The sequence below is a fragment of the Acanthopagrus latus genome, chromosome 18, assembly GCF_904848185.1.
Source record: "Acanthopagrus latus isolate v.2019 chromosome 18, fAcaLat1.1, whole genome shotgun sequence".
Classification (NCBI taxonomy): Eukaryota; Metazoa; Chordata; class Actinopteri; order Spariformes; family Sparidae; genus Acanthopagrus; species Acanthopagrus latus.
Window position 1 is genome coordinate 11,161,129 of NC_051056.1, and position 138,450 is coordinate 11,299,578.

Here is a 138,450-nt window from a genome sequence, read left to right on the forward strand (position 1 = left end):
TCTCTTTTTTTTACAAAGACTAAATACTGCAGTTAAAGCTGCAGTGCCTTGAGGGAAAAGTGACTTGACCCACCTTAACTTAACCTTAATAGACTTGGGACTTGGGACCAAATGTCTTGAGACACATTACTACCATTTGTTAAATAATGATGCACTGACTGACTTGTTAATATACCATTATGCTTCTTCAATGTGAGGCTTGACAGCTACACCTGCTAGGTGACAGCAATAGCAGCTGTAGCCCTGTGCATTAATGTAGATAACTGTTTTATCTAGATATGTTTTTAATAACATAAATAGGACATTTAAATCATGAAAAATCACTTCATGAAAAGACTAAACTTATTTACTCACTGTGTCATGTATTTATATCATGTGTATTTTAATAGGGTCTCACAAAATTACAGTGAAATAAGACTTGAAGAAAAAAAAATCTATATACTCTTTTTCACAGGCCAGCCATTCTGAGAGACTACACAGTGAATAAGATAAAGTGTATAAAAAACAAAATCAGAACTCTTGTGGAGCAGCATAAACAATGCTTGCACCAAAACCACAGACAGAAATGAATAAGAATGCTACTCTACAGTGGAATGCTAAAATGTACAGATAAACGTAGCATTTCACAATCTTCTGTTGGGACCATCTTCTATAACACCTTTTAAAATGTAAAAACACAACAGAAAGAAATATGTTTTCACGTGTTTTAACCATTTGAAGCCTGCTTCAAAAAAGTACTTGAAGACATCCTGGACTAATGCAGATCAATCCACTTTTTTTTTTTTTTTTCATCGTTTTCACATTCCCGTGTAACTTTAAATACAGATAGAGTTGTTCCAGTGCAAACAAACAAAATGCATTTAACATATTTAACCGTCATTTAATTTAAAAGTAAAAAAAAGTTTAGTTCAGTTTATCTGCTTAGGGATATAATTTAATACCATCATTTGAACTCTGACTACTTGTAAAGGTACGATGATACCGGTAAGACGTTATGGTATTACATGCTGAAGTAGTCCATATTCAGTAGTGTGAGAACTATTTGTAATAATACCAGTGTTTACATAGTTTTTGGGGTGCATGTGGTTTGATGTTTCAACTACCCACAATACACTGAACACCTGGATTAATACTCGCCTGCAATGCTGGTATGAATCTGAATCATTAGAAATGTATGATTTTCTAGAAGGAGGAACCCATACAATATAACACTCGCCCACCAGGTACTGTTATTACTTTGTTTTTGTTTCCTTCAAGAAGCACTTTGTGACAAATATGACAGATTTTAAGACTAAATTTCTTTGAGTCTTTAGGCCAAGTTTACCTCTCACCTGGTTTGTGAGTCATTTGGTCAGGCTAGTGCAATCTATACAGTATTTTCACACAGTATTTCATTTCCTTTTAAAAAGCACTTCACAACAAACAGGTTGAAGTGCTTCATAGTCAGATATCTCAGGGTCAGCAGAAGGAGCAGTGAATCCCCCCTGTTAGGTCAGTGATTGCACCCTCTCTGGCGAGGCTCTGTAGGAGTTCAGTCTCTCTGTCCACATTGTGCATCGTCTCCTGAAGCATGGCGCTCATGGGCAGGTTGTCATAATAATGTAGTGGCGCCCACTGCTGGGTGAGGTTGTAGCCAAAGCCTGCCAGGCTGACTTCATCACACAGCAGACTGGCTAAATCCAATGCAGAGACACCTATAGTAGGAACATTCTGCAGGCAAGACAACAAAGACACAAAATGTAATGAAGGAGGACAACACTATTGTCATCATCTTTAATTAGCCATTGTTTCTTTCCATTCTTGACTCAAATCTGTTTAGTAAGTACTGTTCCAGAAAACCACCATCAATAATAGTTTTATTTTCTGAAATCCTGTGTGGCTTCTACTTTTTTTTTCACATTCCTTAAAAGTAAACGTTTGTGCAGCTCTAATTACTGCATTTGTAATTATAAAACTACCCAAATAATACATTTTAGAATTCCAATTTGATATTTTCCCATTCTTTAACATAAAGGATATCATAGATCACTGAAACACTTCCCTGTATACAGCCATTGTATGCTGGTTATAATCAGATTTGACATTTCAATGTACTGTTCTGTCACCTACTTGTACATACATAATATCTTTCTTTATTTCTATTTGCCTTTGTTAACATTTGCAGATCTTGTTTTTAGTCGTTTGTCTATTACTATGCCCATCTCTACTGGACCTGTGTCAGTACATCTGTCCTCGCATGTGTGCACATATTTGGCCAATAAAGCTGAGTTTTATTCTGATTAGAACAGATACTTCACAAAAATACTCATGTATACATTATACTGAGTGATTGTTACTGACTTTTTAAGCTCACATCAGCTTTATATCACATGAAAAATTAACTCATTTGAATTAACATATTTCTGGCAGTTTACATTTTAAGGGAAAACTGTTTAAATTGAAGAAAAGGCAATATAACCACACTTAACACTAGACAATGTATAAATGAAGGGCTGTTCAGCAAAAATATGTTCTTCCTGTCTGTACGGCAATATCCAAAACTGAACACAGGAGGGAGCCTCTCCTACACAACAAAATTTGGGCAGAGCCGTGTGTAGGGAGACTCAGCAGAAAGGGAGAGAAATTAAAAGCTTTGTCTGAAACTTGCTCCCTGTCAAAGAGGACCTAGTTTAAAGTAGGTTGCCACTTTGGGCTAAAGTGTGGTTTGAAAACATGACTTGTTTAAAAAAGAAGTAGCGCCACATTGTTCATGATGTAACTACATGAGCATACAGGACCATCAGCAAGCTGATTGACTCTTTTGGAATAATTATAGTTATTCTATAAACAGCCATATCATTGGATCGGATTCCTTGTTATCCAGCTTTGATAGGTCATAAAATTAAAACCACTTGTTATGGAGGAGTGCTGAGGATGAACTGATGAGACACACAGCCTGACAAAAGAAGCTGCTCTGTAGTGTGGTGGTACAGCACTAAAAAAGTTCACTTTGTTTCACCATGGTACATGGGCACAAAGTATATATCACCTCACTGTCAAGTATCTTGCAAACAGCTGCGTTTTGAAGCATTAACAACATGTTGTGTCTTTTCTTCACTGACTTGGAAAACAAGTGCAAGCACTGGCCAGATCAAGATCTTTATGACACAGGGCTTTATGCCCACTTTTGTCCATAGGGGTTGCTGGAATCAACAAAGAAATCGAAGTTAGCTTTTAATCCAAATATTTTCAAAACAAAATGTATTTTAAAAAATTCAGAAGTGTATTTATCTAACTACATGCAGGTGGTAGTAATGATATGGCCAATACATTTAAACAAGCCAGTTAAAGAATTTACATTTTTCCAGAAAGAAAGCAGGTTCATGACTCTGTTTATTCATTTATGAAAATATTGAGGTAAAAGAAGCAGTTAGCAACATGAGCAGCAGCGGCCGGAAGCTGAGACTTTGAATGGTGTCCAAGTAATTTGATTTTATTTATCCATGTGCTAGTGGGAACTACCTGGGTAAAAAGTGTCTATTAAACATAACAGACTGTATTTGACATTGTGTTGATTCAGTAGTCTGCAACGGCTATAAGAACAGACAGACAGATAGCGACAGAAGCATCTATTACCTTGTCCTTGCCCCACAGGCGTCTTCTTGGTGGAGGGTATTTTAGTAGATCCAGTGCGGTCTCTCTGATGACTTTGGGGTTTAGAAGTCTGAACCTGTGGACCTCAAGAGGGATTTGATCTGGAACCTTCTGCCAGAAGAAGAGCCAGTCCCACAGAGGCTGCAACACAAAGGACACGTCCTAACTGATGGTAGAAAGTGAAATCTCTTTCTCAAGTCTACAGAACAGCTTTGAACCTTGATCACACAAGACCTTCTTCTGCAGTGGCATCGTTAAAATTCATTTATATGTTGAAAACAATATGTGGATGATGCAAACTCATTAGATTCATGAAGCTACTCATCATGGATACCAGCTAAGAGAGAGAGTTTGGCCACGCAGTCATTAACAAAAAGTAAACCAAAGACAGGTGGAAGTACAGACTATTTACATTGAGCTGGCTCTGACAAAAACAGAAAAGAGGTACCGGTAATAGTTGCAAATCATTAACCAAATCCACTTGTAGATTTTTGTTACAGTTTAAACTCTACGTAAAGATGTACTTTGTATGTCAGCAAACAGTGGAAGGAAGTAAAATATGTCCATATTTACCACATTCAAATTATTTGCGAGAAGTACTGACTATTGTATCTAGAACTGCATGTGTGGCTGGACAGAATTTCCTATAAAATACATCAAACCCAATAACATATATTTCTTAATGATTCTTCCAGAAGCCATATTTGAATAAACTGCTTTATCATCGGATTGGGGACAAAGTTAACTAAATAAACACAGAAACAAATTACTCACCACAGTGAGCTTGCTGATCATAGCAGAGGTCCAGCTTATGTCTACACCTTTATACACCACAGCTACAAACAAAGTGTGTGGGTCTGTGTCGGCCCAGTGGAGCGGTGTGCCCTCTGGGTAGCTCATCCTGATGCTGGTTCGACTTCCAACGTCAACACTGAACTCTCCAAGAGGGCCACTGTTCAGCCTGAATGAGAGAGAAACCTAGTCAGTGATTTCTAATATAAATGAATGAGTCACATGACTTTGGGGTACACAAGCTGAGAAGTGTTGGTGACAATTACTATCAGAACATCTGACACTACAGTCAAAATGAAACTTACATTTTGATTCTCAGCATACAGGTTTTTAGTCAAGTAGGCTTTAGTCAGTTTCTAACCTGATAATGGTGTCAAAACGGTCGATGAGTGTGCCCAGCTCCAGGCCTTTGAGAATGCCTCCATTTCCAATGATCACACAGCGGCGACATTTATCTGATGCGTTTCCCGGCTGAAATGCGGAGTCAGAGTCTGGCAGCTGTAAAGGACAATTCACGCATATACTCATGAGGTTTTTATTATTTAAGTATGGTACATAGAATTACACAAAGATCTACTTTTGTGTTGCTTTCCGCCCAAAAGGAAAGTAGAGTCAGGATCTTTGTTTTACTGGGTTGCCTCAATGTAGGAATTAGATGTGAATTTCATTATTAAAAATGTTTTTGTCAGCTAAACTACATTCGCATGAGCTAAATGTGCATGTTCCTCTTTTCCTAAGTAAACTTCTGCAACTCCTTGCACAAGGACACCTAAATTGAAAATAAGTGATTTCATTATGAAGTTTCCATTCACTTGTCTTTTTTTAGGTTTGTACGACATTTAGATGGAGACTTTGGAAAATAACCTGAATCAGTCCCATTTCCATGCTGCTAATTACCGCTACTTAATTCTCTATCAAAATGACTTTGTACCATGTAGCTGATTATTGTGATGCTCAATTTGTGTCAAAACAGCAGTGTGTACTTGGGGGTCTTGGACACTGGACCACCAATCGTAGACAGGCAGTCCTTCAGCTTCAAGTGCAGCCAGAAGTGATTTTTTCACAAATCTAAGTTTTGTTTGAAGTTTCAAATCAACACTGTCAAAAGCACTCATACAGACATCCTATATACATGATGCCATCAATAAAGCCGGTGATAGTGTTTCCTTCTTTCTCAATTTTAAAGTTGTACCTCCATGTAATAAATGGAAATTCTTATAGATTCTTAGTATTTTTCCTAAAAAAAATGTGTATTTCAGTTCCTGCTCTGTGTCTACCAATGTTGGTTTGTCTGTTCCTTTTAAGAGAAATGAGCCTACCAGGTTTATCATGTTACGTCGGCTACGTCGGAAATATTAATTCGAAGCTGCAATTTTTCCTTCATTTGAGGGGGTTGTAAACCACTAAGCTTCATTCTGGAAAAATTCTGGAATGCTCATTCCAGACAAAAGGCTTGTTGCAACATAGTGGGGGTTGAAACGTTTAAAGAGGTTGCACTTTATGGCCACATATGAGATGATGTGGTCAGAGAAGGTAACGGGTGACATATTAGAAATGACCATGTAACCAGGGGAAGGGATTCTTAATAGACTGTTCATAAACATTATATCATATTGATTATACCATACTTGAGTGATTGTAGCAAAAACTTGGCAGTTACCAGTATCTTCAATTTGTGTGGGATTTAAAATGTTTTAGACAATGAAATAATACCCTTACCTTTACTGTAATAGCTGCGCCTCATCATGTTCATAAACAGTTCATTCCATCTAGAGATGCAGCTGCCTGATCATTGGTTGAACAGGTTTCTAATATAAAAGGAAACCAGCAGGCCTCTGTAGCCAGCTAGTTCTAGTCATCTATAAGCTACTGATGACTGTTAATGATGGTTACAGTTTACAGTTTATCCAAAACATACGATTAGAGCTGGATTAGATCTTTAACTGTGAGAACTGATGGCACTTTTAATAGAAATATGATCAGTAAAAATCAAATTAAAGATGTGTTTATTTTAAATGTTAAGATTAACTGTATCAAAAGTAAATTGCATGCTATCAGTTAGAATATAATCAGAGATATTATACATTTCCTTTTGATCAGTCATAAATGAATTATCTCTGCATTGTGAATCCAGTCAAAATATCACATCATTGTTTAACATAGCAACCCGCTACAAATTGAACAGATGAAGGGAATAAAACAGAACAACTCATAAGATGTTCCACTGGGAAACCTGTTGGAATTACTGTACATATTATCACTCGCTTATTGAATGTGTTGCAAGATTAACTGTTACTAAATCAGCTTCCTGACTGTGAAAAGAAATAACACATATGTTGTGACCACCCTAAGGAAATAAAAGATAGGAGAACAGAGAGCGCGGCAGAGCAGTTTGGAGCATGAGACATTGCGCACACTCTGTTCTCCTTGCAAGTAAAACTGATCGCTTGATTGTCGTTCTTTCTCTGTCTAGTCTTTGTTTTATGAATGTTTTAGGTGTTTCAACCTGACAAAACCATGGGTCCTGGCATTGATGTGACTTTGATAGGTACCATCCAACTTAACATTATTGTCCTAAAAAGTACCACTCCAAAAAAAAACAAAAAACAAAACAAAACAAAAAGAACTGCTCAGAAATGTTCTCCGGTCCACAACAAGCCAAATCCACAGAGGCCCAAACCCTCAACCCACAGGACTGTCGTCCTGGTGCCAGACACCACATGTACCCATGCCCTGAAGGGTGAGAGCTGTTTTGGTGGCATGAGGGGGGTCTGCATACTGTTAGGCAGGTTGGGGTTAAGATTTTACTGCAGTGGCTGATCTGATTTTACATTAAACAAATATAACAACAGCTGTGGCGTACCTGACTATATCTGCATATGCCGAGGCACCTTTCAATCGAGGTAGGCTTTTCCTATGTCATGCAAAGCTTTTGGTGTGTTTTGGCATTTCCATTTGTCACATTGTTTACTGCTTACTGAATTCCCCATAACTTGATGTCTTCGCGACACCTACTCCTCTCGTGGTCCATCTTCAAATAAAATAAACATATTCAACATTGCACTTAGACACCATAAAGTAAAAGGTTGTATTATTCACCTTTTTAAGAAGCTCCTCTACTTTGCCCTGAAGACCTCTGAACCCAAACGGTGGTGGATACTGGAAGAGATCGTCAGGGAATGGAATGTCTTTCCACAGGAAGGGCAGGGTCTCTTGACTGGAAGCGGGAAGGATTTCTAACAGGCTCTGCCTAGTTCTGTCTGGACGACACTGACCCTCCAAAACCCTGTGGACATACTCGTGCACCTGCTGCAGAGGTTGTGAAAAGAACATGTCAGCTCTAAAGTAGTGACGTTAAAATGTAATTTCTAAGCCACTTTGCTCTGATATCTTTAGATAATTGCCACTTTGGCTTGTAATTTTGTCTTTAAATTGCTTTTGTATGGTTTCTGTGTTTTCTTCCAATTTCAATTTAGTTGTATATATGCCCTTTCTTCATTTTCTCCCTTACTGACCCATAGTTCTGTCAAGAAAGAGTTATCTATATTAAAGTCCCAAAATCAGAACAGTGCTCAGGACAGGTGAACAGCCAATGGTAACATGATGGCTTGTTTCAAAGCACGTCAGGAAACTGACACAAAAACAAGTGGCGGGAGCCAGTCATTGTGTATAATATTACAAAGAGCAGTTTTCAGAACTGTCAAAGACTCAGTTTTTGTGGCTTTTCACAGAAGAGGAAGTTGAGTCAAAAAGTTCTGTGTTTTTTCTCTGAACATCAATCTGTGGCGATACAAAGTATTTTATTTTGGGATTTTCTGTAGTGTTGAGGCAGTTAGAACTATTATATTGATATTAATGTTCCACTGTGGCAACATAGAGTCATAATATAAAAAGGTTATTAGGTTATCCATGTTTATTTGTCATACAGCCTATGAACAAACTGAAACCACGTTGTGCTATATTTAGCAACATGGAAGATTAATACAGATTGTTCTTTGAAAGGTGTCTTTTTATCCAAGTTTCAATACCAGTCAGCATTCTTAATTCCCAATTTGATCAAGCCACTTCATGTTAATTTTAATTATGTAAGAAAAAAACTTTCTTTCTTCTGACAAACAGCCACACAAGTTTGTCAAACACTTTGATGAAGGAAATATGGCAAAAAAAAAATATTGTCTACATTTAGTCATACCATCCTACTCTACAAATGTACCTAAAAAGCCAGAAAGGTATTGGTAAACAATCATCATTCACTCAAATAATTAATAACTTATCTTATCACGCTAAATTCTAATTACAGTGTTTGGATCATTTCATTTGCGCCCTCAGATTAAATCAATTTATTTTCTGCCTACAGACCATTGTGCAACCATCTCTAGCTGTTAACAGCATAAGAAACTTGAGACAGAGTTTGAAGACTACAGAATCCAATCTATTATCCCATAAATGTCCCAAGTCCAGCTAAATCCCAAACATCACTTAGTGTCCTATGGAAACCATGGGTACCAAACAACCAGCCACTTATGTAAGAGCAACTAAACAGGTATCCTGTTGGGCGGAAATTAATCATTTGTTCAAGATGTTACATTGTTTTTTTTCAGCTTCACATATAACTTACATAGTCTCTCTGATGTTGACTGAGTTTGTTTGGCTTTTCTCTAGCTCCATTATGAATTCTCTATTGTTCATGTGTTTTTTTTTTCCCTTCCATTATATTGGAAGCATCGGAGTCAACATGATGGTCTGCACACTGCCAACTTTAGCTTCGGCTCTGAATGCTGAGAACAGTACAGCGCAGAACTTGAAGGCCGGAAAACTGTGCACCACAAAACGCCCACTCTCACCTTTCTATGGACAGGGTTGACATGCCAGTCGACAGGCTTCCTTGTCTCTGTCTCAATCCGTGGTAGAAAGACTGATACCAAACCCAGCAAACCTAAAACCAAACACAGCAGTAACACACGCCTGAACACACACACACACACACACACACACACACACACACACACACACACACACACACACACACACACACACACACACACACACACACACACACACACACAGGGATGGAAGAAAAGAAGCATCCGGTTAGAGTTTGAGGTCACATTGTTAGTGCTATATTAAATGCAATAAAGTGAATTTTTGTTTAGTTCACTGGCTGACATGCAGTAGTTACCCTGTGTCACTAATGACACAAAAATAACTAAGCTGTAAGAGAATACTGAAGTGTGGAATAAAATATCTGCATGACGTCCATGGGTGGGATCCTGTAATCCATGGATACATCACGTATTTGCATAGTGACACAGAGAGTCGCCCTGTTATCACGTCTGTTATCAGTGGTTTGATTGGTCTGATATGCAAACAATGCACTAAGGCCAATGTAAATGCTGTGCAAATTGACAAACATGAACACACACTTGACTTCCACTATTCCAGACTGGATGATGATAGTGATGGTGATGGTGATGATGATGATGATGATGATAATGATGATGATTAAAAAAAAAGGATTTGATTTTACATGCACATCATGTTAATCTTCCTTATGTTTATCTTTATAATTCTATACATTTTATGATAATAATAATAATAATAATAATAATAATAATAATAATAATAACTTTCCGATTCCCAGCACTGTTGCTCATCTGGATGTCATCAGAAGATCCTGACCTTTGACTCATAAGCCTTTCGTCTTAAGAACAAAAAGGCATGCAAGATGATAATTAGGCCATGGCATAAAGAGAGAAAACAGCTAACATGAGTGTGACTACCATAATGTCTTGTGTACCATGCTCTTAGCATGCCATGACAGAAGCAACAAGTTTTGTGTGTCTGAAGTGGTGTGACAAGTTGTAAGAAGAGAAATGCCAACAACCTATAGAGTGATAAACTGATAGTAGAGAAAAATCTTACCTGACCTGGTTGAAGAATCAGACTCTCAGAAGGAATGCAATAATGCATCCAGTGAGTGGCTGTTCTACAACTACTGTTCATGAACATAATTCACAGCATTGTTCTGTATAGAAATCCACATGTTCTGTTTTCATAAAGATACAACGTTTGATAAAGACATTGTACTGCACTGTATCATCTGTAAATTATTAGTCTTTTCAAACTAAAAGCATGGTTATTCAACTAAGCTTCAAGCTATTCAGCTCTAAATCATTCCAGGAGAGACCATGTGCTTGCTGGAAGAATGCTAATGTAACAATGATATGTTGCTGGGAAAATATGGTAATGACAAGTAAAGGTTCCTGGGGCACGGTGGCTCATCTGTCAGCAAATGTCATTAATGGTATAATAGCTATCTCATGGGGGATATGGTCTTTTCAGGCTTTCTCTAACTCAAGTTCTGCTCATGAAAACTGGAGGATGGCAGTATAACTACTTCCTAAACTGTCACAGAAGCATTTAAAGATGTTTTTCTCCACTCAGATCAGCTGTTACTTGATCATAGTTTGACAAACAGGTTTGACTTAGTGTGATAATTAATCTGCAAAACAAACACACAGCTGAGCTTTTCATTGTTGTTGCCTCAGGGAGAAATGGCAGCTTTTGTCTAAAAACAGTCCTTCAGACACATGATACTTGACTGTGCTTTGATTTAAACTCATGGCATTTGTGTTCACTTCCAAGCCTGTATTTTAGCTGTTAAAGTTGCCTTCTAAAGTCATAAATAAATATAAAGGCAAACTGTACTGAGCAAGTAGTCATAAACAAACTGGCAGTGGCCATAAATGATACTGCAGTCCTCCAGCTGTCTGTCTTGTCGGGTGTGTCTATCTATCCTCCACTGTTCAAAGGGAACGTTAGGAGTCTTTGTGCTATGTTATGTTTTGCCATCATCACCTGTTTGCAACCCAGCGTTTAGGAAGCTTCATCTTGATCTCATCCACATTGGATTCTGGGAACTCCTCTGGTTTCACTGCACACCTCTGGAGCCCTCTGGCTCTCAAGGGTCTTGTCCTGGACCAACAGAATATATTTCCCACATCAGTGAACAATGCAAGATGGGATACTAAAACAGCAGCAGCAAACAACTTACTTTTTTTAAATTAAGCTCAGACATCTCACAAACCAGCTGTTTGGTGTAATGCTGGCAGTTATGTTATGCAACGGAGCAATTTCTAATGGTGGGACATGCAAACTGGTGTTATGTTAACAGTTGTTGTTGGCACCTTTCAATACAAAGATTCTTAGGGATCATACTTCAACTGGAATGTAACTTTGTTGTAGCTTATGGCTCTACTTTAATCTTAATCCTATAAAGCCTGACACGTCAAAAAACAGCCAGAAAATTCTATTTTTTTTGGAACTGAGCCCCCCCCCAAATTTTTTGCCTTATCATTTTGTTTATGATATATCTTTTATATCGCATTTGATACATTGGCAACTTTCTGCTCACAACAATGTTAATTTTAGATACAAAGCAAATTATGCCCATAACATTATGAAAATATAGAACATTCCAGGCAGTTTTTCTTCTTGTTTTCTTTTTTACCAAACGCTTTTCACAGCCTTTTTATTTCATATTGTGGTCGGCACAAAAACACCTTCTGTTCTTGTTCAGGCAAAGATGCACCTCACACTTCTCACAGGAGACATGCGAGACGGACTCCTGTCTGATTGTGTCCCGAGTTGTTGCTGTTGGGACCTCAGCTTCCACGCTTGTCTGGGCTGCACTTTCAACTTGATAGTCTTCGCCATCACTGCTTTCTGAACTTCCATCGTCGAGTACTTTCTTTTTTTCTCTTCTTCCTCTATTCTTTTTGACATTACCAAGTAATTATGCACTGATTCAATACAGAACATATATTTAATCTAAAAGTAAAAATATAAAGGTTATTCTTACTGCATCTGTAAAGATTTTCCAAAAGTGTGTGGATGAATTAATGACAGCGGCCATTTTTAAAAAGCAAAACAAAAATTCATATAGACAGTGGAGATTTTAAAAGGTGCACTATATAGTTGGGGGGGGGGAATACATCTAGTCAAAAGATAAAGATCTTCAGTGATTGATCCTTTGTGCCTAAACAAACGCTTGGTTTTCATGCCACCTCTCTAGTTTAAAAATATGTCTATCTATAAAAAGAACTGTACTAGTGGAGTGTGATAGCGTTGTTATCATTGTTAACATGACTGATGAGGGCATCTTAACATGAAAGCAGTCTGTCAATGTCGTAGCTGCATGAGGTGGGGTTCAAAGTCCAGTAAGTGCTCATGTGTACAGTAGTTTTGTAGTAGTTACCTAAACACATCACTATTTACGACTGGTTCATGAAATATTAATCTTTACCTACCTAGTAACTTCATCTTTATCGAAGAATCATCTCTTAAATGTAGCTAGCGGGCTAGCAGCCACACAGTTGTGAAGCAGACACTCGAGCACAGTACTGGTACGTCAGGGCTGCAGTTATTTTATTTAAATAATTTAACCAATGTCTATGGGCCAGTACCCTTGCCTTCACTGTCGTTAGCAAAAACTATGATGTCCGACTTCCATGTCTATATTCAAGGGTATGACTTAACGTTACAATTAGGATACCTGCTACTGCTGAATATTTTGGGTGGTTTCGGCACAAAAGTGGTCGAAGAACTGGCCCTTTTCACGACACTGACGATGCGCATTACGGCCCACAGTGACCGACGCGCTGCTTGAACCAGCTACCTGCTAAGCAAACCGACGTGTTTCTGCCAGATCTGGTGGTTCAGCAAGGCGTCTATTGCATTTTTAAATTACATGGCCTACAAACAACATCCTGCGTTGGGGCTCGGCTGTCGGGATTATCAACTCCACTGGCAGTGAGCAAGGCAGGCCCAAATAGTAGCGTTAACATTGTGTGGCAGTGAAGAGCAAAACATACAAACAAAAAAACAATGCAGCTAAACTTCAGCACTTCTTTCTCCTAGTCGAGCCATTAACCGCTACTCTCACACGGAGGTGGGACCGTTAGCGGGCTCACTGCTCAACACCGAACGGTATCGTTAGGGGCTAACCACAACTTGTCCCCGTGGTACTGTAATCTATAATATCTTTCCTACGTATTGACCGATTGACTCACCCTTCAATGATTCTGTAGTTTATCCATGTCAAATCTCTCCTTTACAGTACAACTGATCAGCTCGTCATCCCGCTGCCCTTTATGCGAGCTACACTCCTTCAGCCTCCTTGTTCGTCGCCAGCCTATCAGCGGCCCGGACGGTCGGCATCATTTCCGCTCCTTCGTCCTTAGAGCCCTCAAGCGTCTGACATGTGAGGAGATCTTAGTACCAATGTGCTCACTTATTTAATTATTGAGCACAGAAATAGAAAACACTCTTAGGAAAAAGCATAACAGGTTTATTTCACCAAACAATAATAACATTTTTTCCTTTATATTTTCACTTTATTTTCATTATTAAATACAAAAGACAAAAAAAAAAAAAAAAAAGTTGTGTGCTAAACACACACAATGCATCCTTTTATGTATGATACAGGGACTTTTCAGGGATTTCATTCATTTCTAAGAGAGGCCATCAGTCACTTTTAAATCAGTTAATTCAGGAACAATCTCCATCAATCAACAAACTTGTCATTTGTCACATCAACCATATAAAATATGACTGAGACTAAACAAGTCATTCTTATCCATTTGTCAGAAATGGTACACATCATGTCCTGTCATGTCATAGAGGTGTAAGTACATCCACTCCAGCTCTGAGATGGTATCAGTTCACGTGAGGCAAGTTTTTACAGTATGCCTCATCCAACCAGTCTACCGACTGCAGTGTTTCCTCTCCTACTGCAGAGGCTGCTTCAGTTCAAACAGTCCTGTTCCACCTTTGACCACCTTCCCCACCACCAGGCAGGCTGAGGGGGAAACCAGCTGGTCATGTGACCCTGAAAAAAGAGGTTAAAAACAGACTTAACCAAAACAAAATGACAAGGGCAGGGGTCACTTATGGGTACAGGAGACAACTTAAAATCCACATCAGCGAGACGTTGTCATGAAACCTCAAGGAATACAAGATGGTTTAAAGCAACTGTAGTTTTTAAATACTATTCAGTGTTTTGCATACTTTGTTTTCTCTGAATTATCACTGTTATCATCTGTTACTCACCCAGCATGGTAGCCTGTTTGAGGAATTTGTAGCTGGTCTCAAATGTCATCTGCTGCAGAGGGGAGGAGTTGGACCGGATGGCGTGTCGGTTCAACGGCTTATACACACCTTCAAAACACATGTAATCTGCTACCAGTGACAGATGTCTGGGGTCCACCTCAATACCTAGAGACAGGCAGAGCACAAATGAAACCTGAGCGTTTTGTGGTCTGGCATCGGATGTGTGTGTGTGTGCTTGCGTGCGTTACCATAGACAGCAAAGACATCTTTGATCTCCTTCTCTATGACTTTCAGAGCCACTTCAATCCCATAGGTCCTTGCCATGGCATGGACCTCGTTGGAGTACAGTCTGTTGATGTCCAAGATCTGGAGGAGAAAATATGCAAGCTATACATCAACTTCTCTTTCAATCTTCTCTTTGTTTGACTCAACCACAAATATTTGCACGAGATTAAAATAGGTAGAAGAGGAAACGATCGGTGAAACTGTATCTGTTCCACCACGTGCTTATGAGGTGAAAATGTGACTTGACAAAATATATTTGTCAGTGTGTTGAATTTTGGTTGGTTGCAAGCGCTGCCCCGGTCATGTAACTTTTCATAACAATTTGCAGAAACAATATCTAAATTATTAATACACATAGTAAATTGAAACTTTAAATTCCTTAAAACCATCAACCATCTATAGTGCTTTCCAGATATTTTGATATAGATTTAATTTGGAATTTATGTCGATAAATGTTTAAAATATATATATGTAGATTAAATACTTGAAAGCAGCAACAATTAACAAACATTGTTATCTGCAGTCAATAAAGCAAACAAGAAGCCACCAGGATATGTTGATAAGATTATGCCACATAATCTTTGGTCACTTCTAAAGTGTGTCGTATGGTTTTTGTGCATTCCAAGATTAAGTTCTACCCACTTCTCAACAATTGATCTATCATCTATCTACATCATAATGCTTCAGAAAATGCACCTTTTTAAAAAAATAAATAAATAAAAAGGTATATAACATTATACTTCTTTGTCCTATCTGTCCTTAAAACCACAGTGCGGTCTCATCTTTAAACAGAGACGTGTGAACTGAAACCAAAATGTGACTGCCCACATACATCACTGTGCTTAAACATTTCATGCATGTTGATGCCCTCTGTGTTGAGAAAGGTCTCTTTCTCTCCAGTCTTTGTTGTGCTTTCACTGAGCAGGCAGCGAGTCAAGCCTTTGGTCTCCATGATGACAGCATTGTGTGCCAGTGTGGACAGGACTGAAGTCAGGTCGAAGTGCACCTTGCTCACCGGCAACACCAGGTCAACCTATGAAGAAGTTAAAGGGATCGAGGTTTTAACAGTAAACCAACGAGGAGGTCTAACAATGAAGACATCTTAAAGCTGCAGTCTGGTTTAAAACCAGCATAATCTTATCTACCCATGAAGAGGATACAAATGAGTTTAATTTTGATTGGCTGGTATGTGGCCATTGACAAATTGTGTAATGTCTGACACACCGACAAACTGATGTACCAGTATGGAGACATCGGTAAGGACAGCAACAGTATGGTTTAAATATGCTCATTGAACTTGTGTAACCAATTAAAAAATGATGAGCCATCATATGAGCACCGCACGCATTTAAAGAAGAGGAGGTGTGAAAAACTTTTACATTAGTTTGTGTATGTCTGAGAGACAGAGAGGGGGAGTGTGAGGTAATTCTCTGCCACAAAGTCAGAGATATGAATTATATGGCACCTTGCAGCACTACATTATCTGTGTTTTGCTGTGCGATTGTGGTCACAAAGGGCAAGTGACTTCCTACTATCAATGGTTTGATGTTTAGTCAGAAGAAAAACCATGCACATTGCAACAACTGCAATACAAAACCAGCTTGAGCTCAGTGACGAGGTTAAATGAACAAAGTCACTCAATATTTTATACAATTTTCTTTGTAATCAGACTACTACTTATATGCATTTTAAATAGCTTTAACTGTGGAGTCCTTATGGCACAGACAAATAAACTTGGTAAGACTGTGGCTACACCTATGGTAGTGGAAGTAGGATGTCAAAAGGGCTCTGAGTGCCCCTACATTAGATGACTGTCTCTATAGAGGACAATGTTACACCAATCTAATGCATACAGTGCACACTGCAACCAATACAGTTGCGTTGCATTGTATGATTCCAGTGCCCTCAGGATACACATACCATACATGGCTCATTGTTGGCTTCGTACCCTTCAGAACTCATCTTTCAAATAATAATAAGATGAATTATAGCCTGCCTTTTTCCATAAGTCCAACCTAAAATCTGAACATTTAAGTTGAAGGAGTCATATGCTTGTGTAACACAGAAAAACTCACCTCACACCAGAGTTCATGCTCGACATCGTAGCAATATCTCTCTATCGCCGAGTTGGACTGCAGAACGGTGTTTACTCTCATCTGATTCAATGTTTCTTCTTCTCCTACTCTCTTAGCTCTTTTGTTCTTCTTCTGCTTTCCCAGCCCTGCAGACTCGGGCTGGGTCTCCTCCAGAGTATCCTCTGCTTTCTCTGACGCCTCCTCCTCTTCCTCCCCCTGATCTTCTTTATCCTCGCCATCATCACCTCCGTCCTCCTCCTCACTCTCATAGTCCACCTGCAGAGTAAAGAGGAGATGGGCATTAATCATTTTTTATTTGCTTCATTTAGGATTTATTTCTTTACATTTATAAAACGTAATGTGATAAACGTCACAAAATACTTCCTGTGGAATTTTTCTGGCTCTACATGGTTTGACCAGCACAGCTACCTGCATGAAGGCATGTCTTTAACTGATGATGTGCTTAGCTTGTGTAGTGGTCAGAGGAGCAGCTGTAAACACTCTTCCTCTCTGTAGCACTATTGAAAAAAGGCTCTAAAAAGCTCTGTTTATTCATTGGCAAACACGTTTCATTCCCTATAAATTCTTCACATTAAAATCCTTCATTATTTAGTTATTTAAATGCTTTTTTATGAGGCAGCAAAATCAGGAATTGTTAGGCTTCTACCTGCAGTAACTAAACATAACTCCCCTAACAGCTGAAAGTAAACATGACGAAAAATGTAAAATACAGCGGATATCCGAACATAAAAACGGGGACACTGGAGATAAACGACACTAGAATGCCGAATGTGTACACAGGCATAAGTTAAGTCTCCAACAACACAGGCTCATTTATGGGAGAGAAGGTGGGCCTCTTCAGGGTGGGGCAGGAGCATTTTGGACCTACTGCACTCCGGGATAAGGTCCATCTTGGGTGTGGCTTGGTTGAACTTGATGCAGTAAACCTCATCATGATCAACAGAATCACACTAAAGAGGTTCTATTCTGCTTTTTGGGGTTTAGTCTATGCTTTATTGTGTTGACACCATCTGAGAAAAAAAATATATATTTTTTAATTTCAAGTATGTAAATCTATTCTACTAGGACCCCCAAATAAAAGAAGAACCGGAAATAAGCACAATATAACCCCTTTCATTTTACAAGATCATACAATGTTCTGATTTCTAGAAAGAAGGAATCTTTCTTGCAGTAAAACAACTGTCTAAAGTAACTTGTCTTGAAGTAACTTGTAATCTGATTCTATAAATCAGAGACAAATAACAGAAACATAGACTTTAATATCTTTGAAACATCCAGGTTTAAAATCCAACAAGGATGATATGAACGTCGCTGTGTTTTAATATTTGTAATGTTTTTAAAATACAAAATGGTCAACGTAGACAAAAAGAATGCATCTGCAGATCTCATATTTGCAGAAATACACAAGCCAGGACAAACTGAAACATGTGAATCATTGCTTAAGTGGGGTATCTACATTTTTCTTGTCCAAACTAGTCAGTTGCTTTAGCTGTCACCGCTTGTATATCAGGTGAAACTGTCAACCCATAAAGAAACAGAAGATGCGTTTTCAGGATAATAGACGGATTCAGCTGAAACACACAAGTCACTGTATTTACTGTAATACAAAGTATTTCATCCAATTTCATACCTCCTCTTCCTGTTTGTCTTTTCTCTTGGCATCTGAAGCATCGGCGTCTCCTTCGTTTGCCTGGTCATCAACAATCTCTCGATCCTCTTCTCCCTCTCCGTCATCCAACTGAGGAACGTCGACATGACAAAGATAATTCACATTTTTTTGGTATTCAAGGAAAGAAAAGTTTAAAAATGAGCAACACTTATCCTAATAATCCTATAAAGAACTACTGAAATGAAAACACAGACCCCTGCTGTGTCAGCTGTCGCATCACCATCATGCTCCCTATCCCGGAGGGTGGCCTTCCTTGTTTCGACGGCGATGGAGGCCAGCTTGGCACTGCGCTTCTTAATGGCTTCAAGGAGGAGACGGAAAAACCTGGGAGAGCAAACAACCAAACAACGTGTAAAACAGATAAGGTGAGAGGTTAAAATCAAGATATGTCTTAATACATTCCTGTACAGGCCTTACATACACACACACACACACACAGACTGACAGATTCACACACCTTGTTTCCATGAAGTGGAGGATCTGGTGTGGTGTTAGCAGCTTATCATCACTGTAACGGTCAGGAGGCAGGAAACTGAAGGTGACTTTGAACGTCCGCATCCTTTGATTTTCGATCCGCAAAGTTTCTACCACTTCCACCTTCTGCAGCACCTGCTCATACCCGAAACACACACGCAGTGTTGTGGTGGGTTCTAGTTTTTAACGAGTTAAGCATATTACAAGCACAGCTGAAACACAACTCCAGGCATGTGCAAACACAAAGTGAAAAGAAAAGAAAAAAGACATAAGATGGGAAAGATATGAACAATTAGGTTTACAAAGGTATAATACCAGTTTCATGTTTGATAATCTTTTCATTTTACAACATCACAGTATATTGAATTAAATAACTAATTTTATCATGATAAGAACAGAAGAAGAAAAAACAAGATATTTATAGACATAAAGACACATCGTTACCTCAGCAAGACAGACTCTGGTGAGTTTCTTACGGAGAATCTTTGCTCTCTTCAAGGCTTTTTTGTTGTGGAGCACTGGAACGCTCATCATGGGAGTTTTAATGTTGGAGCCGGCCACCATCAGGATCTCCCTCAGTCTGCGAGACAGACAGAGTGTGAGACACTGAGGTACAGTCCAGTGGAGGGCAACTCAGGGAAGAGTAAGCAGACAAAAGTAAGACATTCTGATGTAGGTGTTTTAGGGACATGTATCTTTTTTTAAATAACTCTAGTCAGTCATGAATGAGATTTACAGAGAAAAAAGTTAAACTGTCACATGTCAGACTGAGCCTGCATGCGCTCATACCAAAACGTATTTAATTCTCTGGATTGAACAATCCACAGCGAGGCACAAACATCTGGACTATAGTTCTGCCCAACAGCTTTGTTTGCTCTGTTATCTTAACAGGTCACACATGTAATGGATTTCAGTTAAAAAAATACGTATCTGCAAGCCTACAAGCATTAAAGATAAATCATGTGTAACTGGCTGAAATGGGGAAATCACCTTGTAGACATTATACTTTAACACATGCATTTTCTACATTACATATTTGACAAGCCCGTGCCCGTTAGTGCTATGAGCAGCATAAACTTTGTCCTTTTGTTTTGGTTTCAGTTTGTGAGACACTTTTCTGCTGCTGTTGAATCAAACTTTTTCTGGGACGTTTTAATCTGTATAGAGATCATGACAGTGAAGCGGCTGCTTACTCAGGTGCTGATCACTGACAGCAGAATGCAAAGTGGAAAAAAAAGTGTTGCACACACTGGCTCCATATCAGGCCTTCTTAAATATCAAGCCAATAGTGGTTATGACTCATCTGCTGTAACCGCTCATCTCCCAAGGTGCTCGGTGCAGTTGCTCTTTAATTGTGGTAAGAATGCTGCACGCCATTTTCAGCCACATACTTTCTTTACATCATCACTTTCCTGCGGTTGAGGCAGACAGAAATTATAACATGGGAACAAGTTCATTTTTTTTTAATACTTACTTTTACTTTAATTAATTCCTTTACTTGTTGTTTAGATTTGATTGCTAAGGTGCATTGTACAATGTCTATAAAATAGAGAGATTTAATATTTCATATAGAAAAATAGACTTGCATATTGGCATTGGTGAAAACTACTAAGAGACGCAGCAAAATGACCCACACTTCACCTTGAAACCACTTCTTATTTTAACACATTATTTCAACAGAGTCATTGGAAGCTCTTGCCCACTTTGTGCTCTGCAGAGGTCAAAAAGGAAGCAAGGAGGATTTCAAGACAGCAGCGTGGCACAAAGGCGTGTATTACATTTTTTAGTTTTCGTATCTCAGTTCATTGAAATTAACATTTACCAGAATCTTTGGCACACTATAACACTGTGTTGAAGTTCCTTTTCACATGGCGAGCTTATGCTAGCAAAAAAGGCAGACAGTAACTACTGCAAGGTTAAAAAACACGGCCCATGTTTGAGTCAATCCCGACAGTAGCATTGTAAAATACATGAGTTTTGTAAAAGGACACAAAGGCTGAACCATGTTTAAACGAAACACTTGCATGTAGACATTTATAAAACTTTCTAAGGCTGCATATGTTGTGATAATGTGATCATATGCACAGCAAAGGCAAATAATGAGCTACGTGTAGAGGAGACATTACCGAGGGATTCCCAAAGTGACGTTCATCTCTCCTCTGCCAGCAAAGTGGAAGGTGTTGAGGGTCATCTGTGTGGAGGGCTCACCTATGGACTGAGCTGCAAGCAGACCTACTGCCTCACCTGGATCACACAGTGACCGCTGCCACTTATAGTGCAACAGCTGGCGAAGGCTGAAGACAGAGAGAGACATGGGGCTTATTTCAAATCACAAAAAGACAAAACTGAAAAAAAACAAACATTTTGTTGTGTTTAAGTTCATTTCTTAATCAACAATCATTATTCCAATGGGTTTTCATTTAACACCTCGACCATACTCCCTTCCTGAGGACAATATTTGCCATTCACTGTATGCTCTAGATATGATGCGACCGTGTGAATGTGATTCTGACATTCACTACCTGTCGGCGTCCAGGCTGTCCTCTCTCAGACTGCCTCTGTTCTGCAGGTATTTATCTGTGATGCTGTGAAAGTTTTCAGACACAGATCCGAAGCAGACGTCCGGCCTGAACAAGCTCAGAGAGGGCTCGGGGCAGCGCGAGGACTTCTTGCTGTATTTAGATCTGCTGGCCTCATCCAGAGAGTGCCACTGCTGTATGACCTGCGGAAGGCGGAGAGTTTCAAGTTCAGTCCAACTGGGTTAGACTTGAGGAACAGAGTGTGCCAGCAAACCTGACTAATCTTTTTTACATTTAAATGTGTTGGTTGTTGTCTGTATATACCTGCTGTACGGCCGCATTTCTGCCACAAACATCTGGCTCTGTACTTCGTTCAGTCTGGTTCAGTTTGGCCAACTTCTTTTGGGAAAATAGCAAGAACGCTCCTGACAGAGATTAAGACACAAACATTACATGAATCATTTTCACACAAACGCTGAACAAATGTAGCATATACAACACTTCAATTTCTGGGATTCTGGATGAAATTACCGACGTCCTACTGAAAAATACCTATTCTTATAGAGTTACTCCTCCAATTGTCCATGTTGAAGTGTGTTTACAGGTCTTGAGGAGTACTACTGCATACGTTAAAAAAGTAGTAGAAAGCCTGTTGCGGCTCCAGAGCAAGCTGCGTATAGTGATAAAGTGCTACCAGTGGTATCATACAGTGGTTAAGTTGCACTGTGGGTAATGTAGGCAGAGGGTTTTGGAAAGCAGGCCACATGTCGAGCATCAAACTCTTATAACACTGCTGGACCCATCATGAACAGTTTAACAACAAATGATTCAAATCGACACAGCAGAACCTGACATATCCACCGAGCGACATCACTGGAGGCAATTTCTTAGATTACAGCAGCTTCCTCTGAATCCACAATACTACAATACTACAGTAGAATGCAGCAGAACCCACTGGGACTTCATGTGAAGGACTGGGTAAAATTGGTGGCGTAACAGTTGTTAACATGAGAACGTCATGATTACAGCAGTATGGATTCATAGAGCAGTAAGTTTAAAGTCATATTTAGTCAACTTAAATACATATCTAAAAATCTGATTATGAATCAGACAGATGTGCTTGTGCCTTACTACAAGTCAAACTTTGCTATTTACCTCTCCGTGGACATGCCACCTCTCTCTTTGTTTTCCAGCGCTGGATAGCTGCAAAGTGCTGATTGGCGGTCTGAGGGTCCAAACGTGCCAAAATCTCATCCAGACCCTGGGACCTCCTGATCACCTAACAGGAATGTGGACACACACGGCTGTTTTTTTGTTTTTTTTTCTGTTCAGGTTAATTTTCTACCAAAAGTGTTAGAATGTGTGTTGTAATCCATCTCTGACTCAAACAGTGAAGACTTGACAGTCTTTAGACAGAGCTGCTTTGTGCTGATTGAAAAGACTGTGTGAACTAGAGGTGAGCACTATTATCAAAAACAAACAGCACTGCCAGGAAGGAAGTTCGTGTGTGCACCGCTATAAACAAACAGAACCACACAAAGAGAAGCTAAATGGATTCATTTTCGATTCATCTTCTACACGTGGCTCAAAATTAAAAATGGGAAATTGTAAAATATTACAGTACATACAGAACAATATTTTAGTAATCATACCATACTAAAATGTGCCACAACAGAAGGGCAAATTCAGATAAGCCAAATTAGTAATTGAAAATGTACTGTGTCGAACATTTTGGATGATTTTAAAAATTAAAAATCTGTATCACTCTCTTGTCTTTGTGTTTAGCAGGGTGCTAAAGCCAGGATCCTGTTAGCCTAGCGCAACATAAAGACTTGAAGCAGCGGAGAACAGCTAACTCGATTTTGTCCAAAGTTCTAAAATACACTTGCTCACACCTCTAATGCAGGGGGTATTTTTTTAGCGTTGGTAAGAGTAAGTTAATCACTTCCTGCTGCCTCCAGTCTTTATGCTCAATCCTCTGTAACTGACGCACTGCTGTGAGAGTAGCATCAAGATTTTTATCAACGTATACGAAAGGTAGATAACGTGCATATCTTATGAAATGTGATTGAAAATATTACTACAGAGATTAATTATAAGGTTTACATTTACATTACTGAACGTCAGAGTAGCATTAGTCAGTGCAGTAGTGCAGCTCATCCCACTTAATGTTTGTGTGTAGTACATATTTATCCCCAGTGGCCATGTTAGAGCACCACGGGGCCCATGAACTACATCCTCACTGTTGCAACCGTTTTGGCCAGTGGCATCCACTGAAGAGGAAGCACTGAATTTGACAAGGCTGCAGTATTTTTAAATGCTAATGGAGCCAGTAGTTTAGCTGCAGTATAAGATCAGTTCAAGTCAGGTTAAACCTCTGTTGACTGGAACAAAGAAATGTGTTTTGATACACCACATTGCCATCGTCAGGAGCTGTGGTTAAACCTGCGCCCAGTTACTGGGTTGTGTAGGAATCTCCCCAATCAGAATAATGAAAACTGCAGCTGTGGGTTAACCAGAGTTTGTAGTAATAGAACTCAGCGTATACAATTTCTAATCTTTCACAATTCATGAACATTTATGCCAAACCAATGTGCAGTGTATTGAAAATGTGTATCTTTAGTCCTAGTTATAGGATAGAGATTATCTGACTTCAAGAGGTCTATATTTCTTATTTTGTGTTCTTCAGTATCAAAGTAATCAGAGAATTGTTGTCTGAACATCTGTGGTGTTAATTTACCAAAATTCTAAGAGAATATGAGGCTAAAGCTTGTATGTAAACATGTTTGTCCACCAAATCAAATTGAAACTAAAAAGCTACAATCAAATCAAGTGTAAAATAAGAAATGTGGTGATCTTCTCATCATTTGTTTTTATAAGATATGTGCACTCATCAAGGTGTTCTCAACAAAGCAAAAAAACAGACTGAACCATCAGAAAGACATAAACAAATAGACATAAAAACATGTTTATATATGCAAAGTGCATTCAGACCATTTTCTTGTTGTCTAAAATTCCAACAGCCTTCTTTACGTGCATGTGATGATTCATGACACGTTCACGCCATCTTTGTGTTTTGTTCTCCTTTACCTCATAGTTGTCCTCTATGAAGGGGAACTGTCTCGGCTGGAGGAACTGAGTCTTGGGGATATCCAGGCCATCTTCACCGTACAGGAACTGGACCACAGATCCATCGCTGTCCCTCACCGTCAGATCGTACTGCACTACCAACCCCTCCAAATGCTTTATGACACATCTGCAATATAGGTATCAGGAGGGGATAATGCAGTCTAAGATGAGTTCCTTCAGTCTGGAGTGGTTTTGTGTGAGTTCACATCATGGCGATTTTATAAATATGCTCCACTGGTTCAGATATATTTCACACTACAAAATAATGAATACAGTGGCTCCTTTGCAAAAGCCATGTGGGAGCAGCACATCTGTGATCTCAGTTTCTTAAGTGTGAGTTTAGTATTAGTCAGTGCAGTTGCGCAACTCATCCCACTTAATGTTTGTGTGTAGTACATATTTATCCCCAGTGGCCATGTTAGAGCACCACGGGGCCCATGAACTACATCCTCACTGTGGCAGCCGTTTTGGCCAGTGGCATCCACTGAAGAGGAAGCACTGAATTTGACAAGGCTGCAGTCTTCTTAAATGCTAATTTACTGAGGAGTGGTCATCATGGAGTCAGTAGTTTAGCTGCAGTATAAGCTAAGTCAGGCTAAACCTCTGTTGACTGGAACAAAGAGGTGGTCGTGGATGTCCAGATTATGTACAGTTATAAGGTACTCGGGGCAGAACTGTTAGAAGGCAGTGACATACAGTCATAAAGACAGCTCTGAGACACAGCGTCATACTGCTTGCCCCTGCTTCTGCAAACATCAAGCTGTTCTGACCCATGCTCACTTACACAGCGGTAAACAATGTAATCCGTCCTGGCCGTCTGCTCCAAACAGCATAAAAAACACAGAATAGGAGCAACAATCTGGAAACTCGAATAATTTTCTCTTCTTTCTCATCCAGGACTTGAATCAACTAAAATCACATTCATTACTTTTCCACATTGCATAGGAACCCCTTTGAATCATATCAGATGTGAATGCATTGCCTTTGCACACTCATGTGACCACAATTTAAAGGCGGTTTACGTTACCTCTGCAGGTATCCTGATCTCGATGTTTTCACAGCTGTGTCAACCAGTCCCTCTCTGCCAGCCATACAGTGGAAGAAAAACTCCTGAGCACAACAGGATTATAAGAATAGTCACGTATCACGAAGCTGGAATAAAATGTTTGTAGAGCTTAACTCATTAAGTCACAGCAGGGGTACTCATAAAAAGGAGAGTTTTTATGTGAGCCATTTGGCATCCCTGTTGACAAAAATCAGTCCACTACACAACATTTTCACACTCTCTTCATGTACCTGTGGTTTGATGCCTGTGAGGAACCTTCCTGAAACAAAGCCCCCAGCACCGGGTGCAGGGTCGTATGGCTGGAAGCAAGGCAAGGATTTCCCAGAAGGCATCAGTGGAGGCCTACGGCCCTCCAACTCAATCTGACCTAGTAGACATGAAATCTGGAAAACACACAGGCACACATATGATTTCATGACATTTTACTGAATAATAATAATCAGTACAGAATGATGTAAGGATAAATTTAAGGTGAGTGTGTTTGTGTGTGTTTCTGGTGGTGTCTGGGGGGGTACCTGCATGGTGTTTACAGTAGATCCCTTGGCTCCCGATTGGACCATCAGCTGGAGGTTGTTGTCTGGGAAAGAGGTGTGGAGTCCTACAGGCATGCACACCTTTGAACACACATGACACACTCCTTTTAAAAATTGTGCATTTTGGAAAATGTAGTCCACTTATTGGATAAAGTGAAGCAAAAAGCTAAATGAAATTATACACAACAAAACTGCCAGACTCAAACAGGAACTATAAAGTCTATTTTGAACAGTACTCCTTTGCAGCACATCTGAAAATCAGTGAAGAAGAGGCCAAAGTGGAATGATGACAAATGAAAGGACAACACAGCAGGCATGCACACAGACTTGCCTTCAGACTTGACATGTTTCACCTTGGCTAGTGTTAGCTGCATTGGGCTGTTATTGTTATTTTTGACATAATGAGGGAGAGGTGCACTAGCATCAACAAAATAAGTGACACATTCTGACAACACAGCTACTCTGCCAATCCTTGCAATGTTTAATTGTCATTTGACGGGCTCTTACTGCTGTTGGACTTTTTTTCACCTAACCTGAACTTGGCACGGCCTGATGAAGTGGCTCATTTGGCTGTGTTTGTCCTGCATATCAGTGGCTTTGCGCAATTTTGGTACTACTCCAAGTATTCCATGGCTTTCACCATAAGCAGGTTTGAGTGAAAGGAAAAGTCAGGTGTGTTAGTTCCAGCCATGATTTGACGGTTCTGCCCAGGCACACATCTGTCGGGAATGAGATGAATGCCATCTTGAATGTAACGCTTGCTTGTATCACTCAGGTACTGTCTCCTACAGACAGTAGAAATGTTGAAAATATCCAATCAACAATGTTCTTGTATATAGTTCAAACTGACTGAACTGGTCTAAACACAGTACAATGAACACATTTCATGAAAAAGGGAAATTTGTGGTTTCTACTTGTTAAGTGTTTGAACATGGCATAAACACTGCAACATGGAGGTGGGAATATTGGATTTGATGGTGTGAAATGTCTGTGCACATGAGGAAACAACACAGACATGTGGTGTTGTTTTGTTTGAATAGTTTTTGAATTGATGCAATGCATGAATAAAAAGGAGACGAGAATGTTCGATAGTTATTTAAAGTAATACCCCCAGAGCAGAAACATCTTTACACCTGGAACTATCCTACAGGAACTAAGCTGAATACAGATATTCATCCCAATCGTTTTTCATTTGACAATGCTGGTACTGTGCGAGCCAGTGGGAGTAATCAGAGTTAGTGCATCAGTCACTGTTTGATGTGGTACTGCTAACAGTAGTGCCACTTACCTTGTTAATGTCATTGTTCACTTGGTTGGCCACTTCCTTGAACTTGTGGTCAGCCATGCTGAAGTCCCTCTGGTCTGGGTTGAGGTGGGCGTCCTGCCAGCGACTCTGAGCCTCAGCTTGATCCACATTAGAGGGCAGGTTGAAGGCGGCCTGGATCGCCTTACAAACAAAAAAAGGAAAAAATATGCTTTTCATACGAAATAAGAAGATCGCCAATCATTTTAACCGAGATGTATTTCACTGAAAGTAGCTTTGACTGATACTTTTATATGAAGGACAATGTGAAAACAATGTGACAGTTTAAAAAACCTACAGAGAGTTATCACTTAAATCTGCAGCTTCACTTGGATTTTCTGAGATTTACGGTGAGTTTCAGCTCATTGTTTGGCTGTCCTGCCACAATTTCACAGAAAACAGTGGAACATTTAGCAGTTAAACAGCCAGACGCCCTAAGGTTTCCAGTCATAATTAAAGCCACAATGTAAGAATGAGAAAAATTCTGACTCTGGCACCAACCATATGGCTGTTTGATTAAAGACAAACAGCCATGGATACTGCCAAATCCACTTAAAACACTAAGATATAGAGCTATAAAAACAGACTGCACCAGTGAACATGCAGTGTTGACTGAAGAATAGTACTCAAAGCTCATTAAGTGTTTGTGTTTGTGTGTAGTACATATTTATCCCCAGTGGCCATGTTAGAGCACCATGGGGCCCATGAACTACATCGTCACTGTTGCAGCCATTTTGGCCAGTGGCATCCACTGAGGAGGAAGCACTGAATTTGACAAGACTGCAATACATTTAACTGCTTACTGTGGACTAGTATGTTAGATTTTATGAGGAGAGTTTATTTCCCCAGAACAAGCTGGTGTTTTAACTCACTTTGGTGCCAATCTTCAGTGATTCTTGAATGATTTTCTTCCTCTGCCTGTTGGCGCCCGGTTTCACCAGGATGTCTTCCACACCTGGACACAAATATAAGTTAAGGTCACACAATACCCCTTCTTCTAGCTTCTATTATACACTAAAACTGACAAACAGAAACCAGTGACGTTGCAATTAGTCAGAAAGACAACAAATGGCACCGGTGTGTGTGTTTGGTTTACTGTTTACTGTCATCTGTATCTATCTCACCCAGAGTAAAGCCTCTGTACAGCTGCAGGTAAGCAGTGAAGAGTCGAGCCAGACAGCTGAGCAGTTTGCCACTGGTCTGCCCTCCATACAGCTCATAGCAGCAGTGGACCAGACCATAGGCTGAGGAGCCGTAGTGAGCTTTGTCCAGAACCCCCACCAACAGCTCGCCCTCACGAATCACCACCTTAGAGGCAAATACATTTAAAACATCAATCTGTCGGATACTTTATCAACCATTTTTAAATTCTTCAATATGGTGTGTGTGTCTGTCTGTCTGTCTGTCTGTACCTGTGAGTCACACATGCTGTCAGGTTTGTAGCCTGGAGCGGCTCTTGGTGGGACTTGGATCCATGCTTTACTGGGGATTTTTGATTTGCCAACCAGGTTAAGAGGCACAGCATTCGGTGGGATTACATTCAGCAGGAGTGTGGACACCACCTACGGGAAACAAAACACTCATGACACAACTGAGCTTGCAGTGGCATTAAATTATTTTAGATACAGTTGTGTTTTTCTGGAATATAGGACAAGATAAAAGCTGAAGAGTTCCTACTGAAACAGAGAGTTAGAGGTTCAAATACCGACCTGCTTTCCTGTCCACAGTTGCTGTGGTTTTAGGATGGCTGGTGGCAGCAGTTTAACTCTGCCTGGTTTGTCAGTGAGTCCTCTGTACACCAACTCAATGTATTGGACTCTGGTGAAGAAACAGCCTCTTATCGTCATCCTCGTACCCGAAACCATGTGGTCCTGGATGAGACCTGCTAAAGGTTTACCGTCCTGAAGACAGAGAGAGAAAATGTAACATGACATGTAAGTTTGCTTTTTAATAATTATCTAAAACATTTACTCATAGAAAACAGCCTTCAAGAAGACCAGTGTTTGAATAAAAAACTTAAAATATCAAATATTCAACACTCAGTTGTCAAATTTTAGTGGGCGAATAACACCACCTACTGGCCAAAAGTTGCCATATCCCTTACAAACACCTCACCTTTTTTAAATCTCCAGGTAATATATTTTGGACATAGTCACATTATTTATTGCAAACAGATCAAATCGCCAAGGCATACCCTGAAGAGCTGTCTTCATTTTGATAGCAGTTTGTCCTTATTACGTGACCTTTTAGTGCGAGCTAAGTGGCATTGAAAAGGGGGCAGGTGCAGCCCCACTTCCAACGATACTGTTCCTGTTTGCAAGATGCATTACTGGACTGCACCAGGTGTCGGTGAACATTCGCTCAGTGATAACCACTCTCTAGGATTAATCAACATTATCGGTGTCCACTGCAAATTACTGGTACTCTTGACTGGTTCGCTTAATCTTACTAAATGTTTGTGTTTGTGTGTAGTACATATTTATCCCCAGTGACCATGTTAGAGCACCACGGGGCCCATGAACTACATCTTCACTGTGGCAGCCGTTTTGGCCAGTGGCATCCACTGAGGAGGAAGCACTGAATTTGACAAGGCTGCAATATTTCTGACTGGACTAGTGCATTAAAGGTTTTCCCTTTATTTGTTTGAAAAAGGCACTTTATGTCTCGTTTTTGAAGGCGCTCTACACATGTGCACACAGGGCATTCAGTGTATACTAGGGGTGGGAAATAATTTCGACTCTTCGATGCATCGCAATTCTCTCTAGAATGATTATGTGTCGATGCAGATACGTTAATAATCGGAATTTTAAAATTGAAATGAGTTCGCCCGCTGCAACATTCAGTTCAGTTCAGAAAGCGCCTGCTGATTTTCTGCTGTACACACATGCGCAAGCTGTTTGTGTTTGAGCGGCACCAAAATAGCTGCAATGGCTAGCACCAAGCCTATAAGACCAGCACCAACTTCTTTGAAAGCCAAAACTGTATGGCAGCATTTTTTTTTAAAATCATGCATGGAAATGTACACAAAAAAAATTGTTGCATCGAGATGCATCAATAATCGGTTTAGAATTGAATCGTTGACCTCAGAATCGGAATCGAATTGAATCGTGAGGTCCCAAGAGATTCCCACCCCTAGTGTATACCACATTAGATTTAACATCAGTAACGGAAAAAACTAAAGAGAGTTAAGTTTGCCAGAACAAACGAGTGCTTTCACTCAGCCTTGCAGATCACTTTTTAGGAGTTAGCTATGGCTGCTTAACGTGCTTTATAAACAAAGTTTAGTTGAGTTAAAAAGTGATTAAATTAATATAATAAATAGCTCTGTTTTGAGATTTGATCAGTAGTTCAGACCAATTGAATAGGCATGATGTCAATTAGCATACAACAACTCGCCACCACCATTAACTACCACTAGTAATGATAATGTGGCGCAAAACAGTCTTTCTGCTTTATTTGGCCAGCTGAACTCAGAAGAGCACAAGTCGTGTGTGTGTGTGTGTGTGTGTGTGTGTGTGTGAACCCACCTTGGGGACGAGGTACTGCTGGTCAGTGCTGACTAGCGTGTAGGCCTCTGCTCTGGCCAGCTCACTCTGCGGGAAGTGCGCGTTCATTTCGTCCCCGTCGAAGTCAGCATTGTATGCCTTACAGTTTGCATAGTGGAGCCTCAGAACCTGTAACATCCAAATCAGACAGAGGACAACTTGTTGGACACTTTGCTTGTATAATACATCACAATGACAAAAGTTAGCCAGCACAGGTCAGATGGTACCTTCTCTCCTGGTAAGATGCGAGCACAGTGGGCTTGTATTGAGGGTCTGTGCAGAGTTGGCTGTCTGTTCAATAACAAAACATCTCCGTTCTTTATGTGACGATTCACCTGGACAGACAGGAGGACAACAGAGGGTTAATTCACACCGCAGGGGGTACAAGGTTTTGAAACTGTCTAAGTCTGACTTACTATCTTCATGGGCATCTTATGTGGTCCGGGACAGGGCGTCAGCAGTTGCTTAGCAACAGCTTCTCTCTGTGCAAGACTGGTAGGTGATAGGATGGTTCTCCTGCCGTCCTCGTTTATCACCATGGAAGCTCCGGGGTGGACGTTTGGCCCATTGAGAACGGCCTGACGGAGCTCCTTCACGTTCCATGGAGTGACAGGCTGGGGGTAGGTCAGCTTGGTGGCAAACACCTGCAGGAGCATGGAGGAGACATTGATATTATTAACATCTTCCCTTCCTCAATAAGCTTGGCACTCTGTCTTTAAGGAACAAATAAATCTGAAACACTGTTGGATGTACCATAGGTATTCCTATCTCGTTGGTTCCGATGTACATGTCTGGACAGATGACAGATCGCGCAGCGTAGTCCACTCGTTTTCCCATCATATGTTTCCGGAACAGTCCATCCTTCTTCTCCAGGATCTGGAAGGGGAGAGGTGACAGTTAGGACACTGGATTTTTAAAAAAATGTTTTATCTGTGAACAAAAAGCAAAACAAAAACTCATTAGAGTGCAATATCTGTGTATATGATACCTGTCTGATTCCAGGGTATTTCTCCGTCATCATTTTGTCCATGTCACTGTCAAAGACGATGTTAACGTGAGTCTGTAGTCGGATCCAGATGTTGTACAGTTTATCTGTTAATGTCACCCCAGGGATCCCTGACAGAAACGTCTGGTCTACCTGTTCAGAAGCCTGAGAGGAACAAGAGAGGATAGACTGACTTGTCCTGTATCACAAAAATAACCATGTTTTCACTGGATATATTTATTATACATGAATAAAAAAATATAAAAAAGGGGTATGGAGACAGACATGTAAACCGCTGCCGCACACAAATTTCATGTTACCTCTTCCTCCTGAGCAATTTTCTCCCCAGCTATGAGAGCCAGAAGTTTCCTTATGATTCCACAGTCCTTCATGACAGCCTGCATGTTGACTGTCTGACCGTTTGTAAACATCTGGTCACCCAGCCGATTGATTGGGCGATACCTGACAGGGAAAGAAGGAAAGACGTGATAAAGCACTATAAATCACACAACCCAGGCCAAGATAAATATTTCTGATATCTCCCACTGTATACAAACTAGCTATATTTAGGCTGAGATTAATCTGAGTGTGTGTCCTTTATACCTTATACATGCTTGATTTGCCTTTATGTTATCAAAGAAAATTGTGGTAGTGATTGTTGACTAGGTCCTACTAATATTTGTACAGTCATTGTACCAGCAGTTCAGTGATCACTCTGTACCTGCAAGGTGGGACCACCAGCAGGTCCAGGAAAAAGAGGTCTGGGTTGAACACTTCCTCGCCCTCCTCTGACACCGTCGCCTCGTCCAGCCCAGCGAAGAGGCACTTCAAGAAGAAAGCTGGGAGAGAGAGAGGAGGTATTTGTCAGATATTGAAAACACTTCCTCATAACAGCCTGGATTGATTCAGACTTTGGTAGTTTTTGATTTTCTGCTACTTTGTATCCACAAAAAATATAAATTTCAATGCACAACACATTTGATAACAAAAAGAGAAGCATTATTCATATGCTCAAATGTTGGCTGAAATGATTTTAATGTTTCATTATTTCATTCATTTCATTAATGTTTGGATCTATGATTGAATTTAACAATTTGTATAAATAAACTATCTGTTTAATTGCACGAGTTGTATTAGTGTTTGTGTCAATGGGCCCGGGGACTGCAGATGGAAAGTCGTAGCTAAATCTCATACATCACATCTCTTGTCTGTGTATGAAATCAATCACCAGTTAATTTTTACCTTCTTGCTCCCACAGTTTGTTGATGTGTTCCCGAGCGGTACTAGCTGTCAGGTACACTCTCTTACCAGCCATCAGATCATCTACAAGAAGACAAGAGCACAATGAGCAGCATGTTGGTGCAGAGTTACAGGTTACAGACCATTTCCAAGTGCACAAATAACGTCTCCGACAAATCACCTCCTCATTTAGAAGTTAACAATGGTTTTAATCTCTGTCTTCTTTAGCCCACTGTTAGTACAATAGTGAATAACGTGTACAAAACATATCAAAATTCTTAAAATAAAATATTACATACCATCAGTGGTGCCAGTGGTCTGTGCTCCTGATGGCATTGTGACAATCAGCTTACTGTTATGTTCCCGACGCACTGTGAACCTGCCGCTCCTGCGCACACAACATAAAACCACCAGTTGGTATACAGCACCGTATATACACTCAATACCTCTCTAAGCATTTGAATGATAATTCAGTCCAATGCATCATAATTATTACCTGCAGTACGGGCACTTCCTTGTTTTCATGTGGATCCGCCAGAAGTCATTTATCAGACTGCTTTTCTTTTCAACAAGGTGTTTAATCTGAAGAAACACATACAAACGCGTTATTAAGTCAATGTGTGTTAGATAGGATGCATGGTACAGTTGAAATTATTGTATATCATTTGTGCATATGATTGTGATTCAGTGTCACGTGTGGTTTAGTGTGTGCTCACCGGCTTGATGTTTTCTGAACCTTCAGCGTTCTCTCCAACTATCAGATCTGTAAACTCCTGCAGCACCTGCTGGATCTCATCTCCGGTGGCTTTGGGACTCTCCTCTAGGTACTAACACACACACACACACACACACAAACACAGAGACACAAACACGCACACACAGTTCACACAAATCAATAAAGCAGAACTGAAAACGGTTGATCTACAATGACTATAAAACAGCATAAAAGGAATATTAGCTAGAGAGCAATCTACAATTAGTTCAAAGACAAATAAAAAATATGTATTCAACATATCCACATAAAACAAAAAATATGTACATCGCAATTCTCTCCTCCACATCAATCATCATCATGGCTGCTTTCTTTTGCTGTGCTGTAGTCTATGCACTCCTGCCATAATTAGTTTGCACAGCCAGTATAAACCCACCTGGTTGAGGACTTGTTCTATCAGGTAGACCTCCTGCATGGCTCCAAGGTCCAGTAACTTCAGCTGGTTCAGCAGCAGGTGGATGGCAGCTCGGGGACATGTTAACATGTGACACGACAGACAGGAACCGCGCATCAACAGGTAGAGTTTCTGATGAAGGAGAGCCGCAGGAGGAGAAAAGAAAAACAGAATAAAAACTTTAAAAAAAATAAATAAATAAAACCACAGAAGCAGTTTCACTGGACCAAGTTTCAGAATATGGTTTAAATGTTAATACTGATTTACCAATTGGACCCTTAGGCTGATCAATCTACTCCACTATCACAACCAACAGTTTTAGCTGCAACTTTTAATCAGTTTAAGTGTCTACAATTAAATCAAGTGTCAACTATTTTCACAATCGATTAATAGTTCTAGTAAGTCGTACACATGTGCATACTGCATTTATAGTATGTATTGTTTGAGGGATGTATTTGTGGACAGGCTCACATCAAAAAACAGTGGGTTGTACACAGGCAGAGGAAGCTCAACATGTCCCAGGTGTCCCGGACAGTTGTTGAAGTCCTGACAGCAGGTTGAACACGCCTGGTAAAAACAAAAACACACAACAAAATTAAAAACGTGTTTGTTGAAATTTAAAACTTACAACCATAAACTTTATAAACAGAGACTGAAGTCAGCATCAGACTTACTGATGGCTTGTTACAAATGTGTCATTACTGTACTGTACATAACACAGTTTGTATGTTATGTGATCCAGTAGAGATGTACCTCTTTAATATCTGCAGGCCCAAGGGCCAGATCGTACAGGCTGTTCGGGGCCACATTCCCAACAGCATCGAGGAACCTGGAGTTAGTGATCGTTTTCACACTCAACTTCCTGCACAGGAGATGAGAGGAGTGCATTATTATCACTGTTTTTATTACTTCCACCAGCGACTCTGTTATAGTCAGTTATACTGGATTCTTGTCAACCCTGGTCATGCAGTGGATAGCAGCTATATTGGTGTCATCAATATTTAGTATTAGTCTGTTAAGTGTCGCAAGTGAGCCAGATCTCACCCCAGCTCATTAATAGAAAATATCATACAGAAAGTTGAGAATCATTTCTACCAAGTTAAATGGAAATAGAGGACAAAAAGTCAGCAAAGACACTTGATATGCAGGGTAAGTTTATTTTACAGTCACAGTTGCTGATTTTGCACTCAAGACAAAAGTATGAAGCGCACACACTAACTCCTAGCAAGCTGAATGTGAGTAATATAAACGTTATAGCATGCTGCTATTAGCAGGCATGTTGTTTTGAACTCATGTTTAGCATTGAAGCCAAACGCTAACATGATATCGCTCACCTTATCTCTTCGGCAGAGTACATGCCAAACGACATGCCCTCCAGACGCCGCCATGGCACGTCTTTTCCAAACAACATTTTGGAGACTTATCCACACTTTATGCTGTATCTTGCTGTAAATTCATGGCGCACGGTTCAACCACATGCGTAGCAAGTTGCTGCTGGATTACACGTGGGACGGCCAAACTAACTTCAGATCACAGGGGAGACGCAAATACAGATAAGTAAGCTTTTTGCGAATTCAGAGGATATTTTACTTTTAAAATAATGTATTCATCATCAAAATCGAAAGTTTATCGATGTTAAGTAGTATACAGTGCAGTTTTTCCTTGAGATACAAACTATTATTATTTTTCTCTCCCCCTTTCCGGTCTCCAACATGGTTTCTCCCTCCCAGAAGCCTTCAGTGTTAAACAACATGGCGGCGCCCGGACGGCACGTAGGGCATTATATCCAGAGAAACAGCCGAGTTTTGCTAAATAATTTGGAGCCGTTATGGGGTCACAGGTAACAAAAGTTGTACAGCGGTGTTTTTAAGCAGAATAATATTTAGTCGGCTTCTATGTCATCTAGTTTGGTTGGTTACTCTGACAGCTGCAGCTAGCATCATCCGACAGGAGGTCATGCCTTCAAGAAGCTAAATTACGTGACTGCAGCAAATGTTGGCAAAGTGTTTGGTGTTTGAGCAGAGCAGATGTAAGCTGCAGATAAGCATGTAAACGTATTTTATCCCAATGTGGTTTATATTTACCAGTAAAAAGAACATGGTGCTGTTACAAAAGGACAGATGCTGTCCGTCAGTCATCCTCTCTTTATCTTCTTGCTTGTCTGCTGATATTGACCTTATGCACCGTCGAATGTTGTTTGCAGCTATAATATCTTTCCATGATATTGTCTTGGCCACGTCCTCCTTCAGCAGGTTTCATTAGATACTGCATGTGTAACAAGGGAAACTTTAAGTTGATGCAAACTACCAACAGATTGAAGTCGTCCTGAAAATCAGACAAATGCAAAGTTTCTTTTTCCTCCAGGAGTTTTGGTTGGACTTCGGCTTTGCGACAACAAACCGCAGAAGCTGATACAGGTAACTTGAAATAAGATTCATGGCAGAGGCCAAATGTAGTCATCCTTGTTTGAGAGACTCTTTTGATAAATACATTTAGTCCTGAGTGCCAAATCATGTGGAAACTTGTATCAGGTTTACTGGTTATATTTACAGATATACTCAACGTACGGATTTGACTATATTTTTTATATTGTCAATCTACCATTGTTGTCCTACTGTTGCGACTGTTGTCTGTGTAGTCAAATACGTAATGGACATAGTTAAATTCTGTGCAAAAATACCTCAGTGAACTACACTGTTGACTTCATTACCCCATCATCATCATCATCATCATCATCATCATCATAAAACACCATCTTGTAGATGTAATTTACTCCAGTTTGAGAGGCGTTTTTCTTAAAACTACAGTGTCCAGCTGTGTTAGGAAATTAATTGGCAACACAAATTGAATAATATATATCTTCAGTAGGAACCAGTGGTCTTGGGAATGAGACGGGGTTGAAGTAGGAAAGTACTGAATAATGAGCCAAGACATTGTCGGCTGTCATTTTTCATGGGATATGTTGACAATGAAAAACTTGATCCTTCATAAAATTTGATTTTGTTGAGCATTTATTGGAAAATGTCACCTTCTACCCACAGAGGGCATCAATGACATCAAAGGAAATATGTCTTTTCTAATTGATTGTAACTAATTTATCAGTGACAGTAAATTCCACTGTTGTGTCATTGTTTTTGCAGAATCGTCAGAGACTATTGTCGTCCCCAGGAAGAAAACATGGTACGTGTCCATATCAGCTGTCAGATGAAGCGTAGAAGGTTCATACACATCGATCAACACTGTACCTTATAGTCAGAGACCATCTAGTTTTCTATCAAGGCAACCATGTGTTTAAGTTAACATGAGCACGACTATGAATTCATGCTTCTTCTTATTGAACAGGAGCAAGGAGGCAGTGCTGGAGGCTCTGGCTGCAACTGTCAGCAGGGTGAGAGCTCCTTCACACCTTTCTCATGCTAATACGGATGTGGGTCTTTCAGAGTGGATGTTTACGTGATTATCTGTCTGTGTGTGTTATGCTTTTTCCTTTCTTCCTCCAGGATACAACAGCATATCCCTACCAGTTCCAGGATGACCCTTACCTCTCTCCCAGGACCTCTGTGGAGTTTGTACGTCTCAAGCATGCTGAACTTTACACTCACATTAACTTTCTACTTTACTGCATTACTTCTGTTTTCTAATTTTCCTCTGTAAGGATCTCCTGTAGGGACCCCTGGGGTTTGGTGTGTTTTAGACCCAGTAAACGATTTAAACACAATTATGGAATTTTGAAAAAAAAAGCATTTTTTCACAGCAGATTTTTAGATATAGCAGGAAAAGAGTAGGTGTAATTGATAATGTTATGGCTGCATTCATTTATGTTGTTTGTGGTAATAGTTGCACATGTGCTCTTCCATCAAGACGAAGCTAAAACGCACTCTTGTCTTCCCTTTTACTGATGTATTTCTTGTTTATTTACTTTTTAAAAGCAGCGAAATTAAGTTTTGCATAAAATGTGTTGTTGGTAATGAATTTAAACTAATGACAGAATTTTTAACACCCCCCTGTATTTAATTACTTATTTGTAATACGTCAATCATATCAAGCTGTTGTCATGATGAACAGTCCAGATCTCTGCTGTATCAGTAATCAAAGCAGAATAATATTTGCTGTAGTGTGTGTAATAAAACATTGATATACTGTATCACATATTTAGGAACTGACGTGTTGCTGTCCTTCCCTCTCTGCAGAAGCTATACTCTCTCTCTCAGGAGTCGGGCAGATCTGCAGCTAAATACATTGTCAACAACTACCCCAAGTTCTTCACCAAAGACTTTGCTGAACCACATATACCAGTAAGAGTTTCACACAAATACTGAGTGAATACATAGAGTAGATTGCAGAAGATGCAGTCACATGTGTAGGTCATGAACGTGGATACACATCGAGTCAAGTACAGCAGGCTTGGAAGGTTGACCTACAACTTTCTGTGTGTGTGTGTGTAGTGTCTGATGCCAAAGACTGTGTCACTGCGTCTCGAGGAGGTGAGCGAGGAGGCTCTGAAGGAGCGAATCAGCTTGAGAAAAGTTACAGCTGCTGCTGACATGTATGATCAACTAATGCAAGCTGGTGAGACACGCGCACACACACACACACACACACACACACACACACACACACACCGTTTTAGGAAGGTTGCTTCGATCCTTCTACATCACATTTGTCATTTGAATTAAATTCTTCCAGGCACAGAAGTCGCTATGGAAACGACCCATGACCTGTTGGACTTGATCTGTCTCTATGGTGACAGAGACCCTGTCCAGGATGGAGGACCAGAGACGGAGGACATGGTGAGTCATCCCTGATCCAAACCTCAGGGTCACAGTCCGAGACAAAACACAAAAATCCCCCAAATTGCGGAAGACTAAGGAGTCAAAGCGGAGACGCACGGTTAGTAATAAATTATTAAAATAACTGCAGTCAATTGAGCAGTTCATCATCTAAGAATTGCAACTTAGGACACAATAAACCTAAAGTCAGGTTAGTAAAAAAGAGTAGTAAAAGTAAAATAGTCTCCATGTTGATACCACAGTGTATATTTATGTTTAGTTATGTATTTCTTTGTCTTGCGTGTGTGTTCAGGAGGAGTCAGGAGAGGAGCCGAAGAAAAGAAAAGGGAGACTCCGCCGGGCATCAGACATCATCAAGTCCACCTGGAAAGAAAACAACAACGCAGAGAGAATCTTTAACTTGCTGCCAGAGAGAGACACACACTGTTACTCTGCTCTGATCAGAGGCATGGTCCTGGTACGAACACAGTACTGAGCTGCACGTTGGTTAGCAGCTTCAGGCTGCTTGTTGTAGGACCATGATCATTTAAATTAAGTGTTTTTGTTTATCTCTCTCTCCTCAGCATGGAGCCTATGAGAAGGCCTTCGGCTTATACACGGACATGCAGAACAACAGGCTGAGTGGTGAGACAGTAACTCGTCAGTTTTAGGATACAAACACCATTTTAAAGGTGCTATTTGGAGTTGAAGTTGTGGGTGAATGTGATGTCTTTGAAGCATAGTTGCTTTTCAAGTGATAAAAGTCATGTCCTCAGTTTGACAACACTTGCACTGGTTTTGATCTTGTGAATCATTTATTGTTTTCCTTGACATTGCCAGTAGATGGTGCCAAATAATCACATTTTCGCATATCGGTTTTAAAAAGGACCCTCTAAATCCTGTAGATATCCACTCTATCTAAATGATCAACAGCTTGTTGGTGCTCTTTTCATTCACTGTTGAAAGATGACTAATAATTCAGCCTTTTTGTTTCCAGCTGACATCCACATCTTCAATGCTCTGATCGCAGCAGCTCCAGAAGTCAGAGAAAAATATCAGGAGAGATGGGACCTCATCGCCGTAAGATCCCTTTTGACTGTTTCACTCAATGTTCTAGATCTGAAGAACACATTGACACGTTACCTTCTAGAAATGTCTTTTCATCTCATCAACAATGAATATACTTTACACTGTATTCCTGAGTCCATGTAGCCCACTGAAATACTCACTAAATCAATAAATAATTAAGTAAATAACTAAATTAAGATTGATAAAACGACATCTTTCAAAATGAACCTTCTCATCTGAAATTCATCATTCTTGTTATGTTTTCTTTGAGATTGATCATTTTTAAAGGGCTTTTTAACATTTATAATTCAGCAATTTAATGAAATTAAACACTAATAAAACAGTTGAATTACAACAATTTCTGAAATTATTAAAATGTTCATTTATGTATGTATTTTAAATAAGTAACACACGATTATGTGTCTTTATGTATTTATTTATCTAGTATTAAACACTTTGGGTCTCTATTTACTGACAAAAAATATGAAAATTCTTCTTGATGAGACAGACTGACGTCATTAGACAAAACTCAAATGAACAAAATCTGCTCACATTTTGATACTGACGTCTATTTTTAATAAACGGTAGCGTTATATTTGAAGTTCTTTTTACCTTGTGTGGCATTAAAAGTGTGCGATGTTTGTGTTCCTGTCTCTCTGTGCAGGATCTGCTGAAGCAGATGAGTCAGCAGAAAGTTCAGCCCAACCTGATGACCTTCAACTGTGTCCTCAAAGCTCTGAGACGCTGTGGCTCTTTAGGCAAATCACAAGCTCTACAGACTCTGACCGAGATGAAGGCTTTACAAATAGGTGACTACGGACATACACACATACACAGGTGCACAGGTGTGAGATCAGTTTGGTACGATGGGTGATGCCCTCTGTTAAATGTCTGCTCTGTGTGTGTTCAGTTCCCAGCCTGGCCTCTTACAATCACATCCTTTCCATCTTTTACAAACCAGGTAAAAGGAGTTTGGTGTTATATTACACTTAAACATTCCCCGTATATTCTCTGGTGTGGCTGTCTGCATGCTGAGTTGTATTAAGTGTTTTTGTTTCCTCTCCAGCCTCTGCTGGTCAGGGCAACACCGACATTTTACAGGAAGTTGTTGCCGAGCTGGCAGGAACCAGCTTCACCTGCCAGGACCCTGATGACGGTATGCTGTGCTGTATTATTTGAGAGACATATCTTCTTTTATTTAGTTTTAAACTGATAGAAAACACATGAACATTTTTAATCACCATAACAAAGCAGAAGGATTCATAATGATAATGTGTCCTCTCTCTTTTTCTCTCTAGTTCTCTTCTTCATAAATGCGATGAGAATAGTAAGTCTTTTTTTTATTACTTGTTTTGTATAAATATTTATCTTAAATGAGTTTCTGCAGAGTGCTGGTCCTTTTTTAGATCTATGACACAGTCTTAAATGAAGAGTTTCTTACTAGAAGCCTTTTTTCATCAGTCAAGTATCTCTAGTTTCCTTCTTTTACATATATACACACACAGATGTTGCTATTAAATGTCACATCCTACTCAACATCCCATTCAATCAATCCTGAAATCGTTTTTTAATTCCAATTTCTAATTTTATTAAATTCTAATTTTTTTAATTCAAATCCTGTGTGGCTGTTTGTTTAGTACAGTTTAAGTGTAAGATTAAGGGTTTTTACACAGCCTTAAATAAGTTTTAAAACACGCAGACAGACTGATCCTGTGTCTCCACATCAGTTACATTACTTTGGAGCAGGTGTAGATCTGTTTACAGTCCCCCCAACCTCTTTCTCTCTCTGCCTGCTTGTGTCCTATCAGTGTCTGGATAATAAAGATCTGGAGCTGGGTTATAAGATCCAGAGCTTAGTAGAAGTTGGGGAGAACTGGAGGCTTCTGGGAGATTCCTTCCAGCAGAGTATTTACTAGTAAGTAAAAACCTTCAACCAACCTGAAACACAAAGTTACAGAACAAAGTTACAGTATTTATGAGCCTGAACCTGAAGGCATTGTGTAAGTAAACCTCTCCTCTCTCATCTCCAGTGGTCGCTTCTTCAACCTGCTGTGTTTGATGGAGCACATTGGCGTGGTGTTAAAGTGGTACAGACGGCTCATTCCCTCGGTCAGTATCTCTGCATCTCTGTCTCTGCTCTGAAATGCTACTCATATAATGTGTTGCAGGAGGACTACCAGCTGTGGCGAGTATTTTACTGAGTCATCAGTCGCATAGTTGTTAGACACGCTTGCAATGTCCAAATTTAGCTTAAGAAGTAGTAGAATTTTAGTTCAGTTCATCACGGACATTTAAAATCCACACATGTGGAGATCCATGTTTTCACTGGACATGAAAGGTGTGATGTATCGTAACCTGAACAGTAACTAGTCACCAAAGCCATCAGACAAATGGAATGGATTAAAAAAAGTGAGGTGGCTGCTCAACTTTCTGATTTCAACTTGAAATGACTCGTTCCTTGGAGAAATGAACAGTAGAGTTGATGATGCTCTGTGTTTCCAGATGTACTACCCGAACCCTCAGGGCCTGAGGGACCTGCTGCAGGCTCTGGACACAGACAACCATCTGGATTTGATTCCCACTATATGGAAAGGCGAGTGCAGAGATAATGTTACAGTTACAGGAATCTAATATCACTGAGTAGATGTCTTAAGTGGTTGATGACTCATGCAATCTGATGACCAGTTAATGACATACACCATGTTTACAGTCAGAAACCCTGCATGTTTACATTTCACTGTAAAGGCAGTTTAAGACAGAGACGCTGATATAAAGTGGAGGAGTTCTCAGAAAAGTCAGACAGACCCGGACTCTGTTCTTTTGACATCTTATTTTGTAAATCTGTTGTTTTTCACCAGATATCTGCACTCTGGGTCATGATAATAAGAGTGATCTTGTGGAGGAGCTGCTCACCCTGATGGCCAGAGATGGACACAGTCCTGAGGTCAGTCAGATATCACAGTTCTTCCTCTGTTCAACTTTCTACCATTCAGGAACAGTGAATCATTAAAGGTAACTCTGGTGACTGACTTGTGTGTATGTGTCTGTGTCTGCAGGTTCAGGAGTCTTTTGCAGCGTGCGCTCTGGATGTAAAGAGGGTGTACGATGAAAACAGAGGGAAGCCCAGTCTGGAGTGGAGCAACTCGTCCCTCTCGCACGTCGCCTCCCTGCTGCTTCGAGCCAACAAGACCCAGCATGCCTGGTGAGAGAGACAGCTGTATATCTGTCTGTCTGTCTTTCTGTCTGTCCATTTACAGCAGAGCTTTTACTGCCACATGATGTTAAAGTGAAATGCATCTGACTTTCTCCTTCCTCCTGTCTGTGTTTCTCCTCAGGGACGTGCTGCAGCTCTTCAAAGCCAAGAACAGAGTTCCTCAGTGAGTCTCTACTGCAAACATAAAGAAGGAAATCATTGATTTAATCAAACTTTATATTTACCACATCTAATGTCTTCAAATTTAGGACATGTTTACCATTTCATATTAGTGCTGGGAGTGTCACTTAAAACAGGTGCCATCTGGAAAAACGTGTTATAACATCCTGTACGTGGTAATTACAAGTTGTAAAATTGGAATTATTTTTTGTTGGCGCCAGTGTCTCCAACTTGTCATGACAGGAGCTTTCAGAACAAATGATAAACATGTCACTGGTGTGAGGTAATAAAAGTGTTAATCTATGAAACAGAGGAGTGTTAATGCAGGTGAATGTGGATGTAACGGTTCCATCAGATTAAATTTGGCATTCATGCTCATGGAGCTGTTGGTGACCGTGTTTTTCCTGCTCTGTTTACTCTACAGAGAGGAGCTGTTGGACGAATTCCTGTCGGCGTGTCACAGAGATGGCTCTCCTCAGAAAGCAGTGGAGCTGGTTCAGCTGTCCACAGCCTTCTGCCTGCCCACAACACCAAATCTGGCCAAGCGAGCGTTGGCTGAGTTCGATCTGACGGAGGAACAGAGGTGAGGAGGAGAGTGATGGTATGACAGCAGGACATGTTTTTTCATGTGAGGCAATCACTGACAAATTTGTAAACTTTTCCCTTCTCATTTTGTTGTTTGAAAACGGAAAATTTTGAAATTGTCCGACTTGTTTTTGCTCTTTTTTGCCATTTATTCCACGAGTCAGCAGGTGTCACCAGTGTTGAGTCTTGATTCGGAGTCAGGGTTCTGCAGGGTGGCAAACTTTTGGGCTTAAAATAAAAAAAAATGTATATTTTCGAGGAACAGTCTAACTTGCATTGTACTGATCTAACAACACAACAGACAAGTCTAAAAATAATTGTTGTGAAACCAGCCCCCAAGCACATCTCCCCAGATGTTATGAGAAACCCATCTGTGGAGATGACGGGGACAGTTTCCCATATTTTGAAGCCTCCAAGACTAGAATGTTTTTTCTGTTTGAACTAGAAAGGAGGTTTCATCCCTAGCCGCTCCACTGATGCCCTCTTTCCACCACTATGGCTGGTTCACTAGATGGCACCAAGGTTCAGAGAATCTAGATGACTGTTTCAAGAAGCAGGCCAGTTTTCGGGGTCATGTTATCTTAGAGTCAGAGGAGAAGCTTCTTGACCTCAGTAGTCAGATGTGTAACCTCTAGTGTAGTTACACTACTTGGAACACCAGAGGGAAACATTCTGGTAGAATTTCATCTGAATGAATATTATTTTTTAAATATCTTGTTTTTCTGTCTCCTCCAGAGCTGTATTATCTGAACTGGAGTCTGCAGGAGTGCCCTCTACTGATGCGAAGGATAGTGTGTGAACCACTATGATGCTGATCAACTGATACAAGAATCTGACACACCCGTAGAGAGTGTTCTTGTTTTGTTATATGTGTAATAAAAATATATGTCACATGAATAAAATCTAAACCTTCCCCAGTTCTCATTGTGTGTCAGCTAGAGGCTGCTGTTTCTCCTTGTTTTGTCAGGGAATTATTCACTCACTTCATAAGATTTTAACACAGTATGTCATTTTACAGCTCATTTCCAGCTTTTTTTCTTTATCATTCTTGTCAGCTCAGTTTTTGTGTTCATTGCTACAGTGAAGCAAATTTTCTGTCGTCAGGAGAAAAAGGCTCAGTGCTGAAAACATGAATGTGACAGTCACCGTCAGGACCACAGAGTGGGGTTAGTATTTCTGTACAATCCACGGCCATAATGTCTGTGGTTTAGAGGAAAATGACACACATGCAAATGTCTCCTAGTGATTATGACCAACTTCCTCAATTTACTGATAAGCTACTTCCACAGAGCTCTGTCTGTGAGGCCCATTTAAAAGCTCTGGATGTCTGTTTAGACATGTCAGTGTCTTATTTTAGCTTTCTAAAACTCCATCAGGGTCAGAAGAAACAAACCCAGACAGAAGTAGAACTTTATTTACAGGACTGCGCTGAGTGTGGGTTTTTTTTAGAGACTGAGGATTTTATTGACAGCAGGTCTGGACAAGACAGTTACCTGAGCTGTGAGGAATGTTTTTCTTGATTTAACACATAAACACGTATTTGTATTTATTGTTGTAATTAAATGCCGTTCTTGACAGCAATCACACTCAAAGCATACAGATGAAACACTGGCATCACTTTTGTACATAATGTGTACAGCACACATGGGAGATGCTAAGAAAAGAGTAGGTGTGTGTGCAAGCCTGTACAGGTGTGTGTGTGTGTTTCTCAATCAAAATGTTTTATCTTCGACCAATCATCGGTCGAGTTGCCAGCACGACCAAATAAGGACAAGTGGGTTAGAGTGAGTGAGAAGGGAAAAGGAGGGGTTCTTTAAGATGGGTGTGGTCAGGAGACGGAGGGTATTGTCCTGATACGCTCTGCTAAAGTGTCGCATTTCAAACTCAATGCATGACCTCAAGGACTGCGTCTGCTATTCACACCTAGTTCTCCTGATGGGTGTCCCCTATTACGAGATTTGGGTGATGGTAAACAGTCATCCCTTCTGTGAGGAGCACTGAGGGTGTAGTTAAGGATGAGGAACAGCTTGGAATAATGGGAGAAGTGTAACGTTACCGAGAACAATAGGGAGTTTGATTCGCCCGGATGAAAGGCAAACACGTTACACAATACTTTGTGTTCCTCAAGCGTGCAAAAAAAAAAACCAACAACAACGCTGGAAGTGTCTGGTCACCAGCATTCCTCTCTCCCACTCCCCCATGCAACATGACTGTACTGTCCTGGAGCGGAGGTCAGGGGTCAAACCTGTCCACAAACACAGGACATCCTCGGATGTTGTTAAAACCTCTGCGGCGTGTTGCTTTTTAACATCTCTCACTTGATGTGAGGTTAAAAATAAGCTTCCTGGGCTTCTGGAGTAAGAACCTGTTGTTTCCTTGTTCCCCCTGAAAGGAAGAAAAGAAGAGCGGGAGGATGAGGGAAGAGGATAAGCAAGTGCTAGCGCTGGGAGGACGGAGCAGAAAGATTAGACTCACAGCTCTGTTAAACCTCAGCTATTTGAGACAAAAAAAAAGAGGTTTACAACCCAAGTACAACTGTAGATAGAAGCATGATCTACCCACGACATGATTTCATGACTGACAGCTGTAATTGGCAGCCAGCACTGCCTGTCCCCACGCACTGGGAACAGCTAAAGATGAAAATTCCCCAGACCTCAAGTCATATTGGCCTCATCACATTGTTTCTTCTCTAGCAGTTTTCAGGCTCAGCATATCACATTGTTATGAACCTTTAATGTCACCAACCACCAGTTTGGCAGTCAGCAAACAACTATTTCCAAATGAACGCTCATCCGGCGAGCACGGGATGACGTCTGACTATGGCACACATCCCCGTGTCGGCTTGCTGAATCGCAGCTCGGAGTGAAAGCAGGGAGAAGAGTCGCATTTGCCAGAAGTGACATTAGATAGATAAAGTTGGAGCAATCAAACAACAAACCAGCGCCCAGAGCCTCATATGTCACATTTCAGTGTGAGCTGCAAAAACACTCAGTGAGCCACACTATCACACCGGACGCCTTCAGCTACATGAGTGTACACACTGGTTTATTTTGAATCAATTCTACACACACACACACACACACGCACACACACACACACTGTCCTCCTGCCAGGAATTCTCCCTGGAGAACCAAATGTCCATTGTGAAAAAGGTTTAGAAAAGAGTTTTTTAAAATCACGATCCTCGCTGTTAAATCACTGTCCTGCAAGTTTGCTCCAACACACCTGATGCGAACGATCAGCCTGATAACAACCCAGTCATGTGAATCAGGTGTGTTGAGGCAAACAATTATCTGAAACAAGCGGGGCAGGTGGACCCGAGGAACCGGACTGAAGTACACTGATCTTGAAGAAGAGCCAGAAGAAAATGTTAGTTAACTTCACCTAAGTATTTCAGTCAAGAAAGGTTGGACCTTGTACTTGTCTAGTTTCATTATACCATTTCTACAGATCAGGGTTGTGGCAGTGCTCTGCTGAAACAAGTATCTGGTACAGATAATGTATCTTTTTATGAGCATTATCTGCATAGAATGTGTCAGTCTATCTGAAACTCAATTACTGGGCTGTCCTGTAAATAGCTTCCTCATAAAAAACAAATAAAGCAACTTCTGATCAGCCACTGACAATTTCAGGCTCAAAATAACAGCTCGCGACTGGTTAGGTCAGGAGTGTGTTAATGGATACAGATGCAAATGCAGAAAACGGTGCATTCATGGTTTAATGTATACTGCATTATCAGATCAGCGTGTGAGAAGTCATTGTATAGGGAGCGTCGCCTCAGGGAGTCGTGACAGTGTGATGTAGCTTAATAGTTAACGAATGTTTACCTGAGTAAACACGCTCCACAAACAAATGTGTATTTATGCAGTTCTATATATATATATATATAATATTAAAATGGGCATGAGTCACATCTCTCACACAGTGTCAGCCTCTGTTCTGTTTGGTTTATGAGTCACAGCAGCATGTGTTTAAAAGCATTCACTGCATCCTGCCAGAGGTGCACAATGGCCGGCCTTTCAGTGTGTCTGTCAGTCCCGTTTGTGGCCCTCGCTTCCTCCTGTCCACATTGCTGAGGGGCAGAGGAGCAGAGGAGCAGCCAACAATAGTGAATTGGCCAACAGTTCATTTGGCTTGTTGACATACTATCAGTATCATCACATGAGCCGGCTGCAGCTCCCAGCCCCGGCTGAGCACCGGCAGACAGAATCCAAGGTCCTTCTGTGGCTGCGTTCACATGGGAACACAAGTCATCGACTGTGGGCTTTGTTTCTATTTAACATTTGACTTCATCACATCAGACAGTGGATTACAAGAGTGGGTTATTTTTTTTAAATTGTACTCAAAGGAATTTATTGCAATTCACTAACTCAGTACAATATCGGTACTCTCAGGGCAGTTTGCTATTGACTCTTTGAGGACAGGTGACTCTTACAACATAAATGACGGCTACACTTCATTTAGAGCGACCAGCTGCCGGGCGTGACACGGCTCACTTGCAACCATGTCTGCTGTGAAAAGCGTCTCTTGGTCCATGGCCCGAATTCAAGGGATGCAAATGTTGTGAAACAAGATCCAGACTCCAGATTTTAGCCAGTGACGCAGCTAGAGAACCGATCTAACATGTTTCATGGTGGGGGGGGAACTGGACGCCACTGCTCACCAGTGCTGCGCAAGCCCATAAGAAATAAGAGAGCCTGTAGAGCCCGTAAGAGATACAGCGAAAAAAATTGAAAAAAAGCTCAATGTTTGCTGGTTTTAGGTTCAAAGTGAGCATTTTCAGCTTTTCTGGGATTTATGTCGCTGTAAATTTAACAACACTGGCAACTGTTGGCAGGGCAAAACAAGTCATCTGAAGATGTCAATTTTAGCTTTGCGTAACATATTTTAGACGTTTCCCTGCTCCGACACACCTGAGTCAAATGATCAGCTTGTCATCAAGCTGCGGTGATAACGGCCCGTTCATTTGAGTCAGGTGTGCTGGGGCAGGGCAGGGGCCAGCTGGAGCAGGACCGGAAAACGTTAGACAAAGTCGTGAAATAAAAGAGGAGAGAGGGACACGACATGCAACAGATGTCCCTGCAGACTACTTTTATAGTCACGAACGGAGGTGTAGAAGATCTCCGGCCCACCGCTTGCCTGCCTGCACTCAATGCCATTCAATGACATCACTGTCTATTCCTCTTTCTAATAGTTAAAGGCAAATCCACAGTTCGGACAGTCGAAGGATTCTCATTTGTTTAAAGGATTATGTACTCCAGGGCAGGTTTAGCAGAGAAACACTGACATCTCCCATAAAGCTCAACCACGTCCATCCACGCTGTTTGAATTAATGAAGCGCTTCAGGAAGAAAAACAAAAAAGGCCCCCCCACACACTTGAACGTCAGCTTTGCTTGGATAAATAAGGTGTTAAGAAGTCTGGCATTTAAATTGTCATCAAAACTGGAGGCGGTGACACTTTTGAAACACGATGAGCTTTATTTCAGTAAGACATGACTTCCCGTCTAACTGAAGAGTCGCGTGCTGCCTCGCCCTTTTCAGGGCTCAATTTCTTAATTAATTTTCAGCAACTAGTGACAACCTCATTTAAGCTATATTGTACGTATTCACCTTGTAATCACAATACTGTATCATCTTTTTGATTTACTGCTACATCGCTGCAGACGACTAATGTTACAAAGTCAGTTATCAAGCGGCGTGAAAAGTTAAAACAATCGGATGACAGCGAGCAAGTCTGTGCAGGACACCGACCATGCAAATATGTATCCCAGAGGAAAATGGCAAACACAAAAGTCAGGGCCTTCTGGAAAAATCTTCCTTGGTGTTTTTTGCAACGGAGGAGGAATTCACTCTGACAAGATTCAGCACATCACCCCAGACAGAGAGAGCTGTGAGAGGAGAGGGAGGAGAAAATGGGGAGGGATGGGAAGGAAAGGTATGAGAAGAGGGGGAGGAGGAGGGGAGAGAGGAGGAATTCCTGCGTGTAGAGACTGGCAGCAGCAGAGCTCTGACACCAAACCACTAAGTTGCACTCACTGATAAAGCGTGTTTGCAGAATGAATAATCAGTAATCTGCTGCTTTTTGCTATTCAAACACATTCGAAACCTACTTTAACAGGCAGTAACACATTTTTAATCCCTGGTTGACATGTTCATGTTCGACTGCTATTGTAAAGAAAGGTTATCATATAAAATGTACAGGTCATATTGTTTTGAATCTGAAGAGAAACTAGTACCTACAGTGGCCTGTATGACTGCACAGTGAATTCGCAGATGTGTTCCAGACTTGAGTTGGACTTCCTCAGGCTTATTCACAGTTGTGACAGACGGGCGAGGCTCTCAGACGGACAATGAAATACTAAACTGAATGGAACCTTGCTCAAAGAGTGGCTAATCAAGCTAATACTGGAGAGTTCTATCGTGCAAACAAACAACAAATGACCAAAACACATTGACGTTTGACCAATTGCTAGGAAACTGCCAGTTTAACCCTTTGATGCACAGCATGGGTCAAAAGTGACCCGGCTGAGTTTTTATTTTCTATATCTTTGCAATGAATTACTTTCATCATTCAGTATTCAAGGTATTCCTCAATTAGTTTGTTTTTGATCATCATACATCCTTATTTAATTTTTTCCTTTCTTATTTTTTGAATAAAAACACCTTTTGTATCAATACCCCTCTAATGCACAACATGGGTCGAAAATGACCCATATTCATTTTCTATGCTATTTCATCTATTGCTGAGTGTTTCTATGATATATCTTTGAAATAAAAAATAATTTTATCATTTATTATTCAAAGTATGCAGTAAATATCTTGTTTTTGTTTCACAGAAATCATCATTTTTTGTTTTTCTTTCTTACTATACGAACAAGCACAGCTTTTATATTTCTACATCAACTTCACACACATGGGTCAGAAACGACCCACACAAATTTGCTGAATCATTTGGTGTCAACTGCGTCTGTGACATTTGCTCCCTGTGTAAGTACCATAAGTATTTTTCAACTGTTTGAAAATATTTGACAACAATTGTGAAAGATAACTGTACATGATATTTGATTGGGTTTAGGTTACCTTGAGTGAGTACATTACTTCTCAGAAAGTTAAAAGTAATTACTATGAGCTAGTTAGCTAGCTGTTGACATATTCTATGTCAGTTAGCTAATTCTACCATAGTTAGCTAACTGTTGTAGTTAGTCCAGCTAACTACTGTTTTTGTTTGTTTTTTTGTCCAGGTAACTACTTAGCAAAGGAGATTGCTAGGCTACTTATCAACGACGTTAGCTTAGCTAACTACTTAGCTTAGCTAACTACTTGGCTTAGCAGATTACAAGGCTACTTAGCAGAGTAGTTAGCTAAATAATTAGTTAAGATACTTAGCCAAGTCACCAAAATAAAGCTGTGTATTAATGTGTATCTGAAAATATTATGTGTGCTTTTTATTTTCTTTATCCAGAGTATGGCTGTTCGCAGATTTACTGCTGAGATGGTTGCAGCAATGATTCAGGAAGAATTAAATGAGGAAGATGAAGAGGCAATTTGTTCTGAATCCGAGTCAGAAAATTCTGACGATGATGACCCAGAATATGGAGTTGTGGGTGTGTCTGGGGATCCAGCACTCCTACATGAAGACTCCTCTGATAGAAAAGACGACTCATCTGGTGACTCCTCAGAGGAGGAAACTCAGACTCAGTCCAGTAGACTGAGTAAAAATGGGTCTTACTGGAATGAGAACCCCCCCACTCATGGCAGAACAAGAAGCCATAATATCCTGAGGAGCTGCCCAGGACCTACACCTGGATCAACAGCTGTCTCACCTAAAGATGCCTGGGATATGTTCATTACTGACAATATCATTGAAGAGATTTTGAAATGCACCAATTTAGAGGGACGAAGAATAGCCACAGCAAAAGGGAAAGAGTGGAGAAGCATCAATAAAGAGGAATTCATGGCCTTTATTGGTTTGACCCTCCTTGCAGGAGGGGAGAAGAGCTGGGATGTGGCCTTGCGGGAGCTGTTTATGGATCCGCTCCAAAATCCCATTTACAAAGCCACCATGAGCACTGGGAGATATGAAGATATCCGCCGTGTCATACGGTTTGACGACAAGAGGACCAGGGCTCTGCGACAGGAAACAGACCACATGGCGGCATTTAGGTACGTGTGGGGCTGTTTCCTGGACAACTGCAGAAGACGGTTCATCCCCAGTGACTGTGTCACCATAGATGAGCAGCTTGTGCCATTCCGAGGCAGGTGTAAGTTCAGGCAATACATGCCCAGCAAGCCCGCAAAGTACGGGATAAAAATCTTCTGGATGTGCGATGCAAGGGTACCCTATGCAATAGATGGAACTGTCTATACAGGGAGACAGCCAGGACAGGAAGTTCAGAGGAACCTTGGGGAGAGTGTCGTCCAACAATTGTGTAGCGGAATAAGGCAGACAGGTGAATATACAGAGATATACAGATATAATAGATAATATATAGATATAATAGAGAAATTAAGGTATACATTTCATCAAAATACACAATTTTTCCCAATCTCCCAATCCAATTTTTTCTATAAACAAAATAGTAGAACAGAACAGAATGCAATGCAATTCAATGCAACAGATGTTGTTAGAATTTAGAGAAATTTAGAGTAAATTTACAATCTTTCCCCCCTCTCATAGGTCGCAACATCACAATGGACAACTTTTTCACTAGTGTCCCTCTGGCTAAGAAGCTCCTCGAGAAGAACCTGACCATTGTTGGGACTCTTCGCCAGAACAAGCCAGACATACCACCTGTCATGAAGCCATCCAAATCACGGGAGATTCATAGCTCAGAATTTGGATTCAGTGGCAACATGACCATGGTGAGCTATGTGCAGAAGAAGGGAAAGGCTGTTGTCCTCCTGAGCACCATGCATGATGACAAGGCAGTGGATGACAGTCGAAAGAAGAAACCAGAAATGATCCAGTACTACAACAAGACAAAAGGAGGAGTGGACACAATGGATCAGATGGTTAGCAACTATTCATGTAAGCGGAGAACCTCGAGGTGGCCCCTAGTTCTCTGGTACAATATGCTGGATGTTGCCACCCTCAATGCCTACACCAACTTCACCACACAACACCCTGATTACATGGGTGGTGTGAACAATGCACGTCGGCTATTCATCAAGGAGCTGGGCAAAGAGCTTGTTATGCCACATATGAAGAGGCGCATGGAGGGCACACCCAAACTCCAGAGGCATATCGTTGAAGCAATGGAAAGATGTGGGGTAAAAAAAAAAAACCCAGCCACCACCCAGTCACAAGAAGCCATCCGGCAAGAGGGCCAAAGGAAGAGGAAGAGGTGCTCGATCTGCCCTGTCTCCAAGGACAGAAAGGTCAGCAGCTGGTGTTCCCAGTGCACCAGGCCTGTTTGCAAGGAGCACAAACATGTGGTTGTCATTTGTGAGCAATGTAAATATTGAGGTGGCAATTATTGGTCTTGTTATGTGGTCTTGTTAAGTTGTATTGTATTTTGTTAGGTCACATTTCACCAGTTTACAGTTCAGTTCAGTTATCTGTTACCAGAGTTATGTGTCATGGTTGTCATGGTTGATTCCTGCTTCCTAGTTTCCTACCCACCAATCTGTGTTCTCCTCACTCCCCCTCACACCTGTCCCTCCCCCTTTTGGATTTTTCCTGTAATCTTTTTTTGTTTATATAAAAGATGCTTTGGTCAACCCGTCTCAGCCTATATCTTCAAAATTGAATGACTTCATGCTGTAATAATCATAATAATACTTATTATGATTATTATTATTATTATTATTATTAGTAGTAGTAGTAGTAGTAGTAGTAGTATGAAGTAATTTAATTTTAAATCACACCGGGATGAATGGGTCATTTTTGACCCATGTGTGTAAATTTGATGTCGTAATATAAAATCAATTTTTGTTCATTAAGTATGAAAGGAAAAATGGAAGAATGATCAGTGGTAATCAAAAACAAGATATTTAAAGAATATTTGGAATATTAAATCATAAAATGAATGAATTTCAAAAGATGGAGAAAAGAAAAACTCACCCAGCATGAAATAACCTGGGAAATGAATGCGGGTCATATTTGACCCATGTTGTGCATTAGAGGGGGTGTGCATATGTTATGCATCAAAGGGTTAAGAAATGTTTTATAATCAAACTGCATGACATTTTATGGTGTATGTTATGTTGTAGAACAAAACTTGTAAATTTATTAAACCTCTGGTAACCACAGACCTTATGTCAGGCATTTAACCACAAAAAATAATTGGAAAAAAACCCAGTGACATTGAAATGAGGGAACTGGCTAAATGCTACCTGATTTCTGGGTTTTAGGACTACAGACTACTCCACGATATACCTAGCCTGTCATAAACTACACTTATCTTAACCCTAACCTAATACAGTTTTCTCTTCAGTTTTCATATAGCCCCTTTTCATTCTCTTTCTAATTATACCTTATCAAGCAGCAAACCATGGCAGAAAAGTGCCATTTTTAACCAATTAATTGTACTAGCCTACCCTAGCTAATTAAGCTAGTGAGCGTTTGTTTATCATTAGCATAACAATCTGCCTGATGATCACCTGATCAATTAAAAACATAATCAAACAGATTCCCATTATATTAGTGGATACATTTTGGTACATATTACTGAGCAAACATAAGCTGTTGTCCCCTGTTTAGGCAGAGTGATGTTGAATGTCAGCCTCCTCTGAACATACTGTGTTCTTCTCGCTAACTGCTCCGACGTGACGGCTGCTGAGCGCAGCGACGCGGAGGAGGCTCGGTTGTGAAGGGGGTGGCGCGGAGGGGCGGAGCGGCTCTCCCTGCCGGGCGGTGTCAGCCGAAGAAAACGGGACAGAGGAGCAGCGAGGGGCCGACAGAGAGACACATTCCCCGGGTGGTATTACTGAACTGCAGCAGCGGACTTCAGGTAAGAGGAAGGAGCGATTTTAGGGCGTTTTCTCCAGAGTCAGGAGGAGAAGTCATTGTGTCGGGCTGACCGGAGAGCAGAGGACAGGATTTATAAGTCACTGCGGCACGTGTGCTGTTCCCCATTCAGGGAGAAATACACTTCAGTGCTCATCTCAAGGGACGTCAAGAAATGTGATAACAAAGGTTAAAATGCGCACTGTGTTTGTGGGTTAAAGCGTCTAACATGCATTTAAAAACTGCTACTGCCGCTGGAAGCAGGAATGTCCTACATTATGAATTCCACTTAATGATATTTGATGATAGTCACGACCACAAATGCAATTTTCACCATTTTATTAATGCATCTCAGTGTTTTTATGAATGCTATGTGACATTTATTTTTTATTTGCAGTATGCTAGCTAATTTATCATTGAGAAACCCATTTAACTTTAAGCTAGCTCGACCCATCCAAACAAAGGTTACAAGACTAGAAATTAGATTTATATTCATTTGCAGCATATAACATAAAATCCTGCACAGTCAGTTTATTTTGTATGAGACGTTTTGTGATTGTTTCCAGATCAGTATGGCTGAATGTTGCTCTTCTTCCTCAATATGATAAAGGGATAAAACTGTAGTGTGATTGGCAAACAGTGCAGCAGCCATGTGTCAGGATGAATGACATGAACTGCATCGTCATGCCAAACACTGTGTGTGTGTGTGTGTGTGTGTGTGTGTGTGTGTGTGTGTGTGTGTGTGTGTGTGTGTAATCCATCAGGGACACTCCTTCAGTCATGTGCATCACTGGATGAAAATAATCTGGAGGATAAAATTGCATCCAGACACTGCAGGGTCATCGTGTCAATCAACCATATCTTCAACCAGATTTTATCCAGATGCCTGAGTGATGTCGCTGCTTTAATCAGTGCACTCCGGTGCTGTATATACGTCTGATAAAGGACCGAGAAAAACAATTTAAATCTTGAATTCTATTAGCTAACATTTCTTCACCATATAGCTGCAGACAGTTGATCAGAACTTCCCAGAGATGCTACGTATGATCATGTAATGTAGATAACGTACTCCTGGGATTTTATGATTAACAAAAACTTATCCAGAAGTCTGATTTACCTCTATATCTAACCCAGAAAACATAGCAAGGACAAACCTGTAAATCCTCCCACATGAAGGGCTGTTCTTCCTGTATTAGTGACATCTGGTGGCAGTAAAAGTATATTTTCCTCCAGTTTCTCTACTGCATGAACAGTGTTGTTCACACTGAAAGGGATATTTGCAGAAACACCAAACACAAACATGTTCTAAAGATTACAAGCATAACTTTAGATTAATGCATTTCCAATTAACCAAAAATGCCCCCAAAAATGATGATTATTACCACCTATATTGTGTATACAGGATTGTTTTGCATGAAGAAGAATACATCTCCATTCTTTATTCAAAGAGAGCAGATAACAGATGTTCAGTGATATGTCATCAGTGTCACAGGCACACTTTGGAGTGTTTTTGTAGACACATATATGACGGCCCCTGTGATTGCGTGCCTGTATCTGGCCAACCATGCAACCAGCACATTTGCATGTGGAAGCCGCAGGAGCAGAGCTTATTTGTTTTTGGGTTTTTTTGCCAATGCCATAACACGAATGTGTCGCATGTGAGAGATTTTCAAAGACAACCAGAGAGCACTACTGATTGTGGTGTGGAGAGATGATTTCAGTTAATCCAGAAGGTCAAGAGCAGCAACTTTGAAGAGGATCTTTTTTGTTCGCTGACGTCCCTTCGGAGTCACGGATGTAAGACTGACAAACATCATTCATCTCTCCAAGTTGGATCTGGATTTCTCATCAGATCTTTTGATGGATGTCTGAATAGAAAACAATATGATTTAGTTATATTCATCTAACAGCTATGAGATGGTCAGTTTTCCTTTTCCGTATGTTATTTAGAGCTAGAGGCCACATCTCAGGCTCATAATGCCTGACTTATCTGAATGGATTTGGCTGCCCAGGCTTGTATCGATTGTCTGTGGATGTAATACATCAAGTTGACACACTGTCTCAGCTAACAGGGTTGTGCTTTCTGCAGCAGAGAGCTCTCTCCCTCTTGGACTAAATCATATAAAGTCATATACGAGCTAATCTAACTACAGTACTGCTAAGACTGTATTTCTAGGCCAGTATTTCTTGTAACATCATGTGATGTATTGTGTGATGAAGCAACTACAGAGCTCTGCTTTTTGCTACAGAAAGTAACGTCCTGGTCAAGATTTGTTAGGATTTATTTCTTTTTACTGAAGGCATAAACGGATATATTCATCCGCTACCTCATTTCATTAGCGTTGTTGGTGGTATTTGATGGTCAGCTTGCCCAGATCACACAATACATTTCTCAATTAGATGCATTTGGGGAAGTTTCAGATGAAGTCAACCAAAGTACGGACAGAGATAGACAGCTGGTGTTTTGCCTTGGCAGAAAATAATTGTCACAGTGATGTCTGTTGCTTACCTTCTTTGTGATTAATCTTTTGAGTAGCCTGATGCCATTCACCTCCAGTGTATTAGGGTGGTAGAGAGGCAGAGATCTCAGCTGTCTTCATTGCTAGAAGCCACTATGTGGAAGCTGCTTCTATCCATAATGGTTCATAATCATTATGATTGTCATTTGCAAGTGGAAAAGTATTTTTTTCTTTTGGATGGGTGAAGAGATACATTAACATTTCAACAGGGGTGGGCGATCTGTTGATTTCATGTGTGATTGATCTCGAAGGTGTCGACAGGTGTCCTTTTTCAGGCGAACTGTAGAGATCTCGATATTTAATGTCCTCTTACTTTTGTTTCCAAGTTTCACATAGCCTCACTGACTAGCACATCCACACAATTCAAACAGACTGATAGATGGATGTAGCCGACGGGACAAATTACTTCACGTGGCTCTTCCTCGGTCTGGCTTGTGCCAAAAAAGAACTATCCTGAATGCAAAATTGTGTTCAAATGGTATAAATGAAGAAATTAGTAGCCCATAAGATGCCTTATTACAGCAGAGCAAGTGGGTACACCAACATTAACAAGCATTTGGCTTGCACTCATACTCATAGCACTCATACTGTCACTGTAGGCCACTGTGAGTCTCTGCATGCTGCCTTTTATATAGCATCACCACAGGTGGGCAGTGTATGAGGGGGTACAAAGGGATGTAAATATGTGGATCAGGTAATACCTTTTTTATTCTAGACAGATATTTTAAACATCCATACGTCTACATAAGCTATATTAAAACCATTTACCCTCCATTACACGACTCCATTAGTCATGTCAGATTCACATTCTACATAAATCCTTAAGATGTTATAAGAGTCTCCGTGCTGATGTAAGTGGAATGATAAATGGGTTTGTAAAACGCATCAGGCTACTGTCGATACCCAGAGCTGTAGTGTTTTGGAGCTGTAACCCTGCTCCAGGCTGAACCAAGCATTCACCAATAAATACAATGATGAAAACTTTATGCTATCATCTCAGAGACCAAGCTAACAGGGCCTCCAGCAAGCCTTAGTTTATTTTCATGGGAGAGGAAATGGGGGACAGAGAGAGAGGGGAAGACGTGCAGCAGGTTGGAATAAACCTGGCCACTCTATGGGCTGACTGCTGACTTATTTCTCTTAAAAGAACTAACGGTAATTTGAGCTTGCCAACAACAATTGTCTGGTCATAAACTTGTCATTTTAGATGATTTCTGGAGTGCAAGAAATTGACGTTCCCCGCTAAAACTGTATTAAAGTACCTAAATGCTGCCTTGTCTTGTGTTCTGCCGTTCTGTTATAAAGGTGTCAAGATGTCAACAAAGGTCAGCCCTGAGGAGATGGAGGAGATCACAGAAGGCTTCCAGAAAGTGGGTGAGTCGACACAGACCCATCAGTGATAAAGTAGTCGATCGTGTTTGAAGAGAGGTCAAGCAGCTGACAAACACATGTTTTCACACACTGTGCGTGCTCCATCTGACATACAGATGTTTCTCTTTGGGGTTATAGAAAGAAATTTAACCTTTTGATACACCCACAGTTCAGTTATTGGAGTTATATAGGAATATTTTTCCATTTTAGAAAATATTATAATGTTTTTTCTTGCCAACAATGAAAAGTGGTTGGGTGAAAGGAGGTGAAAATGTTGATTCCACTCCTATGAAACATTGCTTTAACTTTTCCCCCTCCCCCTCCTCCCTGTCCCTGCTGCCTGCACCCCACTTCTCAAGATGTCGACGGTAACGGGTACATCTGTGCCAAAGAACTCAGCAATCTCTTTCAAGAGGTGCGCTGTCCAATGGCTGGATACCAGATCAGAGAACTCCTTCATAAGCTGGACAAAGACAACGACAGCCGCATCGACCTGGAAGAGTTCAAGGCTGTAGGTAACATTAACTAACTAACTAACTAACTAACTGACTGACTTAATGACTAATAAATTAAACCACAACTCACATCTTTCCTAACAGCTTTCTAACTGCCTTTTGATGACTAAATGAATAGTGGTTGATTGATATTTAACTGACTGACTATCTGATTGAATAACTGACCAGACTTTAATCAGTTGATTACTGATGTATGGTCAGTGACCAAATAACTAAGAAACAAAGACAAATTAACCGACTGACAGAGTAGTAAACCAAAGGTTATAATTACTATCTTAACAAACATTGGAGCTAAATTGACCCACGTGTGTGTTTTTGTGTGCACATTCAGATCTACCGGGACCTGAAGAATGAGAAGTATGCACAACAATTCAAGAAAGCGCTCAACAAAAAGGAAGGCATCGTAGCCATCGGGGGCACGAGCGAGATCTCTAGTGTTGGAACTCAACATTCAATCTCTGGTTAGTAAACAACGTAACTTGCCTAATTACAGAGTAAAACTAATAACTATATGATTATATGTCAGGATTCCCTGTACAATAGTATCTAAGACAGAAAGAACTTGACATTGGACTTGACTGTATTTCAGAGCAGGAGCGCTTTGCTTTCGCCAACTACATCAACTCATCTTTGGAGGAGGACCCAGACTGTCAGGCAGTCCTGCCTATCAACCCCAGCAACGAAGATCTGTTTAAAGCAGTAGCAAACGGCATCGTGCTCTGGTGAATATTACCAAGGCGAATTTGACAAAAATCTTTCCAGCAACATGAAAGCACGTAAATCATGTTCTTAAATGTACTGATCACTCACTTGGATATCATCTGTACTTTTGCAGTAAACTCATCAACCTCTCTGTTCCTGACACCATTGATGAGAGAACCATCAATAAAAAGAAACTCACACCTTTCACCATACAGGTTAGTCAGTTTCTCAACTAGTGGACAGGTGTGTGTCTGTGTATGCAAACGATATCACAGGGATGGAACTTACAGTTTTATATACGCAGTGTTAAGAAATGCAAAGTAAAAAGCTATAACTACATTTGGCCTCTGTCGTCTCCTGTTTGGTTGTTTCCTCCTGAATTTGTACATCTGTTTCCCCCCAATAGGAGAATCTGAACTTGGCTCTGAACTCAGCCTCTGCCATCGGCTGCCAAGTCGTCAATATCGGAGCTCAAGACCTGAAGGAGGGAAAACCTCACCTGGTGCTCGGCCTCCTCTGGCAGATTATCAAGATAGGACTGTTTGCAGATATTGAGCTGAGCCGCAATGAAGGTATGTACACACACACACACACATGCTCTCACAACGGAATAAAAGATACATATCATGCAGATATAACCTCTCTCCTACAAATATGTTTAGCTTTAATCACTATGCCACATGCTTGTGTTTCTGTATGCAGCTATAGCAGCATTGCTAGAGGAAGGGGAGAGTCTGGAAGAGTTGATGAAACTCAGTCCTGAGGAGCTGCTGCTGCGCTGGGCCAATTTCCATTTAAAGAAAGTTGGAATGTCCATATCAAACTTTTCTGGAGATATTAAGGTAAAGAAGTGTTGGTGGAATGCCTGAACCTCTTTCAATATTACCACTGAAACCATGATTAAAATTAAACAGAATGTCAGACAGTTTAATTCTATAGCTATTTATTATTTAATGCAACAGTTTGACTCCTACTTAAATCCACAACTTAATGCTCATGAAATCTGACTATTGCGGTGGGAATAACTATCAGTGTAGTTCAGTATTTTGTCATATTTCACCAAGTGTCTACCTGTTTATGTGCAGGACTCCAAGGCGTACTTCCACCTGCTCGAGCAGATCGCTCCGGACGGCAGCAAAGAGGACGCTCCACGAGTTGAGGTCGACATGACTGGGCTTTATGTGAGTTCATAGAGTTATGGCTTAAAAATGCAACTTTTTATCTTAGGACTGCAAAGTGTAATGCACTTTCTTGTTGTTAACCTTTCATATTCCATTTATTCTGTATTATTTTAGTCAGATACAACTAAAAGAAGTAACAATGGCCCTTGCATGAAACTGGGCTGTCTATGCAGTACAAAGACAAAACAGATGCGATATCCCTTTTTGCTCAAATGGTAGAAAATCTACAACACCCATTATGCACTTACAAACTGAACTATCAAAGAGGATGAGGTGCAGGGGGAGAGAGGTGGAGAAACACAGGTGAGGGAAATGAGTAGGCAAAAAACAAGAGAGCAGGGATGGAGCTGATACGCTAGGAAGAGTGCATGGAACAGTGCTGGGGGAACAAAGGTGATACAGGGCAGATGTGTGGAGAAAGGCAGGCTGGGAAGGAGCACAGGAACACAAGAGGAAAACAGAGCAAAAGACAACACAAAACCCATAAAACACAAATAAAAGAAAGACCATGTTAGCACTGAGCCACACCAGATCAATAAACACTGACATACTTGGGGCTGGCCAGAGCTTTGTTTTTGTGTTGGTCATGAACTTTGGCTCTTGCAGCTGAAAATGTTCCTGAATGCATTTCAGGCAAGAAATGTCCAGTGTAGTACCAGAATCTTGGTTTATAGTTTATCACCGCTGCCAAGTTTGATCAAAGTTTGCTGAGAGGCGCCTCACTTGGTCCAAGAGAGAAAGAGAGAGCAGCTCTCTTAGTCTTACTCTATACTCCTTGTGTCTGTTGATGCGGGCATGCAAAAATGTGGAACAACTATCTGCAATTGACACAGCAGCCCTAAAATCCCCTAGATGACAGCATTTGGCACTTTTTTTGTAGGCAAGAGAGTGGGTCACTCTGGGTGCAGGCAGTCATGTTTTACCTACAATACAGTGACACAAAACTGATAGAAAATCATCAAGAAAGACATGAATTTGGGCCTCGATGGGGTGATCTCTCTGAGAATTTAGTTAAAGGATTTCAACACACACGCTTTGCATTTCACTATCAGAGGCTGACTTTCTTCCTGTTGACCGTCTTCTTGCTTCCTTTAGGACCATAATAGGATCATGATATTGTCCTGACTCTGAATACTGAGAGCAACAGTCTGTCTCATTATCTTTGCAGAGTTTAAATTCCCTTTTCCTCCTTGTGTTTTTCATATCATTACCAAATGATTACAAAATTGCATTGGGTGACATAACTTAGTGAGCCATTATGATAATGAGTCTACCTATGTAATTGTTTTACATGTCATATCACCATCTTGGTGTTTATTAAAAGTCATTGTTTTCTTCAGCAATGTTTTCCTCACAGTCACTCTCACACCAACATAGTGTTTTTTTCCATATGAAGTTAGATTTACAGTTACACTTCTATTAAAACTGACATCTACTATAATGATGATTATGATGTCTTTGTAAGAAATTCATACATAAACTCAACCTTAATCTGGATCAAGAATGTTTTGCAATGTAATGTAGTGTCTGGGCCCCTTTTTCAAAGGATGTTCTCCATCCCAAATGAAATGAGAGCCTGTTTTCCCTAACAAGTGTAAACCTGTGTGTGTCACCAGGAGAATGATCTTATGAAGAGAGCAGAGTGTATGCTCGTACAGGCCGACCGCCTCGGCTGCCGACAGTTTGTAACTGCTACCGATGTTGTGTCTGGAAATGCAAAGCTCAACATGGCCTTTGTAGCCACGCTGTTCAACAAACACCCGGCACTCACCAAACCAGAGAACGAAGATTGGAACCTGCAAAGTGAGCAACAATGAATATTTACTTTCACATATGTTCAATAAAACCTGTCAGTGTGGTCCTGTATGTGTGTGTGTGTGTGTGTGTGTGTGTGTGTGTGTGTGTGTGTGAAGCTAATCTTCCTCCCTCATTGTCTCCCTCGAGGTGAGACCAGAGAGGAGAGAACGTTCAGGAACTGGATGAACTCTCTCGGAGTGCGTCCAAATGTTCACCATATCTACGGGTCAGTCTCTCGCACTTTATTCATTTCTACTGTTTGCTGCCACACTGAGCCACAATTCGCTCGTTCATTACATGCCCGTGTGTATGTGTGTGTGTCTTAATGCAGAGATCTGCATGACGCCATGGTGATCCTCCAGCTTTATGAAAAGATTAAGGTGCAGGTGGACTGGGACAACAGAGTCAACCTCCCTCCATTCAGAGGAGGAGGAGGACATTTGAAAAAGGTAAATGAACAAACTGCTTAAGCATGTATCATTTATAGATTGGGTTTGCGACCTGACATGAATGAAAAAGAGTCTTTCAAATCGTAGAAAGGTTATTTTCAAAGATGAGGGATGCACAGTGAAGTGTTTTTGCTGATATGCAGATTGTTTTCAACTCATTTGGCCAGTTATCGATGTCAACACTGATATATGCACATAAACTTTTACCCCAGTTCCACAAGGCACATCTCTGTTACCTGGCGAGTGCAACACTGTTTTGTTCCGTGCTCGCTGTGGCTTCATTTCCAACTGGAAGCATTTCAGAAGTGGAGCGTAATGCCTCCCCGATAGTGTTGATATATTTTTGAGACTTGTTGTGCTTTCTACCATGGTTGAGTACTACTACACAGTTAAATTAAATGTTTAATGTTAAGTTTTAAATGTTAAATTTTGAAAATTTAGTCGTTCCACTGTCCGACTTCCTGTCTGGCTCGATCTGCTCTGTGCAGACTGACGTGGTCCACTTCTATCAGAAATACTTGGTGTGTATTCACTGCCGAGCAGATCCACTTCTAGGATGCTACTGAGACGTGCCAGGGTGCACCGTTGTATACCACACCATTGTATAGAAAGTCGCTGGTGGCTTTATTGCAGTTGAGACAGGCCCAGAGGAATCTAGGGGTTATTGTGATGGCACACTAACACACTAGACATACACTGCTTTTAAAAATGGACCCATTCCCTGGGCAAAATGATAAGAGATGACCTGGTCAACAGTTCAGGTCGTGTGCACATAATTAAAGCGTCATCTTATTGTCAGGACATACCAGCAAAAATGGTAATTTCAAGCCAGTATTTTATTTTCAAGCCTCTATTGCGGAGTACTGACTGTGTGCTGACATTATTGTGCATCTCTATCATATATATCATATAAACATAAAATATTTCTATGCATCCACATGTACGCAGGTTTTTTATACCATTCAACAGGAGGCACATTTACTATAATTACAATACCAAGTAGACAGCTGTCATAACATAAACATCAGCACACATGTATGAGTCTCTCACTCAGTCTCACTGATTGTACAATAAACTAACTTTGTGTGTGCTTGACAGATCGAAAACTGTAACTATGCTGTGGAGCTGGGCAAGAAAAAAGCTGGCTTTTCCCTGGTGGGAATTGCTGGACAGGACATCTACGATGGAAATGAAACTCTAACCCTGGCGCTGGTGTGGCAGCTGATGAGGAGGTGAGCTAGGCGCCATAAGTCATTACTTGTAGTCATGAGGTGGTTTTTCAGAGACGTTAAACAAAAATGACCAAAACGAAGAAATCTGGTAGGGAGGTTAGACAGATATTGGGGGTGAGCGAATGGAGAGATTTTGTAAGGGATGCATGATTTAACTGGGAGCCAGTGAAGGCAGATGAGAGTGGGGGTGATATGTTGCCAGGGCTTGGTGCGGGTGAGGACCCTGGCAGCAGAGTTGTGCTCGTACTTGAGCCTGTCCAGGGTTTTGGAAGGGAACCCGGACAGGACTCCATTTCAGTAGTCCAGGCGGGAGGTGATGAGGGCATGGATGAGGGTCTCAGCCACAGGTTCAGAGAGGGAGGGTCGGAGTCTGGAGATGTTTTTCAGATGATAAAAAGCTGTTTTTTGTGATGGATTTTACGTGTGATTGAAAAGATAGCATGGAATCAAGGATGACACCCAGGTTGCGGACCATGAATGGGGAGATGGAGCAGCCGTGCACGTCCAGGAGAAGATCTCTAACCATGAGTTCTGTTTTATTTGTGTTTAGTTTCATCCAGAGTTTTATATCATGCAAGCAGTTGACGAGTGACTGTGGGGGGTAGCCGGGTGGATGGTTTGGTGCAGAGATATAATTGAATGTCATCAGCATAGGAATGGAAGTTGAGACCGTGTTTGCAAATTATCTGACCAAGAGGGAGCATCCAGATGGTGAAGAGGAGGGGTCCAAGCACAGAGCCTGAAGGCTCGCCCTGGTTTACTGGAGCTGAGGTGGAACTGGAGTCTCCAATATAAAATGAAGCTTGTCAATTTAGGGCTTTTGTACACAAACAGCACAACCTTAAAATCAATCATGAACCTTATTGGAAGGCAGTGGAGGGTGACTATAATTGTAGGAGTACGGTCTCTCGTCTTGGAACCATTCAGGAGCCTCGCAGCTGTATTTTACACCAATTTCCGGGGGGCAGAGACACCTGGCTGATCCCAGTGTCAAAGGGAGTTACAATAATCCAGCCAGAAAGAGTTGTAGGGCATAAACAACTTTCTAAATCACAGAACAAGAGGAAAGGTTTTTATTTTTGCAGTGGACCGAAGCCATTAGCCTTCACACTCTAGATGTTTGAACAAGGAGAGGGGGCTGTTCTCACATCACACAGTGAACGCTTTCCCAGTTTCTGTCAGTGTAGAGAAGACAAGCACACCCAGTAACACACCGGCAGGGCAAGATGAGAACATCGCTCCCTGTTTTGAGATTGAAGACAAAGGGTTTCATTAGAAACATAATCATTACATATCATTTGACTAACATTATTGGGAGACAGAGGCTACCTGTCATCATGCATCAGTTATTTACAGTAAATATGGCGAGGTATTCTGTTGCACCTTAAAATAATCTCCTATTCTATTTAACTATCTCATTGTACCTGAGGTTCAATACTGTATTTACAGTATATATGATTCAATTGTTGGTAACCATAAATTTGTCTTATCTTCTATATGCAGGTACACTTTAAATGTTCTGGAGTTCCTTGGAGAAGGAGAAGTTGCAGGAGATGATCTGATCATTTCATGGGTCAACAAGACTTTGTCTGAGAATGGCAAGAGTTCCTCTATCAAAAGCTTTAAGGTGACTTTAACCTCACATATATTTTAGATTAAATTTTGATGAACCCCTCTGTGTTCAGTCTCATTGTGAGTTCAGTGTGAGTTTTAATCTTTCCTAAGCAAAGGCGTGTGTGTGTGTGTGTGTGTGTGTGTGTGTGTGTGTCTGTCTGTCTGTCTGTCTGTCTGTCTGTCTGTCTGTCTGTCTCTCTCTCTCTCTCTCTCTCTCTCTCTCTCTCTCTCTCTCTCTCTCTCTCTCTCTCTCTCTCTCTCTCTCTCTCTCTCTCTCTCTCTCTCTCTCTCTCTCTCTCTCTCTCTCTCTGTGTGTTCAGGACAAATCAATCAGTACCAGTATTCCAGTTCTGGAGCTGATTGATGCTCTTCAACCCAACAGTGTGAACTTTGAGCTGGTTAAAACAGAAGATCTGTCAGATGAAGACAAACTGGACAATGCCAAGTAAGCACCTTCATGCTCTTCTCTGTTTATTAGTTAGCATTATGTTTGTGTCTAAACCCTGAGCATGCAGCAGGAAGTTTACAGCACAGAAGCAATCTTTTGTAAAGACATAAATCGCATTTTGTGGAGACAGACTCTGGCTTCATCTAAGTATTAAAGTTTGCCACACTTCCAGCCAAAATGGTCACTAGGGAAGTTATTATAAAGCTTATTATAACTATACACTTACTGTTTGTGGATAATAGCAAAATTGAAAGGTGATTTATCGAACAAAAATAATTTTTATCTTTGTGATTTTTGATACTCAAAGCAAAGTGAAAAAATTCTATAAAACATTTGATTAATGTGCCTCAAAAAATGTTTTATATGTGTTAAAAATAGTCACTTTGCCATGGAGCATCCTGAGCAAATATAAATCACCACAACTAGAAACAAAAAGTGCTAAATTAATTAAATGTTAGACATCATAGAACAGTCATGAAACGGTTACAAGTAACCTCAGTAATGTGGATAAAAGGGTGATGATAAAACTGAAATAAATTACATTTTGACATTTACATTTAAATGACTATGTCACTGAAAAAAAATATGTAATACATTGTTTAGTGATCCTAACCGAGACCCTTTCCTGCAACAGGTATGCCGTGTCAATGGCGAGGAAGATCGGAGCCAAAGTCTACGCCCTGCCCGAGGACTTGGTGGAGGTTAACCAGAAAATGGTGATGACCATCTTCGCCTGCCTGATGGGAAGAGGCATGAAAAGGGCCTAAAGGAGACACATGTACACTTGTTACACACACACACACGCGCTCACACACATACTGACTTACAGACTGTCTTTTCCTTTGTTTGAATGGATGAAACATGAAGAGAGTGAACATGAATGAATTGTCTGCTATTTTTAAAGTGGTCATTCACTGTTAGCAAAGATAGAAGTGTCACTTTATTAATCTGTTCTGCACAGACATGAAAAAATATCAGTAGTGATGTTAGAGCTTCAGAGAAATGAGTACCTTGGTTTGACAGTTTGCAATGAACGTGCTAAATATTTGGGGTTGTGGGTTTTTTCTCAATCTCAGTTTTGGTTTGGGTCACTTCAAGTGGGTCAACTTTCCATCCTGCACGTAGGTATGAAGACAGCTGTGAATAAGCCTGTTAAAGGAACACAAGGTTTCGTTTCTTCAATTGTAAAGGCTGTGATACATGGGAAACACTTGAAGACAACAACTGTGTAACATCCAAAAATTCAAGGTAGAATTGTTTACCTCTTACATCTCCCCAGCTGCATTGCCTTAAAGTTCCCCATGTGTCACAACCTCATGATATGCCGACTTAGTTCTGCTGTATCTCCCGATGTACCAGCCAATTCACAGTGTGATCATTTATTGTAACTAAGCCATATTCTAATATTCTTTACTGAATACCTTTGGGCCTTTTTTTATATGTGACCAAAGCTGTGCTAGATTACTGGCAGTTTGTGTCTTAACACAAGAAACTGTAAAACTCAATACCTTAATTTGTTTTGTTAAACTTGTGGATTAGTTATAAAGTTTTCTTGCTGCTGATGTCAACATTCCAGTACCGTGTGTTTTTCTTTTTTTTTTTTATCCCAAATGTTTCTCAGTGAAGACTTTTCCAATCAGCTGATTGTCTTTCTCAGCTCTGTGGGATGCAACTGCTACAAAGCTTTAAATGACAGCAATACTTTGAAAATTCAGTGTGTACAATCGGGTCAATAATGTTAAATAAAAGCATTTTTTCTTAAATTGTCTGAGTTTTGTGTTGTTTATCTGTGTTCTTTTATGTACCATATGTCACCTGGATAACGATTTTATCAGTAATTATAATTAATGTAATTTTAAATGAGTCAACTGGAAAAAAAGTAAAAATGCATAATAAAATTTGCTAAGTGAGAATTCTTTTCTAGTATTTTGTCTTGATATTTCAATTTTTTAATACTCAGTATTTTGGAGAAATGGAAAAGTTAAGGTCCAAACCATAACAGATACTGATAAGTGCACTGGTTTATTATGACAGCTTTTTCTTAAGATTTACATGAACAATCCAGCACAGGTTGTAATCAGTGTCGAGAGGCAGCTGTTGAGCCTGCTGGAAGCGCACTTATTCTAATTCAACCAATCATGTGACATTCAGTCCGAAAGGAAATTACTTACAATTACTCTGCATGCGCTTTAATGCACCAGGTAGCCCACAGAGCACATTTCAACACATTCCCCCTCAAACTGGTTATTCCTCTGCTCGGTCTGAACGGTATTTTGGATCAGAATCCTAGTTTGTGACATAAATGCAACGTCTCAATTCTCCCGTGCAGGTGCGTGCATAAAAAACAGCGTCTCTCTCAGTAATCAGGAGACACACTTGTGGTTCAGAGGCCACTTCAAACAAGGTTCTTGAATTCAGATGAGCTCAGTGGTGAAAAGGAACACACACGAGCATGCACACAAACACACACACACACACACACACACACACACACAATTTGCAATTTAAACGATGCTTTTGTCAAGAACCATGTGATCGCGCTTTTGATCGGTTACATTTGCTCACTGCACCTGTCCATCCTTTCCACAGGAGTGTTGGTCTATGCTTCATGATTGGTGTGTTGTGAATCTACCTGCAGACTGAGATGGGATGCAGCTGAACTAAATGTGATGAACTGAACTAACGCTGGATCCAGAAAAATTATCAGGTTCGTTGAGTGAACATTTTTCCGTCTCTGCCTTATGATCTGTTGTCACATAATCCTTGTTGCCATGCCATCTGGTTTCCGTGGTGATGCCTGATACAGGATGACCTCGTACTGGATGACCTTCCTTTTTCTGACTATGGGTCCATCGTTGGTTGTGTGTGTGTGTGTGCACTTGGCAGTCTGCGTGAGTCTCTCTGTGTTTGCATGTCCCTTTAATGTCAGCCTGGGTTGTACCTCACAAGTCAGAGTGTGTGTGTGAGCGTGTTTCATGACTATGTGTGTTTATGTGAAGTTGAGTTTTTTGAGTCTGATTCCTGTGGTGCATATGTGTGGTGATAATATGCTGATGGTGTGTTTTCGTAGCATGACAGGTACAGTGCAGGATTCACACAGGCTGTCTGTGAAAACATGGACAGAGGAGGAGAGTGACCGAGCTGACAGCACACTAAGCAGGTATGTGTGCTACTAGTATCTGTACATAGTCAAAAGTAGAACTTCTAATGATATAGAATTGTGACAATGGCAGCCAGTTAATTTTTAGACTTTTGTATAGTGTTGTAAAAGGTGCACTTTACAGGATTTTACAGAACAATGTAAAGCGTGTGGCAGTGTGTGTTTGTGCAAACACTCTGCCCTCTGCCTGGTATTTTCTTATTTTCTCAGTACTTGGTCGTGTTCAGGATGTTTCCGGGCTAAACATTCATGCAGTGACGGGTAGCCCCCGGCCAATAACAGCGTCCAGGTTACACCACTGTCTCCGTCTCTCTGTTCAGTCTGTGTGAGGAGCTCCAGGTTGGTGTGTCAGAGCTGGACACACTCGCACAGCAGACAGGCAAACAGGCGCTTCAGCTGAATTCACACAAAATATGTAAAAATGTACCAATGGCTCAAACTTTGAGTGAAAACTTTCAAACAGAAATGTTTAACAAATCCCGCATAGTGTGCCTTTAAATGTTGCATTTAAGATCCCTCTCATCTCATCACTCATCTCAGCTAGTAGAAAGGTGCATCGTTTCTTTTCCTTGGAAAAACATCATTATCATGGGTCATAATCTGAACATGTTTGTCAGGTCGTAAATTATTGTTTTGTTCACCTCAGTGTAAGAATGCTGACAGCTGGTTCCAGGTTCTTCTGCGATTTGTGAGCGGTAGTATAACGCTGTCACTATCACGTGATGTCTGTGTGTCATCAGCATCAAGAGTCATGCTGGTTGCAAGTTTATGGAAAACAGAAACGTAAGAAAATGACTGAGTTACAGTCTGTGGACAGCATCTACTGCCTTAATGTTAGCTGGCTAGCATGAGCAACATTGATTTTAGCAACCACTTGAGTGGGCGGATGCTACAAACAACAGTGGTGTTTTAACATGGAGGCAGTAATGGGAAAAATGGGGAATGTAATGCCACATTAGGCGGCTGAATATTATCAACAACATCCAAGCACCAAATGGCAGACTGACAAAGTTGGCCTCTAGCTAATAAATACAGTGGATCATTTAGTAGCTTAAAAGGTACATATTTTTCTTCATAATTGGCGGCAATCAAAGAGCTTGAATAACATTGACTGTTGGGCTTAAATTCATCAGGTGGGCAGAAATACCTACTCTGTGTTTGCCAGATGTGTAAATAGGCCAACAGGTTCACTTCATCAACTTCATGTGATGACAGCTTGTTGCACTGCCCCAAGTGGATAAAACATACATTCATAATGAATATATGTACATAATTGCACTTCTTGACCATTTTTAATACTGCGTACTCCTATGACATCACTGCTCAATCTATAATAAAGGTTATTACCCTCCATTGTGTAGGAGTTTATTGAAATTGTCGTGGTGGTCAGTGAAATATTCTTTTTATGTATTTGTGATGTGTGTGTGTTTAGAGCACAGTCGATGTGTGATGACACTTCCTCTGAGCTTCAGAGAATGGCGGCCATTGACAGAAGGGACATTAATTCCCAGAATTCCTTTCGCGGACGAGGTGCTCTGTCCAGGTAGGACACCTGATAAAATCACTAATCCACAATTAGATGTATTTCTCATTTCTTTTTGACCTCATTTATTTCCACTGTGTGACAAAGTAAATCACTGGCGTCCTGTATTATAAACCTTTCACGTTTATCTGTCTACCTCCCCTCAGGATCGTTAATATGGTGATGACTCTGAGGGAATGGGCACAGAAGAGTTTGAACGAGGAGACGGAGCGACCGGACTCCTTCTTGGAACGTTTCAGGGGCCCCGCCAACACAGACATGCAGGCCCCGCCCAGCAGGTTCAGCCACAGCCGCACTGGCTCTGATGCAGATAACGAAGCAAGGCGCTCCAGACGCTCGTGAGGAAACAAAAAAAAAAGAAAAGAAAAAATGCGCACACATTAAAACATCAACCGACCCTTACATAAAGATCTCTGACTTTCTGTTTGTGTCATTGTCTGTCAGGAGGAGGAAGTGTAACATTGTGGTCTTATCACCATCTGATGATGTGTACTACCACTGGCTGATGGTGATCGGTGTTGCTGTTTTTTATAACTGGACCCTGCTAGTTGTCAGGTGAGGAAACTATAACTGTTATACAACAATACTAGTGGAAGTTCTAATGAATATTGTATGTGTATGTGGGGGGTAGAACCTTCGCAAGGTGTTTTAGCAACTTTCATTTCATTTTTTGTTTGTTTTTCTAACCTACTTTACTGTTTAAGCGCAGCATTAAAGGTGCTCTATGTAAGTGTTACACTTTCCAAAGCTGCTGGTGTGAGCTCACAGTGTGGGCGTTCTCCAGTCAGGTAGTTGGACTGATGCCTACACGTCTAACTCAGCTAACTAGGTAATGGCAGCCATCGTCAGCAGTAACTAAATATGCACAATGTCACACACAATGCCACCGGTTACTCTTGTTTTAACATCAACTGATGTGGAAAAAGTATGAATTTTGATCATCACAGAATTTTGACAGTACCTTCATCATTTGCTCCCCTTGTACTGATACTGCATCACTACCACAACCACTTTTCCAGTTGCCAAAAGGAAGCACTGATACTCCTGTACTAAAGAATAGTTTTCACTAGTGCTTCATCATTTGTTTGGTACAGGAAGATTCTGTGATTTCCTTCTTTTGCTTGTAAGTCAGTTAATCTGTTTCTGTAGAGCCTGCTTTGATGAGCTCCAGATGAGGAACGTGTTGGTGTGGCTGGTACTGGACTACATCTGTGACGGTGTCTATATCCTGGACATAGCTGTTCGTCTCCACACAGGTACTGAAAAAATGAGTGCACGAGTTAAGAGTTGGGCTGTCCTGATTACAAAGCTTCAGTGGATATTTACTGCTAATATTCAAAGAATTGGTTTACTGTTTGTCTAGACTCAAGTTTCTACAACTGTATAACTAGCACTTTTTTCATGTGAAATGAACCTACATTCATTCATTTATTTATGTGTATTATGTATTTGAAGGTTTCTTGGATCAAGGTTTGATGGTGAAAGATGTGCAGCGCCTGAGGGAAACATACGTCCGAACGTTACAGTGCAAACTTGACATTTGCTCCATCCTGCCGACTGACCTCCTGTACCTGACCGTTGGAAGCAGCTACACCCCTCTGCTTCGCTTCAACCGGCTGCTGCGCCTGATGCGGCTGTTTGAGTTTTTCGAACGCACGGAGACACGGACGGGCTACCCCAACGCTTTCCGCATCTGTAAACTGGTGCTGTACATCCTGGTGATCATCCACTGGAACGCCTGCGGATACTACAGCTTCTCCAAGGTCCTGGGACTGGGCTCTGATTCTTGGGTCTATCCCAATGCATCAGATCCTGAGTTTGGCTCCCTGACCAGAAGCTACATATACTGTCTGTACTGGTCCACTCTGACGCTGACCACCATTGGAGAGACACCCCCTCCTGTTAGAGACGAGGAATATTTGTTCCTGATATTTGACTTTCTGGTGAGTGCATAGCAATGGTGTAGTCTTAACTGATACTATGTTACCTTAAATACCCAAAGAAGCCTTAAACCATGTGGTTCCCAGTTGCTCCAGTCTATCAAAGTAGCTCATAATGTCTTTCTCTGTCCCAGGTGGGTGTTCTGATTTTTGCCTCCATTGTGGGTAATGTCGGAGCCATGATCTCCAACATGAATGCCACGAGAGCCACCTTTCAGAGCCGCGTCGACACCCTGAAACACTACATGCACTTCAGACATGTAAGCAAGATGCTCGAGCAGCGCGTCATCCGCTGGTTCGACTACCTCTGGACCAATCAGAAGACGATAGATGAACAGGAGGTGCTGAGGAGCCTGCCCAACAAACTGAGGGCTGAGATTGCCATTAATGTTCACCTGGACACCCTGAAGAAGGTAAAGTCATCTACATCACAACGACTCCTATCATCAAACAGTCAAAACTAATTGGATGTGTTGTGTTTGTTTATGTGGACACAGGTTCGTATTTTCCAGGACTGTGAGGCAGGCCTCCTGGTAGAATTGGTATTAAAACTTCGACCGCAGGTTTTCAGTCCGGGAGACTACATCTGTAGAAAGGTTAGTGTTACCTCCTATGTTGAGGGACATCCCGTATTATCAATTGCTAATGCTACAGTATTGTAACGGATGTAATAACCATACATACCATAACCATACATATGTGTGGACCACTGTAGCTTGATTCAGAGACTTTGTCAACCCGGCTTCGCCTTCTATGTCTCTAATAGGAGTTTCGCAGTATGTGTTGGCAAATTCACCTTCCTATCTAAAATGTTCTAATCTGGTGTGCCCCAAGGTTCAATACTTGGTTCAGTTTTGTTTGCCTATATGCTTTCCCTTTGATGGATAATAAAGTCTTTTAGAGGTATCTTGTGTCACTGCTGATCAGATGACATTCATCTATACATCTTGTGTAAATCGATTTCTTAAACCTACATTACTACCAGTGCTTTACCTAACTACTGACAGTACTGCTGTAAGTAGAAGAAATCGTAACTTTTGACTCTTTTTCCAAGGGAGATGTTGGTAAAGAGATGTACATAATCAAAGATGGCCAGCTGGCAGTGGTGGGGGAGGATGGAGTCACACAGTTCGCTGTTCTGACCTCAGGAAGCTGCTTTGGAGAAATCAGCATCCTGAACATCAGCGGCAGCAAGATGGGAAACAGACGGACGGCCAATATTCGCAGTCTGGGATACTCGGACCTGTTCTGCCTTTCCAAACAAGACCTGATGGAGGCACTTCAAGAGTTCCCCCATGCCAGGGCCCAGCTGGAGCAGAGGGGGCGGGACATCCTGCAGAAGGAGGGGCTTCTGGAGGAAGTGAACGTGTCTGCAGGGGAGGAAATTGAGGAGAAGGTGGAGAGGCTGGAAAGCAGTCTGGACCGGCTACAGGTCAGAACGCTTACTTAACTACTACAGCTGTTGAGACTCTTGCTGCGTCACAGTAATGTTGATAACTAGTGATATCCTTGTTTTCAGACATGTTTGGCCCGTCTGCAGAGCGAGTTCAACTCATCCCAGCTTCGACTGAAACAGCGAATCACCAACCTTGAACACAACATCCCCACAGCCGCCACAGGCAGTGGCTTCCTGTCAGATGCTGATGGCAACGAAAGTGTTTCTGGTGGCGACAGCGTGCGCAGTGAAATCAACATCCGACTGTGAACCATATGTTGCAACTTTTCTTTATGTTCAATTTTCAGTATTGTTGGAGCTATTTAATTATTTATTTGTTATTGATAATGTTTGATTAGTATAGTTCTATTGTGATTCAATTTATGATACTATTTTCTATTATTAGTAACTTAAGGTAAATTTTATTGTTTTGTTTAGCGTATTTAGTTTTTTGTTTTCTTTGTAAATTGGGTAGAGCTGGGCCCCGGAGATTATATAGGTATGAACGCAGGTGGAGGACCAGAATGCACCTGGGTGGGCACATGTTTTTTTTTTTTTTTTTTTACCAGCGCAAGAGAGGCATAGAAGAAACTTGATTTGGTTGTTACATTGTTTTTGCTTGCTTGTTTTGGGAAAAATAAATCATCATGTTGTGACAGTGCTGTGCTTATGGTCTGGTTAGCGTTGGGAGAAGCTCTTGTTTTTGGGTTACTTGGTTCTGTCACTACGAACACAGCTGGGAATTATTCCAATGTCTTGTAAAGATAACTTGTTTTGGTAGCAATAACTTGAACTATCAAGTGGTTTCACATAATTGTTTAAACACCATCTCAAACAGTGTCCTCTGCCGCTGACATCCCCTCCATCTTCACGTGAATGTCAGCTCATATACATTAAATGTGAATGTGATGACATGTATCGTAGAAATGTCACTTTGTTTCATTTTTAATGTATCTGTGGTTTGGAGACACGTACAATACCTACATTTAGTTGAAAACCATCAGACCAATTTCTGCAAAACACACTGCGGGATGAAGAGCAAGCAATTAATTCTCAACTTTTGAGTTCCTCACAGGAAAATAAAAACAAAATCCAATGACTCATTTTAATGTATTTTTGTATTTTTTCTTTATTTATTGCTTTTAGCATTTGCTTTTGTTATCAGTTATTATTAGCATTAGCATAATTATCAAACATATACCATTATATTTGTTGTATTCGCTATCTGAGAAGGCAAGGAAGAGCTCCCACAGTCCCCCACACACTAAAGGAAACGCACCATCCATCCAAACATGTCGCAGATCCAGTACGACCCTTCACAACAATAGCCTTCCTCAGTGGCAAAGTCCCAAACTCCCCAGCAGGACAATGTGCCACACACAGCAAAAACTGCTTAGGAATGGCCTGTGGAATGAAACATAAAGCTCAAGGTGTCCACATGATTTCCAAATCCCACAGATCTGGATCTGATCAAGCACACACAAGATGTGCCGGACCGAGCCCACAGAACTCAGAAGGTTCATCTGCAGTGCCCTGATGTCAGACATGACAGGACACCCCCAGAGGTCCCATGTCCACGCCTCAATGGGTCTCATTATTCTTTCTTCCTCTGTTGCAATATTATTGAATGTTTACATTTACATTAGAAAACAGGAGACAGTAAGACATCAGAAATTATGTACAACAAAGTGTTGACAACACCGGACAAATGGCTTTTTGTGGAGTTGTAGCTACCACGACCTATTTATATTGGCTAGAAGTAGCACCATGAACATTTTGTCTTTTTGTTTGGTTTGTTTACCTTGTATATGAAACATTCTCCCACTGATGAACCACTGCAGTTATTTGCTTAAAAGCCTGCTGTTGTTTCTGATACCTAATGTGTTCTGTAGTGACGGGATTCCTTTTACTGACTCGAGTTTGTATGAGTCACTCACTAAAGTGAATCGGGAGTCACTTGAGTCAGTCACCCAGAGTGTGCGGCACACTCTATAATTCTTCAAATGTCAACTAGAAAAACTGTATTTCCTGCGAAAATACAGTGTGAATGCTGAAGGCTGAAACGCTCTCGGAAATCTGCTGAACGTCCTGGCGAAAAGTTGAAAAAGTCGAAAAGCTGGAAAGTTGAACATATTGATAGTTGAACAGGAAGCGGAATGGTTGAAGGAGTTGAAATGACAGAAAGATGAATATTTTAAGAAGATGAAGAGACAGGAAGGTTGAAGAGGGCTGAACGAGTTTAAAAAGTGTAACATGTAACATTTTCATAGCTGAACATGAAGTTGAATTTTTGAAGGAGTTGAAAAGGAAGGAAGATGAATATCTGAAAAGGTTGAAAAGCTGTAGCTAAAGAGGGCTGAACGAGCTTAAAAATGTGAAAAAAGACTGAAAAGGCCCAAAAGTTGGAGAGTAAGAGGGCAGAAAGAGCTTAAAAAGGTGAGAAAGGGTTGAAAAAGGATAAAGCAGGAGCAGGAGCCGAGCCAAAGATGAAAATGTCCCCATAAGGATGAATGGGAAAACGCCTGACAAACTCCTGCGATCTCTGAAAAAACTGTAATGGTTATGGCCAAAATATGTACACATTATAAAGCTGGAATGGTGTCTCTAGCTCAAAGTATGAAGGACAAGAAGAGGTGCAAAGTTGGTGACTTTGGAAGAGGATTTGAAGATTTTCCCATTTACTTCAGTGTTAAATTTTGTTTAGAAAAATCCAAATGTCTAAAGAAGTTAAAAAGCAAAAAAGTATAGGGTTGGAATAGCTTAAAAAGTTGAACATTTTAATAGTTGAATGTTTTCTAAAGCTTATGGTATGCTGAAGTTATAGCAGAATGAAATTTGAAAAAATCCCCATAAGGATGAATGGGAAAACTCCTCCCAAACCCCTGCGATTTTAGAAAAAAACGTAACTGTTAGGGCAAAAATATCTATATGGTGAGTGAGGGGAGACATTGCCGAACTCTGATGTTATTTTTATTTCTGGAAAGTGAGAAATGAGGGCACAAACGCGAGAGACAAATCAGGTACCATCTGCTCTTCAGCAGAAATTTCGGCTCAAAATTAACATTGCAGCTTATGGAGGAGCTGTTGGACTTCTTGTCACTCTCGGGCTTCTAAATCCAAAACCATAAGTCCCACATCTGAAATGAGACCATCAGCTGAAAGCCAACAAGATTTCCTACATTTCTATTCTACTTCTATTGTCTATGTCAAGTAAAAGATGTGGGAACCAAATCGAGCTGAAGAGAATTTTTCTCCCTTTTTTCCCAGCTGCTCTACACTCTGGGCTGCGGCAGTTGGTGCGCGCTCACTCTAGCTGACGCAATACACACCCATTATAAAATCAGAAGAGGAGCTAAAACAGCTCAAATCTAAAACTGTGATGATTTCAAAACTGTACAATATTTTTAAAAACTGAATACACCGGTAATAGCTCAAGGTTTTGTGTCACTTTTAAAGTTGGAATGGTGTCTCTAGCTGAAAGTATGAGGGAGAAGAAGAGGTTGAAAGTCGAGGAGTTTTGAAGAGGATTTGAAGCTTTTCCCATTTGCGGCAATGTTAAATTTTTTTGGGAAAAATCTAAATTTCTGAAAAACTTGAAAATTACAAGGCTGAAAGAGCTTAAAAAGCTGAACGTTTTAATAGTTGAACGGTTTCAATAGCTGAACGTATGCTGAAGTTATAGCAGAATGAAATTTGAAAAAATCGCCATAAGGATGAATGGGCAAAATTTTGCAGATAAAGCTGAATATTTCCAAAAGTATAAAAAGGTAGAAAAAAGAAAAATACAAGCAGTAATGTACTTAAAAAGCTGCACATTTTGATACTGGAATGGTTTCTATAGCACAAAATTTGTAGGAGGAGAAAGGTGCTGAAAAACGTACGGAATCAGGAATAACTAGAAAAATTTGTATTTCCTGCGAAAATACAGTGTGAATGCTGAAGGCCGAAGGGAAATCTGCTGAATGTACTGCTGAAAAGATGAAAAAGCTGAAAAGCTGGAAAAGTTGAAAAGTTAAAGGCAGAAAGAGCTTAAAAAGTTGAACCAATTGATAGCTGAACAGTTTCTGTAGCGGAACATGAAGCAGAATGTATAAAAAAGCTGCAAAGGCACAAAGATGAATATTTTTAAAAGATGAAAAGGCAGAAAAGCTGAGGACGGCGGAAAGAGTTTAAAAAGTGGAACATTTTCATATCTGAACATGAAGCAGAATGGTTGAAGGAGTTGAAAAGGCAGAAAGATGAATATCAGAAAAAGCTAAAAAGCTGTAGAATAAGAGATCTGAAAGAGTTTAAAAAGGTGAGAAAAGACTGAAAAGGCTAACAAGTTGCAGAGTAAGAGGGGAACAAGAGCATAAATAGGTGAGAAAAGACTTCAAAGACAGAAAGAGCTTAAAATGGCTGCATCGTCTATGTAAAGTAAAAGATGTGGGATCCAAATCCAGCTGAAGAGAATTCTCTCTCCAGTGTTCCAGCTGCTCTCCAATCAAGTGATTGTGTCACTCACTCTAGCTGACGCAATACACACGCATTCTACAGATACACACGCTGTCCCCATAAGAATGAATGGGAAAATGCCTCCCAAACCCCTGCGATTTTACAAAAAACCATAACTGTTAGGGCCAAAATATCTATATGGTGAGTGAGGGGAGACATAGCCGAACTCGGTGATCTTGTTTTTATTTCTGGAAAGTGAGAAATGAGGGCACAAACGCAAGAGACAAATCAGGTACCGTCTGCTGTCTTCCAGAAATTTAGGCTCAAAATTAACATTGCGGCTTATGGGGCGGCTTAGTGACTTCTTGTCGCTCCAAAAGTTCTTCAAACTAAAACTGTGATTAGTCCAAAATCGTACAATATCTTTAAAAACTGAATACAAGCCCAGTAGTTCAAGGTTTTGTGACTCTTTTAAAGTTGGAATGGTGTCTCTAGCTCAAAGAGGATTTGAAGCTTTTCCCATTTGCGGCAATGTTAATTTTTTTTGGGAAAAATCTAAATTTCTGAAAAAGTTGAAAAGTTGAAAAGTTACAAGGCTGATAGAGGTTAAAAAGCTGAATGTTTTAATAGTTGAACGGTTTCAATAGCTGAACGTATGCTGAAGTTATAGCAGAATGAAATTTGAAAAAATCCCCATAAGGATGAATGGGGAAAATTTCGCATAAAAAGCTGAATATTTCCAAAAGTATAAAAGGTAGAAACAAGAAAAATAGACGCCATCATGTTCTAAAAAAGCTGCACATTTTGATATTTGAATGGTTTTAATAGCTTAAGATTTGTAGGAGAAGAAGCGAGCCAAAAAACGTACGGAAGAAGAATAATATTACTAGAAAAATTGTATTTCCTGCGAAAATACAGTGTGAATGCTGAAGGCTGAAACGCTCTCGGAAACGCTCTCTGCAGAACGTCCTGGCGAAAAGTTGGAAAAAAAAAGTTGAACATATTGATAGTTGAACAGTTCCATAGCTGAACAGGAAGCAGAATGGTTGAAGGAGTTGAAATGGCAGAAAAATTAATATTTTAAGAAGATGAAGAGACAGAAAAGTTGAAGAGGGCTGAAAGAGTTTAAAAAGTGTAACATTTTCATAGCCGAATATGAAGTTGAAAATGAAGGAGTTGAAAAGGCCAGAAGATGAATATCTGAAAAGGTTAAAAACCTGTAGCTTAAGAGGGCTGAACGGTGAAAAAATACTGGAAAGGCAGAAAAGTTGTAGAGTAAGAGGGCAGAAAGAGCTTAAAATGGCTGCACACATGCTGGAGCAGCAGCAGAGCTGAAGATGACGATGTTCCCATGAAAATGAATGGGCAAACGCCTGCCAAACTGTGATGAATAACAGGAGAGAGTTTTCTGAACATGGTGATGTCCTTTAAATTTCTGTAAAGAATATTTTAATAAGATGAAAAGGGCAGAAAGATTAGTGCCTTCAGCATTCACACTAATAAATTCCAGAAGAACAATAGTGTGAATGCCTTCAGCATTCACACTAATAATAAAGATAAAGATAAATTCCAGAAGAACAATAGTGTGAATGCCTTCAGCATTCTGGAAACTGGATATGGATAAATAAAAAAACTAAAGGACATAAAGGTACAATTGAATGCGTTTACATAAAGCTATATCTGAATGTTTCTTGTGGGGCATAGAAACAAAAAAAAAAACAAAAAAAAACATAAACAGAAGCGCGGGATTAGACTTCTGGGAAGCTTACATGATGTGTAGCATTGTCGGTGCGTTGTGTGCAGCAATTATGGTCAATGTTTCCCGCATTCTACTGTGGTTAAATAAATACCATCTGAGGCCATCAGCTTGCAAATACAATGCAAATTATATTCACAGACATTTGCAATCTTCCTATAACCTCCAACAGTGGACTTGGCCTTTCACATGTGTAGCGCTCAAGAATTAGTCCGCCCCTCACATATAGCTCGCCTGGCTAATATCCAAACAGCCCAGGGTGTCAGTGCATGAGGGAACACTGCTTCCTGGATTAGATCCACAGTACGTGCAGACGTTGGCCGGCGTGTAACCGTGGCATTAAGTGTCAATGTGTTTCATATGGAGGGTAGTCTATCATAGCTAGCTAGCTATAATAGCTACAAGCATACAATGCTAATGGTGTTAGTGTTGGGCTAATACATACAACAGCAACATAAAGAGTGAATTTTAGCTATGTTGACTAAATTATTCAGAGTAATAATACATTTCCTATACTAAAGCAAGCCAGCACATTACCAGTCCAACAGAGACAGCTACCATAGTGTCCGTTTACAGGCCTTTGACTCCATCAGGTGTCGCCATCGTTGAACAGCCACTCCAATGCTCACTGTCGTTTCACCCCTTGAGCCACCAACGTCTTTTTGTGTGTAGCCCTCCAGAGTTCAGCCATTTAAGATGCACTAGGTACAGCTGGTAATGAACAGTGTGGATGTACTTTCTCTGCCATTCTTGTCAGTCAGCAATGAGCTCACACCACTCTTTTCCTTTTCTTTTCCAAAACATTGAATATTTTGATTGCTGTCTGGATGTTAAGAGGTTTCACAGCTGAACAAAAAAGGAACCTTGGATGGCATACAAGTCTGACGGTCTTTGGAACATCTCAGAGTTGTATTATGGGCTAAAGGAGTTAAGCAGGGAGGACACAGTTTATATGAAAAGGATGGAAAAGTACACCTTCGAGAGAGAGAGAGAGAGAGAGAGAGAGAGAGAATTTGGGCAGAGGAATTTGATAACATTCTTGAAAGTGCCTGCACAATGGATTTTCTTTTGGAGGTCCTGTGGGGAAAACAAGGCTAAACATTATTATGTTTTAGGAAAACAAATAAGACTTTTATGGAAAGGGTAATTAAAATGGCAAATCCATTCAGTTTTGAGACATTGTGCTTTGGTTTGAGATCAGATATTGGTAAGGGATTTGCAAATGAATATATGTTTAATATTACGTTATTAACGTATCTCATCTGGGCAGCATAATAGTTCCCCTTAGATTTGGTACTGCTCCATGAGTATCGCAAAAACTATGGGGCTAAGACAGCATTCCTGGCGGGTACCTCTGAATAGCTTAAAACTGCCTGTCAGATGGCCGTTGACTCTTATTCCAGCAGCCGGGTCTCTGTAAAGAGCCTGTATGCACCTGACAAACTGACCACTGAAGCCCAGCCTCTCTAGCACTCGGCACAGAAAGGGCCAACAGACCCTGTCAAAGGCGTTTTCTGTGTCTAAACTGGCCAGGGCCGCACTTAGATGTTTTTTATTAAACTGTTCTATAATCTGCAAAGTTCATCTGATGTTGTCTTGAGTTAGGCGTCCTTTTATAAACCCTGTCTGATCCTCGTTAATTAAGTCGAGCAGGGGATGCTCAATTCTTTTAGTGATGATATATATAAGCAACTTGTAATCTACATTCAATATAGAGATTGGACGATATGAGTCACAGTTTTTTATTCTTCCCTTTTGGAATGACTGATATCACCGCCTCTGTCCAAGATGGTGGTGCCGCAGCTGTTATTAGAGTCCACTTCAGTGATTCTAACATAACAGGAGCGAGGTCTCCTTTAAAAATTGTATACCATTAATTCAGGAAGCCATCACTTCCAGGACATTTATTTGCTTTCAATTTACTGATAGCTGTGTCCAGTTCTTTTTTTGTGATGGGAGCAATTCATTCATCATTTTCGTCATCTCCAGGGCTGCGAGTATAGAGTTTCATTGGAATTTTGGAAGATTTTATGGATTTCATCTGGCCCATTAGTTATTCTATTAGTTATAGGGTCTCTAATTTTATGTAATGTAATTTTAATTTGTTGAGCCCTGAGGCGTTTTGCTAGAATTTCTGTTGCTTTTGGGCCTGACTCGTAAAAGCTTTGTTTAGTGAGTCTCAGTTTCTTTTCCAATTCATCATTCAGAATATTATTTATTTGATCTTTTAATTCTTTAATCTGTTTTTTCAACCCTTTGTCCATATCTTTTGGTTGTTGCTTCTCTACTTTTTTCAGCATTTTCTCTAGTTCATCACACTTTGATCTCTTCAACTTTTTTAAGATAAGCTGTTCTTGAAATGAGTTTCCCTCTCATTATTGCTTTAACTGTGTCCCGTATAATGGTTGGGTCCACTTGACCAGTTATATTATCCTTTATGCATTCGTCAATTTCTTTCTTAATCTCCTTAACAATAGTTTCCTTGTTTAGAACACTGGTACTTAGTCTCCATGGTGTACTCTTCTGTCTGCCATTCATATGGATAGTTAAATAAATTACATTGTGGTCTGATATATCTGCTGTTCCTATGGACCATTCCCTCACCCCGTGTCTATCTGTAACGTTCATCAAAAAGAAGTCTATTCTGGAATGAACCTGGTGAGTGGCTGAGTAGTGGGTACAGTCTTTTTCAGATGCATGAAGGTTCCTCCAGATGTCAAACAAACCTTTTAGCAAGTTGAGATCTCTTGACTTAAGCCAAGTATGTCTTTATATACTTGTTGTGTCTATAGAGTACACTGAATGTATTTTCAGTGTAATAAATGGGTTTATCAATACAAACACATATGTAACTGAACACACACACAAGTACACAAGCACACACACACACACAAACACACACACACACACACCATTAGAACACGGAATGTTACATTCTTTAACATTCTATAGAATGTTACATCATTGCTATGACTAGATTATGATGTGTGTGTCTTTGATCTTTTGCTTTCAATCAAAGACACACTGAACATGCCACGTTAACATTCTACCAGACATTTTATAGGTGATATACAAACAGACACTATATCATCTGACAGTACATTGCGTTACAGTCAACACCTATTGTGTCTGAGAAGCACCATTTGCTAGCACTGTTTACTTTACTGAGCTTTTTACTTACTTTGAGATAGATAGAGAGATAGAGAGATAGAGAGATAGATAGATAGATAGATATAGATCACTTTTCAAAAATGAATTCAGATTCAGAAAAGAAATTGCGCTGGATGCTAAGTCAAGCAGAAGAACAGCACAAGAAAGAACGACAGGAGTGGTTGGAATCTTGTGTTCGTAGCAACCTGCAAATACAGTCTCTGAAAGAGCAGGTCTCCACACTGCAGCTTCAGCTGAAAACCCCAACAAAGAGAGAGAAAGAACTAGAGGAAGCGTTAAAGTCCAGAGGGAATGCTGACAAAGTGTTTAAAGACACTTATAAAAGACATAACTCTGTACTCTTAGAAGAGCTGGAGAAATGTCACGAAAGTCACAAGCAAACGTTGATGGAAATGAAAAAGCAGCATGAAGACCTTAAAGAAGAAAAAGTCTGCATGGAGGCAGACCTTCGTGGTAGGCTGGAGCAGCAATGCAAAGCATTTGAAGAGCAGGTTCACCAACTTCAGTGCCAGGTCAACTTAAAGGATAGACAGTATCGTGAGTTGGAGCAGGCGAAAAAGAAGGCCTTACACAAAGTCACTGCAGAAAGAGATGAGGCAATACAGATGATAGAAACACTGCAGTCACAAGAAATAAAAACAAAAGAGGCCACTGCTTTTGACAAACGCATTGCCCACCAGAATTTCATACACAGGACAGAGAAAATGCGTAAGGCGATTACAGATCTTAACAATGATGCCAAAAAAGCTCAAAAAAAGATTTCTTGTCTGGAGGAAACCATCAAAGAAAAAGACAAAGCTATAGCAAACAAACATAAGGAGTACGCAATCATAGGGACGGAAAAGACTGATTTAAGGAAGCTTTTGTCTAGAGAAGAGGAATGTAATGCCCTGCTGAGGGTTCAATTAAGTGATGCAACCAACAGCAACAAGATTCTAAATGGCAAGTTCCTAAATGCAAATTCTGAACGCATAGAAGCACTGGAAGCGCTGAAAGAGGCTGATTTGAAAGAACAGAGACAAACGAAACTAATAACTATCCTTAAAAGTAAAAATGACGGTATGGGGCCAGGATTAAATGAACTGAAGGACAGAGTCCATAAATTGGAAACCTTTCAGAAAAGATTTCTCGAGGACCTTCAGACATGCATGCCTCTGCTCTTCGACCACAATAAATTAAAAAGCAGAGTCATCGCCCTCAAAGAACTTTACATAGACAAGAAGCATCACAATCTGTTGGATAAACACACCGAGGCGGGGTATATTCACCAAATTGCCAACCTCGAGAGAAGGCTCTGTCATTGTGCAAAGATACATGGCACAGTGAAGAATATGCAATTGAAACATGAGAAAGCTAATGCCGAATTTTGTCAGGACAAAAGCTTCTACATCGACACTTTGAATGCTAAGATGAAAGAGATGGCACAGTTAAAAGAAGAGCTGAGAGAAACCAAGGAACGGCTCACAGAGGCAACAAAACCACTACGGCAGAGGGCCACCTCCTGGATACGGAAAACAATCCTCCAAAGTCCCAGAGCTTCCCCAGATGTCCCGGAGGAAGCCCTCGATAACAGTCAGCCACCCAGCCTTCCAGAAGACGTTATCCTATCATCACCATCACCAGCATCCAGCAAGCCACATCGTTGTACGGATGATGACACGGCCCGTCTTGTGAGACCTTATGATGCTGATGGCATCACACCGATTGACATCTAAAACTTCACTTCCTTTGCAAACCACCTTCACCTTGACAGTTGTCCCTCCACCACCTCAGGACAACATCCTCATGCCATGGCTCAGTGTGGTAATGTGACCGTCCTTCTTCACCTCTGATTGGTTGGCTTCATTGATTGAGACAGTCAAGGGAAAGTCAGCGCCTGTGCCTGTGTGGGTTTTCTCCGAGTGCTTCGGTTCCCCCACCAGTTAAGTTAAAAAACTGACGCAAGCATAGAAAACGCAATCATCGAAGCCAACCAATCAGAGGTGAAGTAGGACGGGTCTTATGAGAACATGAGTGGGTTCCATTATAACCTGGTGCTGAACACTGTGGCCTCACTGGTCCTGGGTACATCCCAGTTGTCCTGTGTGGAGGCCTTCATGCTCTCCTGTGCCTGTGTGGGTTTTCTCCGAGTGCTTCAGTTCCCCCACCAAATAGTAAATTTAAAAAATAAAAAATAAATGAATTAATAATAGTAATAATGATATAGTTATAGTTAATAATAACAAGTAATAACACATTGAAAATAAAAATCAGTGGATAAAAATAAAACAAAAAATAATGAGCTTCAATTCAATGTCTGTATATTATTTGTATCCGCTGTACCTTGTTTTCTTACAATGATTAAGACTGACTTCACTGGTGGAGTAATTCAAGAGTTGCACACATATTTTGGGGCGCTGATTGTAAAGTTGTGCATGCTTAAATAAATGCAACAATCCACGTTTAAAAAACATCAGCAAATTTTTTGATGTTATTTTGACCAGATTTACAGCAATATGTTATATTGCAAACTTAAATAAAAAAATGTAGATACAAATATTATAATAATATAATATATTTATATTTAACATTTATATTTATATTTGAGATTCATATATTATTTAGATGCAATATTTACCATTTAGATTTAGATTTAACATTTAGATTAAATATTTAACATTTAGATTTAGATTTTTTATTCATATTTAACATGGACATTATATTTTCAGTAGACATCACAAAGTTCACAAATATCGCTGTAAATCTGGTCAAAAGTTATTTAAAAAAAATTCACTTGTGTTTTTTAATCGTGGTTTGTTGCTATATGTGACTAAAACTTGCTGTTTATTTTAGCATGCGCAACTTTACAATTGGCGGCCTACACACACCTTCTAAATACCCAGCACCAAACTTCATGCTGACAGAGGTAGAGAGAACAGTGTGTTTTAAAGGGCCATGGGGTCGATCAGTGCCGACCCTGAGAAATTTGATGCCCTGGGCAAGACTTTAGCCGGCACCCCCTCTCCACCGCAGTCAATTTCACAATCAGTTTTCATACACTCACACAGAAACTGCATGTATGTATTGAAGGATTTTATTTCTTTTAAGTAAAAAATATCACACCGAATAAAAACTAAAGAAAGAAACAAATTATAAAAATACAATATGAATAAGGCATTGTGCAAACATATTATCTCTCAGCCTCAGCAAGTGACATCTCTCGCTCATCCATTGTCAGCCGCTTTGCAAAATGATCTCCAACTCCTTCCATGTTGCCATGTGGTTATGGTGCTATCCTCATGAACCTTCAGCAAGTGACTTGATAGTGGTTTTATATCAAGGCCAAAAATAATGCACGCACAACTGTCCAATCAGAGTTCTCCTGTGTTGTTGGTCATCTGTATCCGAGGTGATTTGTCCAATGAGATGGCTGATAATCTGTGCACTTGACACAGACTCCGGATGACCATACTTTGCTGCATCCATTATTTATATTTATTTTTATGAATGTATTATAATATAATACAGTAACAAAACATCAATGTTAATTAGAATACTTGATTAATAATGACATTAATAATTACATATATATATATATATATATAGAGAGAGAGAGAGAGAGAGAAAGAGACAGTCTGTCATGTCTCCTGTTTGTTTTGTTCTTGTTTCTGGTTTTTGGTTTCTTGTATTTGATTTTCATCCTTGTATCTTGTCTTGTGTTATGTTTTGCTTTCTCCATGTCTTGTGTCTCTTGTTTTGATCTTCCATGCCCTCATGTGTCCTTTAAGTTCTCCCCTCTGGCTCCCTCTGTCTGTTGCCTTGTTCCCTCCTGGTCTGTTCCTCTGTGCTCCTCCCCCTCATTATCACACCTGGTTTCCTTCCTCCTCTCTCCTCACCTGTGCCTCGTCATGTCGTTAGTGTGTGTGTATTTAGTCTCTGTGTTTCCTTCACTCCTCGCCCAGTCATTGTATTCTGTCTAGTGGATTCTGTCTTGTGAATTCTGTTTTTCTGTACCCTTGTTCCATGTTCCTGATTCTTGCTCCTGATCCTGATCCTGCTCATGCTTCTGCCCCGTTTTGGTATGTTTTGATTTTGAATTTCCCATGTTTAAGTTGAACTTTGAATCTTTGGGTTGTACTTTGTCTGGATGTTTTCTTTTGCTACTTTTTTCTCGTTCTTAGTTGCTACTTTGTTTTTTCATCCCTGCTCGTCCGCTTTTGGTTTTTTGTATACAGCTTTTCAATAAAGCTCGCTTTTTGTTCTCCTTATCTTGCCTCCAGTAACTGCATTTGGGTCCACCTTCCCTTCCATAGTTTTCCCTTTTTCCCCAACCTGACACAGACAGAGAGAGAGACACAGAGACAGACAGACAGACAGAGAGAGAGAGAGAGAGAGAGAGAGAGAGAGAGAGAGAGAGAGAGAGAGAGAGAGAGAGAGAGAGAGAGAGAGAGAGAGAGAGAGAGAGAGAGAGGCAGACAGAGAGATATACAGAGAGAGAGAGACAGAGAGAGACAGAACGAGAGAGAGACAGAACGAGAGAGAGAGAGACAGAGAGAGACAGAACGAGAGAGAGAGAGAGACAGAGAGAGACAGAACGAGAGAGAGAGAGACAGATACAGAGACAGACAGAGAGACTCTCTCTGTTGGCCCAGCTGATCTCGGTTGCCACGGTGATCATCTCTGGTCGGTCAGAGGCAGATCATTCAAAAACCGTAAATCCGACTGAAAAAGCAGACACATTGTGAGAGAGAAGACAAGTGTGGCTACAACTCTGGAAAATATCACTGTTTTTGAGCGTAATTTGTGGCCAGGATCGTCACGGAAAGAGAAAATTTCTGAACTAATTTTTTAGTCTCTGTCAGTTGGTCTCCTGCACTCTGCTCCACGAATATTCCGCCATACACATTCATTGAAAACCCTGAATTTTCCCGAAATCACTAAAGGGTCAGAGTTCAAAAACTATACATCGTAGGAAAAAAGTTCAAATACAACTTAAGTAGTCGAAACTTGTGCCTACGTTTTAAAGTTAGAATGGTGTCTCTAGGCGAATGTATGCCCGAGCAGGAGATGTTTGAATAACGTTGCAGATTTTCGACGTTTTTGACATCGTCCCATTCATTCCTTATGGGAAATTTGTCGCAGTTTTTCGCGACGTAAGTTTAAAAAATCGCAACGTAAATTTCAAAAATCTGATTGATAGCATACCGAGTCAGATCGAGATGCACGTTTTGATATATTTTTTCTTTGGGTGTGACAAACGGTGCGAGACAAGTTAACTGCCAAAAAATCACGGGAGGATGCTTCGCACAGCCCACTATGGACACCCTATAGCTCTGCTATAGAGGTGTCCATAGTGGGCTGGCGAGCACAGCCCACTAAATAAAAAGACGCATGAGCAATATAGCTCTGATATAGAGGTGTCCATAGTGGGCTTGCGGGCACAGCCCACTAACTAAATTAAACTTCCAGATAAAAACTAAACTAAAGCTACTTAATCACTTGTTAAACTAATTGACACTAAACTGAAATAAAAAGCAAACTAAAAAAATAAATTTAAATAAAAACTATACAATTCCCCGCCGGGAAATCGCAAGAGTGGGCTGTGTGCTTTGCCCTGTGATGAAAAAAGTATTAAAGCTAAAGCAAAAGTTGAGTCCCACATTGATCATTTGGAGTGTTATGCACATTTTAAAGTTTGAATGGTGTTGCTAGGTGAATGTATGCCAGAGCAGGAGATACTTGAAAAATGTTACAGATTTGCAACTTTTTTGACCTTGTCCCATTCATTCCTTATGGGAAATCTTTTGCAGTTCATTGTGACTTAATATTGCGAAAAAAAAAATATTCTGGTAAACTGAATGATAGCATACCGAGTCAGATCGAGCTGCATGTTTTGATGTATTTGTTGTTTGTGTGCACTCAACGGTGTGGGACGAGTTAACTGCCAAAATATCAAGGGAGGATTAAAAACTAGACAATTCCCCGCCGGGGAATCGCGAGAGTGGGCTGTGCGCTTTGCCCCGTGGCGTCAAAGCAAACATGGTATCTAAAGTTTGAATGGTGACCCATTGAGCGATGGAGCCAAGCGGTGAACACCCACATAAGCGGGGAGCAGAAATTCTTGCCGCTCAGCTCCAGCAGTCCGGAGCCCTCCGAACAGATACGTAGGACTTCTGTATCTGGTGGATGCAGGAACACGATGCAGCAATTCAGCTGAATTTAGTAGCGAGCACACAGGAAGTCAAGCACTGAAATAACAATATAACACATACCTGTAACTGCAGTCGTTAGTGATTATTGCTGGAACTCCTCAGCCTCGCAACGCCAGCCGTCTACCGTACTGCGCCATAGCGGACTCAATACGAAACTGGTGGGAGTTACTGGACTGCAGACCGCAGAGCAAAACCGGATTAGAGCCGGAACGCAGCGGACACGTAGCCAGTGCTGACCATCACAGTGATTTATTTTCATCACGAACACTCGGCGAGTTTAAGTTTTTTGCCAGTGACAGAAGCTGTCTTTTTGGCAGAAATGTGATGAAGAGTTCGTAGGACAGACAAGAGAACAGACCCTTCTCAACGTATATCTGTGGTATTTTTTCCTCATAAGTTACAGTTACTACTTTACTTTTTCTCATTCATGTAATGTTGCTTTGTGGGACATTTCTCTGTATTTAGCTGACTGAAGGACCTGTGTAGTAAACTGACCGTCGACCGACACGCCCCCACTCCGCGCCATCGGCTTATCTGTTCACACTAGCACACACTGGCATTTGGTTGTGGCTTTAGTCACTGGTAAAAAATTAACTGACCAAGTGTTTGTGATGAAAATAAATCACCGCGATGGTCAGCCCTCCAGACCGAGATGTCACTGAACTTTCCCCCAGAAATCAGCCTCCGTCCCCTCAAGTGAGAGTCAGATTGACAGGGGGATGCCGGGGAGAGCCCCTTTAACGTCATGACGTGTGCCGTAACGCCTCTTTAGGAGCGGCAGCGCTGGATTTCTGTGAGAATTACACAGCAGATCTTCTTGAAGGTGGAGCTGCTTCGCTCTGTGTGAATCACCATCGGTGGAGGATTGTTGAACCACGGCTTTTGTCCACATTTTGGCGAGTTCTTAATATTGTGAAACAGCACTCTGAACTGCGAGAGCCCATGAGGCGCACCAGAGGAACAAAGTTAAATAAAAAAAGCGACAGCACCACCCCCCGGCTGACGGCGAGGAGCGTCTCTCTCTCTCTCTCTCTTTAAGACGCGGAGCAGAACTAGCAACAAACTACAGGTTAATTGTTAACCTATTCTGAGCCGCACCCTAAAATGGCGGCGACGTTCACCTCATGTTACTAATGAATGAACGTTACACGTATCCACGCCTGTGGCTCCACAACGCGACTCAGAGAAAAAGAAACCTATGAATGGCCTATGACCTGAATGCTGACTCGCCTCACCCGAGTCCGTTGATGCAGTAAAAGACCAGCCAGAGAATTGAGGAAAAGAATAAGCATTTATTACACAGTCTGCAGAGAGTGGAGATCAGCTCAGTATAGCATCAATAGCAAATATCAGAACAGATCTAACTCGTGTCTAGGGGTTTCAGTGTTATAAGCCTTTGTTTCGCTACGCCTACTGATGGGTATGTGTTGCTCGTATCTGTCACTAATTGGCTAATGATATGTGTGGTGGCCGCATGCACAGCGTGTGATCAGCGCAAGGATTGGCTCTCCGTCCGCATGCATAGCCTGTGATGACTCCCATGTCTTGACGGAACGTCCTTGAGCATCTCCCCTATCTTATGTGTTTGCACAAATAGAGTTATTTTGTCACAGTATGTAGTTATGGCTGGCTCCCGTTATCTATCTGTGTCTGCCTGTGTGTGTGTGTGTGTGTGTGTAAATTGTGACTATCTGTATGAGTCAGCCCGCACATGATCACATAGCTAAGCAAGTATAATAGTGTCCTGGCCCGTACGCACATCAGTAGTACCGTCTGTATATTCACACTATCTTTTATACTTTTTGAAATATTAAGCTTTTTATGCAAAATTTTGTCCATTCATCCTTATGTGGATTTTTTAAAATTTCATTCAGCTATAACTTCAGCATACGTTCAGCTATTGAAACCATTCAGCTATTAAAACGTTCAGCTATTTAAGCTCTTTCAGCCTTCTGCTTTTCAGCTTTTCAACATTTTCATAAAGTCAGCTTTTTATGAAAAAAATTTTACATTGCCGCAAATGGGAAAAGCCTCAAATCCTCTTCAAAAATCCTCGACTTTCAGCCTCTTCTTCTCCCTCATGCTTTGAGCTAGAGACACCATTCCAACTTTAAAAGAGTCACAAAACCTTGAACTACTGGGCTTGTATTCAGTTTTTAAAGATATTGTACGATTTTGGACTAATCACAGTTTTAGTTTGAAGAACTTTTAGCCCGTCTTCTGACTTAATAATGGGTGTGTATTGCGTGAGCTGGAGTGCGTGACATCATCAACTGCTGCACCCCAGGGTGTAGAGCAGCTCCAAAAGTGAGAAAAAAATTCTCTTCAGCTTGATTTCCATCCAAAACCTTTCACTCAACATGGACAATGTATACATAGAAATGTAGGAAAACTTGTTGGCTTTCAGATCATAGTCTCATTTCAGATGTATGAAGCCCTGGAGCGACAAGAAGTCACTAAGCCGCCCCATAAGCCGCAATGTTAATTTTGAGCTTAAATTTCTGGAAGACAGCAGACGGTACCTGATTTTAATTAGTGTGAATGCCTTCAGCATTCACACTAATTAATAACGTGATGGGGCGGAACTGCAGGAGAGGGACAGCAACATGGTTGTAGTTTATTTTCAGTTTTTATTTACATACATACATTTGCAAGACAAGCATGATTTTGTATTGAGAATCATTTCTGCGCCGTCAGTCAGAGACTTCCCGTGAATGGAGGGGAGCAGCACACTGCTCTCTGAGAGCACGGGAGCAGGGAGGGAGGGAGAGCGAGTGAACAGTGAGCTGGAGCTACTGGGTCAGTCAATCGGTCTTTTTCTGTACCAGCCTGTGATACAGCTCAGCTCGGGGCAGAAGGGAGAAGAGACAGTGGAGCTGAGTTGAAATAATGACCAGAGCCGTTGCTTCAGCCACAAAGCTAATACAGCAATTAGCTTCACACACTTACGCAGTTGCAGTTAGAATAACAGTTGTGTGGCACGTCTAGCTGGCGGGAGCAGCGGTGAGTCAGTTAACGGAGACAATGTCTCATAACTCCCGAGTCAGTAAAAAGAATCTTGAGTTTTGAACGATTCGTTCATGAACCGCACATCACTAGTGTTCTGAGCTTTGGCTCTTGTCTGTCTCATGTATCAAGTTGTTAATTACAGCAAGTTTGTTAAACACAGCTTTGTGTATTCTGTATTTACAATTTAGTAAAACTCTATTGTGAAAAAACAAAATATAGAAAAAAAAAATAAGCCAGTGTGATGCACCAAAGTTATTTGTATATTTACCATGTAATGAAGAAAATTAATCATTGAGCTGATTAAATATGGTGGCCATGACTTGGTGGAGGAACTGGGTGGTGCTCCACACCCTCTGACTGTCTGGCCTCCGTGTGGGTCCTGCAGGGGAGGACAGAGATGTGACTGCTGCTTCTAGAACACTCAGCCAGGAGGCGGGGCGATACATGGTGATACATGTCACTCACATGCACGGTCACTGTATTCTGTGCCTGTTGCAGCTGCACCACGGCTGCCTCCTGGTGTGATCTGTGACGGGACCGGGACTGTCTGAGGGGGGCGTTGCTCCTCCAGAGCAAGTTTTCTGTGAGGTTGTGGCCTTCAGAAACACAGATAAGTTTTCTGTAACTTCACAAGTCACAACTTGTAAAGATGCACAATTCAGGGGCAATTCAGGGAATGAGGTATTAATACAAACAAGCTCTTCTCAGAGGAACATAAGGTCCCAGAATACTGGTTGAAGATGGAAAGGTGGCAGGGTCTGCCACATATATAAACAAAGTAAAACAGCTCCAAAATGTTGAACTACTTGAACTAAATACCTTAAAATACATTTCCTTGTGTGTAAAATTAATGTTGTTACCCAATCAGATGTCTTCTAGTTTTTGTCATGTCACATGACAGTCCTCACCTTTAGAAGCTTTTCTGCTCTCCCTCTTCTTCTTTTTGCCCTACACAACACCAAACACGTTTTAACATTTTCCATCTGACATCGGCCAATAAACACAGTCTGCAGTGACTCTTGTCTAGTGATGTATGAGTTGTGTGTGAGCAGTGTGTACTTGCATAGTTTTGGCCGACAGACCAGCCGGGGTTTCTCAGGGCGTGGAGCTCTCTTTCTCTGTCAGCCTGTTTGAAGTATACTGCCCGCTGCTCCGCTGACAGTAACTTCCACTGAGGACAGACGGACAACACACTGTTCGTTAGCAAACACACACACACACAGCACACACAGCACACACTGACTACAGACACAAATATGCACACAGCTTCTCATTAATGGTGTCGGTCACCAGGTGTAAAGAGGTGATGATTTAGACTGTTCCACTGACTGTCACACTTACTCTCTCTCCAAGGACTTTACTCACAGCCCCATTTCCCATCCTCTTAATGTTCTCCTCGACATGGGGCCTGTGTTCCTTCATGTAAAGCATGAAGGCATTTGGCGGCCTTTTAATGTATGGCCCGTCATCCTCCTGCTCACTTTCAGCCTTTTTCTTGCTACAGCACAAAGACAGGGTGAGAGCTCTTGTTAACGCTGTGGAAACATTATGATGAGCAGAAAAATACCAGACGTGTAAAATGTAACCTCATCGGCTCTCCATTCCTACACACATAACAAGACAGATACACCGATGATTAGACGTGTGTGTGTGTGTGTGTGTGTGTGTGTGTGTGTGTGTGTGTGTGTGTTTGATATTGCAAACAGCACCGGTGTGTTTGTTTGCACTGGTGTGTTACTTACATCATTCCCACACACTGCGGGCTGTGGTCAAAGCCTTCAGCGAGCCTCATCACTGGTACATTGTTATACTGGAGACACAAACACACACAGAACAGGTTGTTAGATGAGCTGTGATGGTGTCACGTGTCCTCCAGGTGTCAGGATTCCCCTTTCAATAAATCATAATAACTCTCTCAATGAGCCGCTGTCGCATCTGTGGGATTAAAACACATCTGGAGAGTGTCATGTCTCCTGTTGGTGTTGTCCTTGTATCTGGTTTTTGGTTTTGGGTTTTGATTTCATGTCCTTTTTTTCTATGTCTTGTTGTGTTATGTGTTTTGTTTTTCCTTGTCTTGTGTTTCATGTTCTGATTTTTCCATGCCCTCATGTGTCCTTTAAGTTCTCCCCTCTGGCTCCCTCTGTCTGTTGTCTTGTTCCCTCCTGTGTCTGTTCCTCTGTGCTCCTCCCACTCATTATCACACCTGGCTTCCTTCCTCCTCTCTTTCCTCACCTGTTCCTCGTCATGTCATTAGTGTCTGTGTATTTAGTCTCTGTGTTCCCCTCACTCTTTGCCCGGTCATTGTTTTATGTCTTCTGTATGCTCCTTGACTCCTGACAGAGTCTTCAGCATTCGGCCATGATATGTCTGCATTGTTCTGTGGAGGCCTGGAAGTGCCAGAATAAATGAATGCCATTCAATGTACCAAAAATACTGAATTCATAAAATGTGACATGAGTTAATCTGTTATAATTTTCTTTTGTTTTTGTTGAACTTTTTATGAATTTGCTTTGCCATTTAAATTTCAACGATAGACTGTCTCAACACTAAAAGAAATGATGGTTAATTTGACTGTTTTACTGATGTAATTCACCTGCAGTGTTTAATTCTAACGTGTACTTTTCCTCAGTCTGATACCCTAAGCCCTCTCAAAATATACGACTGAGCCTCAAGAGCACACAGCCTCACTTTACATTGACTGATTCTAAAATTTGCCATTTCTCTAAGGGACATTTGAACTGGAACTGCAGGACAAAGTCAGATTTTACGTGTTTGTCCTGTAAAGCTGTAACTGTTCCTGCACTAATAGCCTTCTCCTATGGCAGAAACTGATCAACTCTAATGATATCTGTGCCTAATATCATACCTGTGCTTGGCTATAAGCCCCAGGGTGACATGGACCATATCCTCCAAACTGACTGGGTTCAGGCACAGGCTGATGCTGGGTGTTCAGTCCCAGCCCAGTAGGGTTGGGAGGAGGACGTGAAGGGATTAGCTGGTTGTCCAGTAAGACCATAAGGGAGTCCCAGACAAGAGAACAAAACATCTCCCAACTTATCCCCAACAGAACGTGGTTGTCCATCTCGGCAGCAGGGATGGTTGTCAGTGGAGTTTTCTGGTCTTTGGAAACTCTTCCAGAAGAGAGACAGCAGATGTGGGGGGAAAAAAAAGGATTAGTTCAGAAAAAAAGAGATGATTTGTTGCAGATTTAACTATGTAACATGTAACAGGACCACAAGGCTCAATAACAGCTTTTTCCCCCATGTCATCAGACTGCTGAACTCGTTTATTCTGGATACCTTGTTTCCTCAAAATATTTTGCACTACCTAACTCAACAATGTTACTTTCAATAATTTTCACTTTCACTATGTTTTTGGCTTCACATGGAGCAAATAATAAATCAAAATTCATTTTGATTGTTAAATGACACTTTGAAACTAGTTTTACTTTGAACTCTGTTTCTGTACCTCAAGTTCAGTATGTTACACCGAGGAGTTAGTCTACTTAAGTATTTCCATATTTTGATTCCAGCAAACTACTCTCCACAAGTTACATTACAGATGATGATTTTACATCAGAAGTCTGTCATCCATCCATTGTCTGTAACCACTTTATCCCTTTTATGGGGTCAGAGTGTGTTGCTGTCTCTGGGCGAGGGCAGGGTATCTGGACATGTCACAAGTCACCAGATCATCTCAGAGGCTGCCATGCAATTTGCCAACTGCACATCAGGAGCAAGTTGGGGTTCATTATCATCGACATACCCCTCAGCTCGGGAGAGCTGGGATTTGAACCAGCGACCCTTCGATCACTAACCGACCTGCTCCACACGCTGAGCTACAACTGCCCATAAATTAGCGCATTTGTCAGGTATTTCTGACGGTATCCACTTATAATGACACGTTTAAGTTCAGTTTCAACAACCACAGCAGCAGACTGAGCTGCACACAGAGGATTTGAAAGGCCCAGTCGCCATCTTTTTCACTACATTTTTGACCTTAAACAAATAAAAATGGATGCCTTCATACAAAAATAACAGTATAATAACAGTATTTAAAAATCACTACACAGCTGTCGACACATTCCTCACCTGTCCGTGGACTTTCAGTACAGTCTGGTCATCTAAAAATAATTTTACGCGTATCATCCATAACTGAGTTTACATGAAAGGCTAGCTAAAGTGCTATCAAACATTATAGCTGTCAATTCAACAATTTACCAAGAGCATATGCACATTGTCAACTGAAACCCACTTTTATGCGTTTAAGAAGATGAATGAATACATTTGCCGTGATAATGAAAGATGTCTTACCTGCAGAAACTCCACACAGCAGGTGTCTGGTCTCAGGGGGTCAGCCAGAGGCCACTTGTTCAGCAGGGACAGGTGGTCTCCTCCTTGTAACAGTTGTGCTCCGGCAAAGTAATCAAAAAGGTCTGTATATGAATAGTGTTCGAGGTGGTCAGGTGTAACCCAAACGTTTGGTTGTTAACATATCCAAGAGGCAAACTTTCCAACAACAGATCAAGTTTTGAGTGCGACGAGAAAAATAATCTTTTTAAACTTTTCAGCGTTCAGTGTGTGGTCAAGTGACAGAGGCTCTGTGCTGCAAATGGATTTATTTAGTTTTCTCGTGTAAAATACCGTCATTCAATAATATGACGTTTAAATTTGGCAATAATGTCATTTAGGGCAGACATGAATAACTAATTAATAAACAGAGGGACTTCTGGAAGCCCCCGTCTGCCACATTCTACGGAAGCCCGTTTGGACCAGATAAAAACAAACAAAAAACGATGAAAATATTTCCACTGTTATTCAAAATTATTACATTTAAAAAAATAAAAAAAAAATGGAATTAGCACAGCATCACTGTCACAAAACACTTGCTGTGCTGCTTAAATTTATACATAAAATATGAAACACACAAGAAATACCACAAACCTCTCATTTTGTTGATTTTCACTGATTGATATTTAATTTTCTTTGTGTTTCGAAGCTTTCTTAATATATATTTGCTACTTAACGTTTTAAATCCTGCCTCTTGATGTGCCTTTCTGTAAGATTGTTCAGAAACATTTAAACTGACTAAGAATTTTGAAGGTTTCAGGCACTTGATCTAGAATATATATTTTTAAAAAATCCAATAACACGCACTCACTGCTTATACGTTGGCTGATGAGGAGGCTTTACACAGGAAATCATTTATTGGCTTAGATGTTAAGATGGTAATACAGTCCTATGGGAACAGTTTTGTGTAAATTAAATAAATAAATAAAACAAACTTGACTTGTGTCTGAACAGGTGTCCAATTATGTTTTCGTCCACAAGGGGGCGTAAAATCTCTATAAATGCTGGTGACTACGTGCCTGCTGTAAGAACTGAGTATGCTCCAGTGGACTGCTCTGATTTTCTATGAGGACCTCTCAAGCTACCTGGATAAAGATAGTGAGACATTTTTACAATGTCAGCTCATCCATTCCAAAATGTAAAATATGTTGGGTTACGTTGTTGGTCAGAGGACTAGCTTTTCTCTTTTTCTTAAGTTACTGTGAATCTGTTTCTGTCTCATACATACATTGTTTTTAAATGCTTTTAATTCCTTGTGAAGTCTTTATTCCATTACGTATCAGCTGCTTTGTAATTACAGTACTATTACATACTACTCTCACACTGACCATTTATTTTCAGCAAGATGAAAGACACACTTCAAACACATCCATGACAGGATCCCTCCAAGTGTGTGTGTGTGTGTGTGTGTGTGTGTGTGTGTGTGTGTGTGTTAATGACCATTGTCTTTCTTGTGTGGCCACTGCATGCTCTACCACCATGTCAGCAAGTGACTTGGGACCAAAGTCCAACCTCCTATGGCGCGTGAAGATTTCAGGAAGTGACTTTTAAGGAACGTGTGGAAACTGAGAAATCTCTGTTAATAAGGTAGAAACACACTGTTCAGTCATCTGTGGCTCCACCTGCGCTGCTCTTCATCTTACTCTCATTGTAATCTTCTTTGTTTTTTGTCCTTCTCTGCTTCCCGTCTCTTTCTCTCTTTGTTTGTTTTGCTCTCTCTTTGTTTATCACTGCCTTTCTCTCCCTCTTTGTCATTAACCTTTCCGATCTTTGTGCTCATATGATAGACTTAGAAAGAAAGATTACCATGGAGTGTGTTTCACATTGTGTGTGCACATGTAAATGTGCAGAATATTTACTGTTACTGTGTGTATGTGGACATTCTCCTGTGCATGTGTGTGCATGTAGGCGTGAGTTTCAGACATGGAGATGGACTTTGTGATGCTGTGCACTCTGCTGGTAACCAATGTGACACCAGCGTCTGCTGCCGCACAGGTAAGAGCTGCTTTTCATTCAAATGAATTAAGTCTATTAATCACTGTTATGAAAAGAGAGTTAAAAAAGTTAGCTCCATGGTTCTGTTGTTAATCAATAGTACTACAATCTATTTTTAAATGATCTTTAAAGTGTTTCTGGCTCAATTAATTAAAGGGTAACTCCACCAATTTTCCACATTTAAGTGTGTTCACAGGTCTTGTGGAATGCTACTGCAGTTGTGAGAAAAGTAGTTGAAAGCTTGTCATGGCTTCAGAGGAAGCTGCATGGAATCTGATCATTTGCCTCCAGTGATGTCACTCAGCAGCTCAGTTGCATTGTGGGCAATGTAGGCTCAAGTCTTTGAAAGGGAAGAAGAATGTGTTGGGAAAAAAAGGTGGTACCTCTGGTTCTGATGTATCAGTTGTGGTCATTTGTTTTCAAACTGTCCATAATGAGTCAGCAGTGTTATAGGAGTAAATAACTTGGTGCCTATTACCCACAATGCAATTTACCCATGAGATTACATGCAGCTTTTGGAGCCACAAAAGGCTTCATACTACTTTTTTTCAACATGTTTTAGTGTTTAAAAGTGGTAGAATTATCCTTTAATTGTTTTATTTTATACAACCAAGGTAATAACCCTGATCTACCTCAGGTGTGATATTTGTACTAATCATGTCAAAGTCAAGTCAAAGTTTAAGATAAAAACTTTTTTAAAGAATAAAAAAAAGTAACCTCCCCACATTATCACTGCGTAATCAAATGATCAGGTTTCTACAATTTCTGATAAACCAAAATGCAATAACACACACTTTCTGTTTCTGCACGCTGACTTTATTACAGAGTTACACAATGTTGCTTGTAGTCTGGTATTCAAAACATGACAGTCAAAAACTATCCTTACCGCACAGCAACACCTGTTTCTAGTTTTAATGTGCTGGCAATACTCATACACCATCTGGTGCTCTGATGTATAAAATTCATATACATAAATTACATTTACATTGATATCAAAGTCACCATGTTCTCTGTAGCTTTTATGCTCTCGCTCCTAAATGATGCCTCTTCTCCCCCTTGTTGATCCATTACGTTGTTTCTTTTCTGATCCTTCTTTCATGTGATCATTTTGTGGGTATCCAGGCACTGTGGATTGATCTTTCACCTTGCTATACCATTTGTTGTATGTTGACAAGTATGCATCAGGTGCTCAGGTGTATATATGTGTATTCCAGCCTGGTATCATAGAGAGCCTCCTATTGGCCACCGTCAAGCGACCCTGGCTCTGGGGTGTCTACGTCTTTGCTGTTGGACTTCCGGTCATTCTCTTTATAAGCTTCATGTGGCCCGACAAGGTAAAGTATGAATGGTTATGCATGTTTGGATTTGTTTGTGTTATTGTGAAGACATAGAGGTGGCTGTGGCTTGGTCCTGAAGACAAATAGTGAAGCTACAGTACAATAAATCAGATGGTGTGTGTGTGTGTGTGTGTGTGTGTGTGTGTGTGTGTGTGTGTGTGTGTGTGTGTGTGCGTTTGCTTGCAGAGGTTTGGACCCCCTGATCAACAGTATTACTATAAGAAGTCTGATGAGGATCAACCAGACGATCCGGAGTTCACACAGAGCACAGAATCAGTGGGTAACAAAGGTAATGTTTTATGTTTTAGATGATCAAGTATCATGAGGAAGTGGAGGTCGAGCTGCTGTAGTGATTCTTCTCTTCTCTTCTCTTCTCTTCTCTTCTCTTCTCTTCTCTTCTCTTCTCTTCTCTTCTCTTCTTGTTTTTCTTGTTTTTTCTATGTTCAGGAAAGGCTGACAGAGCTGTAGCACGGAGGAGAGACACTCATGGTAGCCAGAGGAAGTCTGACTTAGACCTGAAGGTGAGATCCAGCAGGCAGTGTGGAGGTGATGATGACTGGTGATGTGGTAATGTGATCATTCTGTAGGTGTAAAAACGCACTTGAAAGTATTGGTGTATCACAGGGGCTATGAAATGAAATTGAATTTGTATGATGGGTAGATACTAAGTATGAGCTTGTATCTAGTTGCAATGTACAAAAGCATACATTGCAGTTTGTCTGACTGAAATTAATGGTAAGGGCAGCTCATTTTATAAATAACCTATGGCCATATTTTTTAGAAATGTCCTGGCACTGTGCTAACCAATTAAAACACACACACACACACACACACACACACACACACACACACACACACACACACACACACACACACACACAAACACACACACACACACACAAAAAACAGAATCCAGGAAATACCTGATAAAGCGGTCGTACATTAACTTGCAGAATCCAGCACCTCTGGCTCGTAACATTTATTCAATTTGGGTTGAGCTATTTATCTGGGTTACTTATCTCCCAAACCTATAATTATTACCCCTTTGAGTTGTAGAGGTTATGTTGGAGGCCATTAAACACATTTTTCTTGTTGCCTCGCCAGATTAGCACATTCAATTGAAAAGACATTTTATTACAGTGCTGATTTCATTACCACAACCTGTTTAGATGATTTTGAATATCAATGACTAAACCCGTGTTTTACAAAGTCCACTCTTGTATTGGTGGCCTTGAGTGTGTCCTCGAAACTGTGGATAATGAAAACTGATTGTGTGTGTGTTTGTGTAGGATCATTGATCAGTGCAGCGACCTCAGGAGAGGAAAGCAACACCAACACACAGGAGGATGCCGAGCAATCTCATCCATGGCCAGTCGTTTTTATGACTGAATACACTGTAAACGCAACAGTGTCTGAGCACTGACTGTATTGTGGTTTTGCTTAACTGTCAGATTTGACTTTTTAAAAATAAAAAATGTATCTCATATAGGCCTAAAATTAAACAGGTATCTATTCAAATGTATTATTTGCAGTGTGTATACACTAACAGACCAATATTAAATATATTGATCTTTGCTTATCAGAGTATTTCATTTGAAGTTGGAATAAAGGGTGTGGACTCCTCAGCTTGTCCTCTAGTAGATCATCAAATGTTAAATTGTACACAACATTGTCTCATGATGTCAGGTGTGTCAGCTGATTGGATAAAACTAGTTTTTTCACTTTGACGATAAATGTTATTGAATTGTGCTTTTTCATGAATCGTCATGATCTGATAGTGACCTCCACGCATACTCAGTATACTTTAACTGTGCACCAAGTCTTGTCTTTGTGATTTGGACCTGGTTTGGATGTTATTCTGGCATGATTGAAACAACACACTCAGATTAACCATTGAAGCCAAGGATAGTTTTCATAATTTGTCAAGGGAATAGTTAGACATTAGGCTTACTTATGTGTATTTGCATTTAAGTTTTACATCATAAGATTAATGACTCTCATGTCGATACAAAACTAACACCAGCTCCAGATTAGCTTAGCATAGCACAAAGACTGGAAGCATGAGCTAATGGCTAACCTGGTTCCAACCTAATCGGCAGATCAAATTTTAGCAGTGCACAACTCTATAAACCATGGTTTGAAATTTTATGTTTGATATGTTGAAACTTTCTTTAAGTCCAAACACTTAGCTGGTTCAGTCGCCACAAACAAAGTGTTCTGATATACAGTTATCTAGTAATTATCTTATTATCTAGTAGTTACCTAGATATATCTCGTAATTTTCACGCTTATGAGTGTAAAAAATGACATTTAATATCGAAAAACACATTCGAATTTGAATGGAGTGGATGGTGAAAGAGTTACAGGCAACATGGCTGCCAGTTGTGATCGTAGGTCTATGTCTGTGTTTCAACATGCTAAGTGTGACACTTCTAGATATCATATTCTTGACAGGAAGCTGGAAAAATAAATCTCCAGCCGTGTTCGTGGTGACCAAAACCTGTATTATCTAACCCAAAATATGAGCTCTCATACCCCTAACCAAGTGGTTTTTGTGCCCAAGCCTAAACGGAGCATAGGCACAGCAGTGTGACAGCAGGAAAATTATGTTAATTATATCAGGATTATGTCTACCAGGAGCAGTTTTGCTCTCAAGTCTCATTGTTATGCTAAGCTGAGCTAACCAGTTGCTTGCTGCAGCTACATAACAGTACAAACATAAGAGTGGTATCAATCTTCTTATCTACGTCACTCTAGCCAAGAGAGAGAAGACGCTTCCCAAAATGTTGCCCTGCTGTTATGAGTGCAGCTTCACTATCTGTTCGGCAAATGAAAGCCTGTCTAATTTCTTGGGTGTAATTAACATTGCCCCTTCATTTTGAATCATTTACAATAACCAACAGCCACATGAGTCAGACCTGCTCCTTTGTGATCCTTTCAGATAAAATGTCTCCCTCTGCTCCGGGGCTGTTCAGAGCTGACCTTCAGTGCTGGCAGCATGTATTTGAGATGGCACAATGCTGCTCATCAACAAGATGACTACTCGAGTCTTTTAATGACACTCACAGAGGACACTAGCTGGATAAGTGGCCATTAAAGAAGAGGAAAATCAAAGAAGAAGAGACACGCAAGGAAAAGGAGAGGCGAAGACAGATGGCAGATCACAGACAGAACCGAGGATTTGAGGATGTTGTGCAGCACTTGTTAAAGCTCTGTTGGTTGTCTCCTCTAATCAGTGGAATTGCTTGGAGGAAGATTGTTAGAATATTTTCACATCACCTTGTGTTGATGGAACAATGCAGTTCCTCTATCATATTTCTTTTTGTTCTGTTCAATTACATAAAACTGAAAAAACAGATTTTCCCGTAAGTGCTGCAACTTTTGGCGAGTGTGCATCTGCTTCTTGACACTCCCCGCATATTTTGTATATTTTATGACTGTAGAGAATCAGGTATTTCATCTGTTTTTTTTCCTTTTCCTCTGGCGCAGCTTTCTTTGGATCCAGGTGTGGGGAACATTTTAAAAATGTAACACGCTCACGGCAAAAATAAACGAGATTCAACTAAACTCTGGGAAGTAAAAGAGTCCCTCTGTCTGGACGTCTGATCACATAGTTTTGTGCTTTCTAAACAAGAAGAAGAAGATGGGAGGCCAGCTGCTGCTGCTCATAGGACTGATGGTCCTCACAGCTTGTTCACAACCTGTTTGTGTAAGTACTCATCGCTCGATTCAGAAATATTTCAATTCTAAGCCACAGATTTTCTTATGACTTCATTTTGTGTGCTAGTGCAAATGTGTATTTTTTCCTATCTTGAAATGTCTAGACTACATTAACAGGCTTTTACATAGGTGACTAATTTAGGAAGGTATAAATAGCACTTGAGTACATTTCAAAAGACATGTGTGAATGTATTGTATGAGTATAGTATCATAATAATTTCAAAGATGCAACACTAATTCCAGTTAAGGTGATCAATGGTATTGCTTCACTCTCTAATGTCCAAGCTCAGTTTCTATTTGAATAGTCACCTCCTGGTTTAACAGTTAACCACATTCTGACATCTGTAAGTGTGATTTCTATGAGTCTGTCATGGTGTTCTTTTACTTCTGGACCTGAGAACAGCACATTAGATTTGGCTGGTTGTTGTCACTTTACAGAAATAGCTTAACTTTTGGAAATGAACATATTCTATTGTCTTTATTCTTGCTGAAAGTTGGCAGTAAAAACATACACATATATACAAATATGTATATATTTACATATATCATCCCTAGAGGTTAAATCAGTGGAGGGTTTGCTAGGGTCAGGTCAGTGTTATGAATTAGCCTTGATAAAATGAGGGGAAATTCAATCATCTATGAGACATAGTGTGTCATCAGTTTTTATACTCCATTGCTGATTAATGGCATTCAACAGCAAGTCAGGCTGCTTTAGACACAAATATTACATTTCTTGTACTCAACATGTGAAGGTATCCACCTCTCCTGTGTATGTTAAGTATTTCACAGACCAGATATTAGTGATTTGATTGGATGATATGATGTTTCACTAGATAGTATCCTTCTTTAATGCATACCTTTCAATCTAAGTATATTTTAACTCAGAGTTAGGGAATGAATGTGGGTGAGGATCCTCACAAATAGCCAAATGTGTGTGTAGGCGTCAGACAGTTGCCGTGAGGAGGTGGCTCGTCTGCGGGAACAGGAGCTGCTTCTGCAGGGCCAACTTCAGAGGCAAGAAGTCCTCCTACACAGATTACAACTGCCGAACCAACCTGGCAACAAGGACACAGCCGTATCCAACCAGAGCAAGGACACCCAGTACACAGGTCAGGGCCACGGCCTCAGGACTCCATAGCAACATTTGAAATCTAAACATTGGTTAACTTGTTGCAAGTCTCATATCAGAGAAACAAGCACCAGATAATGTAAGAAATTCAGGGTGTGAATTTGTGTGTGTGTCAGACTGCTCCCAGCACTTCAGTGCTGGCTCCAAATCCAGCGGTTTCTACCAAATCAAACCCGACGGCAGTCCTGCTCCAGTCAAAGTCCACTGTGACATGAGTGATGGAGGTGGTTGGATTGTCATTCAGAGACGGATCGATGGAGCAGAGAAGTTTAACAGGTGTGTCTGTGATGTGATAACTATCAGTGTAAAATAATGAAATCATCTGAAAATCTATCTATCTATCTATCTATCTATCTATCTATCTATCTATCTATCTATCTATCTATCAGGTCGTGGGCAGAGTATAAGGATGGTTTTGGAGACACGGATACAGCATTAGGAGAATTTTGGCTTGGAAATGACAACCTGCATTACATCACTACACAAGGTCAATACCACGTCAAAAAACATTGCACTACATTTTGTCATTTAAAACTGCATTAATCAATATTCATATATTTTTAATGGATCAAAAAACTGTGTGTGATGTCCAACTCTGGAGTTCCCCTCAGCTCAAGTGTTTTAGGTTTTTTTTTGTTTGTTTTCCAACCCATAATTTTATTAGCCATTCATATATAAATTTAAGTCTACTTTATACATCAGCACTTTCACTAAAGTTCGCTTAGAGAATTTACCTGTTGGGCCACAGACTTGAGGAAATGACAGCTTGAGTTCACGCTAAGCTAGCAGTTAGCCTGAGATGTTGCTGTTATCGAAAAATGCTAGCAAGGTAGAAACATCAGACAGGCCGGACTATTTACTACAATATATCTTTGCACTTTAGTTAAAACAGAGAATAACAGAGAAGAGCTGAAAATGAATGAATTAACACTTTTGCCCATTTCAAATAGCCTAGCCCCTGTCGCTGTGCACTGTGGGACCTTACTTCGGAAAAAATGTGTACAGTAGTCAATGACGAGAGGAAAAAGAGCTTTTGATCCCACTGGATTGTGCCATGAATTACATTTAAGATGCTTGTCAAGAATGACACAGTTTGTCATAAAGATAGAAAAGTATCGTTTAGTTTTGTGTTAAACTGGACTGAGTACTACACCATCTCATTCAATACAAGTCATCAGCACCAACATGGCCTTCACCTCGGCACAGAAAAGGTAAGAAAAAGGTGAAAATCACCACAAATTTGGCCATTTTGACAGAGGAAGATATGCAAAAGGAATGCTAATCCATTTTGTGAGCTAGATAATACACAGGACCGGCTTCGCAAGGTTTTGGTAATGGATTTTGGTTAAGTGTACACCCACAGGACTGTTGGGTGTGTATTCCTTCTAATTATGCTCTTTCGCAGTCTTACACTTGATTCGTTTTGTAACAAACTGAAATAAGGTCCCATGGTGGGTCCACTGGAAGAGTTATGACTTCTTCCAACAAAACACACTCCTATTTGTTGATAGGATATGATGATTTTTATTGTTTGTCTGTTACAGGGAATTATTCACTGAGGATTAACCTGGAAGACTTTGATGGTAACCAGCGCTACGCTGAGTACAAGAACTTCAAATTGGCCAGTGAAAAGGTGTTGATGCTGACTGACCCCTAAAATGCAGAACATTTATATTACAATTCATATTACAAAAAATGTACAAATTAGATGAGAATAAGAGGCAAAGATTGGTGCTGGCCTACCTCCATGTATTTCATTAATTAAGCTACAGCTAGCAACCTGGTTAGTTTAGCGTAGAATAAAAGCTGTGAATAGATGGAAAGCAGCTAGCCTGGCTCTATTCAATGTATAAAAATCTGCCCTACAACATCTCTTAAGATCAGTAGACTATTTAAAACACAATATACTGTACCTTTTTCTTTTTTTATCTAATACCTCCAAAAAGTGTAAACCCTATTTCTTGATCAGTCCAGTCAATTAAAGTATCATATTTGTCATGTACAGTTATTATGTTGATTTTCTCAACATACACAAAATTTGATTTAATTCACATTTTTAACCTCATTCAGTTTAACCAACTCTCTTCGTATTTCTCTCTGCAGGATCACTACAGACTGACCTTTGGATCATATGTGGGCACCGCTGGAGATGCTCTGTCTGGAAGTTACCAGGTTGGTGTGTCAGGGTGGGCCAGTCACCAGGGCATGAAATTTAGCACCTACGACCAGGACAACGATAACTACGACGGAAACTGCGCCCAGGAGGACAAAGGAGGCTGGTGGTTCAACAAGTATGGGCTTTCATTATAGAGAATGTGCCCTTTCCCCAAGAAGATACAAAGACGTGCACAATCATGCGTTACAAATAAAATGACTAAATATTCTTTCCTCTTCATTCTGTCTTTCTTTAGGTGTCACTCAGCCCATCTTAATGGCAAGTACTACCCTAATGGGCACTACAGTGGGCCTACAGATGACGGTGTAGTCTGGTACCCTTGGAGAGGCTGGTGGTACTCCCTGAAGACCAGCGTCATGAAGCTGCGGCCCGTCGACTTCAAAATTGACCCCGCTGACGACCCCAATGCCGTTCACCACACACCACCTTCCTAGATCATACATGAGCAGATATCACAGCTACTTAGCTTAACTATTTTGATAAGAAACAGCTTTAGTTCTAATTTCAAATCACACTAACACATAAAATCTCATCTTGTAATCCTCCTCACACACTTAGCATTAATGAACCTGGTAACAAATGTGCTTTCTGTGCTGTCCAGTTGCATTTTCTAATTTAGTTTTAAAAGAAATAGTACACTTTGTTAAATCTTTAAAGCTTTTAGTAGCTTAAAATAACATGCTTGTAAGAGGATTTGTGAACGCTAATGGCTGTTTTAGAGACATGACTGTTGTTAAGGGAAGTGGGCTGCACACACAGCTGTCTGTTTTGGTGGAGAAAAGGGAAATCTGATGTCAGCGGGTGTGCCAGACACAGGCAGAAACATTGAACTAAAGGCTGTGAAAGGATCCATTATCATGTCACTGAAAATGGCTGTTAATGTAAAAGTAAAAGCAAGCAGCTGAGCCCAGAACTGAGAGTACTGCACAAATGTTATAAAGATGACCATGTATTGTCTATGCATGACAGATGATTTGAAATGAAAGAATGCGTTCACGTGACTGAAAGCAAAGAATGGTACACAACAACGGAACTATTTCGTACAATGTTATAAGTGAAATCAGATTTATTATCAACAAATCCTCCTCTGAACATACACACAGTTCTGTCTCTACCATTTGCGGTATAACCATAATTCACAAAATAAAACAAGGAAACACTTGTCCATTTCATTTTTTTCCATATACTTGCATGGGCACCTTTGTGACCAGACTAACTGTAGATGTCACACAGGTAGGGATATCTATATTTTAACCTCAAACATAACCTTTTGTATACGTTATTACTGATGCTGTTTTTGAAAGCTCATGTAGAGGCTGGATTAATACTCAAACAATGAATCAGCATAGTTATTATTTATTAACTTATTAATCTTTGATTCTAATGTAATTGTCATTGTTTCTCTCTCTCTATGTATATAGTTACGTGAATACTATATAATATATCATTTATAGACTAAAATGTCTCAGTGACTAGGATAATTATTTGAGAAAACAAATCAAATATATATCTTCCTTGATGAATTTCAATTCTTTGGGATTTAAAAATGTCATAATATTTCATCATTATAAATATTATAATTAAACTAGTTTTATGATGATGATTATAATAATGATAATAATAATACTATAAACAACTTTATGAGTTGGTTTATTTATTAGTTTTCTAACAAAATTGAGATGGGGGGAACAGTCATTATAATCTAGTAGGCCTAGATGTCCAGAGTAATATGTGCAAAACTACTTGAGGCTGATATATAATCATTCCCTTGGAAATGACGCCTCTGTACCTGACAACAGAAAACATATTTTTCATAATGTCAGACAGCCAGTGTCTGAAAGAAAAATCAATCGTCAGAGAAACGAGGCATGATCCTTTATCTCGTTGTGTGTTTGATTACAACAGGGAGCTGCCCGGTTGGTCGGTATTTTCCCCACGGACTACTGTCAACTGTCAAACACACCCCCACCCACCAACTCGGACTGTCGCGATTCATAAAACAAGCGTGCCGGCCGTGGTTAACACGAGCGCTGATTGGCTGACACCCTCTCAGGTTCAGCGAGATTGTCAGTCAGATGGAGCTCAAGGAAAATAACAGTTGCTTGTTTTTATCTGTCGGGGGTTTTGGAGCGGGCATATTTGGTCATTGCGTTTATGATACTTTCAATTCTCCACTGCGACGCCTCGTACACATTCTCTTACGGAGAGGACAGTGAAAATGTAGTGTTGTTACCGCACACCTTTTATAAACGGTAGGTAAGTAAGCTAACATTAGCCGATGTAGAATTGGTTACTTAGCAAATAAGCTAGTTAGCTAGCTGCCGATGTTGCTGTTGGTTCAGGAGACAAACCAAACAGCAGGACAGGATTATTTAATGGCTCTTACTTGTACATCATGTATTTTTGATTAAAGGTAACAGGCAACAATTGTTTAAACTGGCTTCCTACTGTAGTTTCCTGCTAACCCGGTTGATTAGCAAGTCATTAAGCTTCCCTTCCACCTATTTGTCTCCAAGGTGACGGTGGATGTTGCTACATCAATCCCACCACCCCGGGTCTCTCTCCGTCTGCTCTCCGGGCGACTGTCAGTTCCTGTCGTCGCTTCCACGACGAGCCTGGTGCCCCTTTCTGTTGTCTGGAGGATCGTGTTGTGGATGACTAAGCCGACGGGACTCCGCGTCTCTGGCCGCCGTGCGGGCCGATGCTAGGAGCGTGGAAAACATAACCGTGTGGGTCGGTGAGGAGATGTCAGAGCGGGGATGCCTCATCTTGGAGACAGTGTTGTAGTCGAGGGTATACACAAGTGTACACAGTATACCTGCCTCTCTGACTCGGCGTGCAGACTAGCGGACCAACTTTTCAACCTAACAAGTTGTGACACATATATGGATGGTGGGGTCGCAGTATGCCCACCCCCTCAACTACCATTACACCACCGGCTGGAGGGAGTAGCAGTACCGGAGGAGAAGAGGGGCCCATGTCTGCCACCTCCACCTCCTCCATCGGCTCCTCTTTCCGGTTCGTCCCGGCTTTCTGCCTGGGCGTGGTGGCAGCAGTAGTGTTTCAGCTGGCCTGGGGAGGCCTGAGTCTCACCTCTTTCTTCTTAAAGTTGTTCATCTATGTGTCATTCGCCCTGCTGTGTTTCCTGGCTGGGAGCTTTGTTCTGCTAGTCAGGAAGAGTCCTCTCAAAGTCAGCTGCTTTGACAGAAACAGGAGGCAGTCAGCTGTGCAGCTCGGGTTCTTCGACAAGCTCATGGTAAGATACTGATATCCACTTGTTTAAACTCGCATATAGTACACCTTTGACAATGCACACGTTAGCTTCTAGCCCCAGATGATGTTAGATTAAGATAATAACCAACTGCTGGAATGTAACCTTTCTGCCATCAGACTACATCTAACGCCCAAATCTTAAAAATATTTAACAGACACTTTGATATTTTTCATTTCGGCATCAGTCCTGACCCGTCTTTTTCTTCCCTCAACTGCTCTTTCCCTCAATTATTTCCCCTCTGCTCCCCCATATTTCACCCCTCTTTCATCCTCTCTCCCTGCCTGCCCCTGGATCCTCGCTGCGTTGATCTATAATGGATGAGACAGAGTCATGCTGCTGGATTTAGACACACTTAAATACACAAACAACCATGCACACGCATATAGGGCGATTTGGTCTTCAAGGGAATTGACTGTGTCTTTGCAACCTGCTGGTGATGTGCCTCATCAGGCTGCGCAAGCCCAGCAGCTGCCTTTCAGCAGCGTTTGTTTGCTACTTTGTGCCGATGACTTATTGATACTGACAGTGGAGGGAGATTGTCACAAGCATTTGTCTGGTCAACATGTTGCATGGGCCATGACACGTTTGGGCTGCCTTTGTTTGTCTGAATTTTAGGCTTATTAGACAGACAGCTCTCAATCTGGTCTTCCTTCTCTTCCTGTTGTTGCTCAATATTTCCTGATTGTATGCCTACACCCCCCCGTCTGCGAAGTGAAGAGATGTGATACTCTTGTTGTTTTTCAGGCCCGTTTTTTGGTGCCAGCTCAGGAGTCCAGCCAGAACAGGAGGGTGGTGGTGTCACACAATGTGGACAAAGCAATGAAAGAAGGTAATGGAATTTTTTATGGTGTTATGAACCACTTATGCCCTCATCAATGCAAAAAAACTTCTAAAGCTGCTGACTTTTAAATGCACATTCAAAGATTAAAACGTTACAAAATCATGTATATCTCTTCCACTGTGAACTATTTTGATAATCAATTGATTAATTTGAGTACATTGTAAAGAAAACATTTGTGAAAATTCTCTGATTCCAGCCTCTTCAGTGTGCATTTTTTCTGATTTATTTACTCCCGTGTGAAATAAACAGAATATATTTTGGTTGTGAACAAAACAATACATCTTAGACATAATATGGTGTCACTGATTAATATTTTTCTCAATTTTCTGACATTTTATAGGCAAAATAACAAATTGCTGAATCAAGAAAATAATTACCAAATGAATAAATACTGAAAATAATCATTAGTTGCAGCATGATTACAGAGCAAAAGTGAAGAACAAAGCACACAAACAAGTCAGGATTCATAAATAAAACGAATAGCTTGATATTGGAAGGTACATCTGTTGCCCTGCATGTCGGCACATAATGTGAACAGTATGATATGGCCGACCCCCACTACCTCTCTAAAAATCCCCTGATTGAGTCCTGTTCTTAAATTATTAAATGTGTGAATTACAGATATGCACCACTACATTTGACAGTGATGACAATTAGACAATTAATTCAGAGAATAATGTTTTCCACTCTTCAAGAATTAATTTGAATGGAGACTGCTTCCATGAGTGTCTTGGCTGACTGGTTTTGTTTGCAGACTTTTCGTGAAATGTTTCTGACACTGTTGGAAGAACTTCTAACTTCTGTTTTTGAGAAAACTGCTGACTGATGGAGCTCTGTCAGTCACCATGACCTATCAGTGATCCCTTCCACTCATGGTGGATTACAGCGTACAAACACACACACACACACACACACACACACACACACACACACACACACACACACACACACAAGTACACAGAGACACAGTCAGTTGAACAGTATGCTTAGCTGCCAAGCGACAGATGGCTCCAGGATTTACTCCAAGGGTGTGTATTTGCTCATTCTCCCCTGTGTGTTTTTTGGTCGTAGTACGGTATGAATTTATGATGACATTATTAGGTCCACAGTCAAGACCTGCTGTGAACATCATTTTGATAAACAGTGTTTGTGTTTGGGCTAAATTCTTGGATTTTAATCAAGCACTCAAGGTTTCTGGGCATCAGAGTCCCAGGGTACCCATCCTCATAAGCTTGTTTTTTATTGTTGTAAGAATGTGAAATTACATAAATTGTTATACTATATATATATATATATATATATATATATATATTTTTACCCTTTCACCCTCTTCACTAATAACTTCCTAGTAAGTATTGAAGGATTATTTTCCAAAGTAAATAAACTGATTGACATTAATCATCTTATAATTTGATAGGTGACATTTCAGTAACATTTATAATTATTTGGACTGAAAACTAAAGAATCCTTTCATCCATCCATCTTCACTAAACCAGTGATCCTTTCAGTCTAACACAGGGACAACTCATAGAAACAGATAAATACACTCTCACCTGCAGGCAATAGGGCACCTATGTGCCTTCATAAACTGACTGCGTATATTTTGTGTGAAAATGGAAGGTACATGTGCATTTTACATAATGACAGTGTGTATATGTACACGGTAAACATGTGACAGTCTCCTTTCAGACCAGAGTTATTAAAACTCCCAAGAATTGCTGTAACTATTGTGTCACATGCAACACCACTGTCCACTCTTAAGTTAGTAAAGCGTATATAGTCCATACAGGCTAAAAGACATAGTTATTAGTTCACAGATCAGTAAAAGAAAGATTGATTAGATTCATGTTTTATGGAGTTTCACTTAGCTAGGACATATAGAGTCATACTCTCCTTCAAAGCAAATCCGAATTAGTAACATCATTTTAGAGTTACTACAGCATTAATGTTAATTTAAATTTCACTGTTGCCATATTTAGTTCTTAAGCATGGCAGTGTATATGTCAAAGCTGCTGTCAGTAAGTCATGGCTTATAAGTAATACAGCTGAGAAATGTTCTTAATTTGCTTACCAATTTCAAGCTCACCCTGATGAGAGGCAAGGTTTCCACCATATATCTGTGGATGTGTTGAGTTTGCATGTGTGCTGCATTAGTTCAACATGTATTTGTGTGGGTTTTCTCCCGCTGCTCTGGTTTCCTCCCACAGTCTGATGAAATTCAGGTCAGGTGAACTCGTGCTCTACATTGCCATTAGAGTAAGTGGTGTGACTGTGAAAGATGGTCTGTCTAATTGTCATCATATATCAGCCATGTGATGAACTGGTGCCCTGTTCCACCTATTGGGGTAGGCTCCACTGTATACAGAAAAGTAATGAATGAGTGACGCGTCTTCTTCCACTTTTGAAATGTTGCACCAGTGTTGGATAGGGTTCTTGGGAAATGAAACCTAGTTCAAAGCTCATGGTGGGTTGTTCAGAGGGCCTGGCAGGTTAGAGAAGTCAAACTCTTCATGTCTAGAAAGCTTGAAATCTTAGCAGCCAAACAAAGGACTCGCATTGGCACAAATCATTCATTTTGTAAAAGAAATAATAAAATGTTATTGATAGCATCTTTCAACATTCTAAAAGTATATTTTCTCTTAAGCTGATCAACTGATCTGAATTTTAATATAAAGAATTGTACAGCTGTAATCTACTCTCTTTCTATAGCTGCCCATTATTATTCATCATTTAGCAAAATTAATCTTCCGGTTCTCTTTCTTCCCCCAGTGTTTGACTATGCCTACAGAGACTACATCCTGTCCTGGTACATCCCCTTGAGTCGTGATGAGGGCCAGTTGTACTCTATGCTGTCGGAGGACTGGTGGCAGATGATAGGGCAATTGAGATCCAGGCTCGCTGACATTGACCTCGTCAACGTGGTGTGTTATGACTCCATCCGAATCCTGCATACACACTTTACCGACCTCAAGGCTGCATCTGCAAGGTACACAAATGCACTTACGTATAAGTCATTCGTTGCACAGTGTTCTGATTCACTGTTGTTTCACTGAAATATGTTTCAGCTTTGACTTGGTACTGCAAAGATTTTTTCTTCGTCCCAGAGTCCAAACACACCTCCATCATTTTATGTATGCAGATGGGGTGAAATTATGGCAATTCAGTTCAGCGTAAATAACATTAAAATCCTCCTCTCTCACTTCCTCTGTCTCCAGGCAGCATCTGTCAGGTGCACTTAGAGACAGAGTGATGATTCACACGTCGTCTGGTTTCATTATCCTGGCAAGTCTGGCGAGACTTATGATTTGATCACACTACTGAGATGTCTGGCCTCCCTTGCCTTCAATAATGAACAATATAGCAGCAGTCTGTCTTATTCAGTCAAGCTTTAGAAACAAAGACAGTGAGATGCGACACAGCTGAAGTATCAATAAAAGCAGCGGTTTATGTCATACAATGTTATCTAACATCTAGCTCTGCCAGAATAACAATTCACTCGATCTCTTTCTGTTTGTATCTCAGTCTTAATCTGTGTCTCTTTCATGTTTGTATTCAGACCAGAGGAGTGTTCTCGGCCATTTCCTCTCCATCCCTGTTTGGTCAGCCCAGACTCAGAGATGGCTTTCCTCCGCTGTGTAGCTAGAATACTGCTGCTATGTCTGCTGCCACAAACGGATGCCAAGTCACACACACTACGCTGCTGCCTCACAGAAGTCATCACTACTAAAGGTACTGTGAGTGTGTGTGAGTGTGTGTCCCACAATAATAATCAGACTCAAGGGAACAAAAATTGACCAAACTTGTTTTGAAATCATCAAAGTCTGTTGAATTACAAACCAAATTTTGAGTTGATCAGCCTTTTTTATAGCAGATTCTCAGGTGTAATTAATAGTAACAAGGATGATAGCTGCATTCCATTTAGGTGTTCCATCCGTTATTGCACCTGCTAGGACAAGTGATGATGTCAGCTGTGTACGAGGCCTATTGTTTCCATTTCACTACTGACAGTTACAGATTTATAACTAGACATGTTGACTTGCATGTTGTAAGCTATTTTGTGATAAAGGAAGATGTCTATTTTAACAACTGAGTTCGTGTTGTCACTTCAAACTACTCTTTTTTTCTACATAACAATAAATATATTTAAGAAATGAGGCTAAATATGTATACATAACAGTCTTTGTTAGACTTTACCAGACAGGAACACTGATGTTTTTTGAACTGTATGCAACCATCATTAGAGTATGACACTTTGATCAGTAATAGATAAAATCCACTTTAAATTCACCTTTGTATATTGTTTATTACAATAGGAGTTATTACCTTTTTCAAGGGAAAATTCCAGAGAAAATTCCTCCACCCACCCATCCCTCATTAACTCTAATCCACCTTCCTTGCTGTCAGCAAAGATGTAGATTTGGTGTGATTGAAGTCACTGTGACTGTGAGTTTCAATTTTAGTAGGCTAGAAAGATGCCTCGGGTTGCACCAGAAAGACATGAATCATTGCCGGTATTGTGTCGAAGTCTGTTTCCCAGTCTGTTTGTGTTTCTCCTCACCTTAACCTCTGTCATCTTATCCTGACCCCAACTGCAGGGTCTGTGTGTGTGACTAGAACAGCATTCTAACAGGAGGGGAACACGTTTCGAAGGGGTTAACAGAGTTTGACACAAGACAAGCCAGTATGTACGATAAAATGATGATGAAACATTTAAGCAGAGTACCAAAGGAGCAGCGATCTGAAAGAGCAGAGAGGGAGGTTGGAGTCTTTGTCTTTGGTTATTGCAAGGGAGGGTTCATGTGAGTTCAGTGGCATACAAATCCATTTCTGTGTACTATACCTGTCAAAGTTTGGCTTGAAAGTTTGCAGCCTTCGCTTGATTTCTGCATTCATATCTTTGTGTTGCTTCAGTGTTGAAGCCTTTGGTAGAAGTGCTGAGCGACCCGGACTCCATAAACAGGATGCTGTTGTCTCAGCTGGAGCAGAGGGAGCAGCAGGCTGAGCAGCAGAAGAAAGCCTACACCTATGCTGCCTCCTATGAAGACTTCATCAAACTAATATCAACTTCTGCTGATGTCAATTTCCTCAAACAACTCAGGCATGACACACACACACACACACACACACACACACACACACACACACACACACACACACACACACCTGCACTGCTTTGTTAAACTGTGGCTGCCCTGTACTTACATAGCTTTCTTGTAATGATCCATACTGTATACGCACAAACATGTTAACCAGACAGTGTAAACCTCCAGTCTATTCGCTGCTGTGTGGTTACCATGGGAACAGACAGATCTAAATGCAGGGTCGACATGATACTGCTATATTGTCTTGTTTTTTTGAGACATAATGGCTCAACACTGACGTGTTGCTGATCTGTTTGATCAATTTTCTACATTCTGTAATTCTGAGTATTCAGACAGCTGATGTAGCATTATTGATTGATCTGAACAACTGTGTAAAGTTGAACATGTCTGTCTTCTCTTTAAAGGTATCAGATAGTGGTGGAGATTATTCACGCCACCACCATCAGCAGCCTGCCTCAGCTCAAGAAGCAGAAAGGTAGAGAGACACCACAATACACCATGTGGCAGAAAGACATAATTAAAAATAATCTGTGAATTTAAGCATTTCAAATCCTCTGCAGCTGAACAACAAGCTGATCTCCTGTTGGTATATCATGTAGGGAAGTACTAGTTAAAGTCACTGCAATTTATTCCATCTTGTTGCTTCAGCAACAACAACCGGTACCTTGTAGAGAGCTGGGTGGTCAGGTCCGACATGACCTTTGAGCTGTGTCAGTAACTTGTGACGTGTCCTTTCCGCACTGACCTCACCCTCATATCAAAGTAAAATTAAATACCAAGAACACTGTTAATGAAAACTGAACCTGGGAGTTAAGGTGACATGTAGTAAGACTAATAATCTACAGCCGTCCTTGTAGGTTAGTGTACATACTTTGGCAGAGCTAAATGCAAATGCATGACCATTTAATCATGCTGTTTAACAGGTGTACTGTGTTTACAACTGACAAATTAGCACAAAAAAGTATATCTGATGTACATGAGAATTTGACCTAGCTTGATGTGAACTGAAAACAGTTTTCACAGTGCAAAACTTAATGGCAGTCCTTTAGTAGTTGTTGAGTTATTTCAGTCTAGACCAAAGTGGCCAACATTGCTATAAACAAAGAAAGAACTGAGAGTAAAAATCTGCTGATTGACATCGATTTTGCCGACACACTGGGTACAGCAGTTAGGTGTTAGCCTCACACTTTTTTTTATCTTTTCCTTTGTTTCTCTGATCAAACTCAGCAAAAAATTAAGTAATTTTTAATATTTGTGCTGCATAAAGTGTAATCACATGTATAAATGTCATCATATATGGAATTTTGCCTTCACTAGACAGCATGCTTGTCTAAATATTAGCTTGTACATCAACTTTTTCTCTAAATGGCTCCACTCCAAGTAATTATGCTGTTGTGTATTATTGCGTGTCCAAAGCTGGCTCACACCACTTCTCTCTCTGTCTCTGTCTCTGTCTCTCTGTCTCTCTCTCTCTCTCTCTCTCTCTCTCTCTCTCTCTCTCTCTCAGAGCGAAAAGGTAAAGAGTCCGCAGCCATGAAGGCAGACCTGCTCAGGGCCAGAGATATGAAACGATACATCAATCAGCTGACTGTTGCTAAGAAACAATGTGAAAAGCGCATTCGGCTACTCGGTGGACCAAACTATGAGAATAATGAGGAAGGAGGGACTGACGACAGCGACGAGCCTCAGAGTCAGAAGGTGAGACTCATGTAATGTGATACAGCTGGTGTGGACTTTGATTGTTGTTAATAGAATTTTTTTTCTTTATTCAAATATGATGTTATATGTATATTGAAAGTTTAATTATATATTACATGGCATTATCATGACTTTACCTTTGTCAAACAAGGCTCCACATGGCTGATGTTTTCTCTCTCTCTCCCTTCTCTCGCTCTCACCTCGCCCACATTTAGATTCTCCAGTTTGATGACATCCTGTGTAATCCAGGTTACAGGGAGCACTTCAGAGTTTACATGGAGAGAGTTGATAAGAGAGCTTTGATAAGCTTCTGGGAACTGGTGGAAACACTGAAAACTGCCAACAAGGTGATGTGTACACACATACCAGAAGGCTTAGCCCAACGCTGCTAATAGTATATGGTGTTAGGGGATTAGTGATGTAGTAATGAGTGACGGTATTTCCTGTTAGTAAGATACAGTGCTGATCCTGGGTGTTGTTTTCACCCTTGGCAAATAGTTGCTGCACTTATTCCATACCATCAGAATACATATAGTGTCAGCTTTGTCACCGGTTATTTGTTTATTACTGTTTGTGTTACAGAATGAAGTGCCCCAAATCGTTGGGGAAATTTACCAGAAGTTTTTTGTGGAGAGCAGAGAGATCCCAGTGGAAAAGTTTCTCCTCAAGGAGATCCAGCAGAGTCTGGTGGGGAACAGAGGAACACAAGTTTTTGTTCGACTACAAGAACAGGTAACAGCTGCTTTTGCTACTAACCAACTGTAATTAACTGAGCCATAGCAGAGTGTCTTCCTCAGAAGAGCCAAAAGAACTGTTAGGATCTAGTGGTAAGTGTTTCTGTTGCTCAAAATCCTCCAGGTGGCTGAGACGATGAGAGAGCGTTACTACCCCTCCTTCCTGGTTTCTGATCTCTACGATAGGCTGATCAAACGTGATGAGCAGCAGAGCCACTCACAGTGTAGCACTGAGGAAAAGGAGGAAGGGGTGAGACATGCAATGCTCTGAAGAATGTTTAATCTGTTAAGAAACTCAAATTTCAGTGATGCCTCTGTTATTGCCAATTTTAATATTTTTTTTTATTTTATTTTTTCTTCTATAGTGTCAGGGTCTAGACGCAGGGGAGGAGGTGGGTGATGAAGGCAGCAAAGGAATCAATGAGCAGGCCAGCTACGCTGCTACAAAACTCCGCCAACTATATGACAAACTTGAGTATAAGCGACAGGCCCTTGGCTCTATCCAGAATGCACCCAAACCAGACAAAAAGGTAACAAAATACAAACAAATGTGATGAAACACACCCTGGGGTCAAATCGGAAATTGGCTCCAAAAGTTCACTGCTGGATTGCATAAAACACACAAGCACTAGATCAGTATTATGCCATGTGTCAACTGCAGGTATCCACTGCATGGTACAGTGATTTAATTTTCCACTGCAGCTGGTATCCCCTCATATAAGGACATATAAGGATATCCATTCCTTTTGAGATCCTTTCATCTGTAACTAAACAGAAGAGCATTTGCATTTAGTCATTTGACCATGGCATGGTTTTGCAGGTTTGCCAGTTTAAATCTAGGTCGAGTAAATAAAAAAGAACTGCGGTCTCAATTTGCTGTTCAGCATGTGGAGGTGTTGTGTTGCCACAATACTGGAATTCCTAACTTTAAGAAAATACATTGAAAAATAAAAATATTTGATACAATGTTCAATGCCACCAGGAAAAATGGACACAATATTGAAGGCATTATATTTTAGATTTTTGTTAAAAGATAAACATTACAAGGCTTGTGTAATATGTGTAAAGCACAAAAACAGTTGCGTGTGTCAACCTGTGTTGGAGAGGACGGTAATAAAGTGCAGCTTGTACGATTTCAAATATTCTTAATCAATATTTTTCAATTAATCAGTCTCAGTAACATGAAAAAATATCTGCAACACTCAAAAGATATTTTTGATGAGGTATATAAACATCTTTCAACTGAAAACCACCTTATATACTTGCTGATCTTAATGCCATTTCTTCATTTTAATTAAGTTTAAATATTTCTGCTCTGTGTGTTTGCAGATTGTGAGCAAACTAAAGGAAGAGATCGGAGCCATGGAGAGAGAGCACAGTGAACTGCAGCAACACATCACCAGGACCGACTGGTGGTGTGAAAACCTGGGGCACTGGAGGGCTACTATTACTACTGCTGAGGTAAGGTTGTGTTTTTTTTCTTTGTTCACAAACAACAACCAGCTGATTCTACTCATGCTCGAGAATCAAGCCAATGTTAATTGTGTAGTCATTGAAACATTTGTGTGTAAAACCATCCATGCGTGTGTGTATTTCCCAGGCTACAGAGGAAGGTGGCGAGACAGTAGCTTCTTACAATGTGTGTGTTAGCCTGGTGGAAGGAGAGGAGATGACCAACAGTCGCTGGAGTGTCCAGAGGAAACTCACTGAGTTCCAGATGTTGCACCGCAAACTCACTGAGGTAACACCAAACACCACACCTAAACGTGGATGGACATGTTTTCTGTCTGAACATTAGTAAGCAGATATCACTGTGCTTCATGGTTAAACTGCATCACCATGAGTAGAAAAGGTGCTGTGAAGTTTCAGTTAATGTTCTATTTGTTATTACACAATATTTTATAATCCAGAATCAAGAAATCATATTGACATGTAATATGAAATACAGTTATGGGGTATATCTGTCATCAATCACCTGTCATTCTGTGTCTTTCTTTGTAAGTGTTTTCCATCACTGAAGAAACTCCAGTTACCATCCCTCAGTAAACTGCCCTTCAAATCCATCGACCAGAAATTCTTAGAAAAGAGCAAAACTCAACTCAATGCCTTTCTCCAGGTAAAAATGCAAACAGTACACCCTGTCAAGTTATGTTACACTTTTCTTGTGTCACTACTAACTTTACAAGAGTGCTTGATGCCTTTTCAAGTGTCAGCTATAAAAGTGAGACTCAATGATTCTTCTCCTCTTAGACTTAGTAATTCTTTTCAGACTTGCAAGCAAAACCATATAAAACCAACGTTAAGTAAAGCAGATGTTCAAAGATAGATATATGGTTAAGAATAGTTTGCTGTAATAGCGGCTAAATGTTAAAAATAAGTGATGTAAACATTTTTGAAAGATACTTTATTGAAAAAATGTTTGAAATTTGTCTGACAGGAATCTTGGGGAAAAACTACAACACCAGCTTTATGTTCAAACTGCCTCTGTCAAGTCTATGTTTAGGGATGCACTGATTTATTAGCTGAACCTTGGTAGTCACAAATAAGATGATATTCAAAAATAGCAGTAGCCAATGCTTATTCAATGTTACAATTCAATTTTGCACTGCACTGGCTCGTGGCATCCCTGCCATCAATTTGTAAGGCTAAGTACTGAAAATGTAATCATTCAGTAGGCAGTTGTATGGCAGGCTATAAAGACTTTTGAAGCAGTTGCTTATTAAAAAAAGTTATATTTTTCATGTGAAAGAAGAATTTATTAGAGGTTGTAAAATTGTGCTCTTTGTAAGACCATGTAATGAAGAGCTGAAGCTCTTCAAAACAGTTTAGTTATTGTGTCATAGTGATGTCTTTATTTCCCTGGCACAAAAGGGGGAATAAATTACAGCTACCATAAAATAAACAACAACAAACAAGAAAACAGCAGTGTGGCATTGGCTGTCAGCCAAATTGTTATTTTGCCTCCTTGTTTATGACGCCAGCTATATAATATGTTGATGATGACTTGAGCTGTGTGTGTTTGTAGCGCCTGTTGATAGATGAGCGATTGTGCCAGTCAGAGGCTCTCTATGCTTTCCTCAGCCCTTCCCCAGAGCACCTCAAGGTAACTCCTTTTTCAGACATGCATTTCAAATAACACAAGGCTATTAATACAGTACTGTCGTATTTCAAACATGTACAATCGAGAAAAACTTCTTCCCTCTGCTTTAAAGCTACCACCCTTGTTGTCACGTTGTAGCGCTAAATTTAGCTTTGTATTTGTCACAATGAATGGCTCCAAAAGACAAGCTTTATTTGTTCATTTAGGTCAGTTCTGGTAGTTAAAATTCCTTCCAGTAGATTTAAGGATTAAATGTACCTGCATGTAAAGCAGCAGCAAATGAAAACTGAAATACTGCGCTACTTTTAACTGAATGCACAATGGTTTGCTTCCATACAGTATACTGTATAGTGACAATGTCTTGTTCGATGTTTGAAGGTGATGTCAATCCAGAAGAAATCTTCTTTCTCGCTGGCCTCCTTCCTGGAGAGGCTACCTGGAGATTTCTTCTCCCATACTGAGGTACACATTCATTCACAATTGCTAAAGCAACAGTAAATGTGGACTGTATTAACACTTGAGCTAACTTGGATCCTCATCTGGATGGCCTGTGCGGTGTGTGTGACTGCTGTTTTATAGGAGGAGGCTGATGAAGACAGTGATTTGTCAGACTATGGTGATGAGACAGATGGGAAGAGAGATGCCCTGGCTGAACCCTGCTTCATGCTCATAGGAGAGATCTTTGAACTCAGAGGAAGTGAGTAGTATGCTGTTGTCTTTTTTAATCAATGTTGCATTGGCTAATTAGTAGCATTGGCCACGTTGTCTCTTTAAAATCATAATAGAAACAGAACAAATCTAACATAAAAGACATATGTAGAAACTAGAAATCTGAAGACATACCATTGTTTTTGTTTGAGGTTGTTAGCAAGTTTCTGTCATGAATTCTAACTGCATATGAGTGAATTTATCTGATCAGTTTCCTTTTACTTCACATCTGTCTGTCTGTCTCTCTAAGTGTTCAAGTGGGTGAGGAAGACTCTAATTGCACTAGTCCAGGTGACTTTTGGACGAACTATCAACAAGTAAGTTATAGCACGTTGGTATTTCAATTAACTATGCCTTTAGGAGCTTTTTAACAATTAACATTTAAAGGTGCAATATGGAATAATTTTAGATGAGAGTATGAGAAAATTAATTTATTATCCACAAAAGACAAGAAATAACTGCTATGACAGTATGTCAGAGTGTTTGTTTATTGTGTTGCAATGATAACTACGGAAGTTAGCATGCTAACCAGGGTAAACCCTGAAAACCTTCCCCTCCTGATGCCCCAAGGTCCCAGTGCAGGCTAACTGGAGTGTGGGGGTTACTCTGGTGATATGCTGCCCCCTATTTGTTTGGAGTATCAGTTCATCAGTTGGCCTAATTCTATGCAATCTATGGACTTCGTATTTGTTGTTGTGAAAGTGTTACTGCAGTTACAGTATGTAAGAGACCTCCTGGTATTGTTTTAGTAACAGATTTGAGACTGGATCCTGAGGAGCATGGTTATTAAGCTGTTCTACAGATTGTAACTGTACAATCACTCGTACTTGACTGTGTATTTTTCTCAGATCGGCTGTTAGGCTAACATCCTCCACTCTGCTTTATTGTAGACAGATCCGGGACACAGTAAACTGGATTTTCTGTGAACAGATGTTGGTGTGTTACATCAGTGTGTTCAGGGACACTTTCTGGCCCAATGGGAGGCTGGCACCACATGTCAAGGTCCGAACGGACAGCGAACGCCGTGAAACTAAGGAACGGGCTCAACAGAAACTACTTGACAACATCCCAGGTAAGAACTGAAACCCATAGAACAAAACCTGTACATCTTGTAAACACCTGAAATTCAAATCGTCTGATCTCTTAACTTTATTTCTGTCAGATGCACTAGTAAATCTAGTTGGCCAGCAAAATGCCCGCTATGGAATCATCAAGATCTTCAATGCCCTGCAGGAGACTAGTGCCAACAAACATCTTCTCTATGTAAGAATAATACACATCATGTCAAACAATATCTTTACCATTAAAAGCAATGTCATAGAATGAATGATGTCATATGCTATTATAGTCGTAAACCTCATCATTTTGCCTGTCTGTCTCTGCTAGGTATTGATGGAAATGTTACTCAAGGAAGTGTGCCCTGAACTCAGCGCGGAGGTGGACAGCAACTGAATACACACACATATCACTTAACACACACACAGTCTTTGTAGCTGACCAATCATAAACTGCCAAGCCAGACCAGGAGCTGGCCGTGTGGTCGAACCTCAGACAAAAAGCAGCAGTGTTGGTCAGAATTGAGACACATGCTTATTCTGTTGGTAGAACTTTGCTGTGAAATGATGAAAAGCTGGGCTGACACCAGAGTGATGTTTGGGGCTGATGTCTGACTTTGTTGTGGTACAGATCTAAATGTGTCTGTCTGACTGGGGAGAACACTACATGGAGTGTGACTTCTTCTTATTTAGGCAGCCATCTAACCAGACGCACCACATTCACCCAAGAACAAATTGTATTTTTGACATACAACCACGTCTGCAGTTTTCTTTCTTACTTTAATAGCACTGAAACATCCGATCTGTACCACACAAATGACATTAAATCATGGTGGTCTCTAGATTACAAGGCAGGGTAACAATAAGTGAAAGTAAATGTCTTGATTGTTTGGTGATCACTTTCACTTTAGAGCTGATAATCTAAAGACCTCAACTGAAAGCAGCAGAGGCGGTTAAAGTTCAGATTTGTCTCTAAAGGCAACGAGTGTGTGTCAGTGCCCAGGGACCTCTTAACATTCCTCCTACACACAACCTGAGCAACAACACTTGTGTTCTGTGATTCTTGTTAAGGCTTATAATTGTGCAATATAATGTCATGTAAAAGTCATTGTGATGATTTTATTTATGATTATTATTGATAGATTTTATTTTTACCAAAAATTGTTTAGAGAGCATTTATATAAGCAATAAATTGCAAACAAAAATTTGATGTGGTATTTTGATTTTTTCACTTTGGAACAAGATTTACCATAACTTGGCACTTGGTGATGTATGAGAACATTGTTAAAACAGGTTGTCGACTGAAGCTAAAATTCTGACTAGCAAAAAATCAAATCAATGTATTTGACCAGCATTCATTACACAAAAATATGAGTACAAATAGGGAGACAACTCCATTAAACTTACAAATATCATAAATATTATAAATATCACCTATGAGGTATTTTTCCAAATTCATGGGATGATGTTGGTGTTTAAATTACAATGATTTAAAACAAGTAGCCCACTGCTTGCTAATAGTGTTGTGCCCTACAGCTGTCTGAGGATAGAATGTGTCCACCCATGATCCAGATGTTTTAAAGTGCATCTGGGAGTGTTTTAGGCACCATTTCTATCTCCCAACAACAGATCAGTGTGCTTGCAAAAGGTCAAACGGTCTTTTTCCTTGGACATGAATGCAACATGTGTTCCCTGCAGGGTGGGTTGAGTCTCAAGGGGCAGTGGGTGTGAGCACTGCTGTTTTACCTCGGTAATTAAGCCATGCAGCACAGCTGAGCCAAGATCTGTCAAGCTACATAGACTACGTCGAAATAGGAAGCGGGGGTAATTTGCTTGCAAAATAAGAGCATGATACACATCAGATGGGAGTTAGGGGAGGGAAAATGGCTAATTGGGCCCAATCTGGACATTTTCACTTATGGGCGTACTCACTTTTGTTGCCAGCGGTTCAAACATTAATGGCTGTGTGTTGAGTTATTTTGAGGGGACAGCAAATATATACAAGCTGTACACTCACTATTTACATTATATCAAATTGTCATTTCTTTAGTGTTGTCCCATGAAAAGATATAATAAAATATTTGCAGAAATGTCAGGGGTGTACTCACCTTCGTGAGATAGTATATATACATTTAGATGTATAGATATTAAGTGCTCCTTTAGTAAGTGAAATAGATAAATGATGTGTTATGAACCCCAGAACCAAAACAGTTAATTAGATGTAGGGGGAAAATGAAAAACATTAAGTCTGTTCATAAAGGATATGAATTACCATAAATCAACACCTACAACAAATGAGAGAAGCTGATAAGTTGGCCAAAATTAACAACAAAAAAGAGACATAACATAAGATAAATAAAGCTGCAGAAACAGGACTACTGAGGGAAGGAAGCGGACATCAGGAGTAAAACTTTGGACTAATATAATGAGATATTAACTAGACGTTGGCAGAAGATCGTGTCCTGCTCTCTGACTGACACTTTCCAGCTGCAACACTTCCTGAGCATCAAAGCCAGCTGACTGTACAATCTGCCTCCACTGCACTGATATCATCACATCACAATAAATAAACATTTCTTATTGCAATGTGTCAATGGCTGAAGTTATTCTCTCCTGCTGTCACTGGTAAGGCAGCTCCTCAGATTCTCTGTTACTCATCAAACCATTAATTGTAGAAAAGTTCAAACAAAACACAACCAGTGTAATAATTCTAAATCTGTTTATAGTATTATTCTTATGCTGGGCAGCTATAACTGAGGTCCTGTAAGGAGAAGACATGGTTGTAAGAGTTGTCTCTATAGGTGTACATACCTCTACAGTCACCCCAGAATCGACTTCATGTAAGGCTTCAGCATTAGCTTCCAGTATTCTGTAATATTCTGAACGCCTCTTATTGGATTTATGTATAAACACTACTGACCAGAAACATTTTAACTTGCCTGAATTGATGAATACAGATAGCTCACCCATATTGTCATCAGACAAATATGACCACTGAACATTTAATCATTAAAAACCAAATCATTTTTTTGTTTGTTTATTTTTGGATAACAGTGATGAATCCTCATTTACAGTGGTCATACATGCCTGGATAGACGTAATGTTTTTCTGCCTTTAGTTTTGTTTAACTCGTGATAACTGAGATTAAATTATGCATATATAATGTCTGGGCTATTTTAACACAGAGACAAGCGGATCAATTGCTTCAGGTGTTGCAGAACTTCAAAACTAGCTGAGAGCTGAACAGCACGCCCGAGGAAACACATGGTGCACCTGGGTTTCTCAAGCGGGGTTTTATTTTGACAACTGAAACAGGAAGCAGTGCGACATTACGATCGACTTGCGGGTGATGCTGGACCCAAAAGAGACTAGGAAGGCGCCGCCAACATTTGCAATCTAGCAAACATTGCCTTATCCGGTAACGTCATATTCTCACGTCGCTCAATGGTATGTTTAACGACAGTAATACTGATAGCTATCTCAGAAAGCTAACGCTAGCTAGGCGGGAAACTAGTTAAGGTTGGTCATTAGCTAAGGTTAACGTTAGCTTTCTTAGTTTTTCTGTCGTTCTTATTGATTTACTTTGGGTCTGCCTTTCTTTCAGTTAAAGCTAACAACCTAGCTAATGTCAGCCAGAAGCTACGTTAAACTAACATTCAGTAGCCAACACAACGTGGTGAACCGACAACATTAGTCTTATGAATAGTATTTGTGTTGTTATGATAGCCGCTAAGCTAACACAGTTAAGCGGGTTAATGCTACCTCTATGGAAAGTGACGCTATCGTGCTCATTGTGGTTGCCTCTGACAACGGAAGTTAAAGAGACAGTAACGTTATCGACTCTCCCCTTAATCAATGTGTGTTGAGGCAACTTGATATAGTTAATATCAGGGGCAGAGTCCATTGATACGTAGCTAACATGGTTCTGAGACATGGCATTGACCACTGATGGATCAGGGTTTTTCAACAATTCAGCTGCATGTAACTACTAACTAGCCCACTGCTGTAACGTTAAACACAACTTTTAACGGTACCCATATCAGAATTGAAAGGCTCTAAATGGACTTTTGTTGTACTCATTAGCTCCACAGACAGTGAACCAATGGCTATATTGAACTTCGAAGTGCTTCACAACAGTACGAAACGGATGTGTGTTGTCTCTCCAGCCAGCAAGTGATGGACTTGATTGGCACTCATTAGACCTGCACTGTTTACTGAAATCACCAGCTGCTGTCTTTGGATGTGAACATTGTCAAAATAAATCTAATGTTATTATTAAACGTGAGGTCTTATGTGAAGCGAGTGTCAACAGGCTTTCATCCTGTCACACTTGTGCACGCAGTGTGGAGATGGATGATGAGCTGGAGAGGTTCATCAGGGAGCGCAAGGCAAGAGTGGCTGAAGATAAAGCCAGTTTAGAACAAGACCCACCATACATGGAAATGAAGGTAGGTTGGAAAGTTTGCTATTGGGTTTACTGGATCACAGTCAGGGCTCTGGATAAATAACTAGACCTACTTGTCTTATTCAGATTTATTTTGTTAAACTGTGATGCGTTTGAACTTTTCTTTAAACCCCCTACAATACATCCACTTTGTAATAAAATATGATAAAGTGCATAAAAGTAAATAAGGTATCACTGCTCCTTTTTTTAGTGTATGTTTGTTATTGGAAATATTAACTGGAATAACCCTTTTATACTGATCCAATTGTATCTATCTTAATGCGTGATGTCCCTCTTTTTTTGACTGACAGGCAAAACCCCACAGAGATTATGGGTCCACCGTTAAGGAGAACATCCCTCCCAACTCTATAGCACAGGAGAAAGGTGCAGTACCATACGTTGTGTTTTTCATTTAGATGATTCTCTTATAAATAACAAATACTTCTGAGTCAATCATTATAAATAATTCATACCATGTGAGCATTGTTTGTCAAGGTAGATGCTGTTTTTAAAGTGGCCGTTGTCTTGTTTTGGCATGAAACTCTTCACCTTTGTGACTCTTATTAAGAATTGATGGATGTGTGTTGTCAGAGGAGAGTTGCAGCGTGGGTCTGCCTCTTGGTGTAGAGTATGAGAGGAAGAAACAGAGGCTGCAGCACGAGCTCCGAATGGACTACAGGCGCTACATGGCTCAGGTGACTGTCACGGACTTATTGTAGCAGCTGTAGCAGACAAGCTTGAAGATCAGTTCAGACTTTGCACTGTAAATATTTGATGCTAGTTTTACATATAGGGTAGATTTAATTTCTTTGGAGGTCAGTTGAAAATATGTTGAACGTTTTAAGAGTAGTGTGTGTTGTTTGCAGTGTGATTACTGAAATGCAGACAAAAGCTGTGATCTGGGGCTAGATTTGCTGAAGTTGGCATATGTATATCTAGCTGACAGTGCTGGTCTGAGGCCACGAAATGCAGCAACCTTTTGTCATATTTTAGGCCACAGTTCATGTGTCCTTCGCAGCGCTCAGTATCCCTCGATCCATACAGTGTTTAAGTATCTGCCCCAACGTTTACAGTCTGGAAATGCTGGAATACTGACAGCCACATTTAATGTTACAGAAAAAACGCTTTGGAGAGCCTGGACCATTAATTCACCTTGATAACAGGAGATCTGTGAAGGTAAACATCTTTTTAAAATTCACATTGATGATGTCAGTTGATTTGAAATATGTCTTTAACTGGACATGTTAACAATGTTTTTTATAAAAATGCACTCAGTTGCTCAAGAAGGTAACTGTTTTATGAGCCACCTATTACTGAATGGCTTTTGGAAGGAATAATTGATATTGAAACCAAGCTCTCATGTATTCAACTGGTAAAGATTAAATCAAAAATACAAAGATGCAAATATTTTATTTCCTAAAACATGCTCAAAATAGAGCAGTGAATCTGTTGTGAACTTGTATCAAGTACCTCTATTTGGGGGCAATTAATTCAGGGGTTACTTCTTCACTTTCCAGTGGATACATGGAAAGATGGTGGTGTAGCACCACAATTGCAACAAATGTGTCATATAGTGAAAACACATTAGGAAGCAGGTAAGCTGAAATGGTTAGATAAAGGTAGATTAAAGTGATGAATGAATTATCACAATGGATTGCTCACAGAACTGGATAAACAGTTGAAACCGTTGGCTAAAAGTAAAGGATGGATAGTTGCAAATAGTTAAAGCGGTTAGTTAAAAGTAACACATACTTTTAGCTGCCAGCATCAGCTATGTAAGGGATAAATAGTTGAAATAGCAAGCTTCTGCCCTTCCAAGTGGTAGCATTACAAATGTGACCCCCTTTTTTACCTCTTAAGTAGTACTTGAGATCATCAGACATAATTGTGTGGTCTTACAAAAACTTGATCAAATAAAATGACTTGTAGTTTGGATTGAAACCAACTTGGAATTAATGCCTTGAATGGACCATGTAGACATGATGATAGCTTCGCACACTGTTTTTTCTAAACAAATATTGCCTCTTACGCTCATGTTTCCTTTAGCAACACCTGCTTGAAGACCACACGGGTGTTCTTCCCCGACAGCGAGCCGCCTCACGGAGAGATGCAGCCACTCTAACAGAGGACAGTAGGGGGTTGCGCAGGGCTTTGCGCCTGGCAGATGTTAAGACCCTGTGCCCTGAGGAGGACGAGGGGCCTTCTTCAGTACTTCCCAGGCTTTGTGACAAGCTGGGGAGGCCAGTGGACCAAGAGTCAGAGGAGGAGGAGTACTTCAAGGAGGAGCTGGAGCTGATGGAAGGCAGAAGACACAGACACACAGGGGTTGATGCCAGTTACGAGAAGAGACAATCCAATAGGTCTCTCAGGTACCTGAGAGAAATTGTCAGTTGGTTTGTTCATGCATTTGTTACAAGCATGTTTTAAAATTGCTGACTTTGGAAATCTTTTTTTCCCAGAGAGAAGAGGGAGAATCTAGTGGGTGTTGCCAGAGAAGGCTGGAGATCACGAGCACTGACCAAGACTGAAGATGCTGAGTTTGCCACTGGTCTCGTAATAGGTTAAAGAACATTTTATCTTTTGCAACTGAACAATTTATTTTAAAAATCAAAGGTCCAACATTTAACATTTAACATACCAGAACTAAAATCTACTACAAAGAGATGATGGTCTCTTTGTGTCCCATCTTTTCAGGAGCAGCTGATACGGAAGATGCCTTACAGAGGAGGAAGGAGCGCTACAGACAGGAGCTGCAGGAACAAATTGCTGAACAGCACAGGAACAAGAAGAAGTATGTTATCAGTGCCCCTTATGTTCCGTATGCACAATGTAACCCTGAACCTCTGCTTTCTAACTCTTTGAACATCCCTGTGAATTTTCGTGTCATGCCTTGTGTGTGTAACTCTGTAAAACAACTGTATTTGTGTGGTTTTTGTTGCAGGGAGAAAGATTTGGAGCTTAAAGTTGCTGCGACGGGGGCAAATGATCCTGAGAAACAGGTTAGCTGGCCACTGCAAACCAAGCCTCAAGAAAATAGTTAATTATCTTTTCTTTTAAGGCCACAGTGGGTCAATAGAAATCCTCAAATTCACTTAATATTACAGCCACATTTGTAGAGGGTATATTTGTTCATCTTTCAATACTGTCTCTGTCACCACCAACCAGCCGGACCGAATCAGACAGTTTGGACTGAGCAGGAGGAAAGATTATCGGGTTTTGGAGCCGCCAGCAACGGTAGAGGGCGCAACGTCATCCAGAGGGCTCGCTAATAATGAGAAGATGGGTGTTAGAGACAGGGAGATGCCTCCTCCTGAGCAGCCCCACGTAGCCTTCCAGTCACCTGTGCTTGAGTACAGCTCTGCACTGGGAGAAGGAGGTGGCCTGTCTCCCAACAGCCAGCCTGCTGCACCCTCGTTTCCTAGAGCCATGGACGCACCCAGGTATCCCCAGGTTTCAGCTGTGTTGCAACTTTGATATGGCTGTAAATATGGAACAGCAAAAGTAATGAATATCTTATATTAGTAATGTGGGATTGCATGTATCATTTCCTGTGTGTCTCTTGTGAGTGTGAAGACAATTTGGACTGAGCATGGGAATGACAGATCCTGCCGCAAAAAAATGGAAAATACCCACCATAGTGTTTCATTGAAGGTTTCTATAACTTAATTGATTATTTGATATGCGTCTTTGTTTCTTCAGGATCCCCATGTTCACTCCCCATCCTCCTCCTTCTCTCAGTGAAGCCTACAGGAGCCCGTATGGAGAACCTCATCACTACTACGGCACCAGAAACCTGCTTGACCCAAACATGGCCTACTGTGAGCACTGGCCTCCTCTGTTGATTAGGAGCAGATATTCTACATTCAGCATTGTCATCATAACTTTAACATGTTTTTTTTTTTTTCGCTGACCAGATGGTCACTTGCCTGTTCCTGGTGCTGGCCCTCCCCTGTCCTACTGGAATGTACCACCAGGGGGAGCTGTGCCCAGCCAGTTTGGTAACCACAGCCCTCACAGCCAGCACAGTGGAGGCAGCTTCCCTGAGCCTCCAATACAGTAAATATCTCTTTCATTTGTATAACTTGACTTGAAAAACAGGGTTAGAATTATCAACTAAGTGTAGTGAAAATAAGTTGTTAAACCTTTAGTAAATTGTAAATTCTGACGTAACAGCAACAGGCCGGCTAAAACATCAATATGAGAGTTGACTAATAAAATAAAAATTGGCATTTTAGTGAGAGAGATGTGTTCACAGTAGAGGACAACGAGAACTGAACTGAACTGAAACGTGTGATTCTGCAACTCTTCTGACAGGCCCAGCAATGTGGCTGCAGACTTGCAAGTCAGAGGTTTTCCTCCAGAGAGATCCAGACCAGCCAGGGACAGGTCAATGAGCTACAGGGACGCTTTGAAACAACAGGTAGGTTAAACAAATGTTTAAATCTTCATTTAGAAGGACTGTGTTATCCAAGATTTACCCAACAGATGAGCATTGTTACTGCCATCATCACCATCTATTGATTTACTCAAAAATACAAGAAACTCTACTGATGATTTTTATTGTCTAATGAGTACATTCGAATAACATACCATACCATAACAAGTATAAGGCTTAATTATTGCATTAATTCAAATAAACTTTTAAGGTAAAAGCACAGCTAAAGCTTGATGAATTTGAATAAATGACTGCATCAAAGCAGAGGGAGCCAGATATGGACCATTCTTGAGTGTTTGTTGTTGTCTATGTTTAAAGCTAACGGAAACATAGACAACCCATACATTTAAAGAACAAACTTGTAAAGGGTTTGTACATTATTGTTTTGTTGAAACCTTTATCAGTAACGATTATTGGACGCAACATTTTTAGAGAGTAAACAATAAAGTAGTTGCCTCTAATTTTAATCAGTGATTGCATCCCAGTCTGTGGTATGTTGGCAGGAAGCTTCCAGGAGAGACAGCAGCGAGCTTAACAGCAAGGTAAAAGTGATCTAGTCAAGACCCAATCATGTAGTATAAGTTACCACAGTAGTAGTGTTTGTGAGCGCTCCCCCCAGTCAGGTGTACCCTTATACCCCAGTATGACCTCAGTCCCACCCCAGTGCTACATCTTATTCCTCTAGATGTTCTGCGATACTGACGCCACAAAACTCCTGTCTACTGCTTCCCTTAGCTTTCATTTTGTGCCACATGATCAAAATGACCTCACACCAAGTTCAAACAATGTTCTTTGATTGTTTGTCAAGTTGATGTTTGAATTGTATTCTGTCTCTGGTTTTCAGGATGTCACTGGGGTGACAATATTATTGGGTTTCACAACACTTGAGCGATTATCATGCATCATACCTTTGCCAATATCATATTTTTTGTATGACCTCTATTATAGAGTTTAAGGTACCAGTTTCTGTTCCATATTCAGGAAATGTAATACCTTTGTAATACCGTTTTTAAATTTTGTATTTTACTTGTGGGATATTTTCAGTAAGTTTTAGAATAGATTTTGCTACTACATGCTTTTGACCAGATGTGATAATAAGTTGAACTAAAATGTAAAAATGAAATCTCAAAATTCACCTATTAACAGTAGTTTTGGCACCATAATTGTTCCATATCCCTGAAATTGTTTTTGTAGGTTTTGTGTCTTACAAGGGACAACAATTGCTCTAAAATGTAATGTGGTTTAGTAATTTGGTTCACTATATATCATAAATGTAATACAGTTTGATTGCAAAGGCTTACTGAGTGCATCATCATTTAGATTATTGAACCAATGGAAACCATAGAGAATGATATGATTTAGGGTTAGTATTCTGATCATCCACAATTAAACATTTCATTAATTTGTGAAACAAATGTTAAACAATTTCTTGTTTCAGCATCGTAAATGTGAAGATTTGCTGCCATTTGTGATGAATAAAGAATATTTGGGGTTTGCACTGTTAGTTGAACAAAAGAGTTTGAAGATGTCACTTTTGGCTCAGGGAAATTATCATGCACATTTTTCATAATTCTTTGACATTTCTTGGACTAAATGATTGTTTGATTAATCATGACGACAATCTGCATATTTACTGATAATTGAGAAATAAGGATTGTTTGCAGTCCTGATAATATTTGAGTATTGCGATATTAATGAAAATACTTCTGACATAGATCCACGAGCAACAGGAGCGGAGGCTGCTGGAGAGGGAGGAGACGGAGCGTTACGAGGCCCAACTAGAGGCTGACATGAAGAACCACCAGCCCTGGGGTCGAGGCGGAGGAGGAGCCCCGCTCAGGGACAGCACTGGAAATCTTATCGGTAGTGTCTTTTTACATAATACACATTGCTTATACGAGGACTTTTTATGATTCTTACCTATTGTTCCTGTTGCCCAGCTGACCTCAACCAGATGCACAAGCTGAACGAGGAGGCCTACAGCAACCCGGAGCAGTGGCAAAGGAGAGCCACGGCCGCCATGACGGCACGCCGGGCAGAGCTCCCTGACCCCAATGAGAGGGTCTCTGGTACTGTAGCAGAGTGCAGTATCCATGACAGTATTGACAGTCTCTCTGGTAGTATAAACATCTTTATTTCCAATGCATTTAGCTGTGATTTTGCAATTACACAATTCTGGGAAAGAGCAAGAAGAAAAAGAAAACAGACGGGATTAAGATGAGATTATTTCAGGGTGCAGAAAATGTTGTCCAGACGGTCGTGTGGGTGGAGCTTTAGCAATATTAGAATATTTAGATGGTAATTTAAAGACAACAATAAAAAAAAAATAACGCTAGCCACACATAATTAGAAAAGAGCTGTGCTGCATCTTCTAATCAGATGCCATGGTCCAACTCGCAAGTATAATTTCTTCCTGTTTGCTTTATAGGTTTCACACATGTCCACACTCCCCAGTTTGCCAGAGGCAATGTGTTTGCAAACCCGCCCACACAGCAACATCTCCAGGAGCAGGACAAGTACAAAGCTTACCTCAAACAGCAGGTATTGCTTCAAACAGCTGGTGGTACTTCTGCTGGTTGTGTTTTATAGTTGGCTGTCTTATCATCAAGCTGGTCTCTAGAAATGTAGCCATCTGCTTGTAGAATAGTCCAAGTGATCATGAGGTTTCAGGGCTGTGTTAATGAGTTTCATGTTGTCACATTCGCATGGGTTTGATTACAGATAGAGGAGAAAATGCGAAAAAAAGCAGAGGAGAGGGAACGCACAAGACTGGAGGAGGAGAAAGAGGAGAAGAGGCTGGCGGAGCAAAGGGCTCGCATCCAAAGGGAGTATGAGGAAGAACAAGAGAGGAAGAAACGGAAGGAAATGGAGGTGAGGAGCTAAAAAAACAAAGTCACGGGCAGGGTGTTGTACTTGTTTTTTTAAAAACTAATGTTGAACAAGAAGTTACGATCCACTCTCTCAATTATTTATCCTTTGCCCCCATCTTCTTCTCTCACCTCGCTGATCTGTTGCTGACTGGCTCTCAATCCTCTCCATCGCTCAGCAAAAAGCCAAGAATGAAGAGCTGATTCATCTGGCTGAACAGAGGAAGAAGGAAGCAGAGAGGAAGAAGAAGGAAGCGGAAGAGAAGGAAGCCGCAGTACTGAGGAGACAGTATGAGAGGGAGAGGCAGGCTCAGGTGGTCGAGGTCAGTTAACTGAAGGCTCCACATCATTTGGTAACTCCATCACACTGCGATGTAGTGACATGTAAAGCTACAACAGCTATAGAAGTAGAAGTTTTGTCCCCAAATCATTTAGCATATCATGTTTTAATGTGAATCTCTCACCAAAATGCAACCTAGGCTTTTTTTGTGAATGAAAGCATAATTGCAATGAAAGAGGCAATTTTAAGATTTACTGAATGTTTGTTTTCGGGGCAAACTCATTTTCAATGGGAGTGCTATGGGCACTTTTACAATAGCATCAAAATTGCTATTTTTAAAATGTGAGCAGCATACAAACATTAATAAGTGCTTTATAACACACTATAACACAATTGCAAGCATACATATATATTATTGTATTTGTCATTAAGTCCTTATCGCTATATTAAAATGGTTTATACACCATCTATTTTATTTGTATGCTGCATACAAAATAAGGGGGTTAAAGTGTTACTTGTTTGAAATAAAAACCACCAGACTGTCTTCTGGGACATCACCTTTCTAACATCTGTAGCCTCTCTTAGTGTTTCTCTTTGGTCGTCTTTGGTCACACCAAAAGACAGACACGCAGTGGGCGACAAGTATCAAGTTGAATTTGATTTAACCACAGTTTCTGTAACAATTATGCAGTGAATGGGTGGTTGTCTGCTCTCAGGTCTGCAGGGAGCCCTCGCCTCCGATCCCCACTCTGCAGAAGAAACATGGGCCACACCCGTTCACCCCCAGACCCCCCACTGTTGACAGCCAGCATTCTACCACTGCCCCCCTGTCTGTGAGTCTCACACACACAATTGACATAAACACTAAACAATGATAACATTGTATAAAATGTATGCTCCAAGCAGCTAGTACTTCTAATAAATTAAATAAAGTTTTGTAATGTGTTCCTTCCTCTGTGTAATTTTGTTTCCATGACGTTTTATTTCTGTTTCTGTTTTTCAGGAGCGTTCTCTGTCTGGTCTCCAGTCCCCTCCTGTCCCTGCTTGCAGGAATCAACTCCGAGCTGCAGGTACTGTACTGTACACAAAAGTGTGTGTTAGCAAAGAAGTTAGTGTCTTCATGTTTAGTTCACTCATGGACAGTGTTTCAATGCTTAGATGTTTCACCAGGCAGCCCAACTCATTCCACACTTCCTATACGCAATGCTTCACATCTGTAATTAGGATGATTATCTTGTAGCTGAAGCTTAGCAGTGAGAATAAGTATTGCAGTGGAGGAAACACTTTATCAGATGTAGTCTGTGTGTGTTTGTTTTCAGGTGACCAGCGCGATGTCTTCAGTGAGCTGTCAGCATTGCGTCGGCATCTCCGTAGCGAACAGAAACGTCTGGAGGGTCATCTGCAGCAGGATGACTGGGAGGACTTGGACTCTCCTCTGAGTGACAGGTACA

At 40.5% G+C, this 138,450-nt stretch overlaps 11 protein-coding genes, 1 long non-coding RNA gene and 4 other non-coding genes across 36 annotated transcripts in view; 8 read left to right on the plus strand and 8 right to left on the minus strand.

Annotated features, from left to right (window-relative positions):
• Window positions 1–358: 358 nt before the first annotated feature.
• st3gal5 (ST3 beta-galactoside alpha-2,3-sialyltransferase 5) lies at window positions 359–13,640 on the minus strand. 2 transcript variants are annotated; one of them, XM_037076421.1, is made up of 8 exons: window positions 13,497–13,640; window positions 11,284–11,400; window positions 9,270–9,390; window positions 7,525–7,734; window positions 4,787–4,923; window positions 4,408–4,594; window positions 3,616–3,774; window positions 359–1,710 (listed from the first exon to the last, which is right to left on the minus strand). In XM_037076421.1, exons 2-8 carry the CDS (start codon window positions 11,313–11,315, stop codon window positions 1,459–1,461), a joined length of 1,098 nt encoding a protein of 365 aa, XP_036932316.1. In that variant the 5' UTR covers window positions 11,316–11,400; window positions 13,497–13,640; the 3' UTR covers window positions 359–1,458. The 2 variants fall into 2 exon arrangements, with proteins under 2 accessions (XP_036932316.1, XP_036932317.1); XM_037076422.1 differs by lacking the exon at window positions 13,497–13,640 and adding an exon at window positions 12,735–12,883.
• A 224-nt stretch (window positions 13,641–13,864) lies between these two features.
• polr1a (RNA polymerase I subunit A) lies at window positions 13,865–36,056 on the minus strand. The gene is made up of 37 exons (XM_037076419.1): window positions 35,879–36,056; window positions 35,298–35,406; window positions 35,016–35,111; window positions 34,527–34,676; window positions 34,095–34,205; window positions 33,875–33,960; window positions 33,678–33,766; window positions 33,382–33,462; window positions 32,861–32,978; window positions 32,460–32,601; window positions 32,143–32,304; window positions 31,908–32,030; window positions 31,571–31,798; window positions 31,382–31,489; window positions 31,137–31,283; window positions 29,319–29,510; window positions 29,022–29,171; window positions 28,734–28,917; window positions 28,482–28,564; window positions 27,595–27,753; window positions 26,289–26,387; window positions 26,004–26,156; window positions 25,735–25,817; window positions 24,669–24,834; window positions 22,734–22,857; window positions 21,903–22,003; window positions 21,582–21,781; window positions 21,186–21,353; window positions 19,504–19,639; window positions 19,043–19,194; window positions 18,780–18,909; window positions 18,547–18,654; window positions 16,896–17,171; window positions 15,653–15,853; window positions 14,784–14,901; window positions 14,536–14,700; window positions 13,865–14,314 (listed from the first exon to the last, which is right to left on the minus strand). The coding sequence occupies exons 1-37, from the start codon at window positions 35,953–35,955 to the stop codon at window positions 14,214–14,216; spliced, it is 5,076 nt and encodes a 1,691-aa protein (XP_036932314.1). The 5' UTR covers window positions 35,956–36,056; the 3' UTR covers window positions 13,865–14,213.
• Window positions 23,749–23,885, minus strand: LOC119008171. Its single transcript, XR_005071352.1, has one exon. It is a non-coding gene; the product is annotated as a small nucleolar RNA SNORA5 (small nucleolar RNA).
• On the minus strand, window positions 25,089–25,225 carry LOC119008177. The gene has a single exon (XR_005071357.1). It is a non-coding gene; the product is annotated as a small nucleolar RNA SNORA5 (small nucleolar RNA).
• LOC119008178 lies at window positions 28,258–28,394 on the minus strand. Its single transcript, XR_005071358.1, has one exon. It is a non-coding gene; the product is annotated as a small nucleolar RNA SNORA5 (small nucleolar RNA).
• LOC119008176 lies at window positions 30,070–30,206 on the minus strand. The gene has a single exon (XR_005071356.1). It is a non-coding gene; the product is annotated as a small nucleolar RNA SNORA5 (small nucleolar RNA).
• Window positions 36,057–36,274: 218 nt separating the features above from the next.
• ptcd3 (pentatricopeptide repeat domain 3) lies at window positions 36,275–45,259 on the plus strand. Its single transcript, XM_037076420.1, has 23 exons — window positions 36,275–36,384; window positions 36,909–36,961; window positions 37,685–37,724; window positions 37,887–37,932; window positions 38,045–38,113; window positions 38,735–38,839; window positions 38,990–39,113; window positions 39,231–39,334; window positions 39,627–39,791; window positions 39,898–39,958; window positions 40,311–40,393; window positions 41,046–41,190; window positions 41,292–41,342; window positions 41,448–41,537; window positions 41,680–41,708; window positions 42,190–42,296; window positions 42,412–42,490; window positions 42,884–42,974; window positions 43,240–43,325; window positions 43,438–43,583; window positions 43,717–43,758; window positions 44,179–44,337; window positions 45,075–45,259. The coding sequence occupies exons 1-23, from the start codon at window positions 36,296–36,298 to the stop codon at window positions 45,136–45,138; spliced, it is 2,028 nt and encodes a 675-aa protein (XP_036932315.1). The 5' UTR covers window positions 36,275–36,295; the 3' UTR covers window positions 45,139–45,259.
• Window positions 45,260–51,229: 5,970 nt separating this feature from the next.
• LOC119007779 (piggyBac transposable element-derived protein 4-like) lies at window positions 51,230–54,060 on the plus strand. 2 transcript variants are annotated; one of them, XM_037077675.1, is made up of 3 exons: window positions 51,230–51,327; window positions 51,803–52,790; window positions 53,018–54,060. In XM_037077675.1, the coding sequence occupies exons 2-3, from the start codon at window positions 51,806–51,808 to the stop codon at window positions 53,803–53,805; spliced, it is 1,773 nt and encodes a 590-aa protein (XP_036933570.1). In that variant the 5' UTR covers window positions 51,230–51,327; window positions 51,803–51,805; the 3' UTR covers window positions 53,806–54,060. The 2 variants fall into 2 exon arrangements, with proteins under 2 accessions (XP_036933570.1, XP_036933568.1); XM_037077673.1 differs by lacking the exon at window positions 51,230–51,327 and having other exon boundaries at window positions 51,771–52,790.
• A 1,094-nt stretch (window positions 54,061–55,154) lies between these two features.
• On the plus strand, window positions 55,155–68,879 carry LOC119007778 (plastin-2-like). The gene is made up of 16 exons (XM_037077672.1): window positions 55,155–55,292; window positions 59,113–59,181; window positions 59,538–59,689; window positions 60,025–60,154; window positions 60,283–60,415; window positions 60,529–60,610; window positions 60,802–60,967; window positions 61,098–61,237; window positions 61,481–61,576; window positions 63,193–63,379; window positions 63,521–63,599; window positions 63,705–63,822; window positions 64,921–65,054; window positions 66,558–66,681; window positions 66,989–67,113; window positions 67,751–68,879. Exons 2-16 carry the CDS (start codon window positions 59,121–59,123, stop codon window positions 67,881–67,883), a joined length of 1,860 nt encoding a protein of 619 aa, XP_036933567.1. The 5' UTR covers window positions 55,155–55,292; window positions 59,113–59,120; the 3' UTR covers window positions 67,884–68,879.
• On the minus strand, window positions 66,105–67,844 carry LOC119007780. Its single transcript, XR_005071228.1, has 2 exons — window positions 67,711–67,844; window positions 66,105–66,296 (listed from the first exon to the last, which is right to left on the minus strand). It is a non-coding gene; the product is annotated as an uncharacterized LOC119007780 (long non-coding RNA).
• A 757-nt stretch (window positions 68,880–69,636) lies between the features above and the next one.
• On the plus strand, window positions 69,637–76,665 carry LOC119007859 (cyclic nucleotide-gated cation channel-like). 9 transcript variants are annotated; one of them, XM_037077791.1, is made up of 13 exons: window positions 69,637–69,823; window positions 70,187–70,276; window positions 70,487–70,615; window positions 71,709–71,819; window positions 71,966–72,157; window positions 72,264–72,374; window positions 72,529–72,648; window positions 72,969–73,075; window positions 73,275–73,762; window positions 73,894–74,172; window positions 74,257–74,355; window positions 74,814–75,191; window positions 75,279–76,664. In XM_037077791.1, exons 4-13 carry the CDS (start codon window positions 71,719–71,721, stop codon window positions 75,462–75,464), a joined length of 2,061 nt encoding a protein of 686 aa, XP_036933686.1. In that variant the 5' UTR covers window positions 69,637–69,823; window positions 70,187–70,276; window positions 70,487–70,615; window positions 71,709–71,718; the 3' UTR covers window positions 75,465–76,664. The 9 variants fall into 9 exon arrangements, with proteins under 9 accessions (XP_036933686.1, XP_036933681.1, XP_036933682.1 ...); XM_037077792.1 differs by lacking the exon at window positions 69,637–69,823 and adding an exon at window positions 69,952–70,007 and having other exon boundaries at window positions 70,504–70,615; XM_037077790.1 differs by lacking the exon at window positions 69,637–69,823 and adding an exon at window positions 69,960–70,007.
• Window positions 76,666–84,457: 7,792 nt separating this feature from the next.
• On the plus strand, window positions 84,458–86,750 carry LOC119007862 (serine/threonine-protein kinase MRCK alpha-like). 3 transcript variants are annotated; one of them, XM_037077795.1, is made up of 2 exons: window positions 84,458–86,363; window positions 86,538–86,750. In XM_037077795.1, exon 1 carries the CDS (start codon window positions 84,636–84,638, stop codon window positions 86,268–86,270), a length of 1,635 nt encoding a protein of 544 aa, XP_036933690.1. In that variant the 5' UTR covers window positions 84,458–84,635; the 3' UTR covers window positions 86,271–86,363; window positions 86,538–86,750. The 3 variants fall into 3 exon arrangements, with proteins under 3 accessions (XP_036933690.1, XP_036933691.1, XP_036933692.1); XM_037077796.1 differs by having other exon boundaries at window positions 84,458–86,353; XM_037077797.1 differs by having other exon boundaries at window positions 84,458–86,350; window positions 86,532–86,750.
• Window positions 86,751–93,167: 6,417 nt separating this feature from the next.
• Window positions 93,168–95,782, minus strand: LOC119007829 (transcription factor 7-like 1-B). Its single transcript, XM_037077754.1, has 7 exons — window positions 95,498–95,782; window positions 95,097–95,253; window positions 94,819–94,926; window positions 94,664–94,703; window positions 94,221–94,351; window positions 94,024–94,134; window positions 93,168–93,591 (listed from the first exon to the last, which is right to left on the minus strand). The coding sequence occupies exons 1-7, from the start codon at window positions 95,545–95,547 to the stop codon at window positions 93,547–93,549; spliced, it is 642 nt and encodes a 213-aa protein (XP_036933649.1). The 5' UTR covers window positions 95,548–95,782; the 3' UTR covers window positions 93,168–93,546.
• Window positions 95,783–99,149: 3,367 nt separating this feature from the next.
• Window positions 99,150–109,623, plus strand: fgl1 (fibrinogen-like 1). Of its 3 annotated transcripts, XM_037077753.1 has the most exons (14): window positions 99,150–99,202; window positions 99,591–99,691; window positions 100,013–100,099; window positions 101,314–101,433; window positions 101,623–101,725; window positions 101,884–101,957; window positions 102,726–104,801; window positions 104,926–105,145; window positions 106,097–106,265; window positions 106,402–106,561; window positions 106,675–106,772; window positions 107,830–107,918; window positions 108,389–108,576; window positions 108,697–109,623. In XM_037077753.1, the coding sequence occupies exons 8-14, from the start codon at window positions 105,080–105,082 to the stop codon at window positions 108,893–108,895; spliced, it is 969 nt and encodes a 322-aa protein (XP_036933648.1). In that variant the 5' UTR covers window positions 99,150–99,202; window positions 99,591–99,691; window positions 100,013–100,099; window positions 101,314–101,433; window positions 101,623–101,725; window positions 101,884–101,957; window positions 102,726–104,801; window positions 104,926–105,079; the 3' UTR covers window positions 108,896–109,623. The 3 variants fall into 3 exon arrangements, with proteins under 3 accessions (XP_036933648.1, XP_036933646.1, XP_036933647.1); XM_037077751.1 differs by lacking the exon at window positions 99,150–99,202 and having other exon boundaries at window positions 99,490–99,691; XM_037077752.1 differs by lacking the exon at window positions 99,150–99,202 and having other exon boundaries at window positions 99,490–99,691; window positions 102,726–105,145.
• Window positions 109,624–110,501: 878 nt separating this feature from the next.
• snx25 (sorting nexin 25) lies at window positions 110,502–126,183 on the plus strand. Of its 2 annotated transcripts, none has more exons than XM_037077692.1 (22): window positions 110,502–110,717; window positions 110,978–111,717; window positions 112,480–112,564; window positions 115,346–115,562; window positions 116,133–116,305; window positions 117,488–117,674; window positions 118,083–118,153; window positions 119,186–119,376; window positions 119,592–119,723; window positions 119,959–120,108; window positions 120,235–120,360; window positions 120,476–120,640; window positions 121,440–121,571; window positions 121,711–121,851; window positions 122,113–122,226; window positions 123,136–123,213; window positions 123,589–123,672; window positions 123,790–123,907; window positions 124,169–124,235; window positions 124,809–124,990; window positions 125,081–125,181; window positions 125,305–126,183. In XM_037077692.1, exons 2-22 carry the CDS (start codon window positions 111,367–111,369, stop codon window positions 125,368–125,370), a joined length of 2,931 nt encoding a protein of 976 aa, XP_036933587.1. In that variant the 5' UTR covers window positions 110,502–110,717; window positions 110,978–111,366; the 3' UTR covers window positions 125,371–126,183. The 2 variants fall into 2 exon arrangements, with proteins under 2 accessions (XP_036933587.1, XP_036933586.1); XM_037077691.1 differs by having other exon boundaries at window positions 110,502–110,713.
• Window positions 126,184–128,265: 2,082 nt separating this feature from the next.
• The window catches only part of LOC119007801 (centrosome and spindle pole associated protein 1-like), a 16,178-nt gene continuing 5,993 nt past the window's right edge, over window positions 128,266–138,450 (plus strand). Inside the window, exons 1-22 of one of the 6 annotated variants that reach the window (XM_037077707.1) lie at window positions 128,266–128,420; window positions 129,316–129,421; window positions 129,729–129,801; window positions 130,009–130,112; window positions 130,534–130,593; window positions 131,464–131,786; window positions 131,877–131,977; window positions 132,112–132,208; window positions 132,359–132,416; window positions 132,583–132,857; window positions 133,117–133,235; window positions 133,332–133,473; window positions 133,732–133,837; window positions 134,356–134,394; window positions 135,568–135,715; window positions 135,793–135,969; window positions 136,281–136,393; window positions 136,574–136,723; window positions 136,899–137,042; window positions 137,716–137,832; window positions 138,003–138,069; window positions 138,319–138,445. In XM_037077707.1, coding sequence (XP_036933602.1) covers window positions 129,323–129,421; window positions 129,729–129,801; window positions 130,009–130,112; window positions 130,534–130,593; window positions 131,464–131,786; window positions 131,877–131,977; window positions 132,112–132,208; window positions 132,359–132,416; window positions 132,583–132,857; window positions 133,117–133,235; window positions 133,332–133,473; window positions 133,732–133,837; window positions 134,356–134,394; window positions 135,568–135,715; window positions 135,793–135,969; window positions 136,281–136,393; window positions 136,574–136,723; window positions 136,899–137,042; window positions 137,716–137,832; window positions 138,003–138,069; window positions 138,319–138,445 — 2,639 coding nt within the window. In that variant the 5' untranslated portion in view covers window positions 128,266–128,420; window positions 129,316–129,322. Of the gene's footprint in view, window positions 128,421–128,473; window positions 128,493–129,315; window positions 129,422–129,728; window positions 129,802–130,008; window positions 130,113–130,533; window positions 130,594–131,463; window positions 131,787–131,876; window positions 131,978–132,111; window positions 132,209–132,358; window positions 132,417–132,582; window positions 132,858–133,116; window positions 133,236–133,331; window positions 133,474–133,731; window positions 133,838–134,355; window positions 134,395–135,567; window positions 135,716–135,792; window positions 135,970–136,280; window positions 136,394–136,573; window positions 136,724–136,898; window positions 137,043–137,715; window positions 137,833–138,002; window positions 138,070–138,318; window positions 138,446–138,450 lie in introns of those variants that run through there. The other 5 variants (XM_037077712.1, XM_037077709.1, XM_037077708.1 and 2 more) reach the window with 5 other exon arrangements.

What these genes read in the sequence shown, in the direction of transcription:
- LOC119007779 (XM_037077675.1), top strand. Translation starts at nt 51,806, where the DNA reads ATGGCTGTTCGCAGATTTACTGCTGAGATGGTTGCAGCAATGATTCAG. An exon ending in TAGCGGAATAAGGCAGACAG is followed by an intron (nt 52,791 to 53,017) that starts GTGAATATACAG and finishes CCCCTCTCATAG; the next exon opens with GTCGCAACATCACAATGGAC.
- LOC119007829 (XM_037077754.1), bottom strand. Translation starts at nt 95,547, where the DNA reads ATGAGGCTCGCTGAAGGCTTTGACCACAGCCCGCAGTGTGTGGGAATG. An exon ending in GTAAAGTCCTTGGAGAGAGA is followed by an intron (nt 94,927 to 95,096) that starts GTAAGTGTGACA and finishes GTCTGTCCTCAG; the next exon opens with TGGAAGTTACTGTCAGCGGA. An exon ending in GGTCTGTCGGCCAAAACTAT is followed by an intron (nt 94,704 to 94,818) that starts GCAAGTACACAC and finishes GGTGTTGTGTAG; the next exon opens with GGCAAAAAGAAGAAGAGGGA.
- LOC119007778 (XM_037077672.1), top strand. Translation starts at nt 59,121, where the DNA reads ATGTCAACAAAGGTCAGCCCTGAGGAGATGGAGGAGATCACAGAAGGC. An exon ending in TCGACATGACTGGGCTTTAT is followed by an intron (nt 61,577 to 63,192) that starts GTGAGTTCATAG and finishes GTGTGTCACCAG; the next exon opens with GAGAATGATCTTATGAAGAG. An exon ending in GAGGAGGACATTTGAAAAAG is followed by an intron (nt 63,823 to 64,920) that starts GTAAATGAACAA and finishes TGTGCTTGACAG; the next exon opens with ATCGAAAACTGTAACTATGC.
- snx25 (XM_037077692.1), top strand. Translation starts at nt 111,367, where the DNA reads ATGCCCACCCCCTCAACTACCATTACACCACCGGCTGGAGGGAGTAGC. An exon ending in GGTTCTTCGACAAGCTCATG is followed by an intron (nt 111,718 to 112,479) that starts GTAAGATACTGA and finishes GTTGTTTTTCAG; the next exon opens with GCCCGTTTTTTGGTGCCAGC. An exon ending in CACTGAAAACTGCCAACAAG is followed by an intron (nt 119,724 to 119,958) that starts GTGATGTGTACA and finishes TTTGTGTTACAG; the next exon opens with AATGAAGTGCCCCAAATCGT.
- polr1a (XM_037076419.1), bottom strand. Translation starts at nt 35,955, where the DNA reads ATGTTGTTTGGAAAAGACGTGCCATGGCGGCGTCTGGAGGGCATGTCG. An exon ending in GGTGGCATGTCCACGGAGAG is followed by an intron (nt 22,004 to 22,733) that starts GTAAATAGCAAA and finishes AATCTCTGTCAG; the next exon opens with GAGCGTTCTTGCTATTTTCC. An exon ending in GAAATGCGGCCGTACAGCAG is followed by an intron (nt 21,782 to 21,902) that starts GTATATACAGAC and finishes CGCCTTCCGCAG; the next exon opens with GTCATACAGCAGTGGCACTC.
- LOC119007859 (XM_037077786.1), top strand. Translation starts at nt 70,188, where the DNA reads ATGACAGGTACAGTGCAGGATTCACACAGGCTGTCTGTGAAAACATGG. An exon ending in TGGACCCTGCTAGTTGTCAG is followed by an intron (nt 72,375 to 72,528) that starts GTGAGGAAACTA and finishes GTTTAAGCGCAG; the next exon opens with CATTAAAGGTGCTCTATGTA. An exon ending in TCCTGATATTTGACTTTCTG is followed by an intron (nt 73,763 to 73,893) that starts GTGAGTGCATAG and finishes TCTCTGTCCCAG; the next exon opens with GTGGGTGTTCTGATTTTTGC.
- ptcd3 (XM_037076420.1), top strand. Translation starts at nt 36,296, where the DNA reads ATGGCGGCGCCCGGACGGCACGTAGGGCATTATATCCAGAGAAACAGC. An exon ending in AACCGCAGAAGCTGATACAG is followed by an intron (nt 36,962 to 37,684) that starts GTAACTTGAAAT and finishes TTGTTTTTGCAG; the next exon opens with AATCGTCAGAGACTATTGTC. An exon ending in GAGATGGACACAGTCCTGAG is followed by an intron (nt 43,326 to 43,437) that starts GTCAGTCAGATA and finishes CTGTGTCTGCAG; the next exon opens with GTTCAGGAGTCTTTTGCAGC.
- st3gal5 (XM_037076421.1), bottom strand. Translation starts at nt 11,315, where the DNA reads ATGAAGCTTCCTAAACGCTGGGTTGCAAACAG. An exon ending in TAGAGGAGCTTCTTAAAAAG is followed by an intron (nt 4,924 to 7,524) that starts GTGAATAATACA and finishes TGTCCTTTACAG; the next exon opens with CTGCCAGACTCTGACTCCGC. An exon ending in CGTTTTGACACCATTATCAG is followed by an intron (nt 4,595 to 4,786) that starts GTTAGAAACTGA and finishes TCTCTCATTCAG; the next exon opens with GCTGAACAGTGGCCCTCTTG.
- LOC119007862 (XM_037077795.1), top strand. Translation starts at nt 84,636, where the DNA reads ATGAATTCAGATTCAGAAAAGAAATTGCGCTGGATGCTAAGTCAAGCA.
- fgl1 (XM_037077753.1), top strand. Translation starts at nt 105,080, where the DNA reads ATGGGAGGCCAGCTGCTGCTGCTCATAGGACTGATGGTCCTCACAGCT. An exon ending in GCATTACATCACTACACAAG is followed by an intron (nt 106,773 to 107,829) that starts GTCAATACCACG and finishes TGTCTGTTACAG; the next exon opens with GGAATTATTCACTGAGGATT. An exon ending in GGAGGCTGGTGGTTCAACAA is followed by an intron (nt 108,577 to 108,696) that starts GTATGGGCTTTC and finishes GTCTTTCTTTAG; the next exon opens with GTGTCACTCAGCCCATCTTA.